Consider the following 144179-nt stretch of genomic DNA (forward strand, 5'->3'; position numbering starts at 1 on the left):
AAGTTTTATATAAACGAACCCCGGATCTAAACTTGTTGAGATGTGTGGATGCTGAAGAAGCTGAGAAGATCATGAATGAAGTACATGTTGGGGTTTGTGGACCACACATGAATGGATATGTCCTTGCGAAAAAAATACTCCGAGCAGGATAATACTGGCTTACCATGGAATGGGATTGCTTTCGCTTTGTAAGAAAATGTCATCAGTGTCAAATTCATGGTGATCTCATTCATTCACCTCCTTCAGAGTTACACCCTTTTGTTGCATGGAGAATGGATGTCATCGGACCAATTGAGCCAAAAGCTTCTAATGAACATCGATTCATTTTGGTCGCAATTGATTACTTTACTAAAAGGGTGGAGGCAATCACTTTCAAGGCAGTCACTAAGAAGGCGGTCATGGATTTTGTCCATTCAAACATCATTTGTCGTTTTGATATCCCAAGAACTATCATCACAGATAATGCTGCAAACCTTAATAGTAATTTGATGAAGGAGGTATGTGAGCATTTCAAAATTGTGCATCACAATTCTACTCCATACCGACCAAAAGCCAACGGAGCTGTGGAGGCAGCCAATAAGAATATCAAAGTGATTCTCATGAGGATGGTTCAAGGCACCAGACAATGGCATGAGAAACTGCCTTTTGCACTTTTGGGATATCGCATAATAGTGCGCACCTCGTTTGGTACAACTCCTTATTTGTTGGTGTATGGGACTGAGGCTGTGATACCAATAGAAGTCGAAATTCTATCTCTTCGAATTATTATCGAGGCCGAAATTGAAGATACTGAATGGGTCAAAACTGACTAGAGTAGCTCACATTAATAGATGGTAAACAATTGATGGTCGTCTGTTTTGGTCAGCTTTATTAGCAAATGATGGCTCGTGCATACAACAAAAAGGTGCACCCAAGACACTTTGAAGTAGGTCAACTAGTCTTAAAGTGCATTCTCCCGCACCAAGAAGAAGCCAAGGGAAAGTTTGCCCCAAATTGAAAAGGTCCATATCTTATCAAGGAAGTGTTGTCCAAAGGAGCCTTGCACCTTACTGATGTGGAGGAAAAAATCAAAGGCATAATTGTTAATGCGGACACAGTCAAAAGATATTACATCTAATGCGTTCTAAGATACTGTGACAAGTTTATGGTTAGGATAACAAAGGCACCTCTTCCAAAAAAAAAAATTCTCTCTTTGAAAATTTGAACTACGTTTGACCTGATTCCGAAAGGATACATAGGCAACCCTGTGGGGTTCGGTCATACCAAACAAAAAAATCAATATTCCAGTACTTATAGAAAACTAGGGCATTTTAAAATATATTTTTTTGATAGAATAGTGTCAAATTGTAAATTTTTTTTATGATTTTATTCTAGCAACCAACATTTTTTATCATCTCTAAGAATGATAGATTCAATGTGTCTTGCACGGACACTTGATCATCAGAGACAATATTGTTGAGTAAAAATAAAAAAAAAATATAGTGAGAGAGTCTCAGTGGTGAAAACCTTTATAAGCACCATAAGACGACAAGAGAGAATATCTTATCGATGAAAACCCTTGCGGGCACCTTAAGATAAAAGGAGAGAACATCATGAAAATGACTAATTAGAAGAAATTTGCAAAGATGACCATTTCTCGACACCTCTGCATAAAGAATACATAGATCAGTTTTAAATTGATAATGGTTCAGATTTTGAGAACTAGACAACTTAAACGGATCAGGGGTCAAGTCCAAAGTGCATGTCATGGTTCACTCAAAGTCGACATATGCCTCCAGATAAGTTCTCTTTCTCATTTTTCTTCAAAAAGGAATGCCCTTCCTTAAGTTTATAGTTTTTCTTGATCCAATCTTGCACACTCTTAAGTCTGATATTTTTCTAGTCTTTTCGGTATAATCTCTTGACAAAATAAGGTAAAAAATTGCAAAGCTTACTGCGGTTTCCCAAAAGTAAAGCTGAGTATCCGAGTTGACATGCCATCGAGCAAGAACTAAAAATGCCACACATCTTCACTGAAAACTCGTGAAGGAACACGATGTAGTCTCTTAAGTCATGAAAAAAAAATTCAAAAGGAAACTTCATTCTTTGGGACATCAGTCGCACAATGATAATTGGTCGGGAGTATGGTCAAGTCATCAGAACATCAAGGCCACAAACCAACCACCATTTTAAACTAACAATTTTCTCTTTCTTTTGTTCAACACAGGAACAAATGAAAATGTGGGATTACAAGTAAAAAATGAAATATCACAAAAAGGAAGTTCCCCAAAGTCTTCACATGTTTGTTGTTTTATCTCATGCTATTCTCATTCTTGCCTGTCAATTCGAGAGCTTCGGGCAATACACACCAGTCTGAATTTCGTTCAATACACATCCGTCCTTTATTCATGTGCAATACGAACCATTATGAACTCATGTACAAAACACACCAGTCTTTCTATTCATATGCAATATGCATCAGTCTGAATTTCGTGCAATACGCATCAATCCTTTATTCATGTGCAATACGCACTAGTCTAAATTCCATGTAATACGCACCAATCTGAATTCCGTGCAAATATGCGCTCGTCCTTTATACACGTGCAAAACGCACCCATCTTTCTTTCATGAGCAAGACACACCAATCCAAATCCCATGCAATACACATCGATATTGCATTAATGTGTAATACACACTAGTCTTTCTTTCATGTGCAATGCGCACCAGTCCTTATTCACATGCAATACACATCAATTTTCTATTCATGGGTAATACACACCATATGCATATCCTGGGAAATACACACCAACATTCATGGGTTGTACGCACCATATTCACATTTTTGGGTAATACACCCAATCTTAGGTCAACCCACAAAGACAATACGTCTTATTTGAAACTCTCAGGGCAATACGACTCATTTCTCCTTTCCTTTCTAGGATTATACGTCCTAGTTCAAGATTCTCATATCTTTTCTTTCCTAAAAAGAAACACATCCTATTCGGGTTCTTCATTTTTTGATCTTGGGTTTTGAGTTTCAACCGCCAACTCAGGTTAAAACATGCACCTGGGAATGATCCCCAAGCCGCCAAGAGAGCATCACGATCAATCTCAGAGATAACGCACAGATCAAGTCGAAGATAAAGACAAGACCCTAAGAAAAAACAGCAAGTAGGGATCTTGTAACTCCTATATTGTAGAGAAGCGGAGTTCTCTTTCACCCTCACTACAACAAAAAATGATTTCTAGCAACAATTATTTAGTGGCAATAAACTAATTGCCGCTAATTTATTTTGTAAGCATAATTATTAGCGGCAAATTTACATTAGTGAGTAAAAATTATATCTTTTATGGCAATATAGACAAATGGCCAGAAAATATTAGTATTAACTTACCGCCTTACTGGAATTATTTTTTAAGAATTTTTGTTTTCCCTCCCTTTGTTCATAATTCACAAAAAAAATAATTTAAAGAACCAAATCTAAGGAAGAAGTAACCGTAATTTGCCTCCATGTCCTACTATCTTTTTGCTCTCGCCATCATCTGCCACCAATCTATATCTCTCTCCCTTATCTTTTCTGAAACTCTATTCACCAAAAACCAATCTTTCACTCCATATATCTTAAGCACTAAAGTATCAAGATAGCTGTAATATCCAATTTGTTCAAGAGATACTAATTAATTGGTCTATCGTCTCCTCACGCTTGCACAATCAACTACTTAAGATTTTTAGTGATCCTGCTTATTCATATAACTTGTGAGGATTTTGATCTGTTAATTGAAACATACAAGTTCAAAGTCCTTAATCTAAATAAATTGCAACACTTCAGATTTATTTGATTAATTAAAATTAGTTTTTCCACAACTACTCATTGATCGCTGCAAATTAAACAATATTGCCTCCTTAAAGATGGTTGATTCCCCATGATTTATTATGGTAAATGCTTCTCAATTTCATATATTATTTTTCTTCGTGACATCAGCTCTATGAACCTATAGTAGTACCTATGTAATACCTCTTGTAGTGATTTAAAGGTGCACTTCTTTTTGGTTTTGTTGCTTAGCTTTTTATGGAATGTTTTTGACTTGGCAAATTTTGGAATTAGGAGTAAGGAATGCACATATCCTTTATTTTTGCAGCATAATATTAATCCTATTTAGTTTAGTTGGATGTTGTTGATAAGAATAATTCATATTTTTTATAGTTATAATTTTTTTAATTTTGATTAGGGGTGGGCATGGTATGGTACCGTAATTGAGACTTCGATTCAATAATTTAAGTTCTTGGTTTTAATAATACTATACCATTACCATACCAAATTTATTATGATTTGGTATTTCTAAGTTAGATTTTGGTATTTTACGGTATGTTAAATCAGTAACCACCATTTATTCAACTTTGACTTATACATACTCATATAATAGAGAATTATGACTTAAGCTTTTCCAAAATCATCTAAATTATATCATACTAACACCTTACATGTGTAAAAATATATATTAAAAAAAAGCACATGTAGCTCCCGTTGTTAATCAGTTGTATAACAAAACATTTCAATTAAGATAGAGTAGTCAAAGTTTCAATGTCTGGTCTTTTAGTTTTTTTCTTATACTAGGTTGTANCGACATAAAAATACCAAGGGTAGGATCCTTTTTCAGATATCTAAGTAGGTGAATAACAGCTTGAAGGTGAGGCTCTCTTGGATCCTGCATGAATTGGCTAAGGTGCTGAACACTATAGGCAATGTCCAGTCTGGTATTTGTGAGGAAGTTTAGCTTCCCAATCAGTTTTCTGTAATAAGATGGATCAGGAAGGATAGGGCCTTCTTTTGCTTTAAGTTTGACATTTGGATCAAGTGGAGAGGACAAACAAGTGTAGTCGAACAAATCATATTCTTTAAGTAAGTCCAATGCAAACTTTCTTTGTGAAATAAGGACACCATCAGTAGTATATAGAATTTCCATGCCCAAGAAGTAATTCAACTTCCCTAAATCTTTGATCTTAAAGGTTGCATAGAGGAAAGCCTTTAGGTTCTCTATTTCCAAAGAATCTGTCCCAGTAATGATTACATCATCTACATATACAACTACAAAAATGGTAGAAGAACTGGTTTTCTTATGGAAAGGAGAGTAGTCATTTTCTGAGTGTACATAACCTTTGATTGAAAGTGCTTCTGCTAACTTAGCATACCACTGCCTGCTGGCTTGCTTCAAACCATAAATAGACTTGTTTAATCTACACACCAACCCTGGTTTATCAAGAGCAAGACCCTGAGGTGCCTCCATGTAAACTTCCTCATGCAAATCTCCATGAAGAAAAACATTGTTCACATCTAATTGGAAAATATCCCAGCCTCTCTTTACAGCACTAGTAATCAATGATCGGACAGTAGTCATCTTGACAACAGGGGAAAAAGTCTTTGTATAATCTACTCCTGCTCTTTGAGTATAGCCTTTGACAACTAGTCTGGCTTTAAACCTCTCAATGATACCATCATCCTTGTGCTTTACTTTGTAAACCCATTTGCATCCTATGGCTTTCTTCCCTTCAGGTAAAGGAACCAGATCCCATGTGTGGTTGGCATGTAATGCTTCATATTCTTGTGTCATGGCTGTTTGCCATGCAGGATTGAGAATCGCCTCCTCAAATGATGATGGTTCACTATCATTGCAAACATTGTTAACCAAGTGCTGACTAGTTAATGCTAGGACATCAGGAGCAATGTGACTATGTCTACAAAATAATGAGTTTAGAGATAATGGTGTGGAACAAGTTGTTGTTTTGGGTGTAGGACATACATAATCTAGCAGGTAGGTAGGTTCTTTGTGGGTTCTAATAGATCTCCTTTGAGGTTGAGTAGGCTGTGTTTCAGGTACAACATCATTGTGGGAGTAAGGAGGTGTAATGGTGGCAGGACCAAAATTTGAGGTTACAACACTAGTGTTCCTTTGATTATCATAAATAGGTGCAGCACTAGGTAACACATCATCAATGAACACATCTGCAGATTGTGCAGATTTTGACACAGATTTAGAGACAGCAGGAAAGGAAGACCCCTTTGGAGACAAACTAAAAGGAAAACATGCTCATGAAACACAACATCTCTAGAAACATGCAGTCTTTTTGTGGCTAGGCTTAATACCTTGTAACCTTTCGTTGCAAATGGATATCCAATGAAGATGTGTGGTGTGGCTTTGGGGTCAAATTTATCTCTGTGGAGCTTAGGTATAGTATGATAACATAGGCATCCAAAAGCTCTCAATTCAGAATACTGTGGTTTCTTATTGTGAAGGACTTTAATTGGACATTTGTTTTTTAGTGATGTGGTGGGTAGTCTATTTATGATGTGTGTTGCTGTTAAGATGCATATCCCCCAATACTTTAGGGGTATTTGTGACTGAAACATTAATCCCCTAGCAGTCTCAAGAAGGTATTTGTGTTTTCTCTCAACAATGCCATTTTGTTCGGGTGTATAAGGGCATGTTTTCTGGTGGATTATTCCTTTGGCTTGAAAGTATTTTGTGGCTTCAGTGTTGGTAAACTCTAGGCCATTATCAGACCTAACAGATTGAATGGTAGTTTTAAATTGGGTTTCAATCAGAGAAATGAATGTTCTGATAACTTGTAGGGCATTGCTTTTGCAGCTTAATAAATGTGTCCAAGTAGACCTGCTAAAGGCATCCACTATGGTAAGGAAATATTTGTAATTGTCATGAGTCGGAGTCATCATAAGAATATTCCCCCGCACCACAATGTACACTTCATTGAGTCCCATGAGAAAATGAATCAATCTCCTAGATTGTTCTGCCTTATGTGAGTTATCTTTTGCACCACAAGTGCAAGTACATGTACATTGTCCCTGGGCATTTAGAGTGCACAACTCTTCCCATAACTTTTTCAATCTAGTATAGTAAGTAGTGATATCGAGATTTCCTTGAGTTATGTCGTTAATTTCCTTTTGTATTTGGTATAGCTTCGCACCATTGATTTGATCATATCGATCCTCTAACTCCTTCCAGAGCTCTATTGAACTATTAACGTATTCAACACTATCTGCAATTTCCTTAGTAAGAGAGTTAAGGATCCAAGAAGTTACCATATCGTCGCACCTCTCCCATTGTCGCAGTTGAGATGAAGTTGGCCCTGGTTTCACACATTCTCCGGTGATGAAGCCGACTTTGTTCTTCACAGATAGGGATCGCAGAACACCTCTTCTCCATGATCGATACCCGATTCCATCAAATGGAGTTGGTACTAACATTGCACCGGGATTATCTGAGGGATGCACATATAGTGGACTGGTTGTGTCAACTGTTGGTTGTCTAGCTAAGCCCAAATGAACAACACCGACATTTTCAGTTTGATCTCCTATGGTGGAAAACAGAAAAAACAGAGGAGAGATCGATAGAAGAGATCGATAGAATAACGAATGATCGATTTTAGATTGGATACGAAATTGTAGAGGATTACTGCAAAAAGCAATTCAGAAGAAGAAGAAGGAAGAAGAAAAGCGAGGATGAGACGACGAAATCGCGGAATTTAGCCGTGTGGCTCTGATACCATGTCAGATTCAATCCAGCTCAATGTTGAGCTTCAATGGAGTAATCGACTCCATTGTTGGGAGAATGAAAAAGCAATTTGTAAAATGAAAACTGTATATATTGAATTATCTACCACAAGTGAGGTTTATATATGTACATGTAATGTGAAGTTGATGCTATAGCTGCCTTAACAAACTAACAACTTTCTAACCGACTATTCTAATCACATCAGCTGACTACTATACAGAATACATAATTATCTAGTCTAAGCTATAGCTACTCTAATACTTCAATAGCCTCCTTAAAGATGGTTAATTCCCCATGATTTATTATGGTAAATGCTTCTCAATTTCATATATTATTTTTCTTCGTGACATCAGCTCTATGAACCTATAGTAGTACCTATGTAATACCTCTTGTAGTGATTTAAAGGTGCACTTCTTTTTGGTTTTGTTGCTTAGCTTTTTATGGAATGTTTTTGACTTGGCAAATTTTGGAATTAGGAGTAAGGAATGCACATATCCTTTATTTTTGCAGCATAATATTAATCCTATTTAGTTTAGTTGGATGTTGTTGATAAGAATAATTCATATTTTTTATAGTTATAATTTTTTTAATTTTGATTAGGGGTGGGCATGGTATGATACTGTAATTGAGACTTCGATTCAGTAATTTAAGTTCTTGGTTTTAATAATACTATACCATTACCATACCAAATTTATTATGATTTGGTATTTCTTGATTTTGGTATTTTACGGTATGTTAAATCGGTAACCACCATTTATTCAACTTTGACTTATACATACTTATATAATAGAGAATTATGACTTAAGCTTTTCCAAAATCATCTAAATTATATCATACTAACACCTTACATGTGTAAAAATATATATTAAAAAAAAGCACATGTAGCTCCCGTTGTTAATCAGTTGTATAACAAAACATTTCAATTAAGATAGAGTAGTCAAAGTTTCAATGTCTGGTCTTTTAGTTTTTTTCTTATACTAGGTTGTACATTTATTAGTATTATTATAATGATATATAAAAACTATTTTGTGTTTAATTATAGGGGATCATCTCAATATTTGACAAAACGAGCATATTTGTTGCTTGGTTTCAAGTTTAAGTTCATCCTTTTAATACATCAACTAGCATAAGATATCTTTAGTTTTAATTTGTGTTAGAACAAGTTTCTTTTAATACCAAAGTGAATAATTACAAAGCCAAAAAAGTGCAGACCACTTGATTTTCAAAAGAAATTAAAGAAAACTATGGATATGCATAACATGTAGAATAGCTACTCCTATCGATTATAGCAAACAACACCAATTTAAAGAGATATTACAAACTTCGTCTGACTAAAAGCTATTACAAAGAAAAGTAGGAAAATAATTTTCCATAAGGAACATTGTTAAGTCTTTCTAATGATACGTTCCATTTCCGCAAGTCCTTTCCCCTGACATGAAGTGTTATTTCACTACAGGTGTTTCCCCTCAAAGAAATCAATACTCCGATCCTAATGTTAAATAGTAGTTGCAGTTGGCTCATGTTTAGTTGTTCCCCTTAATTTTTTTACATCACAATTGTCTTCTACATTAAATATCAATGATGTCGCTTCTTCAACTCTCAAGAGATCAGTATATTTTATATTTATATCAGTTACATTGTTGTGACTTATATATTTTATAAACTAACTTACTGTATTTCCACTTGAATTGGTTAAAGTTGGAAGCTACTTTTATATTTTATTTGTGGATCATGTTGCACAGTTTTTTTATATATTAGATTTTTATCTTTTGACATTCGCTTATTCTACTATTTCAGGAGATACAGTATGATGTTCAAAAATAAGATGAAGAGGATCACAAGTTGTTTGAGAGTTTAACATTTAGGGTGTTAGGTAGAGCGTATTAGAAAAAATAATGCATGTATTAGCCTTGTATATTACTAGTACCTTGTTTGGTGCTTTTTTTCAACCTATGTATAACTAGCACTCTATTGTTTATTAAGGTGTGCATTGCTAATACCATGGATTTCTAGGTATTAGCAATGCAATGGTTTTAATGCATGCATTAAAATGATAAAAGACCCAATTGTTCCTCAAAATCTTTTTTACATCTTTTCCACCATGAAAGTGGAGGGTATCTTTGCAAATAATTTTTTAATGCATTACATACTATTTTTAATGCATCAATGCATTAAAATAATCTATGTATAATTAATGCAAGCATAACTAATACATGCATTATTAATACAACTCTATTTAGCATTATTCTTATACATTCTACCAAACGACCCCTTACTACTTTGTGTCTATTCAATAGGGGTCAATTACAATAGTATTTTAGCTCAAGTAGTGTAATTTTATTTTTTTATGTCGATGATACATTAATATTATAAATTGGTACTTGATTTAATATAACATATAATATTATTGATAATTTAATTAATAGTAGCATTTTTCTTCAGAAGTTCTTTCAGTGCATAAAATGTTATTATAAATTAGATAAAGGGAAAATTCAAATATAGTATTTATTAATAGTAGCATTATTAGTTGAATATTCTACAATGATATATTGTACCTTTCAATTGCTACTAAAAGTATGTATTTGTAGTGACAATTAATTGGATTTAGTGACAATAAAATAATTCGAAAAGTGTGGACATTCACATTTTTTGGTAGATTTAATTAGCCACAGAATTGACATTAAAACATGTTACTTTTAGTTGAAATTTAGTTAGCTTTAGCAGCAGTAAAATGGACGCTAAAAGGTGAAAATTAAGGCATTTATAATGAATTTACCCGCCATTGTAATTACCGCTAAATAATGGTAATTAATGCATGTGACTTGTAGCGGCAATAAAAACACTCTTTACCAGCAATCCACGAAATGGCTGCGAAAGGCTTTAGCGACGCCAGTTTCAACGGCCAAAGTTCAATGGCTGGTAAATGTCGGCAATATCTATTGCCACTACAGAACATTTTTATTGCCCACTAAAGACCATTTTTGTTGTAGTGCCTCCTCTACACAAATTCGCGAACCATTCATTCTTATTCATAGCCAAACTCCGTAGATCTAAGAAAAAACAAACATAAATCTTTACTTTTTTCTTTAGATTTACGAAGTTCCGGTATCCCCGTCCTAATATCTTTACATAAGTGTGTAGAGCTCTTCAAGGGCTATCTTTGGATATAAATTTTATGTCCAAAATTCGTCAAAAAAAAAATTCGGCGAAGTTTTTCGGCGACCCCCATTGATCCAAAAAATTATGTCAATATTTCCCCCTCTCATCCTCTATCCAAATTCGTCATTATCACATTTTTTTTAACCATATAAGTTATTTTGGTGTCAGATTTGTATTGTTTTGTTAGTATTTCTTTAAGTTTTATCATGTTGAAGTTTTGCTGTTTTGCTTGGATTTTAATTTTAATTTTTATTTTTCTGCCTTATTTGTTGTGTTTGATCTTCAAAACAGTTTAGATGTTTTGATTTTGTGTTAGTGGGCTGATTTTCTTTTGATTTTTGTGTCTTGGTGAAATGGGTCAACATTTGGGCCTATTTTAAAATTTTCAGATAACCCATTTAGCTATTATTCAATTAATGAATAAAAGAAATGGGTCATCTAAGAGAGCAATGCAGTCTATTTAATTAATCTTATCTTGGAAAAAGAAAAAGAAGAAATTTCATTGGTCATCTTGAGTGGCACATTGAGAAGGTAAAAAGTCAAATACATGCATTGACTCTTAAGTTTTCAAAAAGAGTGGGGGGTTTATGCTCAACACCTATTTAAATCTCATTCTTCTTTCATTTAAAAAAAAAACAAAAAAAAACAATAGAGAGGAACAAAAAAAAGAAGAAAAAAGAAGAGAAGAGGGAAAATTTGAAGAAGAAAAAATCATAAGAAATAGAGAGTAAAAAGTCTTCTTCTAGATAAAGAAAAAAAAATTCAGCTTTGTGTGAGTTCGTGGTTCAACTAATTTGCTTCCACTATTTGCTTGTCATCTTTAGGTATTTCTTTTTTACATTTCACAAGATAATCTTAAATTAATGTTTCATGTTCTTTTTATATTTTGATTAAGTTGTTTATATTAACTTTGTTTTGATTTAGTTAAGTCTATTGTGAATTTTATATGATTATGTTTTATTATTATGTACATATATGTTTGTTATTAATGTGTTGTTTAGTTTAATTTACCTTATCGTAGGATTGATAAGCAAGTTCATGCTTTGCTAAAGAAAAAAGAAATAATATCAAAGTTTTTTTTTAGTTTCTGGTCATTTTAAGAAGAAAAGAAGAGGGTGTTTTTTTTTTTTTGCAAAACAAAACATAAAACTGGTCATTTTTGCAAAAAAAATGTAAATCTGGTCGTTTTTTGCAAAAAATGTAAATCTGANCTCTATCCAAATCCATCATTATCACTTTTTTTTTAACCATATAAGTTGTTTTGGTGTCGAATTTGTATTGTTTTGTTAGTATTTCTTTAAGTTTTATCATGTTGAAGTTTTGTTGTTTTGCTTGAATTTTATTTTTTATTTTTATTTTTCTGCCTTATTTGTTGTGTTTGATCTTCAAAACAGTTTAAATGTTTTGATTTTGTGTTAGTTGACTGATTTTCTTTTGATTTTTGGATCTTGGTGAAATGGGTCAATATTTGGGCCTATTTTAAAATTTTCAGATGACCCATTTAACTATTATTCAATTAATGAATAAAAGAAATGGGTCATCTAAGAGGGCAATGCAGTCTTTTTAATTAATCTTATCTTGGAAAAAGAAAAAAGAAGAAATTTCATTGGTCATATTAGGTGGCACATTGGGAAGGTGAAGAGTCAAATGCATGCAATGATGCTCAACACCTATTTAAATCTCATTCTTCTTTCATTTAAAAAAAAAGAAAAGAGAGGAACAAAAAAAAAAGAAGAAAAAAGAAGAGAAGAGGGAAAATTAGAAGAAGAAAAAATCACAAGAAATAGAGAGTAAAAAGTCTTCTTCTAAATAAAGAAAAAAAAATTCAGCGTTGTGTGAGTTCATGGTTCAACTAATTTGCTTCCACTATTTGCTTGTCATCATCTTTAGGTATTTCTTTTTTACATTTCACAATATAATCTTAAATTAATGTTTCGTGTTATTTTTATAGTTTGATTAAGTTGTTTATATTAACTTTGTTTTGATTTAGTTAAGTCTATTGTGAATTTTATATGATTATGTTTTATTATTATGTACATATATGTTTATTATTAATGTGCTATTTAGTTTAATTTTTCCTTATCGTAGGATTGATAAGTAAGTTCATGCTTTGCTAAAGAAAAAAAAAACAATATCAAAGTTTTTTTTTTTAGTTTCTGGTCATTTTAAGAAGAAAAGAAGAGGCTGTATAAAACTGGTCATTTTTGCAAAAAAAAAATGTAAATCTGGTCGTTTTTTGCAAAAAAAGTAAATCTGATTATTTCATAAATTATATTTTTTTCTTGAATAAATATATGAAAATGATTATTGAAACAAAAATACAAAATCGGCTACTTTTGGTTAGTAATTTAACTATTAAATAAAATTGGCTATAATTGCAATTTTACTTCAAATGAGACCAATGTGTCATTTTGTGCAAAACTAAAAATTTCACTAAAAGGGTCATTTCTAAAATTGTATCAATATGAAAAAAAAAAAATTAGTATATCACTATTTGTTTTAAAAAGGGCTTAGTCATTATTCTATTAAAAATATATATATACTCTTTTTTTTTTTTTTTGTTATTGTCAAGTAGTGATACTTAATATATATATTTGTTTCTTTTTTTTAAAAAAAAACTTTAATTAGCAATTTGCAAAAAAAAAATAATTTTTTTTATCATGTCTATATATTGTAACAAGTTCATTTATTCATTATTTTTTTTGTTATTAAATAAAAATTGGAGTCAATAATTATCAGTCTTTTCTAAAAAAATAAATAAAAATTTAAATACCACCATGTGTTCAGTTACGATCCTTGGTGTGTATTTTTTATTAAAAAAAAAAGGGTCTTGTGTGCAGTTACGCTCCTAGGACAATCATTTTTTTAAAAGAATAAAAAATAAAAAAAATTGGTAACTAACACGAATTTACATTTTTATCCAAAAATAAAAAATAAAAAATTAGCAAAACATAAGTTAATAAAGTGATCGTGCTAGAACCACGGGACTCGGGGAGTGCCTCACACCTTCCCCCGGTCAATAGAATTTCTTACCCTATCTTAGTTTCGTAGACTAAAGAAAATAAAGAGTTTTTTCCTTTTAAATTAGGAATTACCACGTGACTTGGAACACCTAAAAAACTCAATTCCAAGTGGCAACTAAAAAAAAAAAAGTTTTCCTTTACTTAATTCTTTTTTTAAAAAAACTCGCCACATCCTTAACAATTGTAAAAAATGAAGAGGTGTGACAATAATCACATGTTCCACACGTTGAATAGTGAAACAAGGCCCATAAGCTATATCAATTTTTACACCTCTTCCATCTATTGTTTTAAATGAACTAATTATAAGCTCATTTTTTAGAGTGATGAGCATGTTATTTTTTGAAAAATAATCCTAAGTGATTTGGTTTGAATTGCTCCGTATCGAAGTGTGCCTTGTTTAGGATTAACAGGATCGTTGGAAGCATCATTTACGATGTAAATCGATCTGTTTTTCCCTCCCATGGTACTACTACCAAAGCCTTTAGCACAATTGGCTAAAGCTTGGCGATTTTCGGACCAATTGGAGTTTGATCACCAACACGAGTCTATAACGTTCATTGTTTTTCCATGCAATGAAGAAATAGAAAAATGTAGAAGCCATGAAATCAAACAGAGGGAATTGAGTTTTCCCATGGCTTAGGCTTTATAATCTTTGTAACGTAAAAACCGTAAGAAAATAAATGGAATGAACAATTTGGGGCAGCTTGTTATCTGTATATTTGTACAATAAGGTCTAATGAGACTTTAAATGTTGGGATATGAAATTTCTACATTGAAGACTCTGCTGAATTACATCTCATAAACATCATGAACATTATTAATTATTTGCTCATACAATCAATCATAGGTAATACTCCGTCCACTTCAATTTGTCAATCCAATTTTGATATTGTATGGAGTTTAAGAAAGTAAGTAGATTTTTTAATTTTCTGGTCTTAAACTAAAGATTAGTAGACTGAACTAAAATGTCTTTGAATATTGTAATCTTAAACATGCGATTTGAATGAAATTAAAGAATTGTCAAAAAGAAAAAGAACATTCTTTTTTAAACGGGCTAAAAATAAGACAAATATATTAAAATATAGGAAGTATGCTTAATAAATACTCCTCTAGTCCATATTTAACGAATTGTTGAGATTTTTTTCATACTCTAAAATAAGTGAATTGTTCAAAGTTTAAGAGGATTGTTGATACTTTTTATCATATTTATCCTTCATTTAATAAGGTTATTAACTACTTTACATTTTTTAGGAGAATAAATTGAGAATAATCAATTATGGACTAAAAGGAATAGGTAAAATAATAGATTGACTTGTTGAATATATATATATACACGGAAAATATACCACAAACAACAATATACATTGTGTGATAATTATGAGTTATGATATATATAAATATATATATATATATATATATATATTACATATTTTTGGTTAAACTTATATATTCAAGTTTAACGAACATTTAATGTTAGATTATGCAAATCTATAATTTTTATGTTGAGTTATTGTCATTATTATTACGAACATTAAATATACTATTGTAGTAACACTATCTTTTAATTATGTGCTCATCCATTCAGTTAAACACATATTTTCTTAGTTTTTTTTGTCACGATCCAAAAATTGGACGTGATGACACTTGTTTATTTCCACCGAGAAAAGTCATGTTTAACCCAAATGAAACGAAATAAGTGTGAAAAGATAAAGCAAGAACATGATAAAAACAGAAAACTAACACCCCAAAATCTGGTTGTCACGTGTACAAGTCACTAATACATAAAGTGCGGAATTAAGAAATAAATACAAGTCTCAAATCTTTGTTTCTCGAATAGAAAAAGTATAAAAAGAAGAACTAGAGGGTCAGCTGGGATGACAAGCAACTACCTCTCAATAGTTCTCTGACAAGCCTCAGAGATAGGAGAAGGAGAGCAATCACGCTACACCGGGCTCGGAACATACACAAGTGTAGAAGCAAGGAGTGAGTACCAACAACACGGTACCCAACAAACAACCTAATAAACAAAGCAACTAGCTAGAAATCGAGTACTCCTTTCATCCCAATTGAACCTTCTCACACTACAACCTGCATAGAAATCAACCCGATCTAACAGTTCTACAATACACAACTCACAAGGCTCAATAATCACAGTTCAATAGTCACAATTCAACAATCAACATGAATCAAGTAAGTCATCTCAAGTATCAAGTAGATCAATCACAACCAACAAGAGCATCAATCACAATTAACAAATAGGACAAACATACACTTCAAAATGCATCACGTCACAATAATCAAACTTTTGCGGAATCATTTTCCTTCGGCACAATAACACTAGCCAGAAACGTTTTCCTTTGGCACAATATCACTAGCCGAAACCATTTCTCATCGGCTTTATATCATGTCACTACCCGAAACCATTCTCAATCGACTTTATATCATATCACTAGCTAAAACCATGTTCAATTAGCTTTACATCATATCACTAGCCGAAACCATTTCCCATCGGCTTTATATCACAAGTCTCATCACGGTGTACAACAATCAATGCACATAAGGAAGTTTACACCATAGGAAAGAGACAACAATTCCAGCAATTCAAGTCCACATGCATACTATCAAGCATTTCATCAATCAATCAAATAGGGGCCACCACAAGATAATTCACAAGTATCATGATCAACACATAGCCTTTTCATTTAAACCTATTTTTATTCATTAAGATTTATCAAGTGGAACAATGAATCCCTCACCTCATTCTCATTACTCCCAACACATACAAAATGAAGGCAATACACAAATTATACTAGATTACAATATTTAGGAGATCACTTGTCTTAATTCAATGAACTAGCCACTCCAAACTTGAGTATTCCCCTTCCGACCAATGTCCAAAACCACACAATCTATAACAATCAACTATGCATAATAAATTTCTAAAAACAACAATACCCACTTCGATTTCTTTGAAAAATGGGTCAATCAACTTAAAATCTAATTTCTAAAATAAGGTCTGAATCCAAAAATCAACACTTGAAAATTTTACTCAAGGCCTTAGGAACTCATTGGTGAACACCATTTTGAAAAACGACTTAAAATCTGTTCACAATCTCCATTTTAGTTTAGAACTTGAGTTCTTGAAAAAACCTTGTCATTTGCCAATCAAAATCCCACATTTATATGTTAAAATCAATAAATAATCAAAAGGAAATGAAGTTTTAGGATCACAAAAACTAACCAAATGATTTAGCACAAGAAATCTTTTCAAAATCGCCTCCAAGGATTTTGATAAGCTCAAAAATGAAATAGGGCTTAAACCTTGAAATTTTCAAACCAAAAACCCTCTCTGATGTCGCTTAAGCGAAACCCATAAAAAAATGCAGGTCTCACTTTTGCGAACCAGGCTTTGCTTAAGCGACCATCGCTAAAGCGAGCTCTGGTCCTCTTAAGTGAACTCCACCCAAAAGGCCAGTCTCACTTTTGCGAGCCGACCTTCACTAAAGTTAAGATCACAAAAGCAAAGGCCCTCCGCAAGAGCGAGGACTACAACACTAGAAACATCAGCCAACACAAAAATCATCGAAAGAACCCTCTGGATTCGTTCGAAACCCCGTACAACAAATCATATATGCAAATTGATTATACTCGAGTTTTGTACTTAATAGAACCGTTGAAACACGAATTCAAAGTCTCTATGACAAGCAAGAAACTCACATAACACTTAATCTGACCAAATCAAGCTCGAGACCTCTCGAAAATAAACCATGACCTCACCTAGGCCCGAAATCATCTCACTAATCCAAAAAAAAACTCTCTAAATTCTGATTCGAGCATTCAAACCCCAAATGTTGACCGAAGTCAACTCAAAGGCTAAAATCTCCACAATCTCTAACTTGGGACCTCAAATCCTCAAAAGGACTCTGAATTCGAAATTGATAACTCTCATAGATCAAATTCCACATTTCGGGACTAATGGAATCGATGGAATTTTATTCCAAAACTTGAAACTTCAAAAGACACAGAAAATCACTTCCTTAATAATATTAACCTTTAAAACTCAAAACTTACAAAATTCTCAACTTTAAACTCAAAGTTTGAAACCATCTTTCAAAACTCAATCATAAAAGACTCAAGGTCAAAGTTGGGAGGGGGAAAACGGTAAATTCATGCAACTTTCCAAAAATGATCAACCGACTCATTATATTAGCCACCACTAAAAACCATGTTCGCCCTCAAACATAAAGCAAAAAAAGCACCTAAAGTCTTGAAAAATAGAAGATATCTGGCGCGCATATCCGACTCTGTCTTCCAAGTCGCCTTACCAACTGAACGATACTTCCACTACACCTTCACTGAATCAATCTTCTTAGTCCTAAGGTTTCGGACTTGCCTATCCAAAATTGCTATGGGATCCCCCTCAAAAGATAAATTTGGACCTCAATTGAATCAAGATAAAGTACATGGGATTCATCCGACACGTACTTCCAAAGCATGGAGACATGAAATACAAGATGCATAGTTGACAAGTTAGGTGGCATGGCTAACTTATAGGCCATCTCTCCCACACGACTCAAAATATCAAAGGATCTAATAAATCTAGTGCTAATCTTTCCCATCTTTTCGAACCTCATCACACCCTTCATGGTGACACTCGGAGTCAAATATGATCCCCTTCCATGAACAATAGAGCTTGAAACTCTCTAATCTGCATAAATCTTATGTCAATAGCCTACCCTATATCATACGGTCCTGCTCCATAGCATCTTTAAGCAAGTATGTATCAAATGAGTCCATCTCAGCTAAATAAAACCATCTGATCAGAGATCTACATCGTCTGTCATTAATTCCTCAAAAGGACCATCTAAATACTGGAGTGATAACTGTTGTTATAGGCAAATTCTACTAAGGGCAAATGTTGATCCCATCTAGCACCGAAATCGATCACAATATGATTCTCTGTTTGAGGGTGAAAATTTGTTGTCATATCTAATCGAGTACCCAAACCATACTATAATGCCTTCCAGAAATAGAAAGTGAGCAAAGAAGCTCGATCAGAGACAATAGAAACCGCGACTTCGTGTAGTCACACAATGCGACTGATATAAAACTCAACTAACTTCTCCATCGTATACTTCACTTAAACCAGTATGGAATAGTTGGAATTGGTCAACCTGTCAACAACCACCCAAATTGAGTCATAACCACCCACAGTGGTAGGTAGTCCCACAACAAAGTCCATAGTTATCCATTCTCACTTCCAAGTAGGTATAGGTATCCTTTGAGATATACCTCCGGGCCATTGTTTCTCAAACTTGACTTGTTAGGAAGTCAAATAACTAGAAACAAAATATGCAATATTCTTCTTCATACCATACCACCAATAGTGTTATATCACATCATGATACATCTTCGTTGCCCCCAAATAGATAATATATCGAGAATAATTGGTCTCTTCAAGAATCAATCTAATCAACTCACCCACCTTTGACACATATATCCTACATTTAGTCCTCAAGATAACCTCAGAATCAAGGATATTCTCCTTGGTTTCCCCTCTCATCACCTTATCTTGAATGAGCTACAACTTCTTGTCAGCAAATTGGCGCTCACGAATTTGTTGAACTAAGTAAGAACGAGCCTCTATAAAAGCAATCAAACCACTCGTCTCCTTATAAATCTGTAATCAGATGAGATTGTTGGCTAATCTCTGAACATCTCTAGCCAATGGTCTCTCCTCCACACTATTAGTGACAAGACTCCCGATGTAAGAAGTCTTCCTACTCAAAGAATCTGCCACCACATTAGCCTTATCTGGATGATACAAGATAGTGATGTCGTAGTACTTCAATAGTTCAAGCAATATGTGTTGCCTCAAGTACAGATCCCTCTGACTGAAGATGTATTGAAGACTCTGATGATCCGTGAGAACCTTACAATGAACCCCATACAGATAATGTCGCCATAGCTTAAGCATAAACACTACGGCAACAACCTCTAAATCATGGGTTGGATAGTTCTTCTCATGGGTCTTCAATTGACTAGAAACATAGGCGATCACTTTACCCTTGTACATCAGAACACCACTTAACCCGACTCCAGAAGCATCACGATAAATAGTGAAGTCCACACCTTTCTCGGGTAAAGTCAAAACATGAGCCAAGTCAACAAGGTCTTGAGATTTTGAAAACTCTCCTCACACTCATCAGACCACTAAAGGCTCACACTTTGTCGAGTCAATCTGGTCGAAGGAGATATAGTAGTAGAGAAGGTCTACACAAATTGTCTATAATAGCCTACAAGTCCCAAAAAACTCTAGATCTCAGTAACTAGCATATGTTTGGTCCAACCTCTAACTGTCTCAATCATGGATGGATCTACCCGAATACCCTCCTTAGACAACATGTATCCCAAAAATACAACAAAATCAAGCCAAAACTCACACTTTAAGAACTTGGCATAAAGCTTCTCTTCCCTCAATCTCTAGAGTACAATCCTCAAATAGTGATCATAATCCTCCCCAGTCTTGGAGTACACCAAGATGTCATCAATGAAACTATCATAAAGGAATCCAGATAAGGTCAGAACACCCCGTTCATCATCTCCATGAACACTGCATAGGCGTTAGATAAATTGAAAGACATCACAAGAAACTGATAATGCCCATAATGGGTCCTAAAACTTTTCTTCGGGATGCTTGTTGCCCTAATCTTTAGCTAGTGATACTCGAACTTCAAATAAATCTTTGAAATTAGAGATACACCCTGAAGATGATCAAACAAGTCATCAATACGGGGAAGAGGATACGTGTTATTCATTGTTACCTTGTTTAACTATCGGTAATCAATAAACATCATCATGGTTCTATCCTTCTTCCTTACAAACAGAATAAGAGCACACCATAGAGAGACACTAGGGTGAATAAATCACTTACTCAATAAATGTCACGATCCAGGGGTACCCCCTAGATGTAACAAGGTGTACAAGACCCCGATAGGTCTCATATAAGCCATTTAGCTTTCATAACATAAAGTAGTAGAAATGAGCAAAAATTTAAAACATTTTAAAACAACATTAAAGTTCATAAAACAAAGCGGAAGTCTATTACACTTTGTCTCAAACCATCTAAAACATGAATATCTTGGGACACAACCCATACAATAGTTCTAAATATAAGATGAAAGACATAAGGAAATGGTGGTCAAATCCTCGAATACTATGAGGACTCACCAATCTTCAAATCTCAATATACTATGATCCTAGCCACGGGGATGAGAGTCGATATTGCCGGACCCTACATTTGGATAAGAAATGTAGACATACCATAGATATTAGTCAACATAAGACATATACCATAAACATAATAGATAACAACATAAGTCATAAACATAATCAATGAACATAAGTCNTGGATGAGTTCTTGACGTTTAGACGTACCTTTGGAGTGTTAGAAACAACTATGAAACATAGGTACAATACCAAGGAACATGCATGAAAAAGTGGGGAATGAATGGGAAAGGTTGGCGTCCTTGGCGCTCTGAGAGGCGCGGAGCGCCAGCTTTCAGACCTCAGAGAGGCCTGCTGGGCGCTCTGCTAGGCGCTCTGCCCCAAGGGCTGGACTTCAGAGTCCCTTTTGGGGCGCGCTAGCTGGCGCGACGCCCCAACCCTTTTTCCCTGAAAATTCAACTTTTCTCCTTAGTTTCTCCAACTCTAAACCTTCTAAACTTCAAAGTTTCCAGCCCCAAACACTTAAAATCATAAATCCCCTTAATAGAAAATGGATTCAACTCGAAATCACAACAGGAAACATGTCCCAAATCAACAAGAAACTTCAACAACAAAACTACAGCTTCAACAACCACAAACTTCAACAACACAATCAATATTTTCTCGAAATTAAAACGAGTTTGGCGTGTGGGGGAATGAACCAATGCAACACTATGATCTCACATACCTGAATAGGGATCACCCCCGATGAAACCACGACGATCTCCTTGCTTGTTCTTCTCTTTCTCCTCTTCTTCTCCTCTTCACTCACAAACCCTCACTCTCACTCTTTTAAAAAGGGAAAAACTGATCTAAAAATCAGTCTAAATCCCTAATATAACCAAAAGAATTAGTTAGGGAAAAGACCAAAATATCCTTACAAATTCGGGGTGACTTCCCTGTACCAACAACCCAACTTCCAAAGGGCATAATTCACTCATACGAACTCGGAATCGAGCAAACTCGGCGGCGTTGGAAAGATCATTCCACGAGCTTCGCAAACATAACTTGAACTACACCTAAATCATCCTGAGGTAGGAGTTATGACTGTTCAAAGTTGGCCAAAAACTCACTTTTTCCATACTTAGCTAAATTTTCCAGATTTCTAATTCTTTCCAAAAATGACTATTCCCAATTTCCAACTTCTTCATAGTTATTTCAAATTGCCGGATGTTACATGAACATCTCTAGACAATGGTCTCTCGTCCACACTATTAGCGACAAGACTCCCGATGCAAGAAGTCTTCCTACTCAAAGAATCTGCCACCACATTAGCCTTATCTGGATGAGACAAGATAGTGATGTCATAGTACTTCAATAGTTCAAGCAATCTATGTTGCCTCAAGTATAGGTCCCTCTGACTGAAGATGTATTGAAGACTCTGATGATCCGTGAAGACCTTACAATGAACCACGTACAGATAATGGCGCCATAGCTTAAGAATAAACACTACGGCAACAACCTCTAAATCATAGGTAGGATAGTTCTTCTCACAGGTCTTTAATTGACTAGAAACATAGGCGATCACTTTACCCTTGTACATCAGAACACCACCTAACCCGACTCCAGAAGCATCACGATAAATAGTGAAGTCCACACCTTTCTCGGGTAAAGTCAAAACAGGAGCCAAGTCAACAAGGTCTTGAGATTTTGAAAATTCTCCTCACACTCATCAGACCACTAAAGGCTCACACTTTATCGAGTCAATTTGGTCAAAGGAGATGTAGTAGTAGAGAAGCTCTACACAAATTGTCTATAATAGCTTACAAGTCCCAAAAAACTCTAGATCAACCTCTAACTGTCTCGATCATGGATGGATCTACCCGAATACCCTCCTTGGACACCATGTATCCCAAAAATACAACAAAATCAAGCCAAAACTCACACTTTAAGAACTTGGCATAAAGCTTCTCTTCCCTCAATCTCTAGAGTACAATCCTCAAATAGTGATCATAATCCTCCCCAGTCTTGGAGTACACCAAGATGTCATCAATGAAACTATCATAAAGGAATCCAGATAAGGTCAGAACACCCCGTTCATCATCTCCATGAACACTGCATAGGCGTTAGATAAATTGAAAGACATCACAAGAAACTGATAATGCCCATAATGGGTCCTAAAACTTTTCTTCGGGATGCCTGATGCCCTAATCTTTAGCTAGTGATACTCAAACTTCAAATAAATCTTAGAAAATGGAGATGCACCCTGAAGATGATCAAACAAGTCATCAATACGGGGAAGAGGATACGTGTTCTTCATTGTTACCTTGTTTAACTATCGGTAATCAATACACATCATCATAGTTCTATTTTTCTTCCTCACAAACAGAATATGAGCACACCATAGAGAGACACTAGGGTGAATAAATCACTTACTCAACAAATGTCACGATCCAGGGGTACCCCCTAGATGTAACAAGGTGTACAAGACCCCGAGAGGTCTCATATGAGCCATTTAGCTTTCATAACATAAAGTAGTAGAAATGAACAGAAATTTAAAACATTTTAAAACAACAGTAAAGTTCATAAAACAAAGCGAAAGTCTATTACACTTTGTCTCAAACCATCTAAAACATGAATATCTTGGGACATAACCCATACAATAGTTCTAAATATAAGATGAAAGACATAAGGAAATGGTGGTCGAATCCTCGAATATTATGAGGACTCACCAATCTTCAAATCTCAATATACTATGATCCTATCCACGGGGATGCGAGTCGATATCGCCGGACCCTACATTTGGATAAGAAATGTAGACATACCATAGATATTAGTCAACATAAGACATATACCATAAACATAATAGATAACAACATAAGTCATAAACATAATCAATGCACATAAGTCATTATAATAAAAGAGGAACACTTCTTGAAGTAACCTCACTCATCATTGGTCAAGACTTGGGTCATCACCTCTAGTCATACATCTCATGGAAGGCATTCAAGCAACAATCCAAACTATTCATTTTTCATAACATAATTCACATTATTCTTGCTTTACTTTTTCAAGACATGGGGATTCACCTCTATGCCTATTATAAAAGCTAATGGGTATTAACCTCTTGCCTTACTTGTATAGTCATAGGTATTTGCCTTCATGTCCATTTTAAGGAATCATAGGTATTCGCCTCCATGTTCATTTTAAGGAATCATAGGTATTCACCTCCATGTCCAACATGATATGACATAGGTATTCTCCTCCACATCATTTTTTAAGGATCGTATATATTCGCATCCATGTCCAACATGGTATGAAATAGGTATTCACCTCCACATCATTTTATAAGAGTCATATGTATTCACCTTCATGTCCTTGGTATAAAGGCTAAAGGGTATTCACCTCTTGCCTTGCTTCTTAAAGTTATATAATAAGGGTAGTCACCTCACATTCATCATCACATGACATGTGTAATCNTCAAATTACACTCTTTAACTATGCTTCTTATTCTCGAATTCGATTGTAAGAGTCTTTTTACTCTTTCCTTAGCATAACATTATACTTGCTCATATCCGACTCTAAAAAAAAATATTTTTTTCCTTTTGTGGGTCTCAAATTTCATCAGCTTCTTCATGTATCAAACATTATGGAAGTTGCTACATTTCTCTATCTTGTTGTTTATCTTAGCTTTTTGTGTTGTTGAGACTGCACTCTCATTGTTTATAATAACCAAAAAAAATTGGGTTGCTTCTGCTTTTACTGAAGTTCTGTATACATCTTAACTATTTTTTGATTTTCTCATAAATATATGTAAGCTCACTGATGGAGCATGGTCTCTAATGGTGAACATGTTTGCTGCTCCGTTTTCTTATTCATTGACAATTCTCAAAAAACTTCTTAAAGTACTTGGCTAATAAATATTGATGCACCTAAGGTGTTCGATAGTATGACAAAGCCCTAGACTATTTCAAATTTTCTTATTTTTCTCATTATGTTTACTATAACATACTCCTCTGCCAATCAACAATCTGTAGGTTACATTACTTAGTTTTATTGGACAAGATTAGTAGACAATATGTGCGTTATTTGTGGTTATGACCAAAATATTCATTTGAAATGTGTATAATTTGTTTGAATGTGGTTCAAATTATACAGTACATGCATTTTAATTAACGACTCTTTGTGGCCCTATCTGATTGGCACTGTAACATCGTGTAAGTTGAAATAACTATGAAGAAGCTGGAAATTGGAAATAGTCATTTTTGGAAATAATTCAAAATCTGGAAATTTGGTTAAGTATGGGAAACAAATGAGTTTTTGGGAAACTTTGAGTAGTCATAACTCCTAGCTCAGGATGAGTTAGGTGAATTTCCAGTTATTTTTGAAAATCTCTTGGAATGATCTTTCCAACGCCGCGGAGTTTGCTCGATTCTGAGTTCGTATGAGTGAGTTATGCCCTTTGGAAGTTGGGTTGTTGGCACAGGGCAGTTTAGTCCGAATATGTAAGGGTATTTTGGTCTTTTCCCTAACCATTTATTTTGGTTATATTAAGGTTTTATACTGATTTTAAATCAGTTTTTCCTTTTTAAAGTGAGAGTTAGGGCTTTTGAGAGAAGAGAGAAAGAAGAGGAGAAAGAGAAGAAGAAGCAAGGATTCGTCAAGATCGTCATGGTTTTCATCGGGAGTGATCCCTATTAAGGTATGTGAGATCATAGTGTTGGGTTGGTTCATTCCCCCACACGCCAAACTCGTTTTAATTCCGAGAAAAGATTGGTTGTGTTTGTTGAAGTTTGTGGTTGTGTTTGTTGAAGTTGCGATTGTGTTGTTGAAGTTTCTTGTTGGTTTGGTGCATGTTTCCGGTTGTGATTTCGAGTTGAATCTATTGTATATTAAGGGGTTTTATGATTCTAAATGTTTGGGGCTGGAACCTTTGAAGTTAAGAAGGTTTAGAGTTAGAAAAACAAAGGAGAAAAGTCGGATTTTCTGGGAAAAAGGTTGGGGCTTTGCGCTAGCCAGCGCGCCCCAAAAGGGATTCTGAGCTTCCACCCTTGGGCCAGCGCGCCATGCAGAGCGCCCCACCAGGCCTTCTGAGCTTTGAGGGCTGGCGCCCCGCGCCTCTTAGTGCGCCAAAGACTCCAATCCTTCCCATTCCTTCCCCACTTTTTCATACATGTTCCTTGGTAATGTACCTATGTTTTATAGTTGTTTTCAACACTCTAAGGTACATCTAGACATCCCAAACTCATCCATAAACATGAGACCATTACCTTTGAATCCGTAATCCAATTTGAGGAAAGTTAGGATCAAAGTCAAGTGAAGTTAGAGTCAAGCTTAGAAGTTAAGAAGTAAGTCAAAACAAGTCTTTAAAGTTTTTCAAGAGTCTTTATTGAACATTTTTTTTCGTTTTAAGGCTCAAGTTTCAAGTTAAGTAAAGAGTATAGAGTTGAGTTCATTTTCTCAAAAGTTATTAGGGAACTAAGTATTCCCAAAAAAGTTTATAAATGTTTTTACATTTGAGTAAGAAAGGAACTATGTTTTCCAAGAGAGCCTTTGGGCTAAGCTTTGAGCAATTATCTCAAACTAAAGAAAGATGTATTTAAAACACTTATGAGCCAAAGTATTTTTTTTAGAGTAGTATTGAGCACCGAATTGGGGACGCGAGTTCATATTAACTCAACTCTCCATAAGAACCATGTAGCCAACATGGGACTTGACGGGCCATTCTTTTTAGATGATCACGTAAGTTAAGCTAGTGGATCTACTAAGTAAAGCAAGGTCCTATATCACAGCAAGGTATAAGATGGTCCTTGGGCAACGTGAAGTAAAATGTTGTATCATTACTAGGGCTCATAGTGGTGGTTGTCGTTAAAAATCTCCCACTAAAGTTATATTACTTTTATATAAGTAAAGTTGAGTTTGTTATTACTTTATCCTTAACGAACTAAGTTGTTTATAATGTTTTACAAGCTTTATGTATTGCATGTGTCTTATTGCTTTACTTTTGAGTCCAGTCATTCATGAGTCGAACAAAGCTAAGGTAAGTGTTCTCTTGTACTCCTTTCAAGCTTAAGTTGTGATTTAGCTTTCCATCTCGCATACTCGTACATTCAATATACTAATGCCAGTTGGCCTGCATCTTATGATGATGCAGACGCAGGTACCCAGGATCAACATCCAACACGCCATTGATCCAGCTGAGCACTCCAGAGTCAGTGGTGAGCCTCTTTACATTCCGAAGGACTCGGTTATTTTGTTCTCTTAGTTTTGTTTTATTAGGATGTTGCGGGGTCTGTCCCAACATCCATCTCAGTGTTATAGAGGCTTCATAGATAGTCACTCAGTCAGTTAGTATTGAGTCTCTCTTCTATGTATATTTATAAATATTCTATTTTGAGACTCGAGTTGCCTTTTTGGCCAAGATTTTATCAGTTGGGTTATTTTATGACCTTTTATTGCATGGAGTTATTATGTTGAGTTAAGTTTTCCGCTGAATTAAATGAGCCAGGCCAAGGGTTCGCTTGGGGCCAACAATGGTCTTCGAGTGCCGGTCTCGCCCAGGTTGTAGGCTCGGGGCGTGACAGGCACGTAGGAGGGCAAAAAGAGGCAAGAGAGGCTCACTACAACTCTCAAGAGTTTGTGTCTCAACCTCTTCCGAAATTTGTGTCTCAGCCTCTTCAAGCTCCATTTATGTGAAACTGGTGAGTTTTTCCATTTTTCTATTCTTTTTCCTATTGTTTTTCTTTTTATCCCAATTTTGTGTTCACTAAAAATGTAGAATATAATGTGTGACTTTTAGAAAAATAAATAAATAATGACTATTACATTTGACAAATTGAGAACTATTTACAACAGGAATGTCCACGAAAAAATAACGAGCGTTGCATACCTTGAAGGAAGGTGGCAGGTTCTATCGTTTTTGCTAAAAAGTTTGGATCCCACTACTTGGGTTAGTTGTTGAACTTTCTTCATGACTTCCCCCTGTTTTTCTCACTTTTTCAAAGTATGAAATTTCCTTTTGATGGATATGTGATTGTAGTTTATGGCTTGAGAGCCCTAAGACTTTTAATTCGGCTCTCTAATTTCACTAATGTAATCGTATATAGTAATTTACAGAAATGCATATACACTTCAATCAACTTAGTCTTAATCAATTACCTGAAGAAGTTGGTAATTTGTTTTAAACATCATAAAATGTTGATAATAGGGATGATCGAAACAATATATTAGGTACAATGTATTCTAACTTATGAGGTCATAATTGCTTCACTATTACAAGGTATTCAATTGTGTTTAAGTTGAAAATACATCTATTTACCTGTAACAATGCTTCACCTTTTCTGTCTCGCTGTTTTTATAATACTCCTTTCGTTTCAATTTATTTTTCCTATTTTGACTTAGCACGAAATTCAAGAAAATATAGAAGAATTTTGAATTGTGTGGTCTTAAGGGAAAGAGACATTCTTTTTTGGACTAAAAGGAAAGTAAGACAAATAAATTGAAATGAATGGAGTAGTTCTTCTTTGTAAGTATCACTTATGTAATAATAACTGTTATGTTCAGTTTTTCGAAGGTAATGAGGCATGAAACATAAGGGAGATTTCCTAAACTTACTCTAATTTAGACATGAATCGTAACTTTAGTTATTTTGAGAATTCCCAATAAGCTTAGAGATTGAATAAAAGAATTTGTAAAATGATGATGATAGTTGAGATAATATTTTTTGAATATATGAGTGCTTTTTATGGAAGAGGAAGAAATTATTGTAATAAAATTTGACATGTTATTTTTAATCTGTAAAGACATGATAATGCATAAAGAGGAAAAAAACACTTCTTTGATAAAATTGAATCTTTAAGCATATAATTCCTTGGTAACTTTTCTAACTGATCCTAATAAATCCTAAAATGTTCCAACTGTTGAAAAAATAAATAAGGGAAGAAAAGGTAAAACAAATTACTATCATTTAAGTCCTGAGCTATTGTGTAAGATTGGTGGGTGGACTTCCATGTTGTTTGTCCTATGTGGTAATAGAAAGTTCTCCCCTCAAGTTTCCAGGTTAGGTTTATGTTCCCTAGAATAGAAAAACACAATTGGATATAGTTGGTGATTTTTGTATTCTATGGTGATACGAAGCTTACATTTAATTTGTCTTTTTACTCTCCTTGATTCAGTATTTTCGTATCGATAAGTGCTATGATATGTTCTGCTTTTAATTCTACAAAATCATTCATCCATAAATGCATTTAATGTCATTTGAATTCCCGTGGAGTTGATGTGAAAAATGTAGCTATAACATAGAGGAAAGAACATACTGATGAAAACACCTCTGAAGTATGAGCTTAGTTTTCATAAGCATCTCCTCGATACATTTGTGTTTTCAAAGACATTTATAATTTTTGGATTCAAGCCGTCTTTGGCAATGCCAACATAAATCGCCTTGGGTTTCTTCGCTTATTTGATGTATGTATGTCTGTTTCTCCCTATCTATTCCCAAATTGGATACCTTCCATCACATGTTTCTAACAATATGTTAGCTACAAAGTACATGTCTTTTGAATAGACATATATTTTAGGGAAACTTACATAAATTTACTGTATTAAAAAATATTTACCATTTATAGCAATAACATTTTTTTTCACTTGATCACTTTTAATACATTTATAATATAGTTTTAATACATATTACAAAGAACAATTTATTATTCACATATAGTACAAGTTTTATTGATGGATAATACATTTGTCACACATTTTAATACACTTGTAAGTAATGTGTCAATTTCTTACCAAACAAGCATAATATATTTAAAAAGAAATAGTTATAATACATATATATTACTCCCTCTGTCCCAATTTATGTGACTTACTTTCCTTTTTAGTCAGTCCCAAAAAAAATGACACATTTCTATATTAAGTAACAGTTTCACTATAAAATGTCTATTTTACCCTTAATGAAATGATTTACAGCCACACAAATTTCTATCATTCATTTTGGACCACAAGTTTTAAATGTCTTCCTTTCTTTCTTAAACTCCGTGCCGAGTCAAACTACCTCACATAAAATGGGACGGAGGGAGTACATACATAATTCACTTTATTGCAGATTTTATGTTGCATACATAATTCACTTTTAATACATTTTGCAGAATTTATATTACTTACATAATTCACTTTTAATACATATAGCAGATTTTATATTGCATACATGATTCACTTTTAATACATATTGCAGTTTTAACATAGTATTGCTATGTATTGCTATAAATGGTAATAAATAAAAAGTATCGTTAAAATCAGTAATTATTTATTATAACGTACCCATCCAAGTAATTTTTCCAATAGTTTATCTAGCTTAAGTGATGGTTTAACAGCATGGTGGATTTTTTTATCAATTTATATTAAGTCTTCATTCACAGTGATGGTAATAAGGCTCTCGGTGACCAAATCGATGGAACTCTTGGAGTAAGGGTACACCTTTGAGATTATAGTTCTTTTAGCAATATCTCAAAATCTTTTTAGCTGCTCAACAATACAATACATTAAAACTGGTGATGTTCAAGCTCACGAAAAGAGAGCAATTTGATTGCTACACCCTTTACTGATAAGTTTGATACTTTTGTTGCTCTCCTTTACGTATAGACTAGACGACTAAATTTGCTAATCGACTATTGATTTGAAATTTATAAAGAGAAGTACGATGTTTATTCCATCTCCATAACAAAAGATTCTCTTTCAACTATTTCATGGAACATAGTAATTATGAACATAATATGAGACCTACTGATTTTTTTATATTTTTTTTAAAAAACGTGTGGAAACGGATTTTGAAATATTGATTCAGCTTCGAATTTGTGATTGTATAACATCAAGACCTAGCATATCAAGTCTATAAAGTCACAAAAGACAAGGTAGCACCGGGATCTAAATGAAACATAAATAATCAAGTTGAAGAACTCTCAACACATCGGTAGCCACATCTGGAGGACACACTTGTTCACCTCTATTTTGGAGTGCATAGAACCTATTCTGCCTTGAAGTATTCGCACCCGAACCAATTGGACTGGATGAAGGTTAGGGTTGAGACCTACGACGACTATCTCCTTCGTTTATTGCAACTGAAGGACAATGCCTTATCTTGTGGCCCAACTTACCACAACCAAAACAAACATTAGAACCCGCTAGGCATTCACTTGCATGTCTTCTATCACACTTATCATACCCTGGCAATAGAACCCCACTACCATCTCCTTGAGGCTTAGGGTTAGACACCCTTCTTAGTTGAACTTGGGAGTATTTGAGAGCCCTTGCCCGGAGAACTTTTGTCTATACCTAGGACAACCATATCCGTCGAACCTTGCATGAGAGGAATTATCATCTTCAATTCTAGACCTCTTTTTCTCGCTAGATCCCTCTTTAAGTTTCTCCTCCTCAATGTGTTGTGCATGAACCATAAGACGAGAAATATCCTTATCATTCACAAGCATAGTTGTACTGCATTCTTTCACTACTAAATCAAACACACCCGACATAAACTTACTCATTCCTGACCTAGGGTCGGCTACGAAGGATGGAGCATATTTTGACAGTTGAGTGAACTTCAAAGCATATTCCTTAACACTCATATTACCTTGCCGAAGATTAATGAACTCAGGCACCTTTGCCTATCTCATCTCAAGAGGGAAAAATCTATCAAGAAAAGTAGATTTAAACCCTTCCCACTCTATGGACCCACTTGTACCTACCTTGCCTCTTTCCATTAGTTGAACCAAATTTGAGCAACCCCCTTGAGTTGATAAACGGCCAATTCTGCCTTCTCTACCGGAGTCACTCCCATAATAGCTAACACCTTATAGACCTCATATATGAACTCTTGAGGATCTTCCTCAACCTCTGACCCATGAAATTCAAGAGGGTTCATTCTTGTAAAGTCCCTCACTCTTAAAGTCGATGTACCCACATTTGGGTTCACATGGTTCACAACTTCCCTATTGGCTTGGGCTGTCATGGCCTGAGCTAACACTTGAGCAGCAAACCTAAACTCCGCATTAGTCACATTCTCAGCCATAAGGTCAACCGGAGCTTGGGGAGCTTGGGGAGGAGCTTCTTGATCCACATTATCTTCCTCATTCCTTCTAGCATTTGCCCTTGTAGTAGTCATAACCCGAAGACCAATGGGTAAGGATTAAGAGAAAGAACTTATAGAGTTAAACTCTATCGCACGACTTAGAGTAATGAAGAAGTGAAGTTTCCTAAGCATCTAGTAGCCTCTCATTCATAAATGTGGCGCGTTTCACACTTATGAACAAGACTCTACTAGACGTGGTTTTGAGACATCCTAGAATCATTCTAAACCTTGTGCTCTGATTACCAAGTTTGTCACGACCTAAGTGTATACTCTAGATGTAACAAGGCATACAAGACCCCGTGAGGCCTCATACAAGCCACTTAATTTCATAACATAAAGTAGTAGAAATGAGCGGGAATTTAAAACATTTTTAAAGAACATTAAAGTTCATAAAACAAAGCGAAAGTCTATTACATTTTGTCTCAAACCATCTAAACTATGAATATCTTGGGACACAACCTATACAATAGTTCTAAACATAAAATGAAAGGCATAAGAAAATGGTGGTCAAATCCTCGAATACTATGAGAACTCACTAATCTTAAAATCTCAATCTACTATGATCCTAGCCACGATGATGAGAATCGATATCGCCGTACCCTACATTTGGATAAGAAATATAGGCAAGAGTATGCGTAAATAAAAAAAATATACTAAATATGATGACTAGCATTAACATCAACATAGGCATATCATAGGCATTAGTCAACATAAGACATATACCATAAACATAAGAGATAACAACATAAGTCATAAGCATAATCAATGCACATAAGTCATTATAATAAAAGAGGAACACTTCTTGAAGTAACCTCACTCATCATTGGTCAAGACTTGGGTCATCACCTCTAGTCATACATCTCATGGAAGGCCATTCAAGCAACAACCCAAACTATTCATTCTTCATAACATAATTCACATTATTCTTGCTTTACTTTTTCAAGACATGGGGATTCATATTTATGCCTATTATAAAAGCTAATAGGTATTCACCTCTTGCCTTACTTGTATAGTCATATGTCTTCGACTCCATGTCCATTTTGAAGGAATCATAGGTATTCGCCTCCACATCATTTTATAAGGATTATAGGTATTCACAAACATGTCCAAAATGGTATGACATATGTATTCGCCTCCACATCATTTTATAAGGATCATAGGTATTCACCTCCATGTCCTTGGTATAAAGGCTAATGTGTATTCACATCTTGCCTTGCTTCTTAAAGTTATATAATAAGGGTAGTCACCTCACATTCATCATCACATGACATGGGTAATCACCTCAAGTTTTTCATTACATGGCATGGGTAATCACCTCATGTTTTCCAACTGAGGAATGTGGGAGATCACTCATATACCTCTCATATGGAGGTCTTGGGAAATCACCTCAAGCCTCATTAATTCTCATTCCTTTGACTTAGAGATTCATTTTAGGTGAGCAAGACTTTCAACCTAGAATCATTCTATGTGAGAGAACCTTTCACACTTATACATTTATACATTCATAGAGTAGATCATGTGGGTAAATCTTTCAAAAACAATTTTATCTACAAACCAACATTCATAATATAAGCTTTACCCTCAAAGCCCTAATAATCATCATTAATCATATAAGCTTTACTCTCCAGCAATTTATGTCTATATGCTTCACTCTCAAGCAATCTACAATGTATCTCATAAATCCTTGAAGATTACCTTTAAATCCTCAATTTCCCCTTTCATGGCATAAAACCCACTTGCATCAATTTCATCTTTCTAGACATGGATTCGGCATGGGTACATATAAATTCATCCTAAAAATATGTAATTCAATCATAAACAATCATAATCCACTCATTTGGATCAAAACCCATCACATTAGAAGAAACCCTAACTAGAATTGGGGAATTCTTCTTCTAAATTGGGGAAATCATGGGGGCTCCATGGATGAAAGGATTCCATGGATGAATAAGCCATCATACCATAATTACAAACCCCACAAATTCTTGAGGATTGGAGACTTGATCTTGATCCTAGCTTGAACTCTTTCTTCTTCTTCAAGTTCTAAAGAGAGAAATATTTGAGAGAAGAGCTTTGGGATTTCTTTTGGGGTTTTGGAAATAATGACTTGAATAATGAGTTTAAAGGGTTAAAATCACTTATATAGGTGTACTAGTCTTATGCAAAATGACCTCACTTTATTTTAATTAAAATCGAAAAGACCCAAATTACCCTTCACTTGGCAGTGTACTACTTCCTCTTCACGGAGGGCTCCACGAGACGTGGTGCCTAACACGAGACGTGGTGCCTAACACGAGCCGTGGTCCCTCTCGTGGTCACTTTCCAGTGGCTGGGAAGCCACTCTTTGACCCCTAAAATGTTAAGGCACCTTCACGACTCCTCCCACAGCTCGTCAAGGCCTTCATAAGCCGTGAATTGGCTCTTGTGGTGTAGTCTAACTTGGGGCAGCCTTGGGGAGCCACTGCCTCACCACCACGAGTGGTCCCATGAGTCGTGGTGACCACCACGAGCCATGAAGGCTCTCATGGGAAGGTGGGCAGTGCATGGGGAAAGTTGGGCAGTCCTGGCCCTCTCCCTTGGCTCTTACCCTTTTCCTTGGCTTGTTACCCTAACACTTAGCCCTAGTTGAGTCTACTAGATTTTGGGGTGTTACAACAAATCATGTAACTAATCATTCAATTCATTCAACTCCGTTGGAGCCATACGATAAGGAAGAATAGAGATGTGATTTGTGCCCGGATCTAAGTTAATAGAAAAAATTGACTTCCTTGTACAAAGGAACACCTAGAAGGTCAATAGGAAATACATCTGAAAACTCTCGAACCACAAGCGCACAATTCATGGGAGGTGGCTCAACACTAGTATCTCAAATGAAAGCTAAATAGGACAAGCATTCTCTATCAACCAATCTTTGAGCTCGAATGAAGGAGATAACTTTGCTATAGTAAGATCCACTAGCACCCGTCCACTCAACGCTCGGGACACCCGGCATCGCTAAGGTCACAGTGTTAGCATAACAATCAAGAATAACATGATGCGAGGAGAGCCAATCCATACCCAAAATAATATCAAAGTCTACCATCCCTAGAATGATCAAGTCTATCCAAGAATCATACCCGACCAAAGAAACAAGACAGAGTCGATACACTCGATCCACCACTAAGGAGTCACCCACGGTGTAGAAACATAAATAGGCACAGGCATGTAATCACACATCATATCAAATCCAAAAGAAAAATAGGTAGATACATACAAGAAAGTAGACCCCCAATCAAACAATATAGACGCAGGTCGATGGAAAATTGGAATGATACGTGTGATCACAACATCATAAGTCTCAGCCTCAAGCCTCCTTGGAAAAACATAAAACTAGCTTTCTCAGCCACCTGCAGAGTGAGTAGAACCCCGACCTCCACTCTGCAAAGTTGTAGCACCAATACCAGAAGTCATGCCACTATTACCAGACTGAACTCTGCCTTGACCCTTGGGTGGAGGCGCTGAATCTCTAGCTAGAGTATCTGAATAAGAACGATGGGTCCTCAGTAAGTCTATACAGGATATTGTCGCATCAAATGACCTAGATCCCTACAAGTAGAACAAGACCTCGACACGGATAACTATTGTTGCGAATTAAATAGACTACCATGGCCACCTCGGTTAGAACCATAAGATTATTGGGCTGACAACACACTCTCAGTTGTTGGCCTATGTGAACCGACACATGGAACTGAAAGAAGATACTACCTCTATGCGAACCTCTACCTCCAGATGAAGCACCAGATAAATGACCAGACGATCAGGCCCTCTTGGGCTCCCCAAACTCCTCTAAAACCATCAACTTTACCTCATTGGCGGTGCTCACAATGGACCGGAAGGAAGACCCCTCTCCGTCAATCCTAAACACATACGGTCTGATGGGAATGTCAATCCTCTCATAAACATGTGGACTCTCTCTGCCTCATCCAAAATGATAGTCATAGTATGCCTAGAAAGCTCACAGAAATGCGCCTCATACTTAGTCACAGATGAATTGCCCTGTCTCAAGTCCTCAAACCTCAATCGACTCTCCTCCCTCACACACCAATGAATGAAGTGGTCATGGAAAGTACTAAAGAACATGTCTCACTCTATCAGGGGAGTCCCAACTGGTCTAGACCTCACAAAAGTCCTTCAACACTCTCTGGCGCATCCACAAAGATGAACTACAACAAAATGAATACCACAAGCATCCACCATACCCACTGCCTCAAGAATCTCATGGAATAAGGTAAAAAACTTATGGGCATCCTCACCCTTACCACCAACTGAGTGGTTTCATCTTCTGAAAACTCTCATAACATTGTTAATCAACCGTTGTCAAAATAACCTAAGGAGCAATCTATGCACCAAATCCAGTGTAGGAACCACTGGTGGCTAACCACTTTATAAAGGATAACTGGAGCCTAATGTTGCTGAACTGGATGTGCGCCCCTACCCTCATTTGAGAACCCTGCGGTGTACCTATCACACAACTCTGAGAAAAGTTCTTTAACACACCAAGCATCCTTAACAAAAGAGCTCCAAAGTCGGGATGAACCTAGTCCTCAACAACCTCAACCTATCGCTTAAGAGAGATCTCTCTAGCTCGACCTCTAGCTAGTGCCGCTCCACGGGCACGACCTCCTACTCCACCAGCTCGGGCCCTACCTCTATCCCTAGTTGGGGTCTCAACAATATCCTCGGGGATTGCCTCCCCTTTACTACTAGACACAAAAGCTTTAGTCCTCAACATCTGCCAAAATAATATGCAGCAACTCAACACTAGCAAAGGTAATCACACGCGATAAGAAAGAGTGAACAAAAGGAAGGTTCCTAACCATCTTTATAGCCTCTTGAATATAAGTACAAACATCTGTGTACCGATCCTCAAGACTCTACTTAGTCTTAGGTTGTACAAATGTGAGACCTATGAACCTAGGGCTCTGATACCATTTGTCACAAGACAAAAAATGGATGCGATGACACTTGTCTATTTCCAACAAGACAAGTTAGCCTCAACCCAACTGAAACGAAAGAAATGCAAAAAAGATAAAACACGAACAAGATAAAAATGGAAAACTTATTTTTTCTATTAACACCCCAAAATCTGGTTGTAACGTGTACAAGCCAATAACACATAAAGTGCGAAATTAAGAAATAAATACAGGTTTCAAGTCTTTGTTACTCAAATAGAACAAAGTATAAAAAAAGAATTAGAGGGTTCACCGTGATGAAAAGCAGCTACCTCTCAACATTTCTCTAACAAGCCTCAGAGAAAGATAGAAGAAGAAGAAGAAGAAGAGAAATCATGCTACACTAGGCTCGAAACCTACATAAGTGTAGAAGCAAGGGGTGACTACCAACAACACGGTACCTAGGAAGCAACCTAATAAAAAAGACATCTAGCTAGAAATTGAATACACCTTACACTCCAACCGAACCTCCTCAAACTACAACCTACACAGATTTCATCCTAACTTTTACAGTTCTACAATACACGGCTCACAAGGCCTAATATCCACAGATCAATAGTCATAAATCAACAATTAAACAAATCAAGTAAGTCAATCCCAATGTCAAGTAGATCAATTGTATGCAACAAGTACATCAATCAAAATTAACAACCAAGTCACACAATCTTTAGCCGGAATCATTTTCCATTGGCTTTATATCAAATCACTAGTCGAAACTATTTTTCATCAGCTTAATGCAATTCACTAGCCGAAACTATTTCCCATTGAGATTATATCACTAGCCGGACCCATTTCCCATCGGCTTTATATCACTAGTCGGAACCATTTTCCATTGACTTTATATCACTAGCTGAAATCATTTCCCATCAAATTTATATCACTTGTCGATAATGACCTCGACATCATAAAAATTTGCCAAAAGTGAACTTGGCATCAACTATCACATGTCGCAGCACGGTGTTCAATAATCAATGCACACAAGTAATATCACATCACATGAAAGAGACAACAATTCATGGAATTCAAATTCATACTTCATGCTATTAAGCATTTCATCAATCAATCAATAAAGGTCACAACAAGACAATTCACATCATCATGTTCATCACATATCCATTTCAACTTCAACCTCTTTTTATTGACTAAGACTTAACAAGTGGACAATTAACCCTTCACTTTATTCTCATTACTCCCAACACACAAGCAACGAAAAGAATATACAAATTCTACTAAAATATAAGGTTTAAGAGATCACTTGTCTTAAACTAATCAATAATCACTCCAAGAGTTGAGTCTTCCCCTTTCGAACCACTTTCAAAGACACACAATCTATATAAATCAGGTATTCACAATCACAATCCGAAAACAACAATGCTCACATCAATTACTTTGAAAAATAGGTCAATCAACTCAAAATCCAATTCCAAAAATAAGGTTTAAAATCAAAATTTAATACTTAAAAATATTACACAAGACTTTAGGAACTTATTGGTGAAAATCATTTCGAAAAAGGACTCATAAACAGTTCAAAATCTCTATTTTAGTTTAGAATTTGAGTTCTTGAAAAACCTTGCCATTTACCAATCAAAATCCCATGTTTGATGTTAGAATTCATAAATAATCAAGGTAAATAAAGGTTGGGGTCATGAAAGTTTCTCCAAATGATTTAGCACAAGAAAAACCTTTCCAAAGTCGCTACCAAGGATTTGTTAAGCTCAAAAATGGAAAATGGGGCTTAAACCCAAAAATTTTAGGCCCCAAACCCTCTCGGATGATGCAAAAGCAAACTCAGGTTTGCTAAAAGGGGACATCGCAAAGTGACTCTTGGTTTTCGTAAGCGAACCCCATTTAAGTCAACCCCTTCACAAAAGCGGACAGACCTTCGCAAAAGCGAATTCAGTAGACACCAGAAAAATCAACAAACTCTTAAAACATCGAAAGGACCCTCGGAATTTGTTCGTATCCCTGTACACATAAACCATATATGCAAATCAATAATACTCGACATTGTGGACTTAATGAAACCGTCAAAATAAGAATTTGGGTCTCATTGACCCGACATCCATGAAAATCACAAGAAACTAACTCGACACCTCTAAAAAATTAACCAAGAACTTGGATCCCCCAAAACCAAAAGAACTCTCAGAATTCTGATTCAAGCATCCAAACTCCGAATGTTGACCAAAGTCAATTCAAAGAATAAATTTTCACAATTGCACAAGTTAGGATCTAAAATCCTTAAGAAGACTCAGAATCTAAAACTGGAAACTCTCACAGATCAAATTTCATATTTTGGGACTGATGAAATCAACGAAATTTTATTCCGATACTCGAAACTCCCAAAAGACACTAAAAATCACTTTCTTAACAATATAAGCATTTCAAACTCAAAACTTACAAAATTCTCAACTTTTAACTCAAAGTCCAAAACCGTCTTTCAAAACTCAGTCATAAAGGGTCAATATCGGGAGGGCACAATGGTAAATTTTATGGGAAAACAAAAAAGACCAAATAAGTCATTTCACTTTGATTATGCTTTCAACTCTTGTCTTTCTTGAGAAAGGGGTAAGACTTGTGAGAAGAAATCATTAGCAAGGATTTGCGTTCACATTCATTTATAACTCATTTACAAAATATGTATAAAAATGACTGAAATATACACAAAATATTCACCCAGTTATATTTAGGAGGTATGCATAATATATGTATATTTTGTGTATATATATATATATTATATATATTTAGTTTATAATTTCGTTATTCAAATTTCGTTAATTATAATTTCGTTATTCAAATTTACATATTGCAAGATCAATTTATGGAGGCAACACTACTAACAAGATTTTTTTCTTTTCTTATTCAAGATAAAGGGATTTTGAACTATCCCAACAAAATTCATTTTACGTTGGCTTAACTAATTAATCGTTGTTAATTCTTTAAGAAGATATTACATATATACGTTGGCTTAACTATATATAGTTCAACCTTTATGAGAACTGCATATACAATGTTTTTTTTGGTAAATAAGAAGATATTATGTATATTTATGCATCAATACAAATCAATGGCAGAGCATTGGTTCTGCTAGAACAATTTGAGGTCCTGGGGGATCGATAAAAAACAAATTACAATCATCTGCAATTATTGCAAGCGTAATATTTTATACTAGAAGTTCTTGCTTTGTCTGGTTCTACTACTGCTGAGACAAACAATGGCGGAACTTTCCAAAAAACAAAAGAGTTAGCATCTGTTAGCTTTGATCCCTCCTTAGCTAGAACATTTGCCACGAGGTTCTCTTCTCGGAACCTATGCTGGACTTGGGGGCTCCCCAACTTGCAGAGGAGTGCCCGACAATCACACATAATATTGGAGTAAGCAGGATGACCATTAATTAAAAGGCCTATTATTTCCTTACAATCAATATTAATTGTAATGGGTAAGAGTTTGTTGTCGTGAGCCATAGTTAGTCCTTTATGGAAACCATATAACTCAGCAGTGATAACATTCGCTTCGTATAAGTTTCCTATGAACCCTATGATCTTATTCCCATTACTATCTTTAATGACTCCTCTTATACCATTTTTCCAGGTTAATTTGTTTGAGGAGCCATCCGTGTTTAGTTTGTACCTCGTTTGAGGTTATTTCCATCTAACCGATACATATTTAGGTCTGCTTTTTCTGGTCGGTCTTAGGTTGTTTATGGTCATGAATTCCATAGTATATGTATATGGTATGCTAGGATTTATGTTTTCTTTTTGTTATTTGTGGAAGTTCCCATTTCTATTCAGCCAGATACTCCATAAGTAGAAGGGAAAGACATCGATCCATTTAAGATTTTTATTTTAATGTTCGTCTTTCCAAGAAAGTCTAGCCATTGTTTTCCTGATCAGGATCACCACTATTGTAGGCACACTTATTCCTAACTTAAGCCAAAGTCTTCTAACTATGACACAATCGATGAAGATATGATGAATAGTTTCGGGTGAATTGCATTTGTGGCAATCGCTATTAATCTCTATTCCTAAGCTTCTTAGATAGTGTCGCGTTGCTAGCCTCCCATGGTTGCATAAACATAATAAGTATTTAATTTATTTGGATAGTGGAGACCCCATGTCCAGTTAAAGGAGAAGTTCTTGTTCTTAGGAGAACTGTCTATTTTGCTAACCTACTGGTAGGTTGAGCTGGTTATTAATAGACCTTTATTGTTATGGATCTAGGAGGCTTTGTCTTTGTTAATTGTTATGGGAATATTGAGGCTATGGATGAGGTTTGTAACTTCATCTGGCAGCTCAAGTGATAGCACATCGAGTTTCCATGTGCCCATGTTTGTTAGGAGGTCCTTAACTGCCTGGTTGTATACATGTTGTATTAAGGGACCTGCTAATTTCTCTAATGGTGGTGTTATTTGGGAGCCAGAGGTCAGTCCATAGGGAGATATTCGACCCGTTTCCAATGGACCATTTAAGTCCAGCTTTACATATCTCCCATCCTTTCCCAATATTTTTCCAGATTTTACTATGGTTTGGTTTTGTCTTTAGGTCAGTAGGGAAGCAGTTAGATCCTACAAATTTGTTCATTAGTATGGATGCCCACATTGAGTTCAATTTTGTAAAGGCTCTCCATGCTAGTTTGGATAGTAAGACTTTGTTCATTGTTTTCGCTCTTTGGACTCCTAGGCCCCCTTCTTTCTTCGCTTGCGTCACTGTTGCCTATTTAATCATGTGGATTTTTTTCTTTGTCTTTTTAGTTCCCCAAATAAAGGTTCTTTGAATTTGATCTATTTTTTAGTTATTCTTTTGGGGAGGTTGATGTATTGCATAATACGGGTAGGAATATTATTTAGGCTAGCTTTGGCTAGTGTCGTCCTACCAGCTAAGTTGAGAAATTTTGTTTTCCATCCCGATAGCTTTTGGTATAGATTATCAATGATAAATTAAAAATTGTTAATGTTAGGGGCTTTCATAAAAATAGGGAAGCCTAGGTACTTCCCAAAGGTCAAGCTAGGCTTAATTCCTAGGGAGCTACAGATTTCGAATCTAAGGTCTTTGTTGCAATTTTTGGAACAAAGCATTTTTTATTTCAGATAGTTGATACTTTGGCCCGAGCTTTGGCAGAAGTTACCTAGGACTTTTTTAATTGTGAAGCAATTTTTTTTATCGGCCCTACTGATCAATATTAAGTCATCGACAAAGAAAATATGTGACAAGGATGGGCCTTTGGTCGAGATTTTGATAGGCTTTTAATGTCATGCCTGGACTTCCCTTTCAATTTGCCTAGAAAGCATTTCCATACATAAGATGAATAAATATGCAGATAGGGGGCCTCCTTGCCTTATTCCCATAATTGGTTTGAAATATTCTGTATAATCCCCTTTAACCAAGATAGCTACACTACTTGAGGAGTTGCATGACATTATTAACTTCACTAGATTATCTGGGAATCAAAAGTAGATCAAGGTGTCTCGCACGAAGGACCATTCAATTTTGTCGAAGGCCTTTTCTAGATCAATTTTAAGAATCATATTAGCCTTCTTCCCTTTCAATTTTTGGAAATGGCTAATAACTTCTTGAATTATTATGGCATTATCTGTGGCTTGCCTATTTTTTAAGAAGATATACTGGCACGAGACTATTAAGGAGTTAATATGGGGCTTCAAGCTATTAGCTATTATTTTCGTAACGATTTTATATGTAGTATTGCATAAGCTAATGGGTCTAAAGTCTTTGAGATAGTTTGCTCCTTTCTTTTTTGGAATGAGGCATATATGAGTTGTGTTGATTTCTTTAGGGATGTTACAGTGGAGAAAAACCCGGGAACACAAAGAAGTTAGTGATTCTCCAACAATATCCAGTAATTTTGGAAAAAGTAGGGATGTAGTCCGTCAACCCCGAAGCTTTGTAGGGCTGGATTGATTTGACAACATTTTTTTATCTCTGCTTGAGATGGAGTTTCTCCTAGTGAATGAAGGTCGAGTGAGTGATGATGGGGTTCTATGGGAGGGTTAAGCGGATTAGCTTCTTTGGATGTTTTGAATAGATTAGAGAAAAAGATCTGGACTAGACTCTTTATGCCATCGTATTCATATATCCACTGCTCATTCTCATTTTGTAGAGCTATTATACGGTTTTGGCGCCTTCTATTTAAGGTCGTTGTATGAAAGAATCTTGTATTAGAGTCTCTCCCTCGTTGAGCCAATTGACTCTGAATTTTAATTTCTAGAAGTCTTCCTCTAGATTTAGGATGAGGTTATATTCTTGAATGAGTGTAGCCTCTAAATTGCAGAAGGATGAGCTAGTAGGATAGTTAGGAGATTTTTGTAACCCCTCCAGCCTTTTTAGTATGTTTCTTTTTTTATGGAATATGTTATTGAATTTAGTATAATTCCATATTGAGACATTTTTCTGGAAATCAGAGATGGCGTCTGAAATGTTTTCTTTCCTATCCCAGCTATTTGTAATAATGTTCCTTAAATCTGGGTGTGAAATCCACATCGTTTCGAAGCGGAATATCTTAGTATGACTGGACGGTCTAGCATGAGTTAAGGATAAAATGAGGGGATAATGGTCAGAGTGAGTACGGGGTAGGTGATGTAATTGAGCATTTGGAAAACATTGGATCCATTTTTCATTTGCCAAGAAGCGATCTAATCTTTATTCTTAAGATGTTTATTTAGCCAAGTATATTTCCCGCCTTAAAAGCCCAAGTCTATTAGTTCGCAATAGTTTATTACATTCCAAAAGTCATTTGTACAGAGTTTGTTTATCAGCCTTCCCCCTATTTTTTCTACTTTAGTCAAAAGTTCGTTAAAGTCCCCATCTATTATCCATTTACCGTCATAGGTGTCATTTATTCTCCTAAGGTTGTCCCATAGAATTTTACGTGAGTTTAAGCAAGTGCTAGCATAAATGCAACTAAGAAGCCATGAGTCGTTAGATGAACATGCCTTAACCATTGCATGTATTTCTTGCCCAGTTGTAGCGATGTCATCCAACTCCAAGATAGAGTCGTCCCAAAGGATAACCATTCCTCCGGAATTTCCCATTGTTGGGACTTGAATCATTGAATTAAAGGGGAAGTCATCCACTAATTCCTAGTAATTTTCCATTTTAGTTTCTATAAGAGCAACAAGAGGTGGTCTATGATAGTCCATAAGGGACCTAAAGTTCATCCTAAATTCCAGTATGTTTCCTCCTCTACAATTCCATATAATGAAGTTCATGGAGCTGTTGAGGTTGGGTGGGTTTGTTTCCGTCATTGGAGCTGGATTCAGCTAGTTTCCAATCGTTATCGTTAGGTTCATTATTACTATAAAGTTTCCTATATCCGGGGTGCATGACGATCTTATATCTAGTGAGTTTTTTTTGTAGATTCAGGGGACAAATGAGTATGCATTTTTTTACGAATCTCTCTTTGAATAGCATTACTTTTATATCCTTTAGAATCACAATTTCTGTTCGTGTCTCCCTCAAGAGTACTAAGGCTTCCTCTAACTCTCCTAGACTTTGATCCACTTTTATGTTTTGCACTAAGTTCTCTGGGTGGGGGACGAATATAAGGAGGTACCTGGGAAGTTGAAGCCCCATGGCGAAGAGTTTCCAGAGGTGTTGTTTCCAATGTACTGGCATGGATGATAGGTGGGTTGATCGGAGAAACCTCTGGGGCTACCACAAAGTAGTTCCATGGAGTTATCACAACTTCTGGGACCTGCTGAAGAAAAAAGTAAGGAGGGAATATGACTGGGTCTTGTGATGTTACCTGAACCAAAGGGTTGAGTAATGACATCTCCTAAGTGGGCACATGGTAAAAGACTGGGGAAAGGATAGAGAAATGGGGCACTGGAGAGCAACACTCATCCATAGATGGGTATTGTAGGCTTCCATTGCTAGTCTCATCCCCTATGAGACTACCTGTGCTATGAATGTCGGGTTCCATACTACTATAACAACTTCCCGTTCGTCCACAGTCACTGAGAACAACAATGCATGATCCTGCATGCCCATTTCCACCTAAGAGTGTGGGAGAACATTTTGAGGGGAGGCCTGAGTGGCATAAAAAGGGTTCCCTCCTACCGTTACTAGGAAGGTTTGGAAGGGAGAAAGAGGATTTGGAAAGAGGGATGGGGGGTATGTTTGGGTCCTGGGTTTTGGGTATGAGTGTGTCGAGGATTGTATGGAGGGATGCTCATGTTTGATAGGGATCTCATTTGTTGGGATGAGAGTGGAAGACGAGGCATAATGGTTGGAAGGACAGAGATCAGTAGTAAGTGCATTATTGGGAATATTAAATGTTTTACAGTGTTTATTGCTTAAAGTGGTACTAGGAATATTCAAGTTTTGGATTTTATCAGTAAAGGGGGTTTCTATATATAGAGGGTTATCTAGATATTTAAGGGGGCCACTAGGACTAAAGGTCGTTTTCTCCTCATCACATAAATTAGTTTTAGTAGTTTAAATATCTGGGAGATTGTCTAGTTGGATATAGTTATGTAGGGAGGGGGTTGACTAATGGGATGGTATTACACTTTCTCTTGGGATCGAGGAGTCGATTATCATTTCCTCTATGTGAGTAGGGTGTGAACTAGTAGAAGTTGTAGGGGCCAAACTAGGGGGTGTTATAGGTTGGTAATGTACTATACAAAGGGTTTTTGGTAAAAGCTCCATTCTTGCGGAGCACTCAACTTGGCAGATATTTCCTGAATTTTTAGTATTAAACAATTTGGGGTATTTGTTATTTTTTCTAAAATCAGCTTTAATGACGTCACTTGATCTGACATAGGGACCCCTGTTCTTTGGTACTTCGTGTACCTAGCTTTGTGGTCGAGTTTCCAGAGTTGTTGTGGTTATTGATTTCTTAAAGAGGTAGGGGGTATCTCTTGGGTTTGACTCTGGAAGCAGTCATACGATTTTTTATCGTTTGAGAGGATCTTATAATTTTGTTTATGGCTTTCTATGGATTCGATAATGTTCAGACTTTTTCTATATTTAAAGATTTTGGAATCAAGGAATTTACCTATAGATGCTTCAAATAAATTGACTACCTAGTTCATTTGTGGTTCCCGGTCGCTTGTATTGTTTTGATCATCTGGAGTAGTTGATTGTTAGCCATTTTTCTATTGCGATGTTCTGTTGGGTCTCGACTTTGTGTTTTTCTTCGTGTGGTTGAGCGGCTTCTTTGTCGATGGCCATCTTGGCTAAGTTGCTTTTGGTGGCTTCAGTAGTCGGGCAGTTGATGGTGTTGTGGCCCAGCACTCCAGAGTTATTGCAAAATATATATGATCCTTCATAAACTATATTTTGCTTGTGGTGGCCAATGTAAATAAATTTTTGAACAGGCGTGCCTAGAGGGACTTCAACACATATGCGCGCATATCGGCCTCTTAGTGTGGCTGATGTGCACACATCCGTTTTGACTAGTTTGCCTACTTTCCTTCCGACTCTGGCTAAGATTGAATGGTCGTAGAATTCGGTGGGGAGTTCAGGCAATCGTAACCATATGACTGAGAAATTTTCCTTTGTTTCTGAGGCGACGAAATTCGGGTGTCATCTCTTAACTGAGAGGAAGTATCAATTAATGAACCAGGGGCCATTCTGAAGTATCAATTGGAGATTTTCTTCCTTCATAAATTTGACTATGTAATAGTCGTGGCCTAAATCAATTAAGATTATCTCTTCAGTAGCTCTCCATAGTGATGAAAGCTTTTTTTTTTTAGATATTGGTGGTTTATTCTTTTGCCTAGGACTTTGATAATAACAGAGTATACCCAAGGTCTGTAGATTCTCTTTTTATCATCCTGGATATAAGGTCATCTTTAGATACATTAATAGGATCTGTGTTGTGTCCATATCTGTCTCTCTCACTTACGTGACTACTGCCTCCAGGTGCCTCAGTATCTAGTAGCATATCTGAGATTCTGTTATCGTCATCCGGTGTTGCTCTTTTCAATAGAGGAACTGGAGTTATTAAGATGCTCTTAAAGGTCGAGTTGGCCCCCTCTAGTTAAGAGTTTTGTATCGTTTTTCCTAGGATGTGTGGTGGGGCAAGTGGATTCAGATCAGCTTGGCAGAGTGACATGTTAATCTGGGGTGAAATCTAGAGAGAAGGTAGACTCTCTCTTCTTAAATCTTCCTCTCAATAGAGGAACTGGAGTTATTAAGATGCTCACATTTGAGAATACTGGAATTCTCTAACTTAATATAATGTCAACACACTAATTGATCATAAATGATATATTAATTAAATGTGATAATCTTATTAGTAAAAATAAATTAGGTGGTACATTACTTAGTAAAATTGTGTACAATACTTGCACATTTCATGTACATAACAATACTATCTTACTCTTAGTTAATCTAGTAGAATAAAATTTATGATTAACATCTCATAATTCAGAATGAATAATTTTGATAATGTGACATTATACTATTATATTGTAGGTTACTAAGTAAAATTGTTTGCAATAATTACACGTATCATGCACATAAGTTATAACAATACAAAAAAAATCTCATTATTCTAGTCTAATAAAATTTATAATTAATATCTCATAATTCAAAATAGAGAACGATTTTCAATTTTCCATAATAAGACATTATACTATTACATTATAGGCTGCGTAATAAAAATGTGTATAAAACTTGCACAGATCATGCACAAATGCAAAATACAAATATAATAGGTTTCTTTGTATATTTTTCTCTTAAATTCAACCCCGAACATTTATCTCTCTTTAGTTATCTTTTTTTTTTTATCATTACTTTTCTGTTTAGTTCTACAAGGTAGAAGTTTGAATAATTTGGCAAGCAACTAGTTATAACTTATACCAAAAAACGTACATCACTACCTTTCAATATTAGTAATTCTTTGAAATCTTTTTTATTCAAGAAAATTTCTTTAAAAGCCTTTATTCTGATATTTTTTTGCACATTGCACATACATGAAGATAAAGTAAATAAATTAAAATTGATAAATAAGTACACTTACATGGTATAAATACAACTTTACAAATCATATACTTTATATAATACATAGAGTAATTATTACAATTTGCACTAATAATAACACTAAATTAAATAGAAACATATAAGTGAAAATGAAATAACTCTACAAATTAATCAAATTAAAGAGTTTTTATCTCTAGAATGTCTAACTAATTAATTAATTCTTTATAGTTGATCCACGACCTATAGACATGGCCATGGTTGCGACGATATGTTGGGCATATGATCTCCCAGCGCATCTAAATTGAAATGCACTCACCGTGGTACAAGCGAGTGCAAGGAAAAATATATATATTCTTCGTTGATTCAAAGTCGAATAAACATATCTGACATATATTGTTACCTAAATCTATATTTTCTATATCTAAATAGGGCACACGTGAAAACAAGAGAAGAGTTCCTTGCCCATATCTTTTAATGGCCCATTTCTGTCCTATTTTATAAAGTACAAACGTAAAAAGAAAAATAACACCTATGACCAATACTACTACTATAGCTTGAACTTCATGGTTGGATATATACTTTTTATTTGATTCTTTTACTTGTACGAGCAACATCATTAAAAGGTTGAATTCTCCGTACAATCAAAACTGGTCTATAATAGTTATTCTTGATAATATATAATAGAAAAAGAAATAATTTGAAAGAAGAAAGAAAATGTAGTACTTAAAGACTCACCTCTGATGAAAAATTAATGTGATAACCTTATTAGCAAAAAAAATTAGGTGGTGTTTAAATTTGTTTTTGCTTATAATTTTAGATAACATTTTTTTGAAAAAGTTGAATCATCCACAATTTAATTCATTCTTCTTTTTATTATGATATGTATACCCAAATATGAGACATTGTACATTGCTTGGTAAAATTATGTACAATACTTGCACATTTTATGCACATACCAGTAAAAAGAAACTATTTTACATCTTAACAAATTTAGAAGAATAAAATTAATGATTAACATCTCATTATTCAAAATAGAGAATAATTTCGATAATGAGACATTATACTATTATATTGTAGGTTACTTAGTAAAATTGTGTACAGTAATTGCACGTATCATGCACATAAGTAATAACAATACAAAAAAGAATCTTACACACTAATTAATGTAGTAAAATAAAATTTATAATTAATATCTCATAATTCAAAATAGAGAATGATCTCCAATTTTTCATAATGAGACATTATACTATTACATTATAGGTTGCTTAACAAAATTGTGTATAAAACTTGCACAAATCATGCACAAATACAAAATACAAACATAATAGATTATTATTTTTTTGTATATTTTTCTCTTAAATTCAAACCCCAACGTCTTTCTCTCTTTATTTGTCCTTTTTCTCTTCTTTTTTTATCGTTACTTTTCAATTTAGAATATGAGAAACAAGTTTGAATAATTTGACAACTAACTAGTTATAACTTATACTAAAAACGTTACGTCATTATCTTTCAATATTAGTAATTCTTTGAAATCTTTTTTATTCAAGAAAAATCCTTTAAAAGTTCTGTTATTCGATCTTTTGCGCATTGCACCTACATGAAGACAAAATCAATAAATTAAAATTAATAAATAAGTACACTTACATGGTATAAATACAACTTTACAAATCATATACTCTATATATAGTACATGGAATAATTATTACACATTTGCACTAATAATAACACTAAATTAAATAGTTGATCCACGACCTATAGACATGGCCTTTGTTGCAACGACATGTTGGACACATAATATTCTGGCGCATCCAAGTTGAAATACACTCACCATTGTACAAGAGTGCAAGGAAATATATATGTATATATATATACATATATATATATATATATATATATATATAAATATATATGTATATATATATATACATATATATATATATATATATTCAAAATCGAATAAACATATCTAAAATATACTGTCACCTAAATCTATGTATTCTATATTAGAATAGAGCACACATGGAAATAAAAGAAGAATTCCTTGTCCATATCTTTAAATGACCCATTTCTGCCATATTTTATAATGTACAAACATAAAAAAAAACACTTATTAAAAGAAGAACTATCTTGAATGAACACATTAACCAATTACACGAGGTATTTATAATATGTAAATATGATACAAAAGACTAAAGTATCCTTGTAGCTATACATATATATTTATCATTCCCCCTCAAGCGATGCTGGGTCTCGACAAATGTTGAGCTTATCACGCAAGAATGAAAATTGAGCATAAGGAAGAGACTTCATCAACAAATCTGCAAGTTGATCCGCATTTGGCACGTAGCGAACCTGTAGAACACCAGAAGCAACCTTCTCACGAACAAAGTGAATGTCAATCTCAATATGTTTAGTGCAAGCATGATGAACAGGATTGTGAGCTAAGTATATACTACTAATGTTATCACAGTAGATTGTTGAATAAGAGGATAGCTGAATATATAGATCACCAAGAAGAGAGAACAACCAAGATATCTTAGCAGTACCATGGGCAACAGAACGATATTCTGCCTCAGCACTCGAGCGCGATACAACCCTTTGCTTTTTAGAAGACCAAGAAATAAGATTATTACCAAGAAAAATGCAATATGCTGAGGTAGACCTGCGGGTGGTAGGACAACTTGCTCAATTTGCATCAGTATAACATGTTAATGAACCAATTGAGCCGCCTGGAATGAATAGGCCATAATTTATGGAACCACGCAGGTAGCGTAGAATACGTTTCACTGCAGTAAAATGAATGTCCAAGGGAGAATGCATGAACTAAGCAATCTGACTAACAGAGAAGGCAATGTCGGGTCGAGTAAAAGTTAAATATTGAAGTCTCATGAAGAAATAAAAGATATATGGTCTCAAGAAAAGAAGAAAGTGAAATTCTGGTGGAGATTGAAGTGCTAACAGAGAGATATTCGGAAGGTAGGCCAGAAAGAACTTGGAGAACAAGATCTGAATCAGAGATAGGATTACCAATTGATATCAAGGCATCGACAATGGATTTGAGGCGGTGCACATAATTAGAGATAGAAAGAGAGCCTTTCTTTAGATTATGAAATTGAACCTTAAGTTGGAGAGTTCAGGAACTAGTATGATCACGGAAAAGACGTTCAATCTGTAGACACACCTCGCGAGCAGTAAGACTGCTATTAGGACGAATAATAGCCTGAAGTATCTCTTGAGAGATTATAGCTTGTATCCATGACAAAACAATGGAGTCAAGTTGGACCCATTGTTGAAAAACATGATTAATAGTCGAAGTTCCATTCTCCATGGTAAGAGTAGGTTCTCGACATAGATGACTTCCATTGATGAAGCCATAGACACCATGTCCTTTAAACACGAGAAGAAATAACTCTCTCCAAAACATGTAGTTTGTATAATCAAGAGTGGTATGAATCAGATTTTTTATGTTGGAAATAGAAACGGCGGAATTCAGAATAAGAGGTGCAATGGGAATAGTAGCCATGGAAGTNCATTAGCAATGGATTTGAGGCGGTGCACATAATCAGAGATAGAAAGAGAACCTTTCTTTAGATTATGAAATTGAACCTTAAGTTGGAGAGTTCAGGAACTAGTATGATCACGGAAAAGACGTTCAATCTGTAGCCATGCCTCGCGAGCAGTAAGACTACTATTAGGACGAATAATAGCCTAAAGTATCCCTTGAGAGATTGTAGCTTGTATCCATTACAAAACAATGGAGTCAAGTTGGACCCATTGTTGAAAAACATGATTAATAGTCGAAGTTCCATTCTCCATGGTAAGAGTAGGTTCTGGACATGGATGAATTCCATCGATGAAGCCATAGACACCATGTCCTTTAAACACGGGAAGAAATAACTCTCTCCAAAACATGTAGTTTGTATAATCAAGAGTGGTAGGAATCAGATTTTTGATGTTGGAAATAGAAACGGCGGAATTCGGAATAGGAGGTGCAACGGGAATAGCAGCCATGGAAGTGGCAGAAGAGGTTTGAGTACTGAGCGAGGTAGATGAAACAATGATGATACGCACGAGAAAAAGAGTTACTAAGAGCCTGGGTATCTGATACCATGAAAGAATATTTATCTTGAATGAATACATTAACCAATTACACGAGATAATTATAATATGTAAATATGATACAAAAGATTAAACTATCCTTGTAGCTATACATATATATATTTATCACGTATGACTGAAGTTGCGACTGTAGCTTTAACTCCGTGGTTGAACATATAATTTTTATCTGATTCTTTAAGAGTGACATCGTCAAAAGATCGAATTCCATATAACTAAAAATCTGGTGTATAATTTAAAACATATTAAAGGTTATTCTTGATATATGTAATAGCAAAAAAAAAAAAAACTTGAAAGAAGCAGAAAATATAGTAATTAAAGAATCAATTCTAATGATAATTTAGGTAGGGACCAAGTGAACAATATGCTAGAGAAATGGACTCGTATTTTTGACAAGCAGAAATTACAGGATTATATAATCTAAGAGATTTGTTAAATTATGTAAAATTAATGTTAATTAGACTAAAAGATGTTTCACAAGTATCAACTTTAAATCCTTAAATGAATTGTTATGTACATCATCAACATTATGGTCATATCAAGACAAGAATCATTCAGACATTCAACACAAAAAAGCACATACATTGGGAATGAAAGACGCAACATAACAAATTCTTTTTAATTATATTGTGTTTGATTGACGGTATCAAGGTGATCAAATATTCCCGTAATAAAATTTATATTGTGTTTGCTTGATGATATATATTTATTTGATCAACCAAACACAATATAATTTTTTATCACAAGCTTAATTTTAAGATATCACATTTTACCCCATGTATCAAACAACGTCAATGTTTCTTCTTCTTGTTCAATTATTAGTTTTTGGCTTTTTTCCTATTTTTTCTCAATTATATGTTGTGTAAAACAAAACTCATGATTTTTGTAATTTATAGTGATAAATGGATAATGTTAGAGGTTAACACATGCCAATTTTTCCTATTGCCATCACGATCCAATTTCAACGTCTGATTGAATTTCTCCTTTTAACTCCTACTTGTTTCCTCTCCTAAACCTTGAGTCATACCGAGGTGGTTCTTCAATCCTCTTCTTCAATAGTTATGTGTTAGAGTTTCTCTTTACTCGTCCCCGAGCCATGGGAGAGAAGTGCAGGATAGAGGTCGCCTAACATGCACCAATAGAGAGTCACACCTATTGTTTATGAGATCTAATTAATGATATTATGTGACAAATATTACTTTTTTTAGTTAAGTTAGAATAATTTTGCTAGTTTTTAGAAATTAGGGTATAAACCATATTTAGAAAAATATATATTCAAATTCTACATATTCTCGATAAAAAGTATGGTCAAACACAACTATAATGTTAAAAATTCAAATTAAATAAAAAATATTTATTTAATAATATATTTATATTAAAGAGAATCCTAGGCCTGCCTACGTGGCACCATCACAATCTAAAATTTCCTTTTAAATTTATTTATTACCAAAAATAGCCTTCTCCTTTCATGAAAATATGTGACTTTTATAAAAATTTGTGACTTTTCTGAAGAGTTGCGATTTTTATGAAGAGTTGAGACTTTTATGAAAGGTTGTGACCTTTCCAAAGGGTTATAACTTTTCCAAAAAGTTGTGACATTTCCGATAAAACACAATAAACATTTGTTCACACTACCATTTGTTGTCTATAAATAGAGGGATTTCCTCTCATTTTAAAACNCCTTTGTTGTCAATAAATAGAGGGATTTCCTCTCATTTTAAAACAACGAAAATTCTGAACTTATTCTTCTGCACAAATTAAATATCCGCGTACTTTGCTCCTGTTGAGTGGCTCACTGACACTATTGTTTTTGTATCAATACACTTGTGTATAGAATCGTTCCATCCTGGGATGATCTATTTCTTTAAACATCGGGTACTAGAGGGGAATAATTTCCTTAAGGGGACATTGTGCATTCGGTGGGCTCCATTTTTTCCTTTCTGTTTCATTCTATTGTTATAGATCTTGGTATATTTTTTTACCGTCATTAATTTATGCTTATGATATTAATTGGTGTTTTTGAGCACATGTTTTAAGCTTTGTTATTTATGTTTCTGTAAAGCTAGGGCTTGTTTGGTGTGAGGGATTAAAAATAATAGTGATGGGATAAGGAAATAGTGATTGGATAAAAAAAATTTATGTTGTTTGGTTGCCATGTTTGGGATAACATATCTCACCATTTATATCATAGTGATGGGATAAGTTATCTCATATACATGGTGGGATAAGTTATCCCAGGATAAATCATGGGATAACTTGTTGATGTTCATCTAATTTACCAAAAATATCATATAGTAACACTACCTGGAGGATAAATTATAAAATCAAATTAAAGATGATTGATTGAAGGATGAAGAGAAAATGGTCTAACCCCCCCCCCCNCCCCCCCCCCAACCTATACCCAAAATCCCAACTACATACTCCAACTTTACGGGTGTCCTATTGCCCACCTGAACTTTATATTTCTCTATTTTCTACACACCTAAGTGCTGACCTGTCATGAGAGGTGTTCTCACCTCCTCTAAGCGTGTTAGAAGGTTAATTTTGACGAAAATTCCTCCTTCTCCAACGGTCATCTTCCCCACCTTTAAATAAACCATTATTTCTTCTTCCCCACCATTAACCCTTGTTCCTTTTATAAAAAAATTCACAATTTCCTCTCAAAATTAGGTAGAGTTTAGTTGTTAATGTTCATTTCTACTTCAAATCCTGAATTTAGGGTTTGTAATCTGCTCTAATTTCTTATTTAGGTCTCTAATTTGAATTTTAAATTTTCTCAAAATTCATCAAAAAAGTCAAATGAAAACTTGCATAAGCTTTGTATGGATGAATCAGACCCAATGCTCAACGTTGTAGTGAGATGCAAACACGAAATTTTGCTGAATTTGCAAACTGCTTGGTCGAAATTAAATCCGGGAAGAAGATTTTGGTCTTGCCCATGCTATGGTGTATGTGTTTTTTCTTGTATTTTTGCTACACTTTATTTTGAACGATGCTAATGCACTATTTTGGATCATTTTCAGTCTAAAACTTGCAAATTTTTTCGATCAAGGGACAAAGAAGAAGTGGATCCAAGATCAAGTTTTATCCTTCCAAGATTGGTGAACAAAATCAATGAGTTGGAGCAAGAATTATGTATTAGACAGGCTCATATTGACAACTAGAGGAACTCTAATTTGTTATTGGAGAGGAGACTCAATAGAAGGTTCAAATGGTGTAGGCTCAATAGGAAGATACTTTTGTGTATTTTGATTTGTGTTGTTGCTATGTTCATCAGCAACCAATAGTTCAAGTGCTGCATAGTTGGATTTCTCTTTGATTTGTATTGTTGTTATGTTTAATTAAAATTGTCAATGTATGTGTGTCATTTTGTATCTATGATGTCAATTGAAGCTTGTATTAATATGCAACACTTCATCAACAACCAACAACCTAGTCATCCATTCATACTTCAACATAGACAACACAACACCATTTGTAAAACACATAACCAACACAACATATGTAAGCACACCTGAATTGCCAATACAATTTGATAGACACCACAACAACCATTTTAAAACACAACATCATCATTCATTCATAAGGCCTCACATAAGGCAGAATTTACCAAACTAAAGTCATATTTACAAGGCCTCACATAAGGCAGAATTTACCTAAATATTGTCATATTCAGAAGCCCTTACATAAGGCAAAATTTACCAACAAACAAAATCCAAAATAGCAAGCCATTAATGCAACATGTATGGACTAACTTAAAAGTGCTTAAATACATCAACATCACTACAATTTTCATGGCATCTTTGACTGGGAAGAAGTGTCATTTTGACTCGAACTACTTCCCATTGTCTTCTTTCTTTGCTTCTCTCTAAGCTCATGAAGCTTGCTTGTTGAGATTGTTGTTTTACCATTCCATTTCAACTTAGTTGTATTACTTGGTGTATAACTAATGTCACCAGTTACATAAGATGATCTTGTCACTTTTGCTTGTCCAGTAGAGTAGATCTTACTACTTGGCATGCCAGGCTATAGTAAAATTAGGATTATATCAATATTTAAGTTGTTTAATTAAATAAAATTAGGATTATAATTCAATATTTAAGTTGTTAACATATATCAAAGACTCACATTCATGACTTTGAAGCCATTTGCAGCTTGGAATACACCCATTCCCACTCTTGATCTTTTCTCTGGAGATGTGTTTCCATGCCCCTACCTCTTCCTCTTTTAGTAGTACTAGCTATTGAAGATGATGCATGATAAGTAGGAGGAGCAGAAGAGGATGCAGGAAAATCAGTAGGTAGGAGAGGTGCACTAGGTGCTACTGATGATGTTTTTTTTGGTCTTCCTCTTCCCTTTTTTAGTGGAGGCTCACCTTCTGATGGTGCTGATGAAGTTTTCTTTACATATAAGAGAAAAAGTAAGTCATAAATTAAGAAAAAGTAAAACAAGTTCAAATATTACCTTTGGTTTGCCTCTTCCCCTGCTTGAACCTGTTGGTTCTGCCCTTACTGATGCAGTAGGTGATGTTGCACTTTGTCTTGTTGATGATTCAACACCTTCTCTTTGAGGACACCCTCTCTTGTTATGGCCTCTGACATGACATATACTGCATGTCATTGCAAGTCCAGTCCTAGGAAGCTTCCCAGATTTCTTTGTTTCTCCAGCTTCTTTCCTTCTTGCCTTAGGTGGCCTACCAGGCATGTTTGTGGTTTCTGGTGGCTCAATAGTGGGGTTTGTAGAAACTGGCCACATCTCCATGTTTGTGAGTGGTTAAATAACATTGGCATAAATCCTCAAGTAAGTTTCCTTACTGTAGCAACTGTCTATATAGTCATAAAGAGAAAACTTCTTAAAGTATAATGCAGTCACAACATGTGCACATGGTATGCCTTTTAACTGCCACACACTACAACTACAAGTTCTCCTAGCAATATCCACTTTGTGTTGACAAATCCCTTCTTCACTTCAAATCCAGCAACTTCATTAAACTCAATGGTACAGTCCATAGACCTACTAATGTTCTCCTCTAAAACCTTCAGAGCTATTGGAGAGAAATTACATTTCCAAGTAATTGGGAACTCCTTTAATTTGGCTATTTTTGTCATCATCTTCACTCTTATTTCTTCAAGAATAGTAATGATGGTCTTGTGTCTAGCAGCCAAGATCCATGCATTAAAACACTCAGACATGTTTTTGTCTACAGAGTCGCATTTTACTTCAGTATTGAAGTAAACTTTACACCAAAAATTAATGTTGTAGTGTCACGACCCGGGAGCACCCCCAAGTCGTAACAAGGCGTACTCGACCCCGAAGGGGTCTTATACAAGCCACATAGTCATTCATTGCATTCAATAATGAAAATAGTGCGGAATAATAAAAAAAAACTTATTTTCATCCACACATTTAAACTTCTTAAAACAACTTAAAAAAAAACACACAGCGGAAGTCTAAGTCTCACATGGCCATCTTAGACACAGTCGCAAAACATAAGTAGGGACACGGCCCTTTACAATCAAAAGAAGTCTATTACATGAACAAAAGAACTTAAAAGTCTTGTCCTCGAATCCATGAGGACATACCAAGTCTTGGAGGAAAGCAATCCAACACTTCAAACTAGCTAGGAGGGATCACTTGCCGGAACCTACACTTATAGTAAAAATATGAAGAATATGGGTTAGTACACAAAATGTACTAAGTATGATGACCATGCAAAACATGCTTAAAAAGGGACATTTTAGTTAGAAACCATGCATTATGCCACCTTTTTGAAATATCATGAACAATAGCATAAAAGACATACAAGACAAGCATAACATCAAGTAAGTCATAATATCACCTTTAAACAATATCAACATGAAAACCTTTACCTTGGACCTTCACCTCAAGAAACCCTTATGCTATACCTCGTGCAATGTATGGATGACGTCCCATACCACCATCCATACTAAGGCACCACATTTAGGTCACTTAAAGTAACTTATCATTCCTTTCTTTCACCTTTGCACAATATTCATACATAAGAGGTATATCATTAATTAAGACATGACAAGGGAAAATAACTCGTAATATAACCCAAGTATAACATGCATAACATATTAAGCATTTAAGAGCCAACATTCTTTAATAACCTCATTTAGGGTACATTCATGTCACAGTCATTAGGATTTAGAGAAACTCACTATGACCCTCTCCAAGCCTACTCGTGCAATGTATAGGTAGCATCCCATACTACTACCTACACTTTGTAGAACCTGTCAAGAAACCATAATGAAATCTCACATGATGGGAAGTAAGCGTTTAACCGACATAGACCATGAGAGCTTGTCATGGAATCCGGTGTCATGAGTCCCCACACCGAAAAGAGGTGGTCTACTTGCCTAAGGAAGACCGGTATATATAGCTTAATGGATCCACTAGCTTCCTATGCGGGCACATAGTTTATGGGATAAGGTAGACGATCATTGAAACTCATGCCTAACTGTCGGGGGAGTTTCCATCTAACCAAATCCGCTCGGTGCTTAGCCTACATTCCCATAGAATAGTTCATTACTTTGACATCATCACACATGAAAGGGTGCCATAAGCCTACCGATTCAAGGTACATTATTTAACACATGAAAGGGTGCCATAAGCCTACCGATTCAAGGTACATTTAGGAAAGCTCATTAACTCCTCTTGAAAGGGTGCCATGGGCCTACCGATTCAAGTCTCATCATTAACCTTTATGGAAAGGTGCCATAGGCCTACCGAATCCAAGGTTCATTACTTATCATTAATGGAAGGGTGCCATTAGCCTACCGATCCAAGGTTCATTATAAGCATGTGTGGAAGGGTGCCATAAGCCTACCGATCCAAGGATTCAACAATCAACAATATAATCATTTATACAAGAAAATGATGCATAAGCCCTACCAATTCAAGGTATACTTTATATTGAAGAATCCTTCATATTATATCATCAACATTCATGAGTGTCATCAACACATCTCTGGATTTCCATACATCTCATAACTCAAACTTTAAAGCATCGATTCATCAATTCTCCATAGTTGGACATTTTGTCAAACACCTTGAAGGCATGTAATGGAATCAAAGAGCATGGAAAATAGGGTAGTAATTATGCAACCAAACCAGTGAACAACCTACAACAACACCTTTACATTCATAACATGATCACATTATCTTCATTGAATTCTCATTCGTATAATGTCATGATAACACTCCAATTTCTCATACTATGCCTTTAAGGCCATAAGCCTCACATACCAATACACCAACAATACACCATAAAATAAGCATGGGTAATGACATACTTCAACAATCTAAAGACCTTTAAACAAGTTTGATTCATATACATTCATTATCTAGCAACCCACTTCATAAAGGCATAAACTAGGAATAGAGAGAAATCATGGGTTCATGGAGTATTTTCATCTTAAATCGTCAATACAACAACAATATAACCATAAAGTGCCATTAGAAACCTTTTAAAACCATTTGGTGGAAGAACCCATGAGATTGAGTGAAAACCTAGATTTTTCATACTTTGAAATAACTTTGGATTTGGCTCCTTGAATGGAAAATTAGACAAGGATCAAGACCACCATACCTTTGCTATGATCTCCCACGAAATTTGATGAAGAAAGCCTTGAATCCAAAGCCCTAGCTCCCACTTCTTCTTCTTCTTAAATGGAGGATTGTAGAGAGGGAAATGTTTTTAGGGATGGGAATGAACTAATGGTATATAGGAAATAATATAAGTCCTTTGAAAAAAATGGTCCAACACTTAGAAAAAATTTCAGGCGGGTGAACAGTAAATGAACAGTAAAATCAGCTACTGGAATTTGCCTTTTTCTGCCGGACAGATTTTACGAAAATGGGCATAACTTCTTCGTCCGAACTCCGAATGAGGTGAAACGAAGTGAGTTAGGTAGCTAACTCAAAGGGCTTTCCATGGATATATTATTGGCCACCCAAATAATTTGTGTGCTAGGAGATATGACCCTCCAAAGTAGACCCTCGAAAAAGGCTTCACTTGGAAATTTCGGATTTTGATACGGTTGCTCTAAAATTTGGGTTAGACCCATTTCCCACTCAATTTGACCCCCTAAACAAGAATATGAAGTCGGATTTTCGAAAAACGAAACGGATCTTTTAATATACAGCTAAACAAGTTTCCGGTAACTTCCGAAGCACATTTTTAAGAACTTTTGGGTCAAATTCAAATATAATCATTTCATTAAGTTCTCGACTCCAAACTCACATGTGAGACTCTAATTTCACTCTATCATTTTCCGAGTCGTTACATGTAGTACATTAAGTTATCCATCATTTTTTCTGGACCTAACAACTTCATCTTCTCTATATTGTTCCTTAATTGAGACTCAAATGTACTCTTAGCTATCTTCCAAAATTGTTGTCTTCTTTGAAAACCCCTCCAATTCTTAGCCCAGTAAGCTAATATGTGCCTAGCACACATTCTATGTTCACACTTAGGTAATACATTTGTAATTGCTATAGACAGTCCCTGCAATAAATGATGATTAGGTCATAATTACATATATAAATTGAAAATTACAAAACAACTTCACATACCTTTTGCATATCTGTAATCAAGGTGAGACCTTCACCATCTCCAAGTCCCAGATCATCCCTTATGCACTTGACAAACATGGTCCATGTGTGTTTGTTCTCCTTTTCAACTACTACCCAAGCAAGTGGCAACATCTGATTGTTACTATCTCTGGCCACATCAACTAACAGTTGGCCTTTACAAACACCTTTTAGGAAACAACCATCTAAGCCTATGCACTTCCTACAATGTATCCATGCCTTCTTTAAAGCATCAAAACAAATGTAAAAACTCTGAAATATTGATTTGCCTTTTGCATCAGGTTCACCAACTTTTACAACACAACTGGTCCCTGGATTGGTCCTCAACAATTCAACCTTGTAGTCAAGTATTCTTCCAAATTCCACAACATGATCACCCATTATATCTTTCAATACTTTAGCTCTTGCTCTTCTCACAGTAGTCTTGCCAACATAAAGTTTTAACTTTTTCCTAATCATCTCCTGCAACTTGAAGACTCTTATGTTTGGTTGCTCAGTTATTCTTCTCTAAAGGCTTTAGATAAAAACTTTGCATTGCACAAGTAATTTCTAGTTGTCTTGTTGCAAGTATGCTTTGGATAGTAAGTTTTTATCATGAAATTATTTGTTGTCTTATCAAGACATCCAAACAAAAGCCATGGACAATCATCTTTCCATCTAACTCTAACTCTAACTTTCTTTGGCTCATTCACCCACTTCTCCACTTGAACCCTCCTTTTAACTGCATATTTAGTTATTGCTTGTCTAAATTCTTTCACATCTTTAAACACCATGCCCAACTGCCACACAACCTTCTGTGCAGTAGGATCATGAATGATTTTTTGAGTTTTTGAACTCCTTTTTCTTGACAACTTTACCCTTCTTGATCTACCAGATTCATGTTCATCATCATTACAACACCCATCTTCCCTTCATGACTTACTTTACCTGTTTCAGTTTCATCAAAACCTAGATCTGGTCCAGCTTCACCTACTGGTACCTCTTCATTGTCAGCTGCTACTCTTTCCCTTCTTTTTTCAGCCCTCAACTCCCTAACCTCCTCATGTACATCACTACCATACTCTTCCTCATCATCATTTCCAACTAATTCAGCTTCAGACTCAACACTATCCTCAGTTGAATAATCAGAACCCTCTACTTCTTCTTCTGAGAAATCAGGTCCAGCAGGACCAACATCTATATCATCATCAGTAGCACCATTTGCAGTAGCACTATCTACAGTAATAGTATTGAAAGGAGGTGTGGTAGTGAAATGAGGTGAGGTTGAAAAAGTAGCAACAAGGTCCTCACTGTTTAAATGGTCTTCACCTACCCCAAAGTTAAAGTTTTCACTCTCACTAGGCCTTGTATTAAAAGTTGAACCAGATTCTCCCATATCCACATGACTACCATTTTCTATTAACATGGGCCCCGCAATTGCCTCATCAACCAAATGCCTAACAAATACCTCCACTTCATCCCCATCTTCCAAGGAACACATCATGTCTAAAATATCCTTATCATTATCAATATATACCAAAATGCCACTGTTAGGTGCTTTAATACTAAAGGTGCAAGTTGTACTATATCCCAATTCTCTAATGTAGTATTTCAACTCAAAATATGACACTTTATCTATATCAACATCCAAAAATTCTGTAACTTTTCCACCATTACATATTGGTTCCCCACTACATAAATCTAACACCCCACCATGGTACCACCTTAGAGTAATCAAAGTAAACCCATTCATCTCTTACCTGAAGGTAATAAAAAAATAGAATAGTAATTATAGACATACTCTAACCTGAGGGCAATCCAAAAAATAGAATAATACTTAAAAACGAACATAATACAACACATTAGCAAACAAACAAAATACAACACAATACTTATCTTCTCTATGAACATAATCTATGAACATAAATACAACACAGTAGCAGACTAGCAACTTCTCTATGAATATAATACTAAGAAGAACATAAATACAACACTCCATGAACATAATACTAAAACAAACATAATACAAAATTATGCGACTTAGACGAGAAAAGGAAAAACCTAATTTCATGAAAAATGTGGTATAATATGGTGTAAATGAACACCTAACACTATAATCGTAAGCCACACATAAGATTTCACACAATGTTGCTCTTAATTTCACGAATCAACGGAAACCCTAGGGGATAAATCACAAACTCGAAATAAGGGATAGAGAACTAACCTTTTACTAAATCAGTTGATAAACTACGAAATGAAGTTAACAATACACAACAAAATTGTTTGATGATACCAAATTTGTTTGATGATCACCAGAAATGCATTGCTAATGGAGAAGGATTGAAAATGAGAAAGGAGGATTTTTTTTCTTTTACGTTTTAGGAGGGAATGAGGGAAAAACAAGAAATTGGAGTTGAAGAGGTGGGGGACCCAGTGCGTGGAATCACACAGGCCTAATTATTTGTTTATGTGTTGAGGTCAGCACTTATTTGTGTAGAAAATAGAGAAATATAAAGTTCTTGTGGGTAATAGGACACCCATAAAGTTGGAGTGTGTAGTTGGGATTTCGGGTATAGGTTGGGGGGGGGGTTAGATCATTTTCTCAAGGATGAATGATAAGATGTTATAATTATCATTTTTCTTTACATTATTAATGTTCGTTACTACGTAATATTGTATGTAAGACAACATAGTGTTTTAGTTTTAATGACCGATATATTTTGAGTATTATTTTATAAATTTTGTGATATCAAATTCCCATACAAAGCGCGAATAATTTTACTAGTATTAAAATAATATGAAATCCAAAAGACTATCCTAGTAGTAAAATAAAAGAAAAGAGAAAGAGGAAAAAATATATGGCAAAAAGACTATAGAGGAAGTAAAATAAAAGAAAAGAGAGAGGAAAAAATAAATGGCAAAAAGACTATAGAGGAAGAAGAGGGAAATATGAGCAGCCCTTGATTAATTTGAGATTACTTACCTTTGCTCTCGCCGGCTCTTCTCTGGGTTTTTGGTTAAAACTTAAAACCCCAACGCCGGTCTTATCCTACTTGCTCTCTGGTCTTCAACTTTCTCAACCATGCCATTACTCTCCATTTCCCAATTTCATGACTAGATAACACCTTAATTATGTATGCTTCTACTACTACCACATTCTTCACTCTTCAAAATCCATTCTTGAATCGCCATAGCCATTCCAATTACCGAATTCGCTCGAAAAAGCTCTCTTCCCATGAAGCAGATAAACCCAAAAGTCCTCTACGAATTCCTATTACTTCAGCCCCAGCTAGACTTATAAAATGTTCTATCACCCAAAAAGACAAAAACCCAGTTAGCTATGATGACCAAAATCCTCTTAAACCCATTTTAAAGCCTGTAGTGTACACATTATTCTCTATTGCTTTGGGATTGTGCCCGGTTCTCGGGTTTCAATTCCCTGCTACTGCTTCTGTTGCTGCTGCACCTCCCCCTGCCGCAGCTGAGCTGATACAGAAAACTAGTAATAAACGGAAAGATGTCCTTGAGACTAGACATGAATATTCACATTGTACTAAGAGATTGTTAGAGACGGTTTCAGGGTTGCTTAGAATGATAGAGGAAGTGAAATCTGGTAAAGAGGATGTGAAATGTGTGGAGGAAAAGCTAAAGGAGGTCAACATGAAGAGGAATGAGTTGCAAGAGGAGATCATGAATGGTCTCTATGCGGAACTGAGATTGTTAAAGGGAGAAAGAAATGCCTTGGTCAATCGTTCCGAGGAGATTCTTGATGTAGTGCTGAAGATTAAGAGGGAGGAGGAAAGTTTATTGAAGAAGGCTAAGGGCAATGAAAAAGATGCAGTAGTAAAGGAAAAAGTTGCAAAATTGGATGAGGAAGTGAGACAGAGTGATGAGGAATATAACAGGGTATGGGAGAGGATTGCAGAGATAGATGATGAGATTATGAGGAGAGAAACACTTGCATTGAGCATTGGTGTGAGGGAGCTTGCATCTATTGAGAGGGAGTGTCAAATCTTGGTTACGGAGTTTCTGAGGAAAATGAGGCTGCAAAGCGTTGAGAGGTAAGACATTATTAGAATTTTAGTAGCTTATACATGCTTTTTTTGATGTATAATAGTGCACCAGATCTTTTGTACGAGCAATGGTAGCAAAGCTTAATTAATCTAAACAATGGATATTGGCATTGAGCCTTATTATTTATTTGAGCAATTAGGTTCTGGGGATATCTTGGGAAGGAACTGCCCCTTTGTGCATGATAATTTAGTTGGCACCTAAAGCAGATGGCTCTGTTGTGAACTGATTGCTTTTACTTTCTTTTAGGATTTAACCTCCTAAATTGCTTTGGTATTTTCCAGCAATTTATTATCTAGACGTAATGCTTAGTTCACTGTTATATTACCTATAATTTAATTCCATCTCCAATTGTACCCGTTCCTTGGTCACCTAATCTACTTTATGCTGGCGACTAGATAATTGACATTTAGCATGTTATTCTTGTAGGCTGTAGATATCCTTTTGTTCTTAGATGAGGTTAGCTTTGTTTACTACTATTTGTAACAAGACTTGCTATTTGATGTTGTTTGTGAACTATATTTTCCCAATCATTTACATTGCTCTATATACTTGTGTGTCTTTGCAGCGTGCCTAAAAGCCCTCTCACTAAGCTTTCTAGATCTGAGATAAAAGAAGAATTGCAAATTGCTCAAAGACATTTGTTGGAGCAGATAGTTCTACCCAATGTTTTGGAAGATGATGACAATATACTCCTTTTTGATCAAGACTCTATGGTATTTGGTCAGCGAATAGAACAAGCACTTAAGGACTCAAGAGAGATGCAACGGAATCTCGAGAGTCGTATTAAGAAAAAAATGAAGAGATATGGCAATGAAAAACGTTTTGTTGTAAACACTCCGGTGGATGAAGTTGTCAAGGGTTTCCCTGAAATTGAATTGAAGTGGATGTTTGGAAACAAGGAGGTTGTAGTTCCAAAGGCCGTTAGCCTCCACTTGCATCATGGTTGGAAGAAATGGCGTGAGGATGTTAAAGCAGACCTCAAGAGGGATTTGCTGGAGAATGTTGAGCATGGTAAAAAATATATGACTGAGAAACAGGTAACTTTTGCTGAAATGCTTGGTTCTTCCTGCTTATGCTAGGTTGTGCACTCATCACTTCTACTTTTACTTTCTATTACTATATATCAGCACTTTGATCATTTAGCAGTAAATTAATCATCTTGGAATTCCCGTTGTTGCTCATCGCTATTGATAGCTTATCTTTTTCTCTGTAGTAAGATTTACTTTGTATACATTACCACTTTTCAGGAAAACAAAGAAGTAAAGAGTTACTTTGTATCCATTTAGCTGGTGTTTCTTAGTTACTGATTTAGTCTCATATCTTGGTCTTCAATTTTGTGATCTAGAAGTTAAAGACTCTGCATTGAGTGAGGGGTTTGTACATTATAGTTTGTGGGGTTGTGGTCTCATGGATAAATAGATGCCTGTTAGGTAGGATGAGAAGGTGCGATTTAGAAAACTACTTGCTTTTACATTTTAAGCATTTTGAATGACCTGGTTATGGTATGGAAAGAGTTAGTAGTTAATTGATAGAAATATTGAGCTAAAAGGTGGTCTAGCTATTACTTTACAGGCTATTACAAGTTGCTGGCTCCTGCTATCTTTGTCCCAAGAAATTCTATTACCAGATTGGTCGTATTGATTAAAGGTACTCTATTTTGTGACTTCTCAAAAAATAAAAAAAGGGAAGCAAAGTTCTGGACTTTACTTAATGGAGAATGAAAATATATTTTCAGGGTTTTTTGGGAACTTTTGAGCCTCGAGATCAACCTCGCGTTTTTGCATCTTGTAATTGACGTCTTCAATTATTTCGTGATTTACATCTGGAACTTGACATAATGTCAATTGATGAGATGAGTGGTGAAATTAATGATAAGCTGAAAGTTTGGAGACATGCCCTAGAGTCTAAAGGTTTCAAATTAAGCAAGACTAAAATAGAGTACTTGGAGAGTAAATTCAGTGGCATAATGCATGAGGCGGAGATGGAAGTAAAGATCGATGTCAAGTCATTTCCAAGAGAGGGAGCTTCAAGTATCTTGGGTTTATTATACAAGGAGACGAGGAGATTGATGATGATGTCACACATCATATGGGAGCTGGGTGGGTGAAATTGAGGTTCACTTCCGGGGTACTGTGTGATAAGAAGGTGTTGTCTAGGCTTAAGGGAAGTTCTACATAGTGGTAGTTAGACCCACATTGCTGTATGGGGTAGAGTGTTGGCCAGTCAAGAATGTCTATGTTCAGAAAATGAACGTAGAAGAGATGACGATGCTCGGATGGATGTGTGGACATATTAGGAGAGATATGAGTAGGAACGAAGTTATATGGGGCAAGGTGGGATTGGCTTCCATGGCAGACAAAATGAGGGAAGCGGGGTTGAGATGATTCGGGATTGTGAAGAGGAGGTGCGTGGATGCTCTAGTTAGGAGGTGTGAGAGGTTGTCCTAGCAGGAGTTAGGAGAGGTATAGGTAGGCCGAAAAGAAATCAGGGAGGGGGGTGGGGTGATTAGACAGGACATGACACAAATTCAGCTGACTGAGGACATAACCCTAGGTAGGAAAGTAAGATCGAGGATTAGGGTAGAAGGTTAGTAGTTAGTTGAGTATTGTTGCACTTTTGGTGGGGGAGGCAGGGGGCAAGCCCCATCTCTTCCCTATTAGTATTAAGAAATTACGTAGTTTATTACTCCCTCCATTCCATATTAACCTAAGTTTTGAAGCATTTTTCATTTTTCAAATTAACTTAATTGTTCAGTTTTCAAGACTACTTTTAGAGTGTTCTTCCAATTTTACCCTTCATTAGTTAGTATTGGAATTAGTGATTAATTAATATTTAGTTATTTTAATCATAAATTTGACAATAATTAATAAGGGTAAAAATGGAAAAGATAGTTCAATTTATGTCTTAATCTACTTTTCTTAAAGGGCGTGAAACACCTCAAAACTTAAGTTAATATGGAATGGAGGGAGTATTCTTCAATGTGTTTTATTAGCTGTTGCTTCATGTGCTTTGTATTTGGATATTTTGCTGAAACTTTTTCTTCTTGCAACCCTGCTTCGATTAACTTCTCTTTTGATCCGAAGGTCTATCTGAAACAACCTCTCCACCCCACGTGGGTAGGGGTAAGGACTATGCACATCTTACCCTCCTCAGACTTCATTTATGGGATTACACTGGGTATATTGTTGTTTTGGTTCCCTAATCTGTTGGTTCTATTTGAAAACTATATTTACCTATAATGATGCCATTGCTTTTCTCCGTGCAAGACACCATGCTCTATCAATGGTGGCATCTGCTTTATGATGACGTCCAAATTCTTATTATAGGAAAGGATCCTCCTGGATCGGGATAGAGTGGTGGCAAAATCATGGTATAATGAAGAAAGAAATAGGTGGGAGATGGATCCTGTGGCTGTTCCTTATGCTGTGTCCAAGAATCTTCTTGAGAGTGCTAGAATCAGACATGACTGGGCTGCCATGTATGTTATGTTGAAGGGAGATGATAAAGAATATTATGTTGATATCAAGGTATGATCCTCTATCTGCACAGTGATTCCTCTTTTTGATTTAAATGTGACATTGATTTTTAACCTCGTCATTTTTGTTTCAGGAATATGAAATGATTTATGAAGATTTTGGAGGTTTTGATGCCTTGTACCTGCGAATGCTTGCTTCAGGTATCCCAACTGCGGTTCAGCTGATGTGGATTCCTTTCTCAGAGCTGAACTTCCGTCAACAGTTTCTCTTGGTCACAAGACTCTGTCATCAATGTCTAAATGGATTGTGGTCTCTAAAACTTGTTTCACGTGGAAGAGACTGGATTTTGGAGAAATTCAGAAACGTAAATGATGACATTATGATGATGATTGTTTTCCCTACTGTGGAATTTGTCATCCCTTATCGGGTATTTATCATAGCCTGCACTTGACCCTGGTTTATTGTTTAATTTTCCTCCTTGTTTTTAACTGTGTTTTCAGAGCAGTCTCTTGCTGTTGTGGGTGTAGGTGAGGATGCGGCTGGGTATGGCGTGGCCAGAGTATTTCGATCAATCTGTTGCTTCAACGTGGTACTTGAAGTGGCAATCTGAGGCTGAAATGAGTTTCAGATCAAGAAAAAAAGATGATTTTCAGTGGTATCTCTGGTTTTTGATTAGAACTGCAGTATATGGCTATGTATTGTATCATGTGATTCGCTTTATGAAGAGGAAAATTCCACGACTTCTTGGTTATGGACCTTTAAGGAGAAATCCCAACCTACGGAAGCTGCAGAGAGTGGTATAGTTACCTCCTCGACTCCGCTATGTATCTAGTGTCTGGACAATTGTATGTTTCTGTTTAAGCCGTAACACAGAGCATTCTCTAATGAAGTGGGCCATAGCTTCTTTGCTATGATGTCTTAGTTATGACTCTCCCATTCCAGTTTATGTGACGGGTGACCCTATATTTTTTTAGTATGTTTAAAAATATGTCCACTTTCTAAATCTAGAAACATATTAACTTTAAATTCTTCATTTTGCCCATAATGAAAAGCTTTTATAGCCACACACATATTATAGCATGTTTAAGACCACAAGTTTCGGAAGTACTATAGCCATATTATGGCATATTTAATACTACAAGTTTCAAAAGTCTGCATTTCTTTCTTAAACTTTGTGCCCAGTCAATTAGGGTTACATAAAATGAAACGGAGGGGGTAATATCTCTTTACTATAAAGAGCATTTCGTTTCTCTACTGTTTCGTACGGTGCTTTTTGTTCTATTACTAACTCTTCTATTTAAGTGGTTCTTTGCAAAAACTTATAACTATGACACCCTTTAATTTGTTTATATATACACACATGTTTACAAAGCTTTTTATCAAGGGATTTTATTTGATCTTTCATCATTGGATGTTACTTGGATGTAGTTGAAGCTTGACTTTATTTATAAAATGTGTTTATAATTCATCCAAGGGTATGGCCTTGTCAACGAAGTGGGTTGAGAACCATGAGGTCTCCAACAGAGACAATATATATACATACATACATGTTTACAAAGCTTTTATCAAGGGATTTTGTTTGATCTTTCATAATTGGATGTAGTTGAAGCTTGAATTTATTTATAAAATGTGTTTATAATTCATCCAAGGGTGTAGCCTTGTGGTCAATGAAGTGAGTTGAGAACCTGAGACAAAAACGCTAGGTGAGTTCTTCCTATTTGTCCAAGCCTTGTTGATGGAGTTACCCGATACCTGTGTTGGTGGTGGGGATAGCAGGTACCTCGTGGAATTAGTCGAGGTGTGTAGGAGCTGGCTCAGACTCTAGGGTTGTAAAGAAAATGTGAATTCAAAATTTCAGGCACCCATATGGAGAAAAACCTAGTTCGTACCAGTAAATTGTGCTGATATTTAGAGTGCTGAGGATCTTTTGTGTGATGTTATCTCTGTTGTCACCTTTGAACAGGAGTATATCATCTTCTTCACTCTCATTTAAGTATCTCCTTTCCTTTCTTTTTGTTGTTGTTGTTAACATATCAAAAGGAAACGATAAAAGATAGTAGACAAGTTTGGGATCTTTTATTTCGATGATGGGACAAGAGCCTATTATAGTCAAATCTTTGAAATATTAGAATTGTATTAAGGATGCATGCAATGTGGTGGGACAAATAGGAATGTTGATAAAAGGTTTACATACACTTGTTTTGTTCACGTGATCAAGGGTGAAATAGAAGTGACATTGAGTTTCCGACGAGGATACTTCTAATTATGTAGCAAATACTCTAGAATTTCTTTTCTAAGGGCCTTTGATTGGCTTATCAAAATCTTTTCTGATTGTTAAAATTGATCTTTAGAGAATTCATTAAGATAATTAGTTTCGTTATTCTAATGAAACTAAAAGTTGAAAATGACAGAAAATATGCTGGATTCCGTTAGCTCCCTACTTAGCTTATTGTGAAAATACTTATGTCTTTTGTACATCTTGTAAACGGCACTATGTTTGTTCTAATTTTTCATAAGATTAACCCTACTTTAAAGAAAACAAAGTAGCCTAGTTGAATTAATCTTTAGTTATTAGCTCTAAAAATTGATTTTTGGAATAGTGTCCTAGGAAACTGATAAAATGATGAATTTAAACCAAGCAGTCATGAATATATATTCTTAAGAAAAATTAGTTGTCAAACTATATGCAAGTATGATTGAAGAGTGGAACTGGAGATTCGTTTCCCAAAGCTATCAGAAATCGTTGAAGTATGAAGAAAATAAATATCTAAATCACTAAACAAAAAGTGGGTTCAAATAAGATAAATCAAAATCGAAAACATGAGGTGTGTGAAAAGCAATGGAGAAAGGGGGAGGTAATTTAGGGGCATATTAGCGATATTAATTGGGTTTTCTCCTGGGGGGGGGGGGGGGGGAGGTTTGCATCGATGTTGATATAAACAGGATATTTAGTTTTCAGTCAAACCAACTAATGGTAAATGTGGAGGCTAGTGTGACATATCTTATCTGCATGTGGAGGCTAATACAATGTAGCCTTAAGGCTTAAGCTACCAGGCCACCCTTGGTCCTATGGTTGACATTTATATTATTCTTCTTCCTTTTGATCCGTTTACATTGATATTATTCTTCATCCTCAGGATCTGTCTACTACTGATCCTCTACTGCTGATGTACTTCATTAGCTCATCTGAGATTGCTGAAAAATATGTACTCCAGATATTTCTACCACACGTCCTTTCTGTAGTGTGAGGATTCATCATAAGAGCACAATGGAAGAAAACGATATGTATAGGCAATACATATTACTTGAGAATATGTTTTAGACATTAGAACTTTTGCAGTAGGTTTTTATGCTTTCTAGGAGTGGTTAACTTTTCAGAGATTTATACGTTGAGAAAATATACAATCTAGTACTTCTAAATTATATTTGCATAATATGGCATGCGATAGTTTAAATGGAGTAATGTAGTCAGTGAGGATTCCTATAGCCGACCCAACTTGTTTCGGACTGAGGTGTGGTGTGTTCTTTTTGCATTGTTTATTGTCCTTCCAAATTGGGTGTCAGTTCTGGTCTTCCAGGGCATTCTATGAGGAACTTGTGCTGCATCACCATCTCTTTTATCTCATTACTGTAAAGTTTTTTTTTTGGAATCTCAAAAAGATGCTTTTAAAATTGAAAACGTGCACAGGTTTTAGAATCCATAAAAGACAGAATGGGTTACAACTTACCCGTATATCAAGAACATCTTGATCAATGGTAGTCTAGTCGAGCTCATATCTTTGCTTTTCTGCAAAAGGTTTTACAATTCAGGACAATTTTTGTCCAAGGACAATTTCCTTGAAGGATTGTATGTGGTCAAATTATATGTTTTTGAGTTTTGCATGAGTCATTGCTAGATAACAACTTGCAACATTGTTACTTCTTGCAATAATTTCAAGTAAGTCATGTTTATGCATAATAATTGTTACAATTTGCTGCAGAAAGCATATTTTAGATTTAGGACAAGGAGAATAAAGCAAAAGAAGAAGGCGGGTGTTGATCCCATCAGTACTGCTTTTGATCAGATGAAGGTTTGCACTTTTGTTCTTTAACAATGACAGTTACCTTGGTATATTTGCTTTTGGTGATCAATCTTCTTTTTCTGTTTCCCAGAGGGTGAAGAATCCACCTATAAGTTTGAAGGACTTTGCAAGCATTGAATCTATGAGGGAAGAGATTAATGAGGTCGTAGCATTTCTGCAAAACCCTCGCGCTTTTCAAGAAATGGGAGCTCGTGCCCCTCGGGTATGTTACTGCAAGTGTTGTTTGAGAATTTCTTAGTTTAAGATGGTGGTGAATTTGCTTCCTTACTAGTGCATTTATGTGTAGAAATTTGTGACTATGAAAAGGCACTTCCAGTTTGTACTTTCTACTTAACAGTTATACATGCATAGACTAATCTATTAAATACCTTCACTTTCCTATGAAGAACTCAGTCATATGGTTGTTTAAATATCTTATGCAGAGCTAAGTCAAATAAACAATAAACCAGTTAGAAAGAATGATGTTGAGGATAAACTATTTCTGGTGTAATGCATTCTGATGTTTAAAATGAAGGTTATGTCCCCTCAACAATAATCATAATCTCTCTGGTCCTACAAGAAGGGTTCTTGCTGTATGTTGTAGTCAATTTGTGTATTCAGTAAAGTTCAATGGCTTTTCTATGTGCAGAGTCGAAGTTGTTGTGCTAACTTGACATCAAGTCAGATGTAAAGTGATCTAGATCTCCGATATATCACCTTTAGACTCCAATTGATCCTTTTAAGTCCTCGTGTATTGTGTTAGTTTTATCTTTAGGTAAGCTTTATTTCTGATACTGGTGCAACTAGATTCAGCATCTGCTTAATGGTGAAAGGAGTATAACACACACCAACTTGGGCTTGGTTAACAACATATAGTCATAATGCAATACATATAGTCATGCACAGTCATGTCCTATAATAACCCTCCATGAAATTAGTAATAAAAAATTGTAGGTACCATAATGATTAATGAGTATTCTTTGTAATATATGGCCAATCTACTGTATGATTAACAATGGTTCTTGTAAACGGTTACCACCGTTACACCAAAAAAAGCCCAGCAGCATTGTTTGTGTGTGCGTGGGAGAGTATATGTGCATATCCACAAAATATGTTAGAGCTAAAATGATGCTTTATGCTTGCACTAAACTCTATTTCATGTGTGATATGACAGGGAGTTCTTATTGTGGGGGAGAGAGGAACTGGAAAGACAACCCTAGCTCTGGCAATTGCAGCAGAAGCTAAGGTGCCACTTGTTGAAGTTAAAGCCCAGCAGTTAGAGGCTGGTTTGTGGGTTGGCCAAAGTGCATCAAATGTTAGAGAGCTGTTTCAAACAGCACGTGATCTGGTCAGTCTGGTTTCTTTGTGTATTGTATTGCCTCTCCTTACAATTTCCAATACTGGTTATGGTGTAATCTGCATCTTCTTCTTGTCGTTATTCTGAGATCTAAAGTAAATAAAGGAGGTAGAAAAGGGTCTTGTTGGAATTGGCTGCTGATATAGCATAAATAATGGATAAAGACATATTTCCCTTTGCATGCACTCATAAAAGTTTATAGATTTGTTTGCATGCATGTTTTTGTGGAAAGGAAACAAGTAAAACAAGTTTATCTTGGAGTGCAGCTCATAATTAACTTTATGCAAGAGCAAGACTGCTAATAAGAAATTTTGCAAAAACATACCTGTAAATCTTTTTTGTGACTTAGTGGGTGTTTGGATTGGCTTATTTAAGTAGTTTTTGGCTTTAAAGCCCATTTTTAATTTTGGAAGTGTTTGGGAAACACAAAAACACTTTTTAGGCTGAAAAGTACAAAAATGGCCAAAAGCCGAAATTTGGGTGTTCCCAACTTATGGCTTTTAGCTTATAAGCCACTTAAAAAAAGTCAATCCAAATACCCCCTTAATGTTATGATCTTTTCTCGACTGACCGAGTCTTTCACAAATAATTTGAGGACAAGTCAACAATACTGAAGGAATAATATAGTGTATCATGTCAAGGTACACATCTGGTGCATTTTTCTGAGCTGTTTTTTGTAGTGATGTCTGCTTACTTCCTTATCCTGTTCAGGCTCCTGTAATCATATTTGTGGAGGATTTTGACCTCTTTGCTGGAGTCAGAGGGAAGTTTATCCACACTAAAAAGCAGGATCATGAAGCCTTCATCAATCAACTTTTGGTGGAACTTGACGGGTAAGTGAGTTCTCATGATTTTTAACAAATTTAGTTATTGCAGCAACAGAAAAGCATCATCTTGATGTAAAACATTCATCAGGAAAATGGCCTCGTATAGCTATTGTTGAGTTACCCAACTCATCTTCTATAATAGTTGTCTGTTTTTGATGTGGAGAAGGAGAAGGTAGGCTGATATGAAGACCCGGGGCTTTGATTCAATGGTAAGGACACAATATTGGATGTGTGGATAGAGCGCATGCCATCTTGACATAGAGCCCAATATTTAAGTGGGAAGAGGGTAGAAGGGGAGCCGTACTTCCTCGAGTTTTGAACTTGTGGGTCAACTGATGTTGGTTAGCTATTCCCAGGGGATTTCTCGGTTGTCAAAAGAAAAAAAAAGGACTGATATGGTTTACTAGCTGTTAATTCTTCCATAAAGTACCATTGTTGATTCTGTAATTATTCTAAATTTCCTTTATCTTCTTTTACATTGTTGAGTTGTGTCTACCAACTCATATAAAAGCTTAATATATTAAGATATTAAGCTTTTATATGATGCCAAGGAGAGTAACCCAAACCCTGAAGATATGGAGTAGTTATGCCAACACCTCAGGACATACGGAGAGATGGAAAATCATCCCAGCTTGTATTTGGTGGTCAACGTGGAAAGAAAGGAACCTTAGATGTCATCAGAACAAGAGCAACACTATTCAGAAGATGAAGATGAATTGTCTTGTGTTGTTTCATTTTTGGTGTAAACAGGAGTATATGGAAGATCTAGAATCAGTTATGAATGTCTTAGGATCCCTGTAATTTTTGTCATAGGATTGAAGATCTTCTGTTATACTCTCTTTAATCTGTAGTTAGGAATCTGTAACATATTGTGGCAGGTTTTGATGTTTTGGAAATAGAAATACAAATGTTACCTTCTCAAAAAAATAAAAATAAATATTAAGATACATAATTGGCCTATATTAGGCTTAGCATATAGTTTCTCATGTGCAAGCCTAATTTTTTATTTTAAGCCAAGAACGTAGGGATATTTTGTTGACGGATGGTGGTGGGACTCGAATGTAGGACCTCTGTCACTTTGATATCATATAGAGTTGTGTCTGTCATTTTATCTAAAGGTTTAAGCTGGTAAAAGAAGGAAGAAGCCAAGTTAATTGTTTTTTACAACAGACATCTACAATGAGGTATGTCCATTCTCTCAGGTGAATATCATTGCCAATTTCATGCCAAAAAGTTAGACGGAGTTCAAATTTTGTGTTCCAAGTGAACAACCTAACATGACGAACAAAACCCTGCCTAGTAAGAGTAATATTAGTGCTCATTTAGCTATGGGAAATTCTCCATTGAATTTCCTTGAAACAAATTGTAATAATAAGTAAATGTTCTTATTCCTATCTTGGCATGCCTTTGGGAGCTAAGACTAAATCTTTGAGCATCTGGAATTCTGTGGTGGAAAAATGTGAAAAGAAGTTAGTGAACTGGAGAAGTCAATACTTATCCTTGGGTGGTAGAGTCACACTTATCAACAGTGTTCTTGATGCCAACCTATATGATGTCCCTCTTTCTCATGCCTGGGAAGATCATTCAGTGGCTGGACCAATCAAAAGAAACTTTCTTTGACAAGGTAATGGAGAAGGGGAGAAGAAATTTCATTTGGTTAAGTGGGATGTTGTTATATCCAACAAAAAAGAGGGAGGTTTGGGAATTAAGAATTTGAATGCCCACAATAAGAGCCTTCTGCTAAAATGGCTCTGGAGACTAGCAAATAGCAACAGATGATCAGAGCTTATGGATGGACATTATCATTGCAAGATATGGAAAGGAAGGACCATGGACTACTAAGGAGGTTAATACTCCTTATGGTGTGGGTCTATGGAGAACTATTAGAAACCAGTGGCCAAGAATGTGGAGTAACTCTGTGATTAATGTGGGAAATGGGAGGAAAACCTTGTTCTGGAATGATATATGGGTGGGACAAACACCTTTGAGACAACAGTTCCCAGACATTTATATTCTCAATCAGCAGAAAATGGCTACAATTCTAGAAGTCAGAAATGAACAAGGATGGAACCTGACTTTCAGAGGGTTCCTCAATGACTGGGAAGTGGAGAGAATGACTCAGTTCTACAATACCTTGGAACAAGCCAAGAACCTCACTTGTGAGGAAGACAAATTGATATGAAAGCTGGAGAAAGATGGCAAGTTCAAGGTGAAATCAGCCTACAAATTACTAGACATTTCAACTGAAACCAAGGAGTTGTGGCCTTGGAAGATGATCTGGAAAGGGAAGATACCACATAAGGTGGCTTGTTTCATATGGCTTGTTGCAAGACAATCTTTTCTGGCTCAGGACAACTTAATGAAATGAGGAAGGAACTTATGCTCCAGATGTTTTTTTTGTGAATATGAGACGGACAATAAACCATCTTTTTTTGCATTGTAAAGTGACTGAGAAACTGTGGAAGTATTTCATTAACTTGAGAGGTATCACATGGACTATGCCTAGAAATACTACAGAAGTCCTAGCATGTTGAAATAGAGATGGAAATCAGTCAGGACACAAGGAGAGATTGAAGATTGTCCCTGCTTGCGTCTGGTGGACAATATGGAGGGAGAGAAATCAAAGATGTTTTGAGAACAAGAGTATCCCTTTCCAAAGCATTAAAATGAATTGTTTAGTGACCTTTTACTTTTGGTGTATTCATACTATTCCCAAGGATCCGGGGGACATCATCCTATTCTTAAATAGTTTATGAGGGAGATAGGTGTTTAGATTCTTTTTGACAAACCCTCTATACTTCTCTGTTTATAATACCAGTTAACTTTCTCAAAAAAAAAAAAATGTTCTTACATTAATCATTCCTACTGTTAAGACATTACATCCTACTAAGACATAATGTTCTGTTCTTTTTCTTCATCATCATCCTGCTTTTTTTTTTCTTTGAAATTGGTAAATTGTATTCATCAGCATTAAGGGTATGCTGGCCACCTCCAAAAGTGAGCAATTACAAGCTTCCTATCAAATCTACAATCTGATCTACATCTTCTATACAAAGTAGTTTACACCAAAGAAGTAGAGCTTCAATACAATTCCATTTTACTTTATGTATGGAATTGGACCTATCTGTAAAGCATCTCTCATTTCTTTCCTTCCATATTGACCACCATATACATGATGGTATTAATCTCCACCATCTCTTTTGACTTTTACTTCCTCCCCTCCTAATCCAGCAACTCAAAAGATCCGATGTGTGCTCTGGCATTGTCCAGCTAGTGCTTGTAATGTTGAGGAAAAGGTTCCATAGCTGAGTGGTGAACTTGCAATGTAAAAATAGATGCTTATTGGTTTCCCCTGTTATGTTGCAAAGAAAACACCTGGGAACTAGTTGTCTACCTTTCTTTTGTAGGACTTCTTGAGTAAGACAAGCTCTCCTAATCACTAACCAAGTAAAACCTTTCACTTTGGCGGGCATGACACTCTTCCAGAAGTACCTCCAAGGATATTGTGTTCCCCTAGTCATCTCATGTAGTCCGCTGTTATATGCACTTTTGACTGAGAAAACCCCATCCGTGCTGAGTTTCCACAAGACCCTGTCTGTAGCTGTTGGGGTAATGGAAATTCCACCTAATGTTCCCAGCAGAACTGCCACCCTCTCTATTTCCCAATCATTAAGCATTCTCCTAAATGATATGTTCCATCCCTGCTCTGTCCAACAATCACACACTCTATCTTCAGGATTCTCACAAATGAGGAACAGATCTGGGAAAAGATCCTTGAGAGAGGTTTGATTAACCCATCCATCCTTCCAAAATTTTGTTTTGTTTCCATTCCCCACTTTGAGATATAAATTTGCTTCCATCTGTGGCCAAAGATTTCTGATTGTTCTCCACACACCCACACCCTAAGGTTCAGAAACATTCTCTGTACACCAGGGGTTTATTTCACCGTACTTCGCTACTATAACCTCCTTCCATAGAGCTCTTTCCTCACCAGTGTATCTCCACAGCCACTTCATCAGTAGACTCTCATTTTGCAACCTCAAATTTCTGATTCCCAGACCACCTCTTTCTTTGCTGAGAAGCAGTCTTCCAGTTTACTAGACAATAACCTTTCCCTTCTTTATTTCCATGCCACAGAAAGTTCCTCCTTAGCCTGTCTAACTTTTCCACAACTTTTGCTGGGATTGGAAATAAAGACATCACATAGGTGGGTAAGGAATCTAGAACAGAATTTATCAAGACCAGTCTTCCACCTAAAGATAAATACTGAGCTTTCCACCTAGTTAATTTCCTTTCAGTCTTTTCCAGGATACCATCCCAGATGTCCAGTGCCTTGTGATTGCTACCCAGAGGCATGCCCAAGTAAGTGGTAGGCATTTGATCAACTCTACATCCCAAAGTATTTGCCAAGTTTTGAATCTGCTGGACTTCATTAACAGGAAACAAACTGCTTTTTCCCCAATTTACTCTCAACCCTGATACAACTTCAAACAAAACCAGAATCACTCTAATGTAACTAATTTGTTCAGCTACTGGCTCACAGAAAATGAGGGTGTCATCTGCATATAGCAAATGACAGATTTCCTTCTCCTCCCCCACTCTTCCTCCAACTTGGAATCCTCTAATCCACCTGTTTTGTGATGCAATCCTCATCATGCTATCAAAACCTTCCATTGCTAGAATGAAAAGGAAAGGAGAAAGTGGATCCCCCTGTCTCAACCCTCTTTCTGATGTAAAAAAATCCACAGGTTCTCCATTTACTAGAACAGAGAACCTGACTGTTTTGATACAAAATTCAATCCACTTCACCCATTTACTACCAAATCCCATCTGTTGGAGAGTATTCAAAAGGAATGTCCAATTAACATGATCATACGCTTTCTGTATATCCAACTTACACATTATACCAGGTGTTCCTCCTTTCGTTCTTGAATCAATGCATTCACTGGCTATGAGTGCTGCATCCATGATTTGCCTCCCTTTAATAAAAGTCATTTGGTGCTTGTTGATCAATTTACTTACAACCTTTTTCAGCCTTTCTGCCAATAATCTGGCAATGATTTTGTATACTCCTCCTACCAAGCTAATTGGTCAGAAATCTTTCAACTCCGAGGCTCCTGGTTTCTTAGGAATCAAGGCAATGAAAGTTGCATTAGAACTTTTCTTCAAAAGTTTGCTTGGAGTGGAAAACCTTAATGGTGTTAATGATGTCTTCCTTCAGAATTCCCCAGAATGTCTGAAGGAATACCATAGGAAAACCATCTGGACCTGGTGCCTTCTCCATAGCACACTGTTTAAGGCATTCCATTATCTCTTCCTCCTCAAAAGGCCTCTGAAGCCATATTTGTCCTTCCTCAGTAATCCTTGATACATCATGAAGTCTCAAACCAGGCCTCCATTGCTCCGTCTCCTTATAAAGGCCTTCACAGAATTTCTGCACTGCATTCTTAATAGAATCAGGATCCTTGATTGTAGCTCCATCCACCTCCAACTGTTCCAAGGAATTGAGCCTCTTGTGAGAGGTTGCAATTCTATGGAAAGTTTTTGTGTTTTTGTCCCCATGTTTTAGCCATTGAATCCTTGATCTCTGTTTCCAGGCTATCTCTTCTTTTTAGCTACCTCTTCAAATTCCATTGCCAGGTGAGTCTTTTGGATCAACTCATCATCTGTGAGTGGTCTCTGTTCTTGGACTGTTTCCCATTTTGAAATCTGGTTAAGAATGTCCTCCTTCCTTTGTTTCCAATTTCCTCTATTGACTTTGTTCCACTCCTTGAGCTTTACTTTAAGCATTTTTAGTTTCTCGGCCAAAATATAGCCTGGCCTACCATTCACTTGGAAGGATGCCCACCATTCTTTCACCCTATCTTTGAAACCCTCCACTTCAGGCCACCATAACTCAAATTTAAAATAGGATTTCTTCCACTCTTCACCTCCACAGGACAAAATAATAGGATTGTGATCTGATGCCATTTTGGGAAGGCAACTTTGTTTGATATGGGTAAAATTATCCCCCCACTCCGCACAATGCAAAATTCTGTCAATCCTAGATGCACAACTATGATCCTCCCCTCTTCTCCATGTAAAAGATCCTCCCAATAAAGGAGGATCCACCAGCTGCAGTTCTTCAATACATGATGAAAATTCTTCCATAGCACCACTCAGTGTGTGACAATTTGTTCTCTCCGATGGGTATCTGGTGATATTGAAATCACCACACACTATCCATGGCCCATTGAGGCCTTTTTCAATACTAACAATTCCTGCCATAATGCTCTCGTAGCCACTCTGTTACAATCTGCATAAATTGCACTAAGATGCCAACAGAAGTCCTCATTTACTCCTGAAAATCTTCCCGTTATACATTGCTCTCCATTCAACACCAACTCCCCATTCCACACTCTTTTGTCCCATAGAACTAGTATCCCCCCACTGCTCCCCTGAGCTTCTTTCTGTATTACCCCCATCCATCTGTTGCTCCATATGCTCTGCAATATGTTATCGACTGATCCCTTGAGTTTTTTCTCAACTAAAACTATGACATCAGCCCCCCATTGATTTAGTAATTTTCTGACGATCTCCCTTTTACTACCCTCATTTANAGGATTGTGATCTGATGCCAATTTGGGAAGGCAACTTTGTTTGATATGGGTAAAATTATCCCCCCACTCCGCAAAATGCAAAATTCTGTCAATCCTAGATGCACAACTATGATCCTCCCCTCTTCTCCATGTAAAAGATCCTCCCAATAAAGGAGGATCCACCAGCTGTAGTTCTTCAATACATGATGAAAATTCTTCCATAGCACCACTCAGTCTGTGACAATTTGTTTTCCCCGATGGGTATCTGGTGATATTGAAATCACCACACACTATCCATTGCCCATTGAGACTGTTTTTCAATACTAACAATTCCTGCCATAATGCTCTCCTAGCCACTCTGTTACAATCTGCATAAATTGCGCTAAGATTCCAACAGAAGTCCTCATTTACTCCTGAAAATCTTCCCGTTATACATTGCTCTCCATTCAACACCAACTCCCCATTCCACACTCTTTTGTCCCATAGAACTAGTATCCCTCCACTGCTCCCCTGAGCTTCTTTCTGAATTACCCCCATCCATCTGTTGCTCCATATGCTCTGCAATTTGTTATCGACTGATCCCTTGAGTTTTGTCTCAACTAAAACTATGACATCAGCCCCCCATTGATTTAGTAATTTTCTGACGATCTCCCTTTTACTACCCTCATTTTACCCCCTTACATTCCAAGAGAGAATCTTAGCTCTCATTGATTTATGTCTTACTTATTTCTTTGTGCTGGTGAAATGCATTCTCCATCACTATTAGATGTATTAATGCAGTCAGTTTATACCTCAGTTCTCACTTGGGTTAATAGTATTGTCTGTAGTTCCTCACCTCATGAATTAATTTTTTGGTTGTATTAGGCTCAAGGTTCATTTTCTTAATATGTTATTACAGCTAAACCTATCTCTAATGTTGGGTTACTCAATGTTAGGCTGCAATGTTATAGTCAATGCTCTAGATGTTCAATCCTGGGCATGTGTGGGCGGAAGAGTTAAGAGTCCCGCAATAGTTGAGGTTCTTGGATTTTAGGTGTAAGTTGTAACATATAGATAGAACTTGGACTCAATTGGCATGTAAAGACCTACACTTTGAGAATGCACATCTAGACACATCAACTTGGTTTTAAGTTGGCCCCGTGTTAGTTTGGGTCTTTACTTGCTCGTTAAGGCCAAGTTAAGGTGTCTATCTATATGTTATGCCTTGTAGTTTCTTTACATGATCTTGGAAATTTGTTGTCCTTTGCACAATATTCAAAAATAGGGATACTAGAAGAGAATTTATGAGTGGGAATTTGGTGGAGCAAGTGGAGTACTATAAATCATTTTCTTTGGTTTGTTGAAAAAGAAAGTTAGTGAAAGTGTAGAGGAATTTATCCTAGCCTTGTTTGGCAAAAGTTTGTGGGCCCGATTGAGAATCGTTTTCCTCTCTCAATTCATTGACTTTTGCTTGCAGCAAGCCATAATTTAGGTCTTAGAAAGTGTACTATCTGAAACATTACTTAAATGGATGGATTTTTGGGTTTTCAAAAATCAATCTTTCTGGAAGATGGAAGATTAATGTAGTTTATATTTGGAAAATCAGGTTAATCAATACTCATATATTGGTAAATTCATGGCCTTGTTGGTGCTCAGAGGATCTGTAATTTGGTGAAAATCTATTCAAGTATCTGCAAAACTTGAAGGCCTGCACGTGGTGTCACTTATGATTTAAGGAATGGCAATTTGCCTATACCAGCAGGAAATAAACTTGTCACACTTGGTTTTTGGTTTTTTGTTTTTTTTTTCGAACTTGTAACTTTGTATTATATCACAAAACAGTACAACCAAACCTTATATACAAATGACCCCAATTCTTACTGCTCTCTGGTTAAATTGAGTCTAAAACATCAATTATAGAGAGCATCATTTGAGTATAACTAATTACACCAAAAACATAATAGCAAAATGCAATTGAGCTTTACTTTCTGCACACTGGTTTCTATGCTCTCAAAACACCTAGAGTTCCTCTCTTTTCATATTGCCCACCATATTGCAGCAGGGATAAGTCTCCATCTGCCTCTCTCTTTTGCCAGTACTCTTGCTTCCTCCCAACTCTTTAAAGCCTCAGAAACTTTCCTAGACATAGTCCAGGAGATGCCTTTGATACTCAAAAAGATACTCCATAATTGTTGAGTATACTTGCAGTGTAGAAACAGATGATGAGACAGATGATTAACAGTCTCTAAAGTCTCCCCACAAAGAAAGCATCTAGAGCATAAGGTTATTCCTCTCTTCATGACATTGTCTTGAGTAAGAGCTGCTTCCTTGGCCAACAACCAGACAAAACAAGATACTTTATGGCGTATTCTGCTTTTCCATATTTGTTTCCATGGCCAATTTGTAATTTGTTGGTTTGACTGATCCATCAGCTTATAAGCTCTATTAACTTTATACTCCTCTATTGTTTCCTGTCCACCATAGAATATCCTCTCTTGTCTGAAGTCCATTGGAAGGCTCCACTGTGTTGAGAAATTCAGCTACTCTCTGAACTTCCCAGTTTTTTAGATGTCTTCTGAAGTTGAAGTTCCACCCCTGTAGTGTCCATAAATCTGCTATAAACCCTTACTGAAATGTAACTAAGTTGTAAACATCAGGAAATAATTCATCCTAGTTTCCTTTCTCATGCCAATTATCCTTCCAAAACATGGTCTTTCTCCCATCAAAAACTTTCACCTTTGAGTTGTACTTCAATTCGTTCCACAGATTCCTAATGGACCTCCAAAGGCTGACCCCATAAGGAGTAGTCACCTCTTTGGTCACCTCAAGTGTGACTTCCTAATGTCACACTTGATTTTGCTTTGGACAAATAAATTTTGATCTCCCCTTTGTTGTAGTACCTCCTCTGTCCCGATCTATGTGTCATACTTTTCTTTTTAATCTGTTCCAAAAAAGAATGTCATTCTTTCATATTTAGAAACAAGTTGACTTTAAACTTCTCATTTATCCTCAATGAGAAGATATATAATAACACAAGTATCTATGGCTTGTTTTGGACCAGAAATGTCAAAAGTCTTCCTTTCTTTCTTAAGTTCCGTGCCTAGTCAAACACCCTAAATTTGGATGGAGGGGGTAATGGTTTTTAGATAATATATCCCAAACGTTTATGTTGCAAGCAAGGGCATCAGTTTTGTGCTGGATCTTGTTCTTCTAAAGGATTTTCACATATTATAAACTGTAACTAGGACATACTTTGGGTCTTGTTACTTGTAATTGGTCATAGTATAATCTAAGTACTGAAATAATTGCATCTTCATGTTTAGTTTCTTACTATTCTCTCGTACTATCTTATGTTGCAGGTTTGAAAAACAGGATGGGGTGGTTTTGATGGCTACTACTAGAAATCTAAAGCAAATCGATGAGGCCTTGCAGCGTCCTGGTCGTATGGATAGGATATTCCGTCTTCAGCGGCCTACTCAAGCTGAAAGAGAAAAGATACTTAGGATAGCTGCAAAAGGAACTATGGATGAAGAGCTTATAGATTTTGTAGATTGGAGAAAGGTGCGCTTATTTGGTCTCTTATCTGCAGACTCAACTCTTCTTGAACTCACTAGTTCTCATTTTCATCAGAGGATCATACAGGCCCTTCAAGTTTATTGAACTGAAGAGAAGCTCAGGCTACTTAACTCTGAAAGCATTTCTTAAACAGCACCTTTTCTAATTTGAGAAGTTTCTTGATCATATGGGGATAGAGAATCAACCTAGATCATGCATGGGGATGCTTAATTTCTCATGTATACTAAGTTCTCTTTACTTGGATTTCTGATTACCTGAACTAGAAATGATTTAAGATTTTGTGGTAGTGTCTCCGCAGCAACAATTTAAACCTATATTGGTAGTTCTTCGTGATTTTTATTACATATTACAGGGTCACAAGTTAGTGCATCTTTGCAAATCTTATGTTGATTACTCTTTGCTTTCTTCTTCTGTTTTCAACTGGTTTAAAAGTGATTGTTGTCATATGTTAAGTGCAGCACAGAAGATCTTTGTCAAATTTAGTACTGATCTTTTTTTAAAACTGCTACTTTTGCCTAACAGGTTGCAGAGAAAACAGCTCTTTTGCGTCCAAGTGAACTGAAACTTGTGCCCGTGGCCTTGGAAGGTAGTGCCTTTAGAAGCAAATTCCTGGACATAGATGAGCTTATGACCTACTGCAGCTGGTTTGCGGTAATTACTGCAATGCTAAAATACTACACTGTATCAGCATGTACTTCAAGCTCCTTTCAGAGAATTAAGCTATCATTTGAATGTGAAGGGATCCAAAAGAAGAGAGAACATAATTTTCATTTTAAGGAAGTAAATATGCTTAAACATGAAATAAAAAGAGCACGTAGTGAAAAAACTTTCTAATATGAGACAGCTAACAGTATCATGAAATAGGCTGTGAGAGTTAACAGGCTTCTCGTTTGACAAGCCTCACTTTTTGTTTTAATGTTCACTCCCCATCATGTGAGATGCTTTCTTCATCTATACTGTTATCTGTTGTTCACTTTCATGAGTAGCTCAACTCTTTGCACATTCTTTGAAGAATGCTGCAAATATAATGGGGCTTGAACTTCTTGTAGATACATTATCTCCAGTGAGTAATTATTTTAAAAGTAATAATTGGGATTTTTACATCTTGAAATGGATATCTGATGGTGTCTGTAAAGGTTGTGTTAGAAACATTTTCACTTATCGAAGCTATAATGCCTGTCAGTAGGATTGGCTACAGCTGCCTAGTAGTCTCATGACAATATGTTACAAGCTGTAAGCTCACACTTAAAGGCGAACAAGAAAAGATTCTATCCGTGAGTCTACTACGAGAAAAGTAGAAAAGGGAGAAAGTGAGAAAGTGAGATGACCATGGATCTCGTTGCTCTTTCCTATACTGAACATTAATTTGTAGATTCTGAGAATTTTAAGAACATGATAAAAGGGAACATCTACAACATCATCAGCATTTTTGATAAAGTAAGTGCTAATAATAACAGCATCAAGAAGATGCAAGAATTATAAGATATGGTATTTGAGCTTACAAAAAGTCTCTGGCTAACTATACAAACTATCTAAGCCAGAACTAGTGAGTTAATGAAGTTGTTCTGCATTCTCAGCGGGATACAAGTTGGACCAACTAAACAAATTTGCAATACACCTAGCCTTCAAATGCCTAAAGCAGTTGGCTCTCTATCAAAGCATCTCCTATTCCTCTCTAACCAAATACACAAGAAAAATACAAGCATGATCCAGATCTTCTTGATGGCTTTGTCAACTTTCCATAGGCTCCAACTCTCAGAAACATCCTTAATTGTGAGGGGGGGGGGGTGGTCCAATTGAGACCAGAGGCACAAAAAAAACATGCTCCATAATTCTGAGGCCACCTCACAATGAAGGTCACTTTTAAAAAAAAATGAAGAAGAAGGTGTCTGGGGGTTTCAACCTCTTTTTGCACATATAGCATCTGTTTGGGAGCTTGATTTTCCTTTTCTTTATGTTGTCTTGGGTGAGACATGCCTCATATAGAGCTGTCCAGGTAATACAAGCAACCTTAGGAGGTAGCTTGGTCCTCCAAATGAGTTTCCAGGGCCAGTTATCTATCATGGGGTTCCTAGAGCACAACTGTTGCTACCCTTCCTTGACTGTTTGAACTCCTTTTTGGTGTCCCCGTTTGAGCTTATCAAATGCCTGGGGATTAATGTGACAATTTTGTAGTCTAGCAAACAGATCTACCAGATCATTCACTTCCCAATCGTGCATTTTCCTTCTACATATCAGGTTCAGTTGGTCCCTTCTCTATTAGCAGCAATAACAGGATTGGGATCTTGAGCAATTCTGAACAGATCTAGGAAATCCTCCTGAAGAGTGTTATTACCAAGCCCTTTGTCTGTCCAAAATTTTAGGATGGAACCATTGCCCAAAAAGTTAACATTCTGATCAAATGTGTCCTACAACACCCTAATAGCCTTCCACAGTCCCACTCCATAAGGAGGTGTAGTAATATCTGTACACCATTGATTCAGCCTTCCATGCTTAGCTATGATAACATCTTTGCAGAGTCCTGCCTCTCCCAAGTTGTATCTCCAAAGGCACTTCATCATCATCCTTTTGTTGTGGGCTGCAAGGTTCTTAATGCCAATACCTCTTTGGTATTTTGGTTGTTTGACCTTCTCCCATTTGATGAGATAAGATTTGTGTTTCTCCCTGTTGCCTTCCCAGAGGAAGTTCTTTCTTATCTTGTCAATCTGTCATATAACCTTCAGTTGGCATTGGGAACAGGGCCATGTAATAAGTAGGTAAGCTGTCTAGAACACTATTGGCAAGTATTACTCTGCCACCAAAGGAGAGATATTGCATTTGTCATGTTGCCATCCTCTTCTCAAACTTTCAATAACCCCAGTCTAAATTTCTGTGGATTTATACTGATCACCCAGAGGAAGACCCAAGTATGTGAAAGGAAATGAGCCAATGTTACATCCCATGATATCAGCCAGCTCCTCCAGGTTTATAACTTCATTCACTGGGTAGATAGTGCTCTTTAGCATATTCATGTGTAAACCTGAAATAGCTTAAAAAATAAACAAAGTTAGGTTAAGCTGTATCACTTGTGATCTTTCAGCACCACAGAAAATCAATGTGACATCTATGACATCCTCATTCTACTGATGATATACATTAAAGTCCTGAACTTCATGCGAACAAATCTCTTAAAAACCGATCTTTTTTATAAACAATTCCCGGATCTCTTAAACCAATCTTATGATGATGACATCAAGACACTGACACATTGAGATATTTGCAAAGGATTCGGAAGGTAAAGTTGATGAAGTTTCTTTGTACGACAGTTTTACCATGTTCAGCTACCTTGGGCTGATTTTCAACACATTTATTTTCTTCTATTGTTATGTATATACTCCATAACATATCTCAATGTTTAAACTTCACTGCTGAGTTTATGCGTACAAAAAGAACTAGGCATTTTTCTCAACTGGATAATTGGTTTGCTGTTCTGCAGACATTCAGCAGCCTTGTCCCGAAATGGTTAAGGAAGACCAAAGCTGTAAAGCAATTTAGTAGAATGCTGGTGAATCATCTTGGATTGACATTGACGAAAGAGGATTTAGAAAGTGTTGTTGATCTAATGGAGCCTTATGGTCAAATAAGCAATGGAATTGAATTGCTAAATCCTCCTCTTGATGTAAGCATTCCCATTTGTGATTTCCTTTGTCAGTATGCATTATTTGATGAATGATTAGACATCCTGTATGCTACTGTATTTCGCTTAGTAGTAAAGCTACACCTAGGCTTCCTGTTTATTGCCTTTTGGTTTATATGTAATACTCCCTTCATTTCAATTTGTTGGGTCTATTTTGACTTGGCATGGAGTTTAAGAAAGTAAAGAAGACTTTTGAATATTGTGGTCTAAAATTAAAGATATGTGAAATATACCAAAATGCCCTTTACTCTTGTGGGTATTAAACATGCCATTTGAAAAGTTGAAATTAAAGAGTTGCTAAAAAAGGAAAGGGTCATTCTTGTTGAAATAGACTAAAAGAAAAGTAGGTTAAACAAATTAAAACGGAGGGAGTAGCATTTAGATCATATATTTTTTGTTTGAGGGATGATTGTGGCCTCTTGATGTACTAGGAAATGAAACTAAAATGAAACCTTCCCTTGATCATAATAGGACAACTTTTTCTGTTACTATATGGAATCATTTTTGTAGGGTTCCCAGTTTCCTTCTAATCACGTAAGCTGATGATTTGAATGTAACAAGTAGAGAAGCCTCTAACAACGAACATATGCATAAATTGTAGTGAATCGACTGTACAAGGCCGCAGTATAATGGGAAATCAACGAAAATTAGAATAAACAAGGAAATGTAGAGCAAGTTTTTGAAAGGTGGAGGGAGAAGTCTTAAGTCTTCCACTCGCTCCTTAATTCTAATGCATGAGTTCATGTGGGGCTATTTTCCCAGTGCTGCCCCCTTGGTTGCCACTCCCTTCACTTCCAACATGAGCGGTTGTTTTGCTGCAGCCAGCACTATCCAAAAAGTGATTCAACTGAGTTTCCTGTGCTGGTACATGTGGCTTTGAGACCTCTCCACCCTTATATTACAAGATTGTCAATTTCTGCTCTTTATGATACACATGATCTTGTCTTATCGATCTATGAACATCAAAAGACACTCTTTTTTTTAAGTTACCAGTTTTTTTTAAAAAAAGGACTCTTTTTCACAGGTGATTAATTGAAGCTCTGTAAAAGCTAGTGAATCATCTCTATTTGATGGAATATCGTCTGTGCTCCAAAATATGTTTCAATATTAGTTATCTCGTTAAGAAGTGCAGAATTTTCTTTCCCTTCAAACACCAATCAAGTCTTTTTGCCTCTATTTGGCCAATCATAATGACTCTATAACAACTTGAGAGACCAAAAACTATGCATTTTAATTCCCACTTCTCCTCCATCTCTACAGAAGATGATCAGATTTTCTCTAGGTCCTCTATTTTCTTTGGTTTCTCCAGAACATCAATAAAATTATGACTATCAAAAAATGGTTGTCGAACACTGCTTGGCATCACTTGTTGATGAATTCCTTAGGCACTTTGCAGGGGATAATACTAAATAGAAAAATTTAGAAAGATTTGAGAAATTATCTTAGCCTTGTTAGTCGATCACCTTGAAAGCAACCAAATGGTTCCCTGTTGAACCTCTAGGGCATGTTTGGAAAGCCACAAGGGAATTGGAATTGAATGTAATGACACAGTTTGACATGTTTGTTTGATCAAGTAATTACCAAGTTAGAAGGGAATTGGGTGTAATTGGAAGGGTGTAATTACACTATCCAATTCTCAAGTGGGGTTGAGGATTGGGTGTAATTTACGTGATGTAATTGCAGTATTACTTTTTAATATCTCTTTTTTTATATTTTAATTTCTTTTCTATTTTTTTTTACTTCTTGATTTTTATTTTTTTTTCATTTTACATTATTTATCTTTCATTTCCTTTCTTCTAATTTCCCAACCTTTCCTTTTTGCGATTCAACGTAATTGGTCTTTTTTTTATTTTCTTCATTTAGCATAACTCCGTTGTTATTCTAGTGTTTGAATTAAAGTAGAATTTTGCTATTGAATGAGATTATAGACTTATGTTTCTTTTTTCTTTTGAATTATATTTACTTAAGTTATGGTGGAACTTATTTTATGTTATCTTGGAGTTTGATGTAAGAGTATTATGTTATTTTTTTTTAATTTATGCTATTCCTTTTGTTCCAATTTATTGCTTTAGCATTATTGACTAGTTATTTCATATTGGTTGTCATTCATTTTTAGTTAGAATTGATAGATTATTTCTTTTGTCAAAACATTTGAATAATTTTATGGCATTATTTATAATATTTTTTTTTATTGGCAAATTTGCATTTCATGATGTTATTATAAAATGTGTACTTTTTAGCTTTTATAATTAATTAAATTAGATATTGTTACTTTATATATCAATTCTTTTTACTACATTTGTTACAAATATATATATTTATTTATTAATATATTTTCAAGAAATAAATGTGTCTTAAATACTTAATTTAATATTATTTGTAAAGGCACAAATTTGTCAAATATTAACTTCTAATTTTTCATAATTAACTTTTATTTCAAAATTTAAGTTAACTTTGTAATTATACTTTTGCAACCAAGCAATACGCTTGTAATTGCACTGTATTTACATTATGACAAACAAACAAGTCATCATAATTACTATAGTGTAATTACTAATTACACTAGTTCCAACTACCAGGTGGTTTTCCAAACAAACCCCTAGGTTCCATCACTTCTGAAATTGTAGAGCTGATTAATTTTTTTGCCAGTGAGGCAAGAATCCAGAAAGGGACATGCAGTAGGTTGGTAAAACAGATAAGGTGCTTGTAAAATTGTAACAGTTTTACCTCCATTGGACTAATATTTTTTGACTAATATTTTTTTTTTCTGCGAGGAATCCATTTGTTCTTAAACTTATGAAGTAATGGATTTCAAGCCTAAACATCTTTGAGGCAATACCAACAGGAAGAACAAAATAGATGGATTAATTCAGATTAAACCTGTTGGATATGCTTAACCAATTGATAAACTGCGCTTTCACACTTGGATGATGTCAGTCCTTTTAGATTAACCAGCCTCATGACTGCTTGCCGATATACTCTATCTGTTCATTTTCAACAGTATCACACAAAAAGTAAGGTTTCATATTTGAGGAGGTGAGCTATTGCTAGCCTTGTCCATATTCTTGTTTGAGCCCCTTCAGATATCCACCCTCTGCTGCTTTATCTAGTGGTCTTCCTCCATCATAGAGGGAGACATAAGATAGGGAGTCATCACTACTAAAACCCCTAGCACTTTCAAAGATATCTAGTAGGAGGATTGAGAATCTGACAATAGATATGCAGTTCCAATCCAGCTTCTATATTTTTCGTGGAACCCATCTTTTAATTAGTGAACTCCATCAGTGTAATAATACCTTTTTTTCCAAGTCTAGCCAGCATAATAGTACCAGCAGTTCCATTCAATTCTCTCAAATTAGTTAGTTCTTTTGCAATTAAAACGACATCAAGAATTTGCTTCTCAACCAGTTTCAAAAAAAAGAATTTCTTCTCATCAATAAAAGCATTTCAAGCGCCAGGGAGTTCAAGTGAAATCTTCAGTCTCGTTAGTAGTTCAGCAACTTTGTTAACTAAAGATTAGCTAGCTCTAGAATTTCTAAAGCAGAGTTATCTTTAGCTAATAGTCAATTAAAACTGCCTATACTGAAAACATCTTTATTGTTCCTCATGTGTGACTCAACATGAATTGACTGTTTGTTTAATCTTTTTTGTAGTGGACAATGGAAACAAAATTTCCACATGCTGTTTGGGCTGCAGGTCGGAGTTTAATTGCTCTTCTTCTACCAAACTTTGATGTTGTGGATAATCTGTGGCTTGAGCCTTTCTCTTGGGAGGTACTGTATTCTGTTTTTTCATTAGAAGCTGTTTGTTATGATAAGTGTGATTGTACTTTAAAAGAGAAGCAAGAGAAACTTATTGAACCAATGTTATTAATCTATGAGAGAAGTGATGGTTCTACAGAGTAAGAGTCACACTAAGGCAACGTTCTTTTTTTCAAGATTAAGATGTCTGAATCTGAATATACATTTAAATATAAAGATGTTTTTTAGATTTAAATACTGAATAATTAAGACTATGTCTTCTCAATATTAAATGTTTATAATTTATTTTTATCAAAAAGTTAGTAAATATAAATTTCAAAATAAAGTAATTTCGATATTATATCCACAACATATTAGGTTTAAGGTGGTAGTAATTGTCCGACCGGACTGCCAGCGTTGTGGTGGAGGTGGTTGTGTTGTTAGAGGTGGTTGCTGGTAGGGGCTGATGGTGATGGTGAAAGTTGGTGGTGGTAGTTTGATTGCTGAGATGGTTGGTGGTGGTGGTGGTGACTGACAGTGGTGGGTGTGGAGTGGTGGTTTGTGATGCTTACAGACATTTTTTTTTGAGAATTTGTAAGTTTGTATTCTTCAGCATTAGGATATGCTGGTCACCTTCAAAATTCATCACAAAAATTACAAATTTGATCTACATCCACTATACATTATTGTTTACACCAAAAAAGTAAAGATACTAAACAGTTTCATTTTACTTTGTGAATGGAATTGGATCTAGCAACATTTGTTTCTCTTGTAGTCCATTTATTGTTACTGACAGTGTCTGCATATAACAATCCCTCTTCTGTATTTCGATGTGCTAATGTAACTGCCCTCTTTTGCTTTGACATTTATGAAGTTCGTTATTTTGATTGCAATATCCAAACCATCCTGAATTGATTGTCCACTCAGGAATTTGATTATTACTGCTTTCCTGTATCGACCAAATTTGTCGAAGTCCTTCAACAAAAGTATGCTCAAAAATGGTCATGAAACTTCCCACTCATGAACTATCCATTACATTGTCTTCTGGCTGAAGCTCGCCCTTGTCATCACATTGCAACCTCTTTCAACCCAATTGTACCATGTCTCTGCTCTAGACACCTTCCTCGTTATGTCGTACAATAAACCTACCGCAAAGTAAAAGATGTCGTCTCCCATGACTGAAAGAAAGGAAAATGTTGCTGAAGAAAAGGGAAGAAATGGTGGATTCTGGTGATTGAATATCACCAGTATATGGACTCTAGAGGCCCGGAAGGGACCTCAGATGTGAACCTTGGGAATGGAGCCTGGGAGCATTTTGAAGTTCATAAATCAAGCTATACTATATTTACAAGATCCTAGAATATTCTAGGATATCTACGAGATTCTAACAATATCAAGCACTTGGATTGTAAGAGGATCACTGTTCCTCGGCCCCATTTTATGTCACACACTTTCCTTTTTATTACCCCGTCTGTTTCAACTTATGTGACACTTTCCTTATAGGTCTGTTGCAAGAAAAATGACACATTTCTATATTTGGAAACAATTTAACTTTAAATTTTTTATTTTACCCATTTTACCTGTAATGAGAAGCTTTATACAGTGAGAGTTGTGATAAACTAATGAACTAAAAAGGATGAATGTAAATTGTGAACGTAGCGTTTATGTACATTCTTTTTACCCTTGTGAGAGAGCATATTCAGTACTGAAACTCTCTCCCGGGGGTTGATTTATTCGCATTATCCTCCTGCAGCTTTTCAAGTAACAAATCTTCTTTTCTGCCCCTGTGGTTTGAGCAGTCTGGCATAAGGTTTGGTGAGTTGTAAGTTGACACTCCCACTAACTCCTTAGGGATTTTACCCTATATATTTTGGTGTCTCGTAGGTGTGCATACAACTAATACTCATACCTAAATCCATGTAATATTGCCTCATTGGATTGTGTGCTTGGTGTGTCCTGGAATATGTTGACTTATACAAAGTTCCTGCTGATTTCAGGGAATTGGGTGTACAAAGATCACCAAAGCTAAAAATGAAGGTTCCATCAGTGGGAATGTTGAATCAAGATCATATCTGGAAAAGAGACTAGTTTTTTGCTTTGGTTCTTATGTTGCGGCCCAGCTATTGCTGCCATTTGGGGAAGAAAACATTCTTTCTTCTTCAGAGCTGAAGCAGGCTGAAGAGGTTGTACAGACTCTTCCCTCTTGAACTATAATTCTCTCATGTATGCTGCTGTGGATACTGGGACCTAATAATTTATTGTATTTTGTGACAGATAGCTACAAGGATGGTGATTCAGTATGGTTGGGGCCCTGATGATAGTCCTACAATTTACCATCATGGCAATTCGGTATTTACCTTTATTTTCCCGTCCGCATGATCTTTTATTTCATTCAATATATTTCCCCTCTTCATTGTTGTCAAAGGTGCGCTTAAAGCGCCCTTAAGCCATGAAGCGAGGCTCAAAACGTGTTGAGCGCTTTGCCTCACTTAATGTGTACTTCAGTGTCATCATCAAGGTTCTAAGGCATACGTTTCCTTGCCGATGAGCCTTGTTTGAAGAGGCAACCCTAAACAATTGATATTTTACTTTATTGGATTTCTTTTTTCAATTTCTTTGGTTCATATATTTGTCATTCATGCTTATAATTTATTCTTGCACTAAACATATATATTTGTGTTGTTTCTCCATTTGCACCTTTTTTCATTAAAACCCACACTTTGTTTGCGTTTAAAGCCCCAACGGACCTTAGAGCTTTATTGCAATTTTTGCTTTTGGTAATACTGCCCCTTTGCATCTTCACTATAGCTAGATATGTCATAGTTTTTGTGAACCATTTCTCTTTCCCTAGACATATTAATGAAATTTTACTAGTCACCTTGCGAACCACATCAAGTTCTTTGCTATGATGACCTTGGCTGCAAACAGTTGGGGGTGGAAGCAAACTAGAAAATCATTCACCTCTATGTTAATGAGTGAACCACATCTCTTCCACGAAAGTTTGCACATGGAAATGGGAACCCAATGTCGTTTAACACTTGTTCTTATAGATGTGTGCTTGTACAAACATTTGCCAAACATAAAGTACTGACTGCCATTGTATATCTTGGTGCGCGACCAATTTGTTTATTTCATTGATATATTTTTGTCTTATCGTCTTCTTTTCCATGTTGCTGATCTGAATAGGTCACGACTTTGAGTATGGGAAACCATTTTGAATATGAGATGGCTGCAAAAGTGGAAAAGGTATGAAGTTGCCTATGAGTAATAGTGTAATACTCTCTGGTCCTTTTGATTGATGATATGAAAACATTATTTTCTTGTTCTATGAGGATTCTATGTATAAAATTTTCTTGCTTAAATGGTACTATGGGCCACAAATGGTACTTAATCTTTGCAAGAGTAAGGTTGTTGAAGAACTGTCATTTTGACCTCTTATAGCTCCCTCCATCTGGCTTGACTTTAGCTGAACTGTACATATAGTAGTCTTAGTGTGCTTGGGCGTGTTATCAGGGGGTTTCTTAACATTTTTGATAAGAAATAAGAGAAAAGATTTGGAGAATGCGTGAAAACAAAGGTTAAGTTCAGGTATTTGAATAAATGTATATGTAGGACACTCATGTCACAATATTGTATTTGCGCATTTATTTAGATACAAGTTCAACCCAGTACACTCACAATACTCTTCCTTGGTTGGGTGCATGCCTGTTGTATGTAGGAAGCTTGTTAATCTGGTGAGTGACTTGTTGAATATTTTTGTCAGTTGATCATTTGGCTATGCCAGTTGGTTATTTGGTTTTAGAAGTGTATTTTGTACAATGTTGCCCTAATGGAGACATGTGATTATTGCGGATTCATATCCAATCCTAACTTGTTTGGGATTGAGGCTTAGTTGTTGTTGGTGGTCATTTTGTTTTACAATCTAGGACCAATGTTTTATTTCCTCCAACAAAGTGATAGTTGTAAAACATTGGATAGCCATGAAGCTCAAGAACCATCTAAAATGGCCTAGAATCTTAGTTGCCAGTAATGGTCGGAAAGTTCCCAATGAGGTTGTCATTGAAAGAGTTGTTCTATATTTTGTACTGATATGGGTAGAGAAGAACCCAGGTTTGAAATGGTATTGATGACAACCAGAGAAGTCGCTGGAGTTCCTACAGAGACCGTGTTTCCTTCATCTCCTAATATCCTCCGGACAAAATCAAACTCTGCTGACAAAAAAAGTACCGGAAATCCCTAATAATTAGGCTTTGACAGGAGAAAGTCAATGTGTACTTGTAATACAACTGGGGCTTCTAAAGTGGAAAAGTCACATGACTTGCAAGTTCAGGAGTTAAATTCCGTTTTCTCAAGATTGGGCTTTATTTTGGGACCCAGTCAGAAGCCAAAAAGTAGAGTAATTGGGCCTGATTTAGTGGGCCTTTATATTTTAAATGATATACAAACGGAGTCCAAAGAAGGTTTTAAAGTTGATTCCTTCCTCGAAGAACCAGCCATTTGCTCTTCTTATAAACAGAGATGCATGCAAGGGCACAAACCTCTTTGGAGACAGTAGTTCTTGAAGTAGCTGGGGGAAACAAAGACATCACAACAATGGGAGTGAAGTCGGTACAGGAAGAAAGGTCAGTATCTCAAAATACAGGGGGAGAGAATATTTATGCTATAGAAAGGGGTGAGTCTCGACAAGGACAATTACTCACTTCAGATACTGGTAATTGGGAGGCTCCATATGGGGTCAGTCTATGGAGATCCATTAGGGCTCACTGGACTTTTTTGAAGGACAACTCACTCATCAAAGTGAATGATGGAAATAAAACTCTTTTTTGGAAAGGCAACTGGCCAGGGAATGGTAGTCATCAGGAGAGATTTCTTGACATAGTCAACTTTGTGGTGCGTCAACGCAAGACCATGGCAGAAATAAGGAGAGAGTAAGGATGGTTCAGAAGAATGCAAAATTATTGGGAGATACAGAGGGTGACAGAATTTTACAACACATTGGAATCCTTCAGTGGTCTTCAAGAGGGGACTGATTTGCTCAGATTGAAGGGACATAGCTCTGGCAAGAAGAGATATAACTCAATGCTCAAAGTGTTTTCTTTGTGTAGAGAAAGCAGAGACCGTGAATCATCTATTTTGACACGGCAAAATTACAGTTTAGCTTTGGAGACTTTTCATTAGTCTTAGAGGCATTTCTTGGATAATGCCTGTTAAGATCACTGAAGTTCTACATGGTTGGGAGGAAGCAGGAGTCCAGGTAGAAGACAGGAGCGTATGGAGAATTGTCCCTGCAAGCATTTGGTGGACAATCTGGAAACAAAGGAATTCAAAGTGTTTTGGGGATTTGAGTAATCCATTGCACAAGATCAAATGGAATTGCCTTCTGCTTTTGGGTTTTTGGTGTAAACAGATTTATTCAGAGGATTCTGTTGATATAGTTGATGTTCTAGGTACTATTTCGGATGGAGAAATCTATTTCCTTAGAGTCTAAATTGTAAATATGGTTTCAGTACAACCCATGTACTGTTTTGTCTATTTATACATACAAGTTTCCAGTTTTAAAAATAAACTAAGCGAGAGGTGTCATTTGTGTGTAGAGCACGATCCTTTTCCCTAACTTTAAAGTTGGTCTAGAATGGATGAAACAGGAGCATCAATTTAGAATCAATAAACTTCCATAAGAGGATACACAATTGAGCATCAATCTTTTTTCATTTGACTTCCATAAGAGGCAACACAATTGAGCAGCAATCTTTTCTCCTTTGAATTCCATAAGAGGCCACACAATTGAGCACCAATCTTTTCTCCTTCTCCTTGAACCTTCTCTTCAATATCCATAGTTTGTTTGATTAGGTGATCTTGAATGCCTTGTCTTCTGCATCTTAATTGTTAGAGGAGGATCCGGATAGGTAGTTTGCACTATCTAGTATCTACCAATGGTTTTGTGGTAATCACTTGGTTTGAGTTACTCGTAACCATAGTTTTAGAACCAAAAGCATCTGATTCAAGGTACGTTTTCAATGAATCAAAGGAGTTTCAACTCCAAAAATATCAGTTCATGGGAATAAATGTTACTCCCTCCGTCCCTATTTAGTTGTCCACTTTAGAAATGACACACATATTAAGGCAACAATGATTAGTATAGTAAAGTTACAATTTTGCCCTTATTAATTATGATTCCAAAATAAATTTATTCAAGATAACTAATCAATGTTGGAGGAAGTTTAAATTTTCAAGAAGTTTAAATGAGGGTATAATAGGAATTTTTTTTTGTCCTTTCTTGATTTGTCAAAATGGACAAGTAAATAGGGACATCTAAAAGAGGAAATATGGACAAGTAAATAGGGACGGAGGGAGTATCTAGTTATGATCTCAAGTGCTGGAAACAGTGGATGAGGTAACCAAAAACCAGAAAATTTCTTGCCAGAACAGTGTACCTCGCAGGAAAATGGACTGACCTTCTTGAAATGGAGCTCTGGTGGTAGAATGCAACGGTAAGTGGATGGGTCGAGGTAGATTGAACTTTGAAGAGGCGAAACCCACATGTGATAGATTCTCGTTGGAAAGTACAAGTAGTCGAAAGATCTTTCATGTGCCTGCACATGAGGTAACCTCTTCAGAAATATCGAAAGACTTCCTGGTGTGTGCACGTGTGTGGAAGCTCTGGGGCAGGAAAGCGGTCCTATCTCATGAGGGACTCAAGAAAAGGGGTTTCCACTTATGCTCTAAATGTTATATGTGCAGAGAAGAATCAGACAATCAACCATCTTTTTTTACACTGCAAGCTAACTGGACAACTTTGGAGGATTTTCCTTAATTTAAAAGGGATCATTTGGGTGATGCCAAGAGATACACTTGAAGTGTTGGAGTGCTGGAACAAATATAGCTGTCAGTCGGAACAGAAAGAAAGATGGAAGATTATCCCTGCTTGCATTTGGTGGACAGTTTGGAAAGAGAGAAATCAAAGGTGTTTTGAAGACAATCATAGCTCTATCCAGAAACTGAAGATGAAGTGCCTAGCCCTTTTCTATTTTTGGTGTAAACATGAATATATGGAAGACATAGAATCTTTTATTGATGTTCTAGGATCTCTGTGGATCTCTGTAAGTAGGTTATAGCTTAGTACATCTTCCTATATTTCCTTGTAAGTATGGATAGCTGTAGTTTTTATGCAGCAAATAGTTGTACAAAAACTGTTACCTTCTCAAAAAAAAAAAAAGTAGCTCTGGGGCTGGGTTTCTGGAATCTCGTTGCCGGAGGATTTCAACCTCCTTAGTGGCGTCGGTTGATGTACAACCCTCAGGGAAAGTGATGCAGTGACATTTGCTGGAGAATATGACATGGTGATGATGTTTTTTCTTCTTCCTGGCGTCACCGGTAAGATGCACAATGACTACCTCACAAGGGCTCTGGTACCATGTGAAAATGAAACAAGTAAGAGTTGCTGAGAGAAAAACACTGCTTCATTATTCCCTCAAGCTATTGAGGTTTAAATAGCTAAATTTACATGTTCTAAGAAAGGGAAGAGAATTAAATTACATAGCTACAGAATTACCAATTTTCAAAATAAAAATAAAAATACATAGTTACAGGAAGTAAATCAAGCTTATTGATCCCAGCAGATGTATATACTATATTTACAAAATTCTAGAATACTTACAAGATTCTAACAGAATTGGAGGAACATGACTTACATGTGCACGAATAAGGATTGATCTTATCAGATTGCAACATAGAACAAAGCCTTGCTGGTCTAACAGCCAGAATTAAAGAAAACCAACTGCTACCAGTATCCTGAAAGTTTAATGCTCTTGAATAAGATAGTTGAAATTTTAAAAACCTGATGTAATATGCCCTATACTGATGAAATTCAGAAATTATCTTCTGATAGAGTTACTTAAAAGTGATGTTGCTTGCTTGTATAGTCATAGAGCAGTATTTTCCTTAACCCAATAATCATCCTGCCTTGATTATTTGGTACAGATGTACTATATGGCTTATGATAAAGCAAAAGGCATGCTTCAGAAAAATCGACAAGTGCTAGAGAAGATTGTAGAGGAGCTGCTCAAGTATGAAGTCTTGACAAGAAAGGTAAGCTGACGTAGAAGTATGTGTTTGAAATTGCAAAAACTAATTCTGCATTCTGAAAGTTCGTCCTGGACAAAATGATGTTCTTTATGGTGCCTCTGGGTCTTAACAGTTTGAGACTTTTGGTTGGGATAGCATTCCTTTGGCATACTATTTTGCATGAGTATGGTTTTTTTTGTAATTCTTGTCATCTTGCTTTGCCCTTAGCAGATGACAAGTTGACAACACCAAAGTGAGTCCCCAATGATTAAATAAAGCCAGACCCGGATTCATTTTCTAATAATTCCTGGATAAATGTCTGTGGAAATAGAAGAAGAGAAGAGAAAACTCTTATTGACACTGGTAGTTAACAACATACTAGAGGAATCCTTAGCTAGGAGCTAGGATTTACCCACTGGTCTTTCAAAGACAGTGTGAGTGTCCGTACCAAGTATCAACCCTCAACATATCGTGTTAGATGACCTCATAGTTTGTGTTCATTTCCTGTTTACTGACTATCTCTGAATTATGTTTTCCTAATTGACATTATTCTTTTTTAATTTGCAGGATCTGGAGAGAATTATTGCAGATAATGATGGGGTGCATGAAAAAGAACCATTCTTCCTTTCGAAAGCATACAATGAGGTATAAGTTTATTCTACCATCTACTCTTCAATTTCTTAGATGATAACAATTGCACTGAGTTAGCCTTTGGCTGACCTAACCACAAACAAAAAGAGAACCCTGGACTTGATTAGAGTTTCTAAATAAATATGGGAGAAATCGCCATCAGATATGCTCAATGAAAAAAATGAATGATGCTAGGTTGATTTCTGACAAGCTTCTAACAATGTCTATCAATGGACTAAATAAACCTGAGAAGTAGTTCAATGAAGAAATATCGTATAGTGTACGTAGAGCAATCCAGATGCTTGTTTCGATGTGAAATAACACCTAGAGGACAGTTGAAATAAAGGAATACTAGTTAGTTTAAGATCCTAAGTCATAGGTTGACACAATAAGAGATAGTGATATACAATGAGCTACAAAACATTTCTGATCTGCATGAACAAATATTGCTGGATTTCCACAAGTCCTTCGGGGGAATTTCTTCAAAGAGAAAAGACAAATCGTCTACTCATTAAGCTTAAGTTACTGCCTATAATACCATAATTATTCTTGATAATTATTGTGCAAGGCTTCTAGAGTTTGGTAATTATCTTTCACTGGTTCATCCAGGGCTTTTAATCCTAACTGAATTTTTCTCCTTTCTTGAATTTATATTATTATGCTAGAAAACCATTCCTTCTTTAACCTGAAACTTGGCAGTTATACGTGCATGCTTATAAGTCATAACCCACCCCCCTTTTTTGTATGCCAATTTACATAACAGCTTTTACCTGTGCAGCCCGTGCTAGAAAATTTCCTACAAGAGAATGGAAAAGCTTCTTCGATGGAGTTTCTAACAGCTGCAAATTAAATAGGAGTTGCGTCATGTATCACCTTCCAGCCATCAGTTCATGCTTGCAGTTCCTCTTATCTGATTAATTTTAACACATTCATATTTATTGATGTGAAGATGTAGTTCCTTTCATTATATATTTTTTTTCTTCATGAGGGATTAGAAAAGGATTTGGAGAAGAACGAGGCGGGGTATGGGCTGGATTGAGCGGTATTACAGGTTGTAGAGTCGGATTGAGAAGAGGTTGCGTTCATTTTTCCTTCTCATCTTTGGATGAAATTGTATATTTTCTTGTTGTATCTTCGCTAATTTCATTCTAGGAAATTGGTATTTAGTAGTAAGAGTTCTTTTGCCTTTCTTTGTACACAATTACTTGAGCTCATAAAATATCATTGGTTTTCAAATGAGACTTATAATTGCCTCACTTCAATCTTGTAACGTGTATATCGATTTAACAAACTTATGATACAACTCTTCCAGTGATGATCTTGTTTGTTAAGAGAAATTATCTACGAGTTAATTTTTTTAAAAAAAGAAATTATTTCGAGTGATTTATAGTGAATTCCCTTCCCCAGATTCATATACATGTATGTTACATGGATGTTTAGATATTATTATACACCACAAAAGAAATCATAAAAGGATGTTTTTGTACTGAGTGATTAATTTATCTGAACTGAGTCAATATACCAAGTGGATATAGATATGAACTCCGCTATGTAGAACATATAATGTTACCCTTCTCTTAATCACAAATTTGGGGCTCAAACTTTGCCAGTGGAGAAATTCTTGTTATTTGCACTTGAACTGTAGGGATTAACTCGAGGCAGATCTAGACTAGTCAAGTCAATAGATTTTGAATACCGGATGTATTGAAAAAATGGAACGTAATCTTGTGTTTAGTACGTCTTATTTATCCTTGCTAAGTCAAGATTGTTTTATTTTCTGGCCCTCAATTTATTTAATTCCATCTCATTGAATTTTTATTTGCCTAGGTAGATATGATGGAAACTCTATGCAATTCTCGAAGATGCCTTGAGTAGACCCCTGAGAATTGCATGGAATCTTCATCGTATCTGCTCTACTTCCCAATGTACTTACTAAGTCATGTCCAATCAACTCTGACTAACCCACCTTGCACTATTCCATGGGGATCTGCATTTCACCCATACAAAGCCTCATATGGCGCCATCCTAATACTAGAATGGTAGTAAATACTATATGCAAATTCACCCATACAAAGCCTCATATGGCGCCATCCTAATACTAGAATGGTAGTTAATACTATATGCAAATTCAATAAGAGGTAAGTTATAATCGTGACCTTTCTTGAAGTCTAGAATGCATACTCGTAACAAGTTGTTTTCTTCATAGAGCCATTCATAGGGTGCTCGTCGTTTGAGAGCTCACTTTGATAGTACTGAGTATGAGAGATATGAACTACAATTTAATAAACTAGACATGATAAATCCGAGATGCAAAACTGTACATGAAACTGAAATACATGAAATGATGCATTGACCAAGTACCAACATGCAATTGATAAGTATAGGACTCATATACTTGAGTACAAGGTTAATGCAATAACTGAAAATTGAATTGTGGAAGCTATTAATAACCGACATACTCTGTTGAGCCAAACGGAGTCCAACCTGTACCCCCACCTGGGAGGACGCTCTATACCTTAACAAGGCAAGAGACACCGATGTCGTGGATCCACAAAGTTGATCGTCCAACAAGGACTAAGGAGTCAAGACCACAATGACGGATGACCCTTATAACTTGTGGTAGCACGTAGTTCTTGAAGTCTAGAATGCATACTGGTAACAAGTTGTTTTCTTCATAGAGCCATTCATAGGGTGGTTGTCAGTCGAGAGCTTATTTTTAAGTTGAGATATACATGTTTTTTTATTGTACGTGTGGGTGCTATGCGCCATTGAAAAATGGTTGAATAGGATCGTTTTGACATTAGTGTCAGTCGGGCTCCTCAAAATTTGAGGTGTGACCCAAATCCAATCATTCAAGCTAAGGTAATTTTATATTCTTAGGGAAGTGAAAAAGATTTTCATCTATACAAGGTTGAAATTGAGAGCTAAAAAGTATAAAAGAGAGATTATATTAATGCATGTTATTATTGATATAGAATTGTTATTCTAGGTACATGCTTTGTGAAATAAAATGACAGCAATGAGAAATTAACATTAAGATGTTAGTTTCTACTTAGAACTTCCAACAACATTGTTTGGTGTGTTGATGACTGTAAATGTGAGTTCCAAAGTCACCTGATTCACATAGAAACCAATTAATTCATTTCCCTGAAATCCTCTTCGCTTAGCAACACGTTCAATCCAATCTTCATATAATCCAAAAACTCCATCAGTATCCTTTTTCAACTTGAAGAGATAGTTAGCTCCAGTGTCTAAATCCCAAATAGGAATCATCACCTCCCCTTCTCTCTCTGCTATTACAGCCACTACAGGATCCATGTTCTCGTAAAGGTATTTCAAATCACTTTCAACAAATCTTACACCTTTAAAATCCTTCGTCAACCATTTCACAAAACCAAACTCACGTTCAGCCTTCCACGACATTTTCGATACCTTAACAATTTCACATTGACCACTACCTATATTTATACCTAAACACTTACTCATTACAAAGACTATCCAAATTTCCTATTTTCAAATATCTCTCAAAATATTAAAAACTTTTTTCCTCTTTTTAAATTACATGGAGAGGAGAATTAACTCAAATTTTCTTTATTTTTTTTCCCTATCTTTTCCTTATAAGCAAAATGGCATATATTACCCCCTAAAACTTGTCTTGAAAATCCATTCAAACTTAAATTTGTGGAACACCATTTACCATTTATTTCCGTTCAAAATGTATATTGGTAAAAATATATACTCCCTCCGTTCCATTTTATGTGATGTAGTTTGACTCGGTACGGTGTTTAAGAAAGAAATGAAAACTTTTAAAACTTGTGGTCCAAAATAAATGATATAAATTTGTGTGACTGTAAATCATTTAATTAAGGGTAAAATAAATATTTTATAGTTAAATTGTTACTTAATATTAAAATGTGTCATTCTTTTTTAGACTGACTAAAACAAAAAGCAAGTCACATAAATTGAAACAGATGGGGTATCATAGTGAAGTGTCACATCTCAAAATACTCCCTAGACATTGATTGACACCCGCTAACACCACTCCCGGACAAATCAATTTTCATACACTTTATCATTCTATAAGCACTAAGATAAATATATGTTAATCCAACACATCAAAAATCATTAAAAGTGAAGAAATTATTCAATCAAAATTATATACCAAATTATGAAAACAAACAATGTTTAAATATATCTCTAGCCCAAATTCCACTATAATATCATAAATCATCTAATATATATAGTTAATAGAATTACATGAGTTTAGTTGTCGGACATGTAAACTCTAAGAAATAGGATACATGTTATAAAATAGAAAGACCTGAAACAATAGCCTCCATAAATAATAATGTGAAGGCTCACCTCAACAATAAAATCTACGCGAACAAACTCATCAATTAGTAGTCTCACCCTCCACAATAGTATCTGCATAGACATGCAAGTAACGAGTGATTTATATATAAATATGACCTAATAAGATCCTTGATCCGCTACTTTCATACCCCTAGAACAAGTATTAAGAAGATACAACCACACAACAAATACATGAATGTTATGCAGAACAATATATTTTTTAATAAAAATACTCAATAAGGTCGTCCAAACATGTCACGATCTGATCATACTACCCCACTAGCCGTAACGCGACACTTAGAGTTACTAGTGGTTCCAAGCTAACAAATACTTAGGTTAATGCAAAAACTAAACGTTGAAATTCTTGCTAGTTTTCGTTACATGATTGTCTTGATCTGAGTTTTTTTCGCCTGTATTTTTGTTGCATCACTAGTACAACCCTTCGATGGAAAAAGAGAAACTAGGCTTTCAATGTAGACTATTTCATTATCTCGGACATCAAAGTTAATAATCTTTGGGCTGAAGAAGTCATCCTTTGGATTGTATATCTTGAAATTTAGTGCACATCGAACCAAACTTTCACCTCTATTTGACATGAAATGGGGAACAACGTACACATGAAGCTAAGAGATAAAGATTAATTACTCTTCATAGCTACAATTTGCCTAATTACGCTCTATAACTATAGTTTCATTTGCTATGTTGTCTAATGTTTGTATATCTCAATTTTTTTATTAAAAATTATACAAATTCAAAATTTTAAATAAATAACGAAAAGAGGCGGTAACTTCGGTTATAAAAAATGAAAAACAATCCCATAAAATAAGGTAATTGTGTTTGATTAGAATTTATTGCCTAAAATGACTTCTTCAGTACAAAGAACACCATAGTCACTAGGTTCATGAGATTAAAAAACTTCACTAATACAAACAATACTCGATCAATTTCTTCGTTGATTATACGACAACAGGTAAATTTTCATTCATATATAGATTAATTGTATGTATATATTTGTATATATATGGATATGTATTATGAGTGGATGAACTGTTTATGTATTTGATATGTGTATATATAAATCCATATTTGTATAACACTGCATGTGTGGGGTATTCTTGGATGTTTTTTTGAGTAGAAATTTAACACCTTAAAAAAATATGTCAAAAAATAACTTAACTTTAAAAAAAATAACACCGTTGTAAGAGAAAAGATCTCTTAGTCATTTTTTCTTCTAAACAAGACTCACATATTGGTAGTGACTTCACTTTCAATGAATCATTATGCCCATTCTTTAACCAATCTCGAAGTTCTATCTAGAATAAATGACTTAGACGCAATGTACAAATAAGTTTCATTCAATTTAAAAGATATTTTCTCTTATGAGACATATTAATATAATTCTATTCATGAGAGATAATGCTAATAAGAAATTCACCTATCAATATACCATATGAGATAAAATATTCATCAACTCAATAATAGGAGGGTTACAAGAAAAATATATTAAGTATCCATCTCTTATCTAGTTAGAAACTGAAAATAATTCCTTATAACACAAGGTACATGTACATTACATTTTTTGAATTAATATCTTATTTCTATCAAAAGAAATTTTGAGTAGTACTAAGTGGGTTTTAAAGTTTATTGAAAATTTGAGATACAATACATTAAATAGATCATAATATATCAAATAATCCTAAATAACAAAATTTAAGACTCATTTATACATATATATCCATGCACCATTATATATTTTCCATATATATATCAAAAGAAGAAGAAAATAAAAGGGAAAAGAAGAAAAAAAATGGAAGAAATAAAGAAAAAAAATATATAAAAAATGTAAGCTTGTATAGATTCGAACTTGGGTCCCTCCGTAGGTATATGTTGCACTAACCACCTACATTATACATAAGTCTATATCAAAATTTATCACAAATATATATATATATATATATATATCTTAATCTTTCTACTGTATTTTAATTATTGGTATATACATATTTGGAAATATTTTCCGACAAATCCGTGTCCCGTGACACTCCTTAGGTGTTACTAAATCCGCCCCTGTATTCATGCATTTTGAATAGTCAATCGATGTGATTGGAGAACTACTCATGCAATATACATGTACAATGACTGATTATTCACTCTATAAACTTATGCAGACCTAACTCAAATGGAGAGTCCACTGTTAATTTAAGTCAAGTGAAAATCACTATAGTTACATTGATCCAATCATATATTATTCAGTTTAGGAGAGCTAATATAGATTATCAAAACTAGAGGTTAAATACTATATGACCCGGTAGGTTATTTTTGGGAATTTTGAACTATTCGTTTAACTTGAGTTAATTAGTTAATGGGTAATTGTAGATAATTGCTTAATCAAAGGTTAATGGGCTAAAGTGATAATTTATTTAAGACCCTATACTATTTGACTCATATATATTAAAATAAGTAGTAGGGTTTTATCACTTTTATACTTAAATTATTTAAAAGAAAAAGATAATAAAAAGAGGAGAAAATTACCTGGGTGGCATCGGAGGTGAGGGCACCGAATTCAGGTAAGATCTATAATATAAATTTGTGGTTAGAAGTTAGTGGAACAATCTTTAATATGCTATAGTTGAATTTGGATTGGAATATAAATTGTATTGTAGACATGTTATTTGGGTTGAAAAGAAAATAAATAAATTAAAGGTAGGATTGGACGAATTGTTCAATGTGTTTGGGATTCTGGGATATAAGTAATTGTTGCTCAATCATTGGCTAATCATGTTGCCAATGATTGGTGCAGTGGTAATTAATTTGCAACAAAAAGAAAGATATAGCGTACTGTCTGTGATTTGTTCCTTTTTTTTTTTTGTTAAATGTCTTAAAAAAGTCATCATATGACTTATATAATTAGCCTAGCTTGATACATTGGTATATAAAAATTAAATATTGAGTATATCGTATTACATGAATACGGTTAGAATATTTATGATATTAGAGAAGTTGAAGCTTAACCCTAGGCTTGAAACTTAGGAACTTGATTGTAAATTTGGGTGAGTTTTTGGGTCTAGGCTATACCTATAGTAATATGAGTGTTGTTAGTTTCAAAATCTTATTGTGATTATGTACTTGAATAGATTGCATTGATTTGGAAGCTCAACGAAAAGGGAAGACTCAAGTCCTAGAGTGATTGTTCGATTATTTAAGGCAAGTGGATTTCTAAACCCTTGTTAAGTGCATAGAGTCGTATATTTCCTTGTGGTATATGTTTGGGAGTAATGGGAATTGGTGATGGATTGACTTGTCCATGTTGAATAATTCTAATGATGGAAAAGTTAATAAAAAGGTAATGTGATTAATTGTTGGTGTGTGATGCTTGAGAATGATTTGAAGGACTTATTGCTTAATTGTTGATGTTGTATCACGGTTGTATTGTTGTGAATTGTGCATTGTTATGAAAATGGTCATCTTCTCATTATTTGTGTGAACATGTCATTTGCATTGGTTCTGAGACATGGTTGTGATAAGTGTTATGTGATAAGAGGATGTACTATTTCGAGGGACGTATTGCGTGCCGCGATGGATACTATATTTCGAGGGACGTATCATGCGCCGCGATGGATACTATATATCGAGGGATGTATCACACGCCGTGATGGATACTATATATCGAGGGTCGATTCGCACGCCGCGATGGATGCATGGACAAATATGTCCCCCATGGGTCCCGGACTAAGAGACAGCGGGTGTGTATCATTAGGTCAGACATGGATCACTATACTTGACATTGCATTTCATTGCATTACACTTTTTTATTATTGGTGAACTTGATCTTGTGTGTTGTTGATCTTGTGAGTGCCTTTCTGTGGAACTTGTGACTGATGAATATTGAGCCTGTTGTTGAAGATATGCAATTGTTAGAGTGTTGTTGTTGATGATATGTAATTGTTAGAGTGTTGTTGTTGAATATTTGCAATTGTTAGAGTGTTGTTGTTGAAGATATGAAATTGTTAGAGTGTTGTTGTTGAGCTATGTGCTTTGTAAATTGTGAACTGTTAGGTTGAGCTGGTTTTATGCAGGTTGTAGTTGTGGAGGTTCGGTTGGTGTGTAAAGGAGTACCCATATTTTATTCACTTAGCTTGTGTTTAGAAGTTTACTTCTTGAGTACCGTGTGGTTTGGTACTCACCCCTTGCTTCTACAATTTTTTGTAGGTTATGAGCCTGTATTTTGTGATACTTTCCATTCTCTTATTTTCTGAGGTCTTTTGGAGATTTGTGAGGTAGTTGTTGGTCATCTCAGCATACCTTCTTACTCCTATTTATGATCTTATTCTATTCTAGAAACAAGGTCATTTGAGACTTGTGTTTTTCTTTTGAATCAATTGTAATACTTTAGAGGCTTGTACACATGACAACCAAATTTTGGGGGTATTTTTGAGTTGATTATGAAATTTCCACATTTTATTGTAATGGTTGAGTTTTAGGCTGACTTGTCTTGGTGGGATAAGATGAGTGTCATCACGTCCATTTTTGGGTCGTGACAAAATGGTATCAGAGCCCCAGGTTCATAGGTCCCACATGTATACAAGCCGAGTCGAAGTAGAGTCTCGAGGATCGGTACAGAGACGTCTGTACTTATCTTTGAGAGGCTATGGTGACTTTTAGGAAAAATCTTCACTTCTTGAATCTCTATCGTGCATCTTTTGTCCGTTCTGATTTTTATCACTTCATTCCCTTCTCTCGCACTTATGTGATGACTCGTGTATAGTTCCTCATGTGAGTAATTGGTGTCGTGTATAGCTTGGATGTTAGATATGGTACTAAGGTTTAAGTGATATACTTGTGGAGATGATGTGTGGTTAGATTTAGAATGTTCAGTGATTCAAAGAAATTGCGTGAGGTTATGGTTTGATGATTCACTTTGAGGATAAATAAACGATTAGGTTGAACAATGGTTTAGGGAACTTCATGAGTATCTTTTTTATTTTAGGCTAGTCATTTAGTAGTGGGATCAGTATTTGTGTGGTATAGGCAATATCTAGAGTGGTTTGACAATTGGAAGTGGAATGATTAAAAGAATGGCTAGATAATGAATAGTGTAACCTTGGAAACTACAATTAGGAAAGTTGTCAAAATATGTATGGGTTTCTTGGTGAATGATGAGGATGATGTTGCACCAATTGAGGTCAGAATTTCTTTTACGGTTTCATTGAGTAAATATATACGAAAGAGGGTCATGATATGACTACTATAACGGTACCAATGCTTACTTAATAGAGTTATGGAGTGTGTTACTTCTATTATCGACTTGATCTATAAAAGAATGCATATAACTTGGGCTAGACACAGAACGGATTTGATAATGTTTTTGCAGTTATTCAATTGATAGAAATGTGTGGGCTATTTGCATACAACCTTTTCGAGGGGTATGATATGTTCTAAGTGGTGGATCTAATGAACTTTCACGATGTGGTACTAGTGGTACATGGGAAACAGATACGTCGATTGTCAAGTGAGAATACTAACTACTTAAAGAGTTATTAGTTGTATCACATGCTCGTATAATGAGATTTGATGTTACATTCATAATTGAGAAATCAACTAGCTTGTTACTGTAGATATTTGGGGTTAAGCGGTGTGTATAAGGAAGATTTTAGTGGTGGATCGTTGATACGATATTAATGCGTTAAGTTGAGAAGTGTATCCCGAGGGTTATAAATGAGAACCGGTGATTTCATCTTAAGGTCCAAGGGAATGGGTAGATACCAGAATGACAAGCTTATGGGTAAGGGAAGTCCAAAAGAATATACTTGTGTGAAGGAAATTGGAAATTGTAGTAAAAACTGCATATAAAAGTGGGTTAGTCCTTTGGATTTGATTGGTATAACTGGGTTTAAGGTGTCATATTGATGAAAAGGTTGACTTCGTGGTGATGAGAAGACTACCTGAGCATGTAACACCTTGAATCTCAAAATGAAGAAAATCCTAGTTTTCAGAAAATATAGTGTCAGTACCAACGGAACCACCCAAGGACCGTAGGTGGAACCACGGACTGTAGGTGGGGTTCTCTGGTTAAGGCCCAAGTCTTAATAGTCTTTTATCACACCCACGGTCGACCAGTACGATATGTGGTTGGACCTATGGACCGTAGGTCTAACCGTTGGTGAAGGTCAGCAACCAGCTAGGGAGAAATTGATGATTGAGTCAACTTCAAATGATCATCACTCTTAGCACAAAAGGAATTATGTGTCCCATTACCTATGATATGATAGATAATTGAATACTCTTTCCAACGCCATCGAGTTTGCTAAAATCGGATCTCAGAGTAAAAAGTTATACTCATTTTAGTGAATCTCTGTCGGGCAGATTTGACCTACGACCCAAACCTACGAACCATAGGTTGACCTATGGCCCGTAGGTCCCTTCGTGTGTGGCTTCTGACAGCTTTTAAGTTAGGGGTCTTTTGGTCTTTTCTCTATGCGTTGGACCCCTAAAATACGTCGTTTTAACCCTAAACTACGTAGTTTTGATCAGTTTTAGCCTAGAAACATAATTAAAATTTACCTAAGTCAGATCATTCACCAAAACTTAGAGAAAGTAGAATGTAAAGAGGAGAAAGAGTCAAGAACCCTAGCTAAAGAACACATCAATATTTCATCAGTTCTAGCCCCGAAATCAAAAGATTTCTTCGTGGAATTTGTTACCAGGTATGTGGGATTTCACTAGTGGGTTCCTTTCGCCCATTAGGTCCCTAGATTTCAGTCAGATTCTTGATTCCCTTATCATGACTAGACCTAGGGTTTCTAGAACTTTAGCAGATTATCATGAATTAGTTAATTACATGTTCCAAATCAGATTATCATATTATTATGTCGTTTCTTGCATGAATTTCAGAACCCTAGCTATGTATTTCTTTAGTTCTTGAATTACACATGCTAGGTCAGATATTTCAGTAATTTCAGATATGCATGCCTCAGTTTTGAATGTGTCTTTATCAGTATATTATTGCGCATTCTCAGTTTGCATGTTAGTTTGAGCTATCTAGTATAATACAGAAATTCAGTCATAATGTGTTAATCACTTAATCTATTGGGAGTACATTAATACCGAGTTGGACTAGGGTTCAATTCAAAACTTTTTTATGGAACATACATATGAATATAGTTAGATTCTTGTTATAAAGTTGCCCCTGAAATAAAATAAAGATATAGTCCTAGGACTACGAGCCACGTAGGTTGTAAGTCCCCTCTGTAGTCATCATTTTAGTGATCACGCCAGTATGCCTCTATACCTTTGGCCGGGTATATTGGGTCCTCTCGATGAGGCGTATACATCGGACTCCACATTTAGCTCATGTGGTTTTATTATCAGTTATTAGCAGCTCTCATAATTTAGTTAGACTCTATTGCATTGACCATTTAAGTACAATCAGTATTTCAGTTTCAGTATGTTATGAACTTGGTCTTTGCATTAGATAGTTCAGTATTCAACATCTATATTATATCATTGCTTATTTCCTTTGTTCAGTTATACGTTATTTCAGCTTTATTCTATCTTGCATGCTCAGTGCCTTTCAAGTACTGACACATACTATGCGCTATATCTTCTCGTGATGTAGGTTCAGGTTCTCAACATCCAGATCACGCTTAGATTGGTTTCCAATCTTCAGTTCAGCAGCATCAGTGATGAGTTCTCATTCTTCGAGGACTAGTGACATGTTTATCTTTTATCGTTTAGTCTTTAGTTTCAGTTTTGCTAGATCTAGTTGGGGCATTTCCCAACATTTCTAGTCAGTTTAAAGGCTTATTTCAAACATAGTTAGATTCAGCTTAGTATTTGAGTTTGATGTTTCATTTGTATTAAACTCTCATATTTGATATTCAGTTTTAGTATATAGGTATTCCCCATAATTTCAGATTTTCTTAGGATTAGCTTCCGCATCAGTTTTATTTCTCAGTTTATCTTTAGTATGCTCATGATTATGTCAGCATGGTTAGCTTGGGGTCACTTGTGATCGTAGGTCCCGTGTACGCATCTCGGGGGTAGCTTGGGACGTGACAAACTTGGTATCAGAGCACTAGGTTTAAGTGTCCTAGGATGTCTGAAAAGCCGCACTAGGTAGAGTCTTTTTCATGGGTGTGTAGTGCGCACCACATCTAATGAGAGGGAGGCTGCAAAGTGTATTAGGAAAAAAAATCTTCATTTTCTTGTTACTCTTATCGTGCGTAAGGTATGATCTAATTTTGTTCTAACTCAACGTTCTATGTTTCAGATTATGCCTCCTCACAGAGCTAATGCCAGGAACGCAAACGCAGCTCGTCCAGTCCCAGATCAAGAAGTCTCGAATGCAGAGTTTAGGAACGTCATTCAGATGTTGGCTCAGAGTGTGGCCAACCAGAATAACCAGTAGGCTCCAGTTCCAGAAAATGCTAATGTTGGGTCAGCGACAGTCAGAGTGTGAGACTTTGTTAGGATGAATCCGCCACAGTTCTTAGGATCGCAGGATGGAGAAGATCCCCAAAACTTCATTGATGAGGTCAAGAAGATCTTTGAAGTGATGCAGGTAACTGGGAATGATCGGGTTGTGTTAGCATCTTACCAACTTAAGGATGTAGCTCATATCTGGTATACTCAGTGAGAGGAGAACCGGGGTATAGATGCAGCTCCTATCACTTGGGATTGCTTTAGTGAGACCTTCCTGGACAGGTTTTTACCAAGAGAGCTAAGGGAGTGTTGACACCCAAATTTGACCGACCTTTAACCTTTTTGAAATACTATTCGATTAAATACGTACTTTTAAAGTACATTTTGAGTTTAAAATTTTAATCAATTTTATCTAAAAATCATATATGTTAGCATGCATAATTTTGAAAATTATTGTAATTATCATCAAATTATTTTATCAAATTATGTTTATCGATATTTAAACTTAAAATAATTATCTTACTAAAATGTTTTAGAATTTAAGTGTGTTAATTTGTATGAAAATTTTATAATATATGTAGTATTAATCAAATGACATTTTCTTAGTGTTCTTTCAAATCATTTAAATCATAGCCCACTCTATTCTATTTTATTTCAAATCTAGCCCATTTTCCTATTCAATCTCATTTCAAATCTAGCCTCTTTAAACCAATTGCTATTTCAATTATAGCCTTTGTGAACCCAAAGCTGAAAACCTCATCTTTTAATCTAAACCTTTGATCTCTTTTATTCAATCTCATCCCTTCATCTCTTTTGAAATCGAGGGTCCAGATCGAATCTACCATTTTCCCTATTTTAAACAAAAGACCCCAACCCTAACATTTTTTCACTCTTCCTCTCCCCTTTATCTAGCAGGCGCAGCCCTCCTCTCTCCTTTTCTCCATTGACGCCGGCGAGACGGAGATACACCATCACCCTCTCCGGTGAAACCTCCGTTCCTCCTCTCCTCTCCTCTCCTCGTTGCCTTCTCTTCCCTTTCCTCTCCTCCTTACGTTTCCCTGCGAGAACAACTCCACCAGCAAGGGAGGCGGCCAGCAGCAGCTTGAGAAACCAGCAGCAACAGCTGCTCCGACCAGTAACTCCAGCGCCTTCTTTTCCTCTCATATCCCTCCGCCTTTCCTTCCTTTCTCCCTTTCTCTTCTCTTTTGTCTCCTCTCTCCGCAGGAACACCACCAACAGCAGCCGGATAGCAACTCCAGCAGCTGGCAGGACTCCGACCGGAATCAACAGCACCTCCGGCGAGAGTTCCTCAGCGAGCAGCGACAGCAACAGCAGCGACCAACGAGTTCAATAACAACAACGAGCAATATTTAAAGACAGGTTTGATCGGTTCGAAGTCAAGATTACGGTCTACTAAAGACGAATCTTGTTAAGATCCGTCCGGGGTTAGTTTTCTCTTTTAAGATCCTTTGATTTTCGCTTTCATTCTTAAGAAAATAAGTGCTCAATTGTCCTCTTATGCATGTCTATCCCAGATGAATTTTATTTTATGTGATTAATGCTAATTGTGATTCTTCCATTTTCCCTGAACTCGCTTAATTAGTTGTAGTAATTCTTCATTCCTTGCTTGAAGTGAGATCCTGCCAAAGTAATGACATCGATTTAAGCCTTTACACTGATAAAGTTATAGGCTTGTCTTTATTTGGATATAGCATTTGAAGATAATTGGTTCTTAAAACTAAGACCCTTTTAACTATTTGTTTTTCTGGGCAGCACCTTTAATTCCAGAAAATGTCTCTAATGTACTCCTTATATGTCACTTATGTTGGTAATTTCGGATTCTTGATATTTTTGGATTATGAATTGATAATTTTCATCGTATATATTAGTATCTCACTTGCTTATGGTAAATTCCAGCATGTTTAATTGATTTATGTTATTAAATTAGATGTTTGTTACTTGTTTTATTATGGTATTATTTTCCTCTCCATAGAATCTGCTATATCTATGTACCGGCTTGTCGTGTTAATTGACCAAGAATTAATCCATGAAATCGACTTACAAAGTAATCATCTCTTCCCTTAAATAATATCCTCTTATGCTTAATTTATGTAATTTTGACTTACAACCGCCATTAGTTAATATTTCTTACCGTATTTATTTGTACACGGATTTTGACATGTTAAAATTGGTAAAAGCATGCTTATATATGGTAAAATGTGGGGTCATATTATAAACTCAATACGTGTCTCGCTAATTGACTGAATCCATGCGTGTAAAATTGTGCTCTTTACCTTAATTAAATAGTATAGATTCATATTGATTTCTTATATTTGGTAAATATTTTGACTGATGTGGCTCCTTTTTGTTAAGGAAACAAATTTCCCCTATTTGCTCCCATTAATAATTATTCTCTTCCTTTTGTGTGACCTTTCTCCCACTATATAAATAATCCACTTTCATTCTTTGGACACGATCGAACACAACTCTTACACTTGGCTGACACTTGAATACTTTGAAATTACATATTGCTCTCTACTCTAAAAAAAAAAATAATAAATTAAGATTCCGGAAAACTCTTAAGGTTCCTCTCTACTCAATTTTTGCTGTGTTCAGGTCGAATAGTGGATCAAGTTTATCTTCATTGCTGTTAAATATATACTTTGCCTAATCGGTTAGTTGTTTCTCTATTAGTTTAGTTTTCGTTTTGCAGTGCTTCAATTGTTGTTGCATGTTTAAAATAAATAAAGAGGGAAAGCGTACATGTCAGTCTTCTTTTCCCTCTAAATACGTGATGTTATGTTATTGCTCCTATTGATTGACCGAGTTTCTATATGCGGGACTTTGTTTATAATTTTTCCACACTTTGGTTTAGATGTGACAACTTTGTAATGTGTAAATGTTATGTAGTATTATGTCTATTGCTTAGCAGGTCATATAAGTTCAAGTGTTGAAGAGTTGCCATGGGATGGGGTTCCAGACATGACGACCTTGCTTCATATTTTGAATTTATGCTTTGTATTTATATCTCATTTATTTGGTTTGTAATAACTCTAACCCTCTATTTATAAAATAACTTGGGGAATCGTCTAAGGGGGAGGGGGATATACGTGCTAATTGTTTCTTTTCATTTTTTTAGTTTAGTTTATTTCGTTATGTGTGGTTGCTAAAAATCTGTCTATGTTGCTTAAATCATAAACCTTGCAAGCATATTATAATATATCTTAATATTGATTTAAAATCAACCTTTGTTTATAACCTTATCAGATTAATCAACATATCATGAATATATGTTCAAATTTGCTTGATCTTGAATTGGTAGAATCTTGTCTCACACACTAACGGTGGTAAAATTTGGAAATTGATTAATAACATTTAGACATCATGCCTCTAGGATTTTAATATAATAAATTTGAGCAAGTCAGTTGGTTTATTTTATTTAGGAGTCATGTCTTTAGGTCTAGATTAATATCTGCATGTCAATAAAATATGTCTAGAAATGCATAAATTTAGCCCGCCATAAAGTTATGTCTATAGTGTGTAACAATCGGTTTAAATGAAATAGATGCCACACCTATAGGTTTTCTTAATAACATCATGATCATAAAGTTATTTTTACTTTATCTGTCATTTTGGGTTTAGAAAAATCATGTCTGTAGGTGTTATGCAATATTTTGATTTTTCAGCCACTCAGAAATCATGTCTAGGATATAATTAATAAAATCAAATTATTCAGCTTGTTAAAATCACTCATAATTTTCAGCATGTTTAATTAATCACGCTAAGCAACTTTAAGCTTGTTAATCAGTTTAAATTAATTAGACCCTAATAGCTTTTGCATGTTAAAAACAGGTTCTAATAATGTTAGCATGTTAATTAGTCAGATGTTAACAAATTTTGCATGTTAATAATTTTTCCGCATGTCTTATCACTTAGAAATCATGCCTATAGGACTTGACTAGTAAAATTGAATATGTAATCAGTTCAAATAATCTCAGCAGGTTTTTTAATAACATAATCTTGTCAATCAATCAAGTTCTAATTCCTTTAAGTTAATAAAATTGCAGCATGTTAATAGTTGGGTTAATTTTTTTGTCAACATGTTAATTCGCTTAGAAACCATGCCTATAAGGTTAAACTTTTTTTATTTTTTTTCTCAATCTGTTAAATAATCGAAATAAATTTACTGCACATTTTTGCTCACTGTTCCACTAATCCCGCTTTGCAATAATTTTCTGGTCACCTGGAATAAATCAATTAATCTACAACATGTTAAATAATTGAACTACTTTTATTATGCATTGTGCCACTATTTTGAGATGCATTAAATACTGCCACTTAAAAGATTATTTAAAATAAAATCAATAATGTTTTTTTTTGCATATTAACCTGCTCGACATAATCAATTCTACATTGTAACTTTTTGTTCTGTCATTTAAAATCAACTGATAGTTAATTTCTGCATCTGCTACTTTAAATATCTACTACCCTAATTCAAATCTGCTCTAAATATTAACTTTTGCATCATAAATCACTGTTAAGCCACTCTCTTAAATCAGTTAATTTTTTCCTGCACCTAATAAGTTTTGCCCCTTTGAAATTCATAAAATAAATTGTGATAATGTCTGTCTATGTATTTATATGCATACACTCAGCATGAGACCTTTTCACTTTATCTGTGTTTGTCAGCATGTATAAATAAAATTTAGAGGCCAATATGAGACTTTGTGTGCTAAATGTTTGTCCAAATTGTTTGACGTGGTGTCTAGGTGGGCCTATTAGGAGTTTATTTTGGTCTAAATTCATCCTAACAGTAGTTCAATGCCTCTTGGACCTTAAGCGGGGACGTTAGGCACCTTTTAGAGACGAAAAACATGTGGTGGTGGGGTAGGGGTAGTTTAGGCCCTATGGATATGATGACATCGACTTAGGCTTAAAGCGACAAATCTTGGTTTTATCAGTCCCTACACGGAAGCTTATCAAAAAATTAAAATAAAGTCGAGTGCTAATCCTAAAGTCCTTCAAAGTCTCCCTTTCCTTTGTCCTTTTATTTGTTAATTATTATATTTATTTGGGGTAGCTTAAATAAAAAATATAAAAATTGTTTATTTTATTTGATTGTGCAATTTCTGTCTCCTCGCTCCTCTTTTATTAATTGTTTAAATATTTATTTTTCATTCATTACATCACCTAGTCTTGCATGCTTAATTAATAAAGTAAATAATTTAATTAATCTTAATTGTTTATTATTAGTTATCACCTAGCCATCATGTTTAAATAATAATAATGAAGTGACCTTAATTGCTACTTGTAACCCCCACATAAATTGCATGAGATATGACTGGGACCCACATTTATGGACCTCGAGGGATGCCTAACACCTTCCCCTCGAGGTAATTTGAACCCTTACCCGATCTCTGGTTCGTTGACCTTAGTTAGATTTAGCTAGGTTAGATAGGTGCGCTAATGCGCCTTAATTCGTTAGGTGGCGACTCTTCAATCACCCAAAGCCCAAAAGAGTTGTTAGGTCATGCACCAAAACCCGTTTTGTGAAAAACGAGGCGCGACAGGGAGGCAAAAGCTCAGGAATTTATGAACTTGAGGCAAGGTAACATGACAGTCCAAGAGTATGGGCTCAAGTTTACCCAACTCTCCAGGTATGTTCCTCACATGGTTGCTGATTACAGAGCTCAGATGAATAAATTTCTATATGGAGTGTCAGACTTGGTGAAGACAGAGTGTAGGAATGCCATGTTGCTGGAAAATATGAACATCTCTAGGCTCATAACCCATGCTCAACAGGTTGATAGTGATAAGCTTAGGGAAAAGGCTAAGGAGAACAAGATAGTTAGGACATGCAACTATGACTATTCTCAACAGAAATCGGGTGGTGGAAATCGCTCGTAGTATCAGCAGAAGTCTTCAACTCCAGCACCTTCATTAGCCAGTGTTCCATCCTCCAAGTTCCGGAATAATCAGAAAGGTGGAGCATCACGCTCTAAGATTCAAGGTAGTATTTCAAGCACCAAAACCTACCCAACTTGCCCTAAGTATGGTAAGAACCATCCGGGCGAGTGTCTTGCAGGAAAAGAAGGATGTTTTGGGTTTGGTCAGTCTGGTCACAGGTTGAAGGATTGTCCTTCTAAACAGGGTCAATGAGGCAATGCTAATCGAGCCCAGTCTGCAACTGCAGCAGCACCGGCAGGTCGCCCGACTGCCGACTCAGCAGGGTAACTCTTCTGGTACAGGTGGCGAACAACACCAAAACATGCTCTATGCTCTTCAGGCTCGCCAGGATCAGGAAGATTCTCCTAATGTAGTCACTGGTACGTTACGAGTCTTTGATCTCGATGTTTATGCTTTGTTAGACCCAGGGGTTACTCTTTCTTTTGTAACTCCTTATATAGCGGTCAAATTCTATATTTGCCTAGAAACTCTCTCAGAACCTTTCTTAGTCTCTACTCCAGTCGGCGACCCAATTATAACTAGACGGGTATACAAAAATTACCCTGTCACAATCTCTCAGAAAGTCACCTCAGCAGATCTTGTAGAGTTAGAGATGGTAGACTTCGATGTTATTCTAAGCATGGATTGGTTACATTCCTGTCATGCCTCAGTTAATTATAGGACTAGGATTGTTCATTTTCAATTTCCAGACGAACCAATCTTAGAATGGAAGGGTAGTAGCTTAATGCCTATGGGTCGATTCATTTCTTACTTTAAGGCCAAAAAGATGATCTCTAAGGGTTATCTCTATCATCTAGTTCAGGCTAAGGATTCAAGCTTCGAAACCCCAACTCTTGAGTCAGTTCCTGTGGTTAATGAGTTCCAGAAGTGTTTCCAAAAGATCTTCCCGGAGTTCCTCCCAATAGGGAAATTGACTTTGGAATTGATCTCCTTCCAGATACCCAACCTATCTCTATTCCTCCTTACAGAATGGCTCCAGCTGAGCTTAAGGAATTGAAGGAGCAGTTGAAAGCCTTCTAGATGCTTCATCAGACCTAGTATTTCGCCATGGGGTGCACCTGTGTTATTCGTAAAGAAGAAAGATAGTTCTCTCAGAATGTGCATTGACTATAAGTAGTTGAACAAGGTCACAATAAAGAATAAGTATCTCATCCCCAGGATTGATGACTTGTTTGACCAACTTCAGGGTGCTAGTCATTTCTCAAAGATAGACCTCAGATCGGGTTATTATCAGCTTAAAGTCAGAGATAGTGATATTCTGAAGATAGCCTTCAGAACTCGGTATGGTCATTATGAATTTGTAGTTATATTATTTGGACTAACCAATGCTCCTGCAACTTTCATGGATTTGATGAGGAGGGTGTTTAAGTAGTATTTGGACTTGTTCGTTATCGTCTTTATTAACAATATCCTCATCTACTCTAGAAGTGATGAAGAACATGTGAGTCATTTGAGGGTTGTTCTGCAGACTCTCAAAAATCGCCAATTATTCACTAAGTTTAGCAAGTGCGAGCTTTGGCTACAGTTAGTAGCTTTCCTTGAGCATATAGTATCCAGCGAAGGGATCCAAGTTGATTCCCAGAAAATAGTAGCAGTGAAACAATGGCCCAGAACTACCCCTTCTACAGATATCAGAAGTTTCTTGGGTCTAGCGGGTTATTACAGAAGGTTTGTGGAAGGATTCTTATCCATAGCCTTTCCGTTGACTAAGTTGACTCAGAAGAAAGTCAAGTTGCAATGGTAAGATGATTGTGAGAAAAACTTTGCAGAGTTGAAAACTAGATTGACTACAACTCTTGTTTTGACTCTACCAGAGGGTTCAGACGGTTATGTTATAGATTGTGATGCTTCCATAATCGGCCTAGGTTGTGTGTTGATGCAACGAATTAAGGTTATAGCTTATGCTTCTAGACAGCTTAAGGTGCATGAGAAGAACTATCTGACTCATGACCTCGAGCTCACAACAGTGGTGTTTGCACTTAAGATTTAGAGACATTACTTGTATGGTGTTCACGTAGATGTGTTCACAGACCATAAGAGCCTTCAGTAGGTGTTCACCCAGAAAGAGTTGAATTTTTGCCAGAGAAGATGACTTGAGTTTCTCAAGGATTATGATATGAGTGTGCATTACTATCCTGGTCAGGCTAATGTATTAGCATATGCTCTTAGTAGACTATGTATGGGTAGTGTAGCACATGTTGAGGAACAAAGAAATGAGCTAGCGAAGGATGTTCACAGGCTTGCTCGCTTGGGAGTTCGTCTTATGAACATATTAGATGGTGGGGTAACAGTTCAGAATGGGTCAGAATCTTCTTTGGTAGTGGATGTTAAGGAAAATCAAGACAGTGATCTGATATTACATGAGCTAAAATATGCAATCCATCAACAGAGAGTTGAAGTTTTCTCCCAACGGAGAGATGGTGTGCTTCGCTACCAGGTCAATTATGTGTTCCTAATGTGGGTGAGTTGAGACAACATATTCTTGCAGAGGCCCATAACTCCAAATATTCTATTCATCCAGGCGCCACTAAGATGTACCGCGATCTGCAGAAAGTCTATTGGTGGAATGGTATGAAAAGAGATATAGCAGATTTTGTGGCTAAGTGCCCCAATTGCCTGCAAGTCAAGGTAGAACATCAGAAACCAGAAGGTATGACTCAAGAGATTGACATTCCTACTTGGAAGTGGGAAGTGATCAACATGGACTTCATCACAGGTTTACCTCGTACTCGCAGACAACATGACTCCATTTGGGTGATAGTTGACAGAGTTACTAAGTCTTCTTACTTTTTGGCGGTCAAGATTACAGATTCGGCAGAGGACTACACCAAGCTGTACATAAATGAGATTGTAAGGTTGCATGAGGTTCCTTTGTCTATCATCTCAGATAAAGGTCCTCAGTTTACCTCTCATTTGTGGAAGTCATTTCAGAAAGGTCTTGGTACTCAAGTTAACCTTATCACAACATTTTATCCGCAGACGGATGGGCAGGCAGAGCGTACCATTCAGAACTTAGAGGACATGTTGAGAGATTTTGTGATCGATTTCAAGGGTAGTTGGGATGATCACCTTCCTCTTATAGAGTTCGCTTACAATAATAGTTACCACTTCAGCATTCAGATGGCCCCTTATGAGGCATTGTATGGGTGTAGTTGTAGATCTCCAGTTGGCTGGTGTGAAGAAGGTGAAGAAGCCTTGATAGGACCAGATTCAGTTCATGATGTTATGGAGAAAGTGCAACTCATTAGAGATAGACTTAAGACAACCCAGAGTCACCAGAAATCCTATACAGATATAAGGAGAATGGAACTAGAGTTCCAAGTTGATGATTAGGTTTCCCTGAAAGTGTCGCCTATGAAAGGGGTGATAAGATTCGGCAAGAAGGGGAAGCCCAGTCCTAGATATGTAGGCCTTTACAAGATCTTGAAAAGGATTGGTAAAGTGGCTTATGAGTTAGAGTTTCCACATTTCTCTATTGAAGAAGTGTGTGGGTAATCCAACATCTATTGTGCCTTTAGAGATTATGGTTGTAAAAGATAGTCTTTCGTATGAGGATGTACCAGTTGAAATTCTTGATCGTCAAGTTAGAAGGTTGAGAAACAAAGAAGTCGCTTCAGTCAAGGTTAGGTGGAGGAGTCAGTCCGTAGATGGAGCTACTTGGGAAGCAGAAGCAGCTATGAAAGCTAAGTATCCTCACCTTTTTCATTCCGATTCCAATTCAGCTTGAGGTAATAGTTCCTCTTTAGTTTTTCAATTATTCATGCATAAATTCAGTCTTAGAATCATGTTCCTTCTATTTGTACTTGCATTTTCAGCGTATTGCATGTTCTTGGAACTCAGTTCAGTCAGAAATCAGTTTCTAGTACTTAGTGGTAGGGATTGCAGCTTCTTCCCTCCATACTCAGCTAGTTTAGACTTAATTCGAGAATGAATGTTCCCAAGGGGGAGATAATGTAACACCTCGGATCTCAAATTGAAAAAAATTCTAGTTTTCAGAAAATCTAGTGCCAGTACCAACGGAACCACCCACAGACCATAGGTGGAACCCTGGACTGTAGGTGGGGTCCTATGGTTAAGGCCCAAAGTCTCTTATCCCACCCACGGTCGACCAGTACGGTCCGTGGTTGGACCTACGGGCTGTAAGTCTGACCGTTGGTGAAGGTCAGTAGCCAACTAGGGAGAAATTGGTGATTGGGTCAACTTCAAATGATCATCACTCTTTGCACTAAAGGAATTATGTGTCCCATGACCTATGATATGATAGATAATTGAATCATCTTTCTGATGCCACCGAGTTTGCTAAAATTGGATCTCAGAGTAAAAAGTTATGCCCGTTTCTTGCATGAATTTCAGAACGGTAGCTATGTATTTCTTTAGTTCTTGAATTACACATGCTAGGTCAGATATATTAGTTATTTTAGATATACATGCCTCAGTTTTGAATGTGTCTTTATTAGTATATTATTGCGCATTCTCAGTTTGCATGTCAGTTTGAGCTATCCAGTATAATACAGAAATTCAGTCATAATGTGTTAGTCACATAATCTATTGGGAGTAGCATAATACCTAGTTGGAAGGGTTTAGTGTACCGATATAGTCCCAGAACTAGGAGCCACGTAGGTTGTAAGTCCTCTCAGTGGCCATCATTTTAGTGATCATGCCAGTATGCCTCTATACCTTTGGCCGGGTATATTGAATCCTCTCGATGGGGCATATACATCGGACTCCACATTTAGCTCATGTGATTTTATTATCGGTTATTAGTAGCTCCTACAGTTCAGTCAGACTCTATTGCATTGACCATTTTAGTACAGTCAGTAATTCAGTTTTAATATGTTATGAACTTGGTCTTTGCATTTAGATAGTTCAGTATTCATCATCTATATTATATCATTAATTATTTGCTTTGTTTAGTTATATGTTATTTCAACTTTATTTTATCCTGCATGCTCAGTACCTTTCAAGTACTGACACATACTATGCGCTACATCTTCTCTTGATGTCGGTTCAGGTTCTCAGCATCCAGATCATGCTTAGATCGGTTTTCGATCTTCAGTTTTGCTAGATCTAGTTGGGGCATGTCCCAACATTTCTAGTCAGTTTAAAGGCTTATTTCAGACATAGTTAGATTCAGCTTAGTATTTGAGTTTGATATTTCGTTTGTATTAAACTCTCAGATTTGATATTCCGTTTTAGTAAATGGGTATTCCCCATCATTTCAGATTTTCTTATGATTAGCTTCCGCATCAATTTTATTTCTTAGTTTATCTTTAATATGCTCATGATTATGCCAGCAGGGTTAGATTGGGGTCACTTGTGATTCTAGCTCTCGTGTCTGCGTCTCGGAGATAGTTCGGGGCATGACAGAGTGTGATGGTAATAAGAGTTCGTGATGGATTGTAATTGAGATGCAACTATATAATATTGATTATTGGTTAAACGAATTTTGTATAGTAATAACGGTTGTGAGTATCTAAAATTGTGACTTTCTACTATTTGGTGAGTAACTTGGTTGTATGGAAAGTTTTAGGAGATGTTGGTACACCGCTCGAATAGAATTTAAAGGAGCTAGAGTCATAATGGAAAAAATGATAAATTAGTGGGATATAGTGTAGCCTTTGAAAAGAGGTGAGAGTAAGAATATTTTCTCTGATTACAAGGGCTAAGGATGTATCTTCAGAGGGGTTAAGAATTGGGTTCAGAGACACGTGGTTTCATCCACTTTGCTCTGGTCATGGTAATAGTGTCATGAGTTAATCAGATTGGCTATAATGATTTGATAAGATTTGAGAAAGAAGTTTATAGGCGTTTGATTTGAGTGTGATAATAAGTGTTTTTGTGTTTTTGAGTTTGATAACTGGTACAGTTGGAATCAGAATTCAAGTTTTTCATTGCAAGTCTACGTTCGTGGTAGTATGTTTTGTTAAGGTATGGATTGGTAAGGTAAGAAACAATCGATCGCATTGAGTATGAAGCATTTGGAAGGACTTATGCATAATTTGAGTAGTAAATTTGGTTACTTTTGATTGTATACCTAATGGGTGGTTTCACGTAATGTTTTGGTTTAGAATATAAGGTAAAATGTTATGGATTATTGGTCAAATGATTTAATATGTAAGTAATTCTACGAAAGAAATAAGATTCTGGTGTATTCAAGAGTTCAAAGTATTTGAAATTTGCGTCATGGAAGGAGTTCAAGAAAGGTAAAGGAATAAAATCTCTCATATAGATAATTGGTTTAGAGTTGAAGGTTGTAAGAATTTTTGCCTATGAGTTTAGATATGACATTGAGATGTGAACTAGTTCGGTACAAACTTACTAGGAGTTTATCATCGACTTTTATAAAGATTGAGTTTTGATTTGGTGACAAATAGTGAGGTATGGAAATTTTAGTGTTTTATGTGGGGTTAGATTGCTCAAATTATGATAGATGACCTATGAATGATGTACATGATGAGATATAGTTCTACATGGTTATTAAAAATTTAGAGTTGGATTAATACTGCTCTACTAATGGGACTACATAGAATGTTATGATGAGTTACATAGACATTTGATGGTGAATATAGGTTATGAGCTTATAGTATACAAAATACTTTGGGTGACTAAGAATTTCTCCAAGTTTTGGAAATGAGGTATATGATGGTTTGAATGTTAGTTGAAACTTGGTATGTGAATGATTGCGCAAAGTTGACATTGGACGTGATTCAATAGTTTGAGCTCGATGGAAAGTACACTCAGATTTGAAATTAGTACTATTAGCATTGTGTGAGACCTACATCTGTCATGAAATGATTACATAATAAGAGAGGGAGTCATAGTTTAAATTTTTGGAGACGGCAATGTGTTTTCTAAGAAAACTTTGATACTAATAGCAGTTTGAAAGTGCAGAAATGATCAGTGTGGTTAGATTGTTTTGTTAGTATTAAGAGTGTTGGCTTTAGCAGGGTACTGTGAGGAGTAGGTGAGGTTTGATGAATCGAGTATGTGTACGATTGTAATGAAGATTAGGATGGTTGATTATGAGTAGCTAAAATTTCAAAGAGATGGTGTCAAATGAATGAAAATGAATATGGAAGGAGTATCTTGTGTTATTTCACCTTGATTGCATACATTCTTATGTGACCACCTATTTCGTTCTGGACATGATTTGAGTATGATTCACGTGTGTGTTTTCACTTCTATGGGTGAATCCTTAGTGGTGGATCGGATGTACCGATCCTCTTATGTATTCTTGATAGGGTAGGCTCCTTGGACAGAATTGGTCATTTCAGTTATGATAGATTTGGTGTTGTTTGGGATAGTTGAAGTATATCAGTAGTTCTACACGCATAACGTTGCTTATGAGAACTTATATAAGAGTTATGAAGAGTTACAATTGTCTAAGAGTGTTGTTAGAGGTTCTGCATTTTGAAACGTATTGCTTGTTGGGTGCTTACTTAATCATTTTCTTCATTGGGTTAGATAAGTTTAATTCTCCCTTAATGAGTATCCGATGTCTAAAGATCAAATTTTTATAACTTAATCTTGGGGAAGGATTGTGTTTTGAGAAGAGAATTTTGATAAGATCTGTGATGGTTTGTGCATTATGAGTGTGTGGTGGTTGGTTCAGATTCACTTCAGGTTGTAGCCGGTATTGATTTCAAATTTTATTGTGGTTATCTGAGAAAAGATTTATCTTGGTGGTTGTGTTATGGTTTAGAGGGGGTTTCGGTTCATAATGGATTCATGTGTTAGTCTATGAATCGGTAATAACTCTTGATTTGTAGATCTTTCAAAGTTTGATTCGTAAGTTTAGTCCTTAATAGTTGATCTTGATGGAATGGTTTTAACGATGAGCTCACTTGAAGAGGTGGACACTGACTCTAGAAGATCATAACTTAGAATTTGGTAACATCAGTCATTCTTCCTTCTCCTTCTTTATGTTCAAGGACGAACATGTTTTTTAGTGGTGGATAATATAATGACCCGGTAGGTTATTTTTGGGAATTTTGAACTATTCGTTTAATTTGAGTTAATTAGTTGATGGGTAATTGTAGATAATTAACTTAATCGAGAGTTAATGGGTAAAAGTGATAATTTATTTAAGACCCTATACTATTTGGCTCATATATATTAAAATAAGTAGTAGGGTTTTATCACTTTTATACTTAAATTATTTAAAAGAAAAAGATAATAAAAAGAGGAGAAAATTACCTGGGTGGCATCGGAGGTGAGGGCACCGAATTCAGGTAAGATCTATAATATAAATTTGTGGTTAGAAGTTAGTGGAACAATCTTTAATATGCTATAGTTGAATTTGGATTGGAATATAAATTGTATTGTAGACATGTTGTTTGGGTTGAAAAGAAAATAAATAAATTAAGGTAGGATTGGACGAATTGTTCAATGTGTTTGGGATTCTGGGATATAAGTAATTGTTGCTCAATCATTGGCTAATCATGTTACCAATGATAGGTGCAGTGGTAATTAATTTGCAACAAAAGGAAAGATATAGCGTACTGTCTGTGATTTGTTCCCCTTTTTTTTTTTGTTAAATGTCTTAAAAAAATCATCATATTACTTATATAATTAGCCTAGCTTGATACATTGGTATATAAAAATTAAATATTGAGTATATCGTATTACATGAATACCGTTAGAATATTTATGATATTAGAGAAGTTGAAATTTAGGAACTTGATTGTAAATTTTGGTGAGTTTTTGAGTCTAGGCTATACCTATAGTAATATGGGTGTTGTTAGTTTTGAAATCTTATTGTGATTATGTACTTAAATAGATTGGATTGATTTGGAAGCTCAACGAAAAGGAAAGACTCAAGTACCGGAGTGATTGTTTGATTATTTGAGGCAAGTGGATTTCTAAACCCTTGTTAACAGTTGCGGAGCCACCCTATCTTTAGGGGGGTCATCCGACCCCCCTTCGGCGGAAAATTATATTATTTTTACATGGTTAAAATAATTTTTTATGTATATATAGTAGATGTCGAACCCCCTTAGGCTACTTCGTGTGTCTATTTCTTCAAATTTTGAACCCCCTAATTAAAAATTCTGGCTCCACCACTGCTTGTTAAGTGCATAGAGTCGTGTATTTCCTTGTGGTATATGTTTAGGAGTAATGGAATTGGTGATATGTTGACTTGTCCATGTTGAATAATTCTAATGATGGAAACGTTAATAAAAAGGTAATGTGATTAATTGTTGGTGTGTGATGCTTGAGAATGATTTGAAAGGCTTATTGCTTAATTGTTGATGTTGTATCACGGTTGTATTGTTGTGAATTGTGCATTGTTATGAAAATGATCATCTTCTCATTATTTGTGTGAACATGTCATTTGCATTGGTTCTGAGACGTGGTTGTGATAAGTGTTATGCGATAAGAGGATGTACCATTTCGAGGAACGTATCGCGCGCCGCGATGGATACTATAGATCGAGGGATGTATCACACGCCGTGATGGATACTATATATCGAGGGTCCACTACAAGAAAAACAGTCTCTAAGGAAGGGAAATCTGGTCCTAGAATGTCCAAATCCGGTCCCAAATTGTCTTTTGAGACGGGAAAAGGCTGGTCGCCACCCGTCCTAAAATGCTTCTTCGCTAAAGGTTAATTGGGATGGGTTCCATTAACTGGTCGCTAAATATGTTTAGGGACGGAATCAAAGCTGGTCACCAAAGTACTTTTAAAGACTACATATCTCGTCCCAAATAGATGATTTTCTTCCTTAAAAACTAGTCATTTTCTGGTCACTAAACCCTTTAGAGACTAGCAACTAACTCGTCCTAGATTACTCTTTAGGGACGATCAACTACCCCATCCTAGATTACTTTTTCTTGACAAGCAACCACGCCGTCCTAGATTGTTTTTCGAGACAAGCAACACCTCGTCCTAGATGAGCCTCAAGGGACAAGAAGTTGTCTCATCCTAGATGAAAATTTTAGAGACAAGAAACTATCTCGTCTTAGATGAACTTTTAGAGACGAGCAAAGTTTTTTATCTTTAATTGTCCACCATTGATTCTGGATCCTCATTTCACAAAAGTATTATAAGTTCTACTAATAAATATAAGATTGCTATGGTAAATCTCCATAGAAAAGGCTGATATAAATATAAAAATAGGTAAACATCCCATGATGTTAGTTTCAATATTTGTTTGACAAAAACAAGCTTAGAAAATTAACAATATCCCGAGCTAGACTATGATTTCACGTCTTGCACAACTTTCCTAGCAAAATAATAATGGCCGTGTGCATCTTCTAAACTTGCATCTTGACTTGAGCTTCATTCTTCACAAAAGAACTCTAAAATTAACCAAGGGATATCCAGAATATCAACAAGCTGCAACAACATAAGAAAAATTGATTAAGAAAACTTTGATGAGATGCATGCACCAAGAATCCAAATCTATACTGAAAGCACAAATTCAGTGACATAAGCTAGCACAAATGGAGAAATTCTCCACCAAGAAGATTTATATTAGGTTTTAGGGGAAAGAAGTTGTTGCAGAGTAACTAAACAAGCATGATGTATATCATTGCTTCAGCTATAAATCAGCAGGTTATTATTGAAGCAGGGGAAACAAACAAGTTATCACTTTTTTCTTTTCATCATTAATCCTTGAAGAAGCCAAACAATCTCAAACTGTGTGCCTGCAATTGTACGTATAGAAAATTAAAAAATAGAGATAAAGAAGGCAATGATCTGTTAAGCAATTCTAATGATACAGGTTTAGCTAGTTACTTGATCCTTTAAACCAGATCAAGGTGCAACTCAAATCTCTGTTTTGCTGGACTTTATGCCGAGAGATTCTGTATATGGATGGAAAATATGATGTACAACAGCAAAAGATATAAAAAAATTATCTTAATAACCCTGATAGTGATGTCAAAGTTCTTCTTGCATCGATAAAGGCCTATTCATAAAGGATAAGTCTTATAGGGGGTGAGACATTTTGTATATGGCTAGGATGTTGTTACTGTGAGACTACAATGCGTTGTTACTTCTTTCCTGCCATTTATATCTTGTATTCTTATTCTTAGTGGACAAAGCAGAACTTATATATGGTTGAGTGTATATATGAGTCGAGAGATTCTGTATATGGTCGAGTATAATGGTTCTATAACTTATATATGCTAGCACACAAGAAGCAACAATTTCCAAGACATCTAAAAGGCTAAAACTGAATGCGTATCAGTTTTTCAATTTTTGTCTAGAGAAGAAACGACGAAAACATTAAAAACTCGGAACAACTGAAGCATTTCAAATGTGGTAGCTATTACTACGGTTGTAGCTGCTACACGACTAAAACTCAATGCAAATCAGTTTCCAATTTCTGTCTAGAAAGAAACGACACAAACATGAAAATAACTCGAAACATATGTATAAAACAACTCTGTTTTATCAACAAAATCAGCACTATCCCAGCTTATGTATAAAGATTCATATATAGAAATATTGAATGTCTCATCCACTTCTTGTTAAATGTTAGGAAGAATCAACCTAACTTATGCAAGAAGGGAGTTGGTCACAGATTTTTGTCCTGGCAGCAAAAGTGATAAAACTCACTAAACAAAACTAACTTATATAGGTGATCAAACAACCACCAGCTAAGAGAAAAAAAAAATCACCAACAAAGAACCTCAGAAGTGAAGAAATTCCTTTAAACACGATCAATCATCTAAGAGTTTAGCTATACACTAAATGCTTAAACGACTATCCGCAAATAGAACTTCTTAAAAAATTTATTTAGGAAAATTATTTTTCGATAATACCTGCTGATAAATAATCTCTCTAATAGGCTTGCTACCAATGTGATGAAACATCTTAACATAGCTCAATTTTCTGCATTTCTATTGCTCCTCGCCTGTATTGGTACCTTAAAAAGCCATATCTAAGAAATATTACCAAGTTTAGAGATAGTTTCACATCTAAATATCACGATGAGTTACAAAATGGATACTTGAAATATATAGGCTATTAGATCTCTAGGTATACCTGGAAACTTTCAGAAGAAAAATGTTCCTTAACTAACCACTCCCATTCCTTCTTTTCTACTCCCTTTGGAATATTATTAAGAGCCTGAACAATTGGCTTATTCTTCACATAAGTAGCATGCAAGTATCCTCTCCATTTGTTCCATAACTCATCATCCATCCAAATATATGATCACGATGATCATTGAAGTCAACACTCTCAAATTTATCCTACAAAAGGAGAGTGAATATTGTGCGTCAACTATACAAAAACTATGTATAAAATTGAGAAAGAAAAATATGTGCAACAATGGTTAATGTTGGAAATATAAGAATAGTAAGTTTTGATTCATCAAGTTAAACACCGGATGGTAGTTACACCTGTGTATCTTCTTAGTAGATATCCTTCTTTTTATCTTTTTGGTTAGTTGATTAGATTCATGTAATAATTAACAGAGCACAAAAAAGCGGAATATAAACATAATAATGATGTAATTCGTAAATGTACCTCAATAGTTGCCCACATGTGATCCAACTTTTGTTGCTTAATGTCCCTCCACGATGGTACTCCCAATGGACACATATTACAATCATGAATTATTTTTCCCAGGTGCCTTGAAAACAGATTGCTATTTGTTCCAACTTTCTATTATTGTAAAATGTTACTTTCAGCCTCTTTCCAGCTTCAAGTGATGCAACTTCTTTACACTTGTTGCTCTCTCGCACTCTTTTTACATTTCTAGGATTAGATGATCCTATAGTTTTATAATTTAGTAAGAACTGTAGCAATAAAATTTTGTTCAACAGATTGATAGTGAATGGATTTGTAAATTGTCATACATGTTTCAGTTGTTTGGGAGACTTGCATAACTTGATGAGTAGAACAAGGGGATTTGGTTTCCGTGTTCTCTTTCTCAAGGACCCAAAGAGAAGTGTCATTGTATCTACCTTCTATATATGGAATCACATGAAGTATACCTGTAAGAAGTCAGTTGCATCTTTAACCTTCTAAAAGTTAATTGCAATATATTTTTATAACTTTTTTGATAAATTTGTTGTGATTGAGTTTGATAGGAATGACCGAATACATGGTGCAACTATAAGAATGTATCTCTTGAAAGATATCAAGTTTGGTAAGTTTGAAACTCAAATGGAATTATCACTATTTCTACCTTCTATGTACAGCACCACATGAGGTAATTTGTATCAATTATGTTGCTTCATACATCTTTTGTGAGTTCGAGTTAATTTTATTGTAAGAAAATATGATCGATTCCTTAGACACACACATAACACTAAAATATGATCCATTTACAGTAGATAATAATTCAATGGTGCCTTTTGCAATTACTAATTTATTTTAGTTAGTTAGAAATCTTTTTAAGAATTAGTTGCACATGCCTATATATTTGGATTAGATTTAATAACTGAAGACACTTTATAGCGTGGTTTGTTAGTATTAAAAGGTAAACATTCGTTCACTTGTAATTTCGAATAGATTTCTTGAGTCGAATAAAAATTCCTATATCTTCTCTCCGAACATTGTCTTAATGCATGACCTGTGAGTGCCTCTATTTAAGAGTAGTTCACTGTTTTGTTTCTATAGGAACATTTGTTTCTCTTAGGATTGATCAACTTTGTTTTTGGGATCTTATCATGCCACAAACTTTAACTTAATGTGCAGCACCACAAGAAGTCATTTACATTAGTTGTTTCAACCTTTAAAGAATTCAAGTTTCATCAGATGCAAACGAAGTTTTAAAGAATCAAAGTTTCATATGCAAACGAAGCTATCACTCTTTCAACCTTTAATGTGCAGCACCACAGGAAGTCATTTATATTAGTTCTATTGCTTTTGACATAGTTCATCAACTTCAGGCCCAAACGAAACTGTAACTTAATTATTTAAGGACTGATCCCCTTCTTTTTTGGGATCATATCACACTACAAAACTTAATGTTCTTTAAGAAAATGATCAGCAGCTAGCCTAACAGAACAAAAGTTCAAAAAAGAAGAGATATAACTCGAACAATACAAACAACAAACTGACTTCACAGATGAAATCAAACAAGTAGTGTAACTCGAAAAAATCAAATATAGAGAAGAAGAAAAAATCAGGTCCCAAAAGAAGAGGCTTACATAAACATGAACAAATCGAGAAGAACTAGTGATTCAGTTTTACAAGAACGGAAAAAATATGGTGCTACTGCTAGAACATATCTCCTTGAAAATCTCGAGTTTTCCAAGTTTTGAATCCTATATGAAACTATCGTTATTTCTACCTACTATGTACACCATATACAAGAGGTAATTTGCATAAGTTCTATGTCATACTTCATCTTTCATCAGCTCGAGTGAATTTCATCGTAAAAATATGATCGATTCTTTAGGCATACACTATACATTATGCTATAAGAAGAAAACAATGAGCAATTCAAATTTTTAGTAGAAAAAAAAACTAGCAAAAGAGGATGCATAGCTGAGATACAAGTAGACAGAAATCAGAGAACCAAATAGAAAATGATGAAAGAATGCTTTAAACGAAATTGTAACTTAATGTGCAGCACCACATGAAGTCATTTACATTAGTTCTTTCAGCCTTTCAACCTTTAAAGAGTCCAAGTTTCATCAGATGCAAACGAATCTTTAAAGAATCTAAGTTTCAGATGCAAATGAAGCTCTAAAAAAATCAAAGTTTCAAATGCAAACAAAGCTATCACTCTTTCAACCTTTAATGTGCAGCACCACAGGAAGTCATTTATATTAGTTCTATTGCTTTTGACATAGTTCATCAACTTCAGACTCAAACGAAACTGTAACTTAATTCTTTAACGACTGATCCTCTTTATTTTTGGGATCATATCACACTACAAAACTTAATGTTCTTTAAGAAAACAATCAGCAGCTAGTCTAAAAGAACAATAGTTCAAAAATGAAGAGATATAAATCGAACAATAGAAACAACAAACTGACTTCACAGATGAAATCAAACAAGTAGTATAACTCAAACAAATCAAATATATGAATGTTTTCTATATAGGCTCTGGTTATATGATTATAGATTTTCTTGTCATGTCCTAAGCTGTCTTTGTAGGTATTTATTTGTGGTGGTACAAATAAGGGGTTTTGATTTCTGGGTACAAATGGTTTCTCAAATATCTTGTTCATATTTGTATTAACATATCTTTTTTCTTCTTTTGTAGATGATGTGCTACCTGTAGCTGCATGTAACAAATTGTTAGTTTGGGTTTTTCGGTGTTTCCCATCGTCACCTTCTAGCTCTGGAGTTTTCAAGTCTTCCGATCGACTTAGCTCTACATATTTATTGTCATGCTGCTGACCTTTCATTTGTTGTATCTCTTTATCAAGGTTATCTACTTTTGTACAAAGCAATGTCATAGCATTGAATATCTTTTCAATAGCATTTTCGTTGTCTAGATCCGTCTGTGTAGCTTTGTCTTGAAATGTAATCTGCAATGACATTTTTGTTAGTACTTATCACTTCTATTGTAAATGTAAAATTTTGTATATTTAACACTAGTCTCCGTATTTCTTTGGTTGTTATTGAATCTTGTATCTTCCTTGTGATCCACCATTTTACCTGCGTATTATCTGTTCTTACAATAAACTTATTATATACTATATATGGTTCAAAAGCTAATAAACATTTATATAGTGCATATAATTCTTTTCTATTTATTTCCCATTTTATTTCGGGATTTGTAAATGTCCCTGAGTAATATCTACAATGATGTTCTATTTTTTCTTTATCGTATTTGTATTTTAGTACTCCTCCATAACTTATTTCTCTTGCATCTGATTCTACTATGTATATAAATTTTTTATTTTCATCTGGAAAATATAATTTAGGTAATTTCTTACATAATGATTTTATTTTTTGTATTTGTTCTTGATCTTTTTTATCAAAATAATATTCTACATCTTTCTTTAGTTTTTTGTGCAAAGGTTTTAGATTTTCTGCTAAATTAGGTATATATTCTCTTACCTGGTTTACTAATCCTAAAAATGATTGTAATTTCTTTTTCGTATCTATTTGTTCTTCGGAATTTATTATTTTTTGTACAATATGGTTTTGCATTTTTATACCATTCTTATCTGTTTGTATTCCTAAAAATTTTATCTGATTTTTCATTACTTCTTCCTTTTTCTTACTTAAACTTATTCCTGAGTGTGTTATAATATGTATAAATTTTTCTAATAATCGTATATGGTTTTCTTCTGTTCGTGAATATAACAATATATCATCTATGTATACTATACAATTTTCTAATTGGTTAAAATAATTATCCATGAAATGTTGGTATCTTCCTGGTGCATTCTTATATCCAAAAGGTAGTACGTTCCATTCATAGAATCCTTGTGGTACTGTAAAAGCTGTTAATTTTTTAGATTCTTCTTCTAGCTTTAGATGATAAAATTCTGATTTACAATCAAATTTACTAAAATAATTATATCCTTGTATTTGTCTTACTTTTAATACTTTGTTAGATATGCGGTAATTATATGTTTTTGTTTTTGCATTTAAATTTCTATAGTCAATAACCATACGACTTTTACCTCTTTTTTGTTCGCTGTGTTTATTTACTATGAATGCTGGACTTGTATGTTTGCTATTGCTTTCTTGTATATACTTGTTTTCTAATAATTCTTTTATATGCATTCTAAATTCTTTTAAATCTTCAAAATTATATTTTAATGGTTTCTGGGTTATAATACTATTTTCATTAATCAATTCAATTCTTACTTTTGTTTTATGGTTTTCCCATCCTTTTAAGGGATCTTCACTATATAACATATCTAATTTTTCTTGAATTAATTTTAATTTATCTATTGAAAATATTATTAATTCTATATTGTGGGTATTTTCTTTAACATTTTCTAGTTTTTGAGTGATTTTTTCACTTCCTTTAATCCATGGTGTGGACTTTTTGTTTTTATTATTTACTCTTTTTGCTCCTATCTTTTGTTTACATGGTGTTGTAAACCACCAATGTGTTTTTGTTATTACATGGGGATATAGTTTTTCTAGAAATGGCATTTCTAAAAGCATATCTTTATTTATAAATTCATAACTATATATATCTTCTATAGTTAATATTTTATCCCATATTTGTAACTTTATATTTTTTGCTTTATATGTTATCATACTTCCTTCATTATTAAATCCTGTGACGACTATAGGTGTTTTTAGTTTCTCCCATTTTTCATCTGGTAAACAATTATGTTTACACATGTTTGCTTCTGCTCCTGTATCTATCATTGGAGTGTAATATCTCTTGTAGTAATTTTCTACTATTATTTTTGCAAGTATATAAACTTTCATATTGCTCTTTTTACTATGATCTTTTTGTTTTTATAAGTTATTGTTGATTGGGTATTTTCTAAGTTATATGGTTTCATTTCTTCTAACCATTTTATTCCTAATATTATATTATCTTCTTGGAATATTTTAAAGTCTATTAATATCATTACACCTCCTATGATTATTTCCTTTTGAGTTGTTTCTTCTATATGTAACAATTCTTTTGGTAATTCTGGGCATACTTGTTCTTTAGAGGTTATTACTTCTTCCGATACTAATTCTCTTGGTATATAATTTTCTTTTTGTCCAGTATTTATTATGATGATATGTTTTCTTTGTTCTATTATTCCAGTTATATAGTAGTGATATGGTTCAATTTCTTTTATTCTTTGATATTCTACCGATTTTCTTGAGGGTTGGGACGTATCAATATTTTTATCTATGTTTTTTATTCTTTTTGATGTACTTATCCTATCACTCACTATTTCTAGATCTTCTTCTATGTCTATTTCTTTATAACTATAATCATTATTATCTATTACTGTAACTATTTGTTCAAAAGGATTCTCTATTTTAATTTTTTTTATCTTATTTTTTTGCTGTTATCTTATGTTTTGTTGTTAATACATATAGATTTTTACAACGGGCTGTAAATATTTTACTTCCTGGGGCTAACTCTATTCCTGACATTTTCCAATATAATACTAATGATTTATCTATATTTCTATCGTTTATTGCTATTGAGTAATTAGCACTTATTATAAACTTAAATTTCTGGTAGATTAAATTTCCTTTTACTGCACTTATTATACTTCTTTCTATTGGTTCTACTATTCTGTCATTTGCCAAATATATTTCTATTGGTGTATCTATTCCTTCTCTAAAACAAGCTTTTATTAATATCTCTGTTCCACCTAAATGTACGTATTTTATTGGTTCTTTAGCTTTAATTTCTTGTATTTCTTTATTTATTATCCTTTTATTTATTATAGGTATTCTTGCTTTTCCTTTGGTATATTTACAATCTATTATATGTTCTTTTTGACTTACTACATAGTATTCCTCTTTTTGTCTTTTAAATATATTTCTTATTAATGGTATCTTAAATATTTTTTCTACACTGAGATCTAATTCTTTCCCTTTTATTTGTTCAAATATATTGATATCAAATATTACCTTCTGTTCTGTAGACTCTTCACTTGTATATTTTTCTTTGTTTATTATTTTTACTTCTTTTTCAGTCATCATTATCCTTTCTATTTCATTTTCGGATAGTTCGTTTTCAAGTTCAAATTCATATATGCTATCATCACTTTCTAGTTCATAATCTATATAGTCTAATTGTGTGTATGTTTCATCATTAATTATTATTTCAGATATTTGTTTTTGCTTTAGATTTTTTGGTGATTTACAATCTTTAGCTAAATGTCCTAGTTTTCCACAATTATAACATGTACATTCTGTTATTTTTTTCTTTGGTCTAAATGGTCTTTTTGCTTTAGTATTTTTTATATAATATCTTCTTCTTGGTCTTTTATACTTATACTGGGATTTATATTTTTTATATTTACCTGGTCTTCTATATTTCTTTTTATAATAATTATCATTACATCCGAATTGATGTGCTATCTTATCTTTACAACATGCTAGGTTTCTGATTATTGTTTTTTCCATTTTTATGTCTTCTCTATATTTTTCACATATTGCTGAATACCATTTTTGTAGATATCTCATTCTTGCTCCAAGTGTATCCTGTAATCCTTCTTCGTTCCAATCTTTTATTATTTTAGAACTAAATGGTTCTGGTAATTTTGTAAAATATAATTTTCTTATTTCTTTTGATTCTTCTGCATTGTATGTTCCTTTGTAATAATATTCTCTAAATACACATGTATATTCGTCTATGTAGCACATATTACATATAGCTAGTTTTAGCATTAAATTCCTATGTAACTGTTTTTCTTCATTCTGTTCTTCTACTTCTGTAGTTGTACTACTGAATTCATTTCTTATTGCTATTTCATATTTATTTAATATATCGATTGGTGTAGTCGCAATTTCTCCGTCTATTTTCTTATTATTTCTTAATGTTTTCATGCTTTCTTCAGCTAAATTTTGTAACCATAATTTTACTGTTCCTATAAGTGTTCTTTCTATATATCTTGGTACTTCTGTCATTCCAATTTTGTTATCTATTAGTTGTTTTGATATGTATCCTACCCATAATTGTATTGTTTTGTTTATATCCATTACACAATTTAGATCTAAAAATCCATTATTGCGGTATGTTGTAGATGGTGTCCATTTTTTGTTTAGTCTTTTATTCCACAAGCTATTATATCTGTCAGATTCTTCATAGCTAACTGTATAATAATTAGGACTTAATGTTTTTAGGTTTTTTACTTCTGGTGTACTCGTACTTGCTTCATTTTTAATTTCTTCCGTATTTATTTCTATCTTATTGTTAATTGTTTCGGTTTCGTCTATTTTTTCTATTATTTTCGTATATGTCTCACTTATATCTGAGCCTTGTTCTGAGTAGTTTTCATCTATATCGACATTATCAATTCCTATATCTGGGGTTTCTTTAGTTAGTTTTTCCTTCCATTTTTCTATTTCTATTTTTAAGTCTGTTTCTATTTCTTTTTCTTTTTGCTTAGCCGCATATAATTCTTTAAGCATAGTTAGTTCTTTTTCTAAGGCAATTATTTTATCATTTTTCACTTCTTCGATCTGTTGTATTTCTAATTTTGCTTGTTGTTTTATTGTATCTATTTCTTTTTTCCTATCTATTTCTTCATTTTCTCTAGTTATTCGTACCATTGCAGTTAGACTATCTTCTAATCTTACTGTTTCTTTTTCTATCATTAGATATAGATTTTCACCTATTTTTTTATACCTTCTTCCTAAATTTGAAAATATTATTTTTATTTTTAATCCTTCTGAATTTTCGTAGGTTTTCTCTTCTATAGCAAATTCTTCCTTATTCATTTTAAATTATGTTTTAATTTATACTCTATTTTTTGTATATCTAATTGTAATTTAAATATTACTTTTCTTTGTGCTAGCAAAGATTTTTGACATACTCCTGCATATATGTTGTATTGTAGTCTTTCTTGCTTATGTTTTAACTCTTGTCGTTTTGTTATTACTGTTCTTATTAGTTCGTATCTATGGTTTTCTCTATTATCCATGTTTACTTCCTTTCCTTATTACTTAGCTCTGATACCAAATTGGGGGGTATTTTTAGGTTTATAGATTAATTCGTTCATAATACATTTTTTCTAATGGTATTAACCTTATAATTTCTTTTATATTCTCCAATAAGTATTCTATGTATTGTATATCGTGGGTTTGTTGGAATGTTTCTATATTTTCTTTTATTAAATTACTTAATAAAGTAATGTTTATTATAGTTTGTTGCCAATATTCTAAGTATTCTTGATTTATCATTTAATCTGAATATTGAATTTCTAAATCACTTAGATTAAATTTTAACATTTCATTTTCTATCCTATCTGTCTCAATTTCATACCATATCTGGTTCATTAATTCTTCTTCTTCTTCTTCAAATATCTTTTCCCATATCATTCTTCTTAGATCTATAACTTTTATGTTTTTAAGTATACAGGATCAATATTTTATATGCTAATATCATTTCATCATGTAAAATAAGACATAACAATTTTGATATAATTCCCTTATATCATAGTTCTGAACGAATATTATTCATATTAGATTACTATAAACTAGATTATTTTCAACATGTTTTCCTGTCACTATTAACATCGTACTTTCAAAAGTATTCTCTTCCTAACAGCGCCTTAACTATGTTTACTCCCCTCACGGCTTCTCATGCCTATGGTTTCAACTTTAGGATGACATAGTCTGGAAGTTTTCCTTTCTTTCCTCATGTTAACAAACTAGAAAACATATGATAATAATTCTAGTATATAATAACTAATATAAACATATTCACCAATACTATGATATTCAGGAATTAATAGATTTAGCTATGCATAATCATAAATGTATATACCTGTGTAGTATCTGCACTATTTTGATCCATAGTTTAGCTGAAACTTAGATTTTTATTTGAGAGAATATTTGTTTTCAAAAGGCTGTGCTTTCCGTGTAGAAAGTCTTGCCTATTTATGCCATAATGGCTATCTATTTATACAAATATAAGTAACCCTACTATGGTTACCTTTTTCTATACTATGGTTACTTTACATCTAACTATAGTTACTTTACATCTTTAATACTATTCACACTTTTGTACATATTACTACTAATCTAACACGTTGCTACTACTACTTTATCTAAAGTCTTCCACTATCTCTTTGCTTTACATAAAGCTTCCACTATCTCTTCTTTTAAATCCCACTTTTGCATAATCTTTTCTTTCTATCTTGTCGGCTTTTGTTGCTTCTTGTTTTTACTCCAGCTGTACGTCGGGGATTACGTTATCTTCTCCTTGACATTTAGAATATTGATGGTCCGGATATTTGTGTCCGATAGTTTTACAATATCTTGTCATTATTTCTGATGAGATAAAGTTCTTTCTTATAGCTCTTGTAGTTGGCTGTTGCTCAGGTTTTAGTAGACTTAGTGCCCATTGCCTGAGTTCTTCCATATTTGCTTCTCTGATTTCTCGACAATTTGAATGTATCATTGTTTGCTCTCTTGAATAATAACTCCATATCGAATTTTTGTTTAAATAATTAGATGTTAACTCATTTAAGATAGTAGCTATTCCAATAATTCATTTTCCTGCATAGAATGCTGGTATCTCCACTTTTTGTATTTCGTCTTGTTCTTCTATTTTTTCTGGTATGATCATTTCTCTAGTTAATCCAATTTTTATAACTTGTATGATTGGCTTAATTTCATCATAAAGTATCTCGGCTGGTGCTGAATAGAATCTTATATAAAAAAGGGTTCCCTTAGTTATTCTTTTGTAGTGCATAAATGCTTTGTGTAGCTCCGGTATTGTAGCTATTTCATCTCCTGTCTGGGTGTATACTGTGTTTAGTAATCCATAGTTGTAGCAAGTTGCCACTAGATTTGCATTTGTCTTAGGTAAAACAATTAGTTTGTTGTATCCTTGTAGAGTTTGGGTAATATAATCTTCGTGTGGATTTTGGGTAGTTTTGGATCTGGGGTTTTTGTTTAGAAGAAGAAAAAATTAGGTCCCAAAAGAGGAGGCTTACATGAAACTTGAACAAATAGATAGCAACTAGTGATTCAGTTTTACAAGAATGGGAAAAAATATGGTGGTACTGCTAGAACATATCTTCTTGAAAATCTCGAGTTTTCCAATTTTTGAAACCTAAATGAAACTATCGTTGTTTCTACCTACTATGTACATCAAATACAAGAGGTAATTTACATAAGTTCTATGTCATACTTCATCTTTCATTAGCTCGAATGAATTTCATCGTAAAAATATGATCAATTCTTTAGGCACACACTATACACTATGCTATATGAAGAAAACAATCAACAATTCAAATTTTGAGCAGAAAAAAAAAACTTGCAAAAGAGGATGAGTAACTGAGATACAAGTAGAGGGGAAATCAGAAAACTAGCTAGAAAAAGATGAAAGAATGCTTTAAATGAAACTGTAACTTAATGTGCAGCACCACAGGAAGTCATTTACATTAGTTCTTTCAACCTTTAAACCTTTAAAGAGTCCAAGTTTCATCACATGCAAACGAAGCTTTAAAGAACCCAAGTTTCAGATGCAAACGAAGTTATCACTCTTTCAACCTTTAATGTGCAGCACCACATGAGGTAATTTACATTAGTTCTATTGCGTTTTACATAGTTCATCAGCTTCAGACCCAAACAAAACTGTAACTTAACTCATTAAGGACTGATCCCCTTCATTTTTTGGATCATATCACACTACAAAACTTAATGTTCTTTAAGAAAACAATCAACAACTAGTCTAACAGAACAAGAGTTTAAAAAAGAAGAGATATAACTCGAATAATACAAAAAACTAATCGACTTCACAGATGAAATCAAATCAACTCATAGAAGTGGAGGAATACCTGAGATTCGAGTGAATAGAAGATAATGATTGAGTGAAGATCACTGCTGCGCAGACCTCTGCTTTCTCTGTTCTGAGAAAACACAGACATGTATTGTGTTTCTTGCTAGGTAGACTAGTGTGTTTCCAGAAATCGTTGTGAAGGAAGATTGTTGTTAGGGAAGATCGTTGCTAGGGTTTTTGATTTCACGATCACTTTTTTTCTTTTACTTTTAGAATTTTGATCGATCAGTATTACTGATCTTTTAGGTGCCTAATTTTGGGGAAAAAAGATGAATTTTTTTTTTACATTTCAATTCCCGCCTTTCAATATATATTTCTCAAGACCCCTAAATTTTGATTTGGGACCAGTTACTACTTTTTCTAGAGACCAGATTTAGTACCTTCACAAAAACATACAGAATTAAATATCAAAATAAAATCTCGTCCCAATACATCTACTTTTAGAGACGGGATTATTGACTCGTCCATAAATATTGGTCTTAAATAAAGGTTTTTCTTGTAGTGGTCATATCGCACGCCGCGATGGATGCATGGACAGATATGTCCCCCATGGGTCTCAGACTGAGAGACAGCGGGTGTGTATCATTAGGTGAGACATGGATCACTATACTTGACATTGCATTTCATTGCATTGCACTTTTTTATTATTGGTGAACTTGATCTTGTGTGTTGTTGATCTTATGAGTGCATTTCTGTGGAACTTGTGACTGATGAATATTGAGCCTGTTGTTGAGGATATGAAAGTGTTAGAGTGTTGTTGTTGAGGATATGAAATTGTTAGAGTGTTGTTGTTGAGCTATGTGCTTTGTAAATTGTGAACTGTTATGTTGGGCTGATTTTATGCAGGTTGTAGTTGTGGAGGTTCGGTTGGTGTGTAAATGAGTACCCGTATTCTATTCCCCTTAGCTAGTGTTTAGAAGTTTACTTGCTAAGTACCGTGTGGTTTGGTACTCACCCCTTGCTTCTACAATTTTTTGTTGGTTACGGGCCTGGATTTGTGATACTTTTCATTCTCTTATTTTCAGAGGCTTTTTGGAGATTTGTGAGGTAGTTGTTGGTCATCTCAACAGGCGTTCTTACTCCTATTTATGATCTTGTTCTATTCTAGAAACAAGGTCATTTGAAACTTGTGTTTTTCTTTTGAATCAATTGTAATACTTTAGAGGCTTGTACACGTGACAACCAAATTTTGGGGGTATTTTTGAGTTGATTATGAAATTTCCGTATTTTATTGTAATGGTTGAGTTTTAGGCTGACTTGTCTTGGTGGAATAAGACGAGTTCCATCACGTCCATTTTTGGGTCGTGACAATAGTAACTTGTTTTAATTTCATCCGA

General features: G+C 35.2%; 2 protein-coding genes across 2 annotated transcripts; one reads left to right on the forward strand and one right to left on the reverse strand.

Annotated features, from left to right (window-relative positions):
• Positions 1-19416: 19416 nt before the first annotated feature.
• On the reverse strand, positions 19417-23256 carry LOC125847089 (uncharacterized). The gene is made up of 4 exons (XM_049526796.1): positions 23171-23256; positions 22931-23051; positions 22174-22599; positions 19417-19866 (listed from the first exon to the last, which is right to left on the reverse strand). The coding sequence occupies exons 1-4, from the start codon at positions 23254-23256 to the stop codon at positions 19417-19419; spliced, it is 1083 nt and encodes a 360-aa protein (XP_049382753.1).
• Positions 23257-63680: 40424 nt separating this feature from the next.
• On the forward strand, positions 63681-101980 carry LOC125847602 (probable inactive ATP-dependent zinc metalloprotease FTSHI 5, chloroplastic). The gene is made up of 19 exons (XM_049527241.1): positions 63681-64767; positions 65346-65817; positions 68107-68307; positions 68390-68683; positions 68784-69053; positions 72237-72326; positions 72409-72540; positions 73492-73665; positions 74386-74507; positions 84418-84619; positions 85157-85285; positions 88110-88292; positions 91964-92083; positions 94048-94233; positions 94325-94399; positions 95237-95296; positions 100031-100138; positions 100682-100759; positions 101523-101980. The coding sequence occupies exons 1-19, from the start codon at positions 63839-63841 to the stop codon at positions 101592-101594; spliced, it is 3897 nt and encodes a 1298-aa protein (XP_049383198.1). The 5' UTR covers positions 63681-63838; the 3' UTR covers positions 101595-101980.
• Positions 101981-144179: the final 42199 nt, after the last annotated feature.

The sequence above is a fragment of the Solanum stenotomum genome, chromosome 12 (assembly GCF_019186545.1).
Source record: "Solanum stenotomum isolate F172 chromosome 12, ASM1918654v1, whole genome shotgun sequence".
Taxonomy (NCBI): domain Eukaryota; kingdom Viridiplantae; phylum Streptophyta; class Magnoliopsida; order Solanales; family Solanaceae; genus Solanum; species Solanum stenotomum.

Excerpts from the sequence above, each read along its gene's own strand:
- LOC125847089 (XM_049526796.1), bottom strand. The coding sequence starts at position 23,256 with ATGAAGAACACGTATCCTCTTCCCCGTATTGATGACTTGTTTGATCAT. Across the intron at positions 22,600-22,930 it reads ATGATCACTATTTGAGGATT|AAAGGTGTGGACTTCACTAT; the intron begins GTACTCTAGAGA and ends ACTTTACCCGAG. Across the intron at positions 19,867-22,173 it reads CATTGTCTAGAGATGTTCAT|AAAGGTGTGGACTTCACTAT; the intron begins GTAACATCCGGC and ends ACTTTACCCGAG.
- LOC125847602 (XM_049527241.1), top strand. The coding sequence starts at position 63,839 with ATGTATGCTTCTACTACTACCACATTCTTCACTCTTCAAAATCCATTC. Across the intron at positions 65,818-68,106 it reads AATATATGACTGAGAAACAG|GAAAGGATCCTCCTGGATCG; the intron begins GTAACTTTTGCT and ends TTCTTATTATAG. Across the intron at positions 85,286-88,109 it reads CCTACTGCAGCTGGTTTGCG|ACATTCAGCAGCCTTGTCCC; the intron begins GTAATTACTGCA and ends GCTGTTCTGCAG.